The sequence below is a fragment of the Dipodomys merriami genome, unplaced genomic scaffold (genome assembly GCF_024711535.1).
Source record: "Dipodomys merriami isolate MVZ:Mamm:240054 unplaced genomic scaffold, mDipMer1.0.p SCAF_27, whole genome shotgun sequence".
In the NCBI taxonomy this organism is placed as follows: domain Eukaryota; kingdom Metazoa; phylum Chordata; class Mammalia; order Rodentia; family Heteromyidae; genus Dipodomys; species Dipodomys merriami.
The window spans coordinates 5,190,841-5,335,019 of NW_027204159.1; the positions used below are offsets into that span (position 1 = coordinate 5,190,841).

The 144,179-nt window shown below is 40.4% G+C and overlaps 2 protein-coding genes and 1 non-coding gene across 13 annotated transcripts; 1 reads left to right on the forward strand and 2 right to left on the reverse strand.

Annotated features, from left to right (window-relative positions):
- The first annotated feature begins 8,818 nt into the window (after window positions 1-8,818).
- Pkd2l2 (polycystin 2 like 2, transient receptor potential cation channel) lies at window positions 8,819-52,528 on the forward strand. 7 transcript variants are annotated; one of them, XM_070036073.1, is made up of 15 exons: window positions 8,819-8,921; window positions 9,778-9,879; window positions 12,979-13,112; window positions 14,942-15,198; window positions 19,698-19,919; window positions 23,137-23,365; window positions 26,004-26,174; window positions 26,422-26,603; window positions 33,161-33,281; window positions 35,229-35,330; window positions 37,904-37,968; window positions 38,825-38,870; window positions 44,059-44,171; window positions 44,529-44,635; window positions 52,155-52,528. In XM_070036073.1, exons 1-14 carry the CDS (start codon window positions 8,891-8,893, stop codon window positions 44,623-44,625), a joined length of 1,872 nt encoding a protein of 623 aa, XP_069892174.1. In that variant the 5' UTR covers window positions 8,819-8,890; the 3' UTR covers window positions 44,626-44,635; window positions 52,155-52,528. The 7 variants fall into 7 exon arrangements, with proteins under 7 accessions (XP_069892174.1, XP_069892172.1, XP_069892177.1 ...); XM_070036071.1 differs by lacking the exon at window positions 52,155-52,528 and adding an exon at window positions 48,300-48,385; XM_070036076.1 differs by lacking the exon at window positions 52,155-52,528 and adding an exon at window positions 48,300-48,385 and having other exon boundaries at window positions 26,572-26,603.
- On the reverse strand, window positions 48,568-118,800 carry Fam13b (family with sequence similarity 13 member B). Of its 5 annotated transcripts, none has more exons than XM_070036066.1 (23): window positions 118,517-118,780; window positions 108,587-108,753; window positions 106,370-106,561; window positions 105,734-105,946; window positions 102,990-103,167; window positions 102,563-102,704; window positions 98,290-98,444; window positions 94,147-94,188; window positions 87,624-87,756; window positions 77,321-77,385; window positions 74,759-74,807; window positions 73,949-74,096; window positions 70,469-70,534; window positions 68,536-68,746; window positions 67,174-67,303; window positions 66,492-66,573; window positions 64,371-64,600; window positions 56,035-56,118; window positions 55,754-55,849; window positions 54,194-54,277; window positions 53,922-54,088; window positions 52,523-52,624; window positions 48,568-48,691 (listed from the first exon to the last, which is right to left on the reverse strand). In XM_070036066.1, exons 3-23 carry the CDS (start codon window positions 106,524-106,526, stop codon window positions 48,568-48,570), a joined length of 2,658 nt encoding a protein of 885 aa, XP_069892167.1. In that variant the 5' UTR covers window positions 106,527-106,561; window positions 108,587-108,753; window positions 118,517-118,780. The 5 variants fall into 5 exon arrangements, with proteins under 5 accessions (XP_069892167.1, XP_069892168.1, XP_069892169.1 ...); XM_070036067.1 differs by lacking the exon at window positions 118,517-118,780 and adding an exon at window positions 110,737-110,800; XM_070036068.1 differs by lacking the exon at window positions 94,147-94,188 and having other exon boundaries at window positions 118,517-118,779.
- Window positions 118,801-141,444: 22,644 nt separating this feature from the next.
- LOC138837541 (U6atac minor spliceosomal RNA) lies at window positions 141,445-141,570 on the reverse strand. Its single transcript, XR_011375344.1, has one exon. It is a non-coding gene; the product is annotated as a U6atac minor spliceosomal RNA (small nuclear RNA).
- Window positions 141,571-144,179: the final 2,609 nt, after the last annotated feature.

A 144,179-nucleotide genomic window follows, 5' to 3' on the forward strand; every position in this document is an offset into this window, starting at 1 on the left:
GAGGAAGGAAGGAAGGAAGGAAGGAAGGAAGGAAGGAAGGAAGGAAGGAAGGAAGGAAGGAAGGAAGGAAGGAAGGAAGGAGGGAGGGAAGGAAGGAAGGAAGGAAGGAAGGAAGGAGGGAAGGAAGGAAGGCAGGCAGGCAGGCAGGCAGGCAACGAAAAAGTATTTCAGAAGAATAATTAGTGAAAATTGAAAAAGGTCTAAAGATTAGATAATACTATTATAATGATAATCATTTCCTCTGTGTGTGTGTGTGTGTGTGTGTGTGTGTGTGTGTGTGTGTTGATTTTTATAATTGTACTATGACTATAAAGTAAAATGCCTTTGATTTTAGGAAACACAAATATTTTTTATTTTTTGACAAAGTATTGTATTTGCATTCTAATCACAATTTGCTTAGAAAAATGTATAAAGAGAGAAGATAAAACATCAAATGTAGTAAAATGCCAATAACTGGGGAGTTGTGTTTTTTTGGGGGGCTATTTTTGTAATTTTCTTTTAATTCTAATACTATTCCAAAATAAGAATCCAAAAATATCTCTTTCTATATATGTCTGTATGTTTATATGTGGTTAGAGATATTTTAGCTTCCTTCTGTCCAGATAGGTAGGTATATGAAACTGGTATTCTGGCGGGAAAGGGAGACTTCTTTTTCCTTGGGTGCCCTTTAATTCTATGAAAATTTCCCAGAGACAAATGTTTTTTGTTGTTTTCAGACATTACAACTCTTTAAGTAACTTGTTTTAGATAATGAATACACCAGATAATTCCTAATAAACCATAAGCTGTTGTGAAAGATTATAACCTGTACCATAACTAAACCAAGTAAGAGGATTTACCAAGATTCACTAAAAGCATGAAAGAGTGTCTCTGGAATGTGTTGTATAATGTTCTAAGCTAAAATTTTAAAACAGAAGTTTTATTTTATTTTATTTTATTTTTGGCTTCCGTCGTGGGGCCTGAACTCTGGGCCTGGGCACTGTCCCTCAGCTCTTCAGCTCAAGGCTAGCGCTCTACCACTTGAGCCACAGCGCCACTTCCGGCTTTTTTCTTTTTGCTTATGTGGTGCTGAGGAATGGAACCCAGGGCCTCAGGCATGCAAGGCAAGCGCTCTACTACTGAGCCACCTTCCCAGACCAAGACAGAAGTTTTAAAAGGAATAGTAATGGTAAACCTTATTAGTGTCCTTGAAAATTAACCAAAAGAAACATTTCAGAAAGTAGAAGAAAAAAAAGCAATCAAAGAGCTTCATGCATACAAGGCAAGCACTCTACCACAAAACTACATTCCCAATCCAAGGGGCAATTATTTTAAAAGAAAAATTTTTGAGCTGAAGAACAACTTGAAAATGCAGTAAAGGCCTGAGTTTTAATTAGGTTGGGTAAAAATAATAGACAACAAAACCCAAGCAAAGGTATATTCTGGTAAAATTCCAGCTCTTCAAGAATTTACAGTAATAAACTCTTTTGGCAAGGTCCAGCTACATATTAAGTCCTTGTCTCAGAAACAACAAAACCAAACAAAAACCCTAAAGCCATAGAAACTAAAATATGATTCACTGCCTATTAAGAGAAACAAAAAAATAATCTCACTCAAGAACCTTTATCCAACTGAGATCTTGTTATCTGTCATGGTAAAAGACCTGTGTGGACCTCTCACAGATTCATGGAACACATGACAGATGAAAATAGAATGACAATAGAAAAGTGAATTCTATCAGCTGAGTTAAAGAATTTTCCCACTGTGCATTTATTCTAAGAAAAAGGATGATACAGGCAACAGCTGAGTCAGCACTGGAGTAAGGGCTAGCATGCTTTTTACAATCAGGTAATAAGAACTCTGTCTCTAATTCAGAACTCCTCAAGGGCATATTCAATGTAAAATTATAAAGGTGAATATATTAAAATGAATTAATAAATAAGTAAATATTTAAAAATTCAACTATCATTTTTACCTTCCTGAGTCTTCATCTCTCCTGCAGGATGATTTATTTTTATTTATTTATTTGTTTGTTTGTTTATTATTCTTTTCTTTCCTTCCTTCCTTCCTTCCTCTCTCTCTCTTTCTTTCTCTCTCTTCCTTCCTCCCTCTCTCTCTCCCTCTTTCTTTATTTTTCTCTCTCTTCCTCCCTCCCTCCCCCCTCTCTTTTTTTCCTCTCTCGTTCATTCATTCATTTGTTCTTTTTGTCATGTGCTTGAACTTAGGGCCTGGGATCTGTTCCTGAGCTTTTTCACTCAAGGATAGTGCTCTACCACTTTAAGCCACAGTGCCACTTCCAGTTTTCTTGTAGTTAGTTGGAGATAAGAGTCTCACAGACCTTTCCTGCCCAGGCTGGCTTTGAACCACAATCCTCAGATCTCAGCCTCCTGAGTAGCTAAGGATTACAGATTGAGCCACTGGCACCCAGCCAGGATGATTTCTTTGAACTAGCATATGTTCTACTTTTCAGTCAGAGGAATCATTTCTTGAAACTCCTGTTTGAGTAATTTTCTATTAAGACACTTCTAATCACCTATAGAACTGGTCTACCAGAACTTTCTCAAGTTTTCCGGGGGATCTACTTGTTCACAATTATTATATAGTTTCTACAAGTATTTTTTAAAAATAAGAATAGTAACTCTTATGGCTGACTGGATGTGAAAAGCAGTATTTATAGGAGTAAACGTGCTCATACATTTGGAGCTGTGAGTTAAGTACAGACTGTGGGGAACATAACCTATTAAAATTAAACCTAGGAAGTGGCACTGTGGCTCAAGTGGTAGAGCACTTACCTGGAGCTGAAGAGTTCAAGGACAGCACCCAAGCCCAGAGTTCAAGCCCCACGACCAACAAAAAAATAAAAATAAATAAAAACTTAAATTAAGTTAAACCTATTAAAATTAAAATTTGTATATCTTTGCCCCAATAATCTAATACCTGCTAGAATAAATGCAGCAGTACTTAAGGCCTTGCATACAAAGGCTTTCATTGTAGCATGTTTTATAGGGACAGGTGTATTCCTATCAATAAGAAATTTGTAGGGGTTGGAGGTGTAGTTCAGTTGGTAAAGCACTAGCCAATGAGTGAAAACGTTCAAGTATCAAGTTGGAGTCTTGGTCTTGGGCCTAAAAAAAGAGGAAATGACTCACTAAGCTACAGTATATTCACTGCAAAGACGATTAAGCAACACAGAATATCAGATGATCAAAAACATAAATGATGGGTAAGGGGTGGGTTAAAGTGCCTGCCTAACAAGGTTGAGACTGTGAGTTTGAACCACAGTATTACAAAAGGGGGAGGAGGGCAGGGAGTTAAAGAACTGTAACCTCTTTGTATAGCTACATAATAATCATAATAAAGAAAAAATCTATTAAAAAGAGGGACAATAGAAGAGTGAATTGTAGGGGACAATAGAAGAGTGAATTCTATCAGTGGAGTTAGAGAATTCCCCCGCTGTGCATTTATTCTAAGAAAAAGGAAACAAAGAGAAATTATAGTCATTTATTTTGTAAAAACAATAAGATAATATATCCATGTATATTTGTCTGTTTAGCTAAAAGACTAGGGAGAATGTATGCAAGAATTTATAGTAGGCTGTTAACATCTGCAGGAGTGGGGAGAAGAGACTACAGGGGAGAGAAAAGAGAACAGAGAGAGGCAAGCAAGGTGGGAAACAAACGGGTGAGGGGAAGTGAGCAATATATTCTCATTACATGCATAGAATTTATAGAGTGGGCTGATGCTTTGCAAATAAAACTTTAAATTTGTGAAAGCTAGCGTATGTTTTTGTATAGTTTTTATGGATGTTTCTAATTATAGAGCTCTAGCTAAGTGAAAATTTTATCTAGTGGATGCATGCTGTATTATCCAAGCTCAGCACTGCAAATTTTTCTTCTGTATAGAATTTAATGAACATACTTTAATGTAGGTACTGAAACAAGGCCAAACCAGCAGTTCTCTTCAGACCTGGCAGTCTGCCTAGTGATCATTATTTGCCATTTTTTTCCTAAACAAATGTATCTGAGAAAATGATATTTAAATGCTGGAGGTAGATAATCCTTACAAATTATATAATTTTGGCAGATATAATTATGAGGCTCACATACTACCACAGTCATGAACATAGTGGTAAGCAAATGTTTGGAAATTAACAATATTGTTTTGGAAGATTAAGAAAAACATGCATGGCTTGGATTAGGGAGTTACAGTTTTTGCCTACATTATTTATTTGCAAAGTGGCTCCCTTTGTGGATTTGTATAAATTTTTCATATGCAAAGCTAGGAAATTACCTTTCAGAAAGATATTTACTACTAAAAACTTAAATAGCATAATAGAGGATACAAATTGTGCTTTAAAAAGGAAATAAGAATGTATATAAGTGATAAAGTTTGTTTTCTCTCTCCATGGACATATGTGTTCATAGAGGAAAAAAATGTATAATACTCAGAATGGTATTCCAAAGTTAGTGAAAGTAAGAAGGGCCCCCTAATTGAAGAGGAATCTTCTATCATAAAAATAACTAGACCAAGAGAAATGTGTTCTGTTCCTATCCCTGCCTCCTTGCTGCTGCCCACAGCCAGCTCCATCCCTGACAACCCACGAGATGTAAACTCCTATCTTTTTATTAGAACAATTGGTCAAATCCATTTATTCCTATTATTCTATCTCTGACTTGGAAAGCTTAGTCTTCTCACCTAACACTTTCTTCCAGTTCCACACTGCTCTTCAAATTCTGATTCTGCTTTGAACCAGCTAGCTGTAATGTCTGTACTTGGCCTACTGCTGATTCCAATTTGACTTTCTGTTCTCAAATAGTTTTGATTTGTACACACCAAATCTTTCGCAAGGCCCTTAATTGTGCTGACAAAGAGTTACACAGAATACAAAACTATGATCTCAATTTCGCTTGAAAGCACTGAGTCAAAATGGAGCCTACGTTAAATGATTTAAAAGGTTAAAGTTGCAAGGTTAGTGGTTACAAGAAGATGGTCTGGTGGGCCGCTCCATATGTCCCCAGTCTATGGGACTCAGGGAGATGGGGCCACATCCTGTATCTCAGGCATCTTTCAGGCTGTCCTTTCTGTATCTTGTTGGCTTATTGCTTTGTTTTGTTTTGAGAGTTTAAAAATATTTGTTTTTATTCAGTAGTTGTAAGAAGGGGCTTCCATACCAAAAGTCAGATTATGAGTGCAATGCATCTCAATCAGTGTTACCCCTTCCATCATTCTCGCCATCATTCCCATCTCATCCCATACCTAAGGTTAAGTAGTTCATTTTTCTTACATAGTGTATATTGAATATATGACTGCTTTTGCTCACCTTTCCTCCCTCCATTCATATACCCCTCTTTTGCTCCTTTTTTGTTTGTTTGTCAGTTGTGGGGCTTGAACTCTGGGCCTGAGTGCTCTTTCTCAGCTCTTCAGCTCAAGGCTAGCACTCTCCCACTTGAGCCACAGTGCCACTTTCGGTTAATTGGAGGTAAGAGTCTCACGGATTTTCCTGCCTGGGCTGGCTTTGAACCTCAATCCTCAGATCTCAGCCTCCTGAGTAGCTAGGATTACAGGTGTGAGCTACCAGCACTTATTGCTAGTCAATGTGTAATTAGCTAACTTTGAGTCAAGTTCCTGCAGATATCCTATTTCATTGGTATATTGATTTTATTGTTGTAGTGAGAGTGTTTCCAAGTTCTCCAACTTTTGAAGGTCGTTCTTGTCTAGTGTCAAATGAATGGGGCTTCAGTTCACATCTCCATTTCCAAGTTTGCCCTCTTGATTTGGATGGCTGCTGCTAATCATCTCTAACCTTTTACAGTTTCTCTTTTCAATGTTTTTCAAATAATCCATTGTATTATTTAGGGATTTTAAAAATCATTACTATAAAGTATTGGAGTATGAAAAAGGAGGTTTGGGGGACTGGGAAGGTGGCTCAGTGGTAGAGTGCTTGCCTTGCATGCTCAAGGCCCTGGGTTCGATTCCTCAGCACCACATAAGCAAAAAGAAAAAAGACAGAAGTGGCTCTGTGGCTCAAGTAGTAGAGCGCTAGCCTTGAGCTGAAGAGCTGAGGGACAGTGCCCAGAGTTCAGGCCCCATGACCGAACCCAAAAAAAAAAAAAAAAAAAAAAAAACAAAAAGAAAAAGGAGGTTTAATTGCTTCTGATTCAAGGCCTGGCACTGGTATTGGCTTGGTTCTGGCAAGCTCTTGGTGCATCATGTTGATATATAGCTATTAGTCACTGGTGATGGGAGAATGCAAAGGGAATCTAAAGTGAAGAGTGAGCTCACAATATCTCTAAGGCAAATGCTGTAATTAAGACTTCCTGGGTCTGGGACATGCCTCCTTCCTGGAAGCTGCTAGGACCGCAGGAGAAAATTGGAAACTTTTGTCTTTCCCCAGATAAAATGTAGCTGAGATTGTGATTCATATTTGCAATAAGTTGTTAACAGGAGCTGATGGGAAAAACCTCTCTAATGACCTTTATCCAAAACCAAAGCCTGAAGGCTTGCCTATGATCTACGTGAGAGCCTTACAAATTGTTTATGGAATATGAGTGGAACATTTTTACATGATGCCGTGAACTCTGAAGTCATGTATCCACATATAACGGAAGGCTTTTTACCAGTCAGAAATTTACTTATTCATCTGGACTCATTTTGCCCATCTGTGGGGTGAATGACTTTGAGATTGCTAATATTCTCTATCCAAATGCAAAACAGACAAGTTGGTTTTTAAGTGGCATTATTAACTTCACTCACTTCAGAGAAGAATGTCGTAGCACCTATATGGAGTTTCTCAAGCAATATAAAACCTCTGTGGACAAAATACAACAGTTGAATATTGCACACCAGGAGGCACTGATGAAGCTGGAGAGACTTGAGTACGTGGCAGATTGACAAATCCAATGAATGTTATTTCAAACTGCAAAATGGATTGTGAGTGGTATTTACAAGTCTACAAATCTATTTTAAGTCCCTTTTATCTTCCTTAAATGTCAGACTATATTTAAGTTTGCCCTTTCTAATAAAGGAAAAAAAACAGATTTGGGGGGCTGGGAATGTGGCTTTGTGGTAGAGTGCTTGCCTAGCATGCATAAAGCCCTGGGTTCGATTCCTCAGTACCACATACATGGAAAAAGCTGGAAATGGTGCTGTGGCTCAAGTGGTAGAGCGCTAGCCTTGAGCAAAAGAAGCTCAGGGACAGTGCCCAGGCTGTGAGTTCAAGCCCCAGGACTAGCAATAAACAAAAACACAAAAAGACTTCCTGACTCCCAGGTGACCTTATCTATGTTGATTGGCTTTAGGGATAAGAATCTCTCATAGATATCCTCAAAAAGTATTCAAAGCACAAGGGCCAATGATGTGGTTCTCACTCTAAAGACAACTGACTTTCAGTCTATTGGAAGCACATTTGTAACAGGTCCTTAAAATGTTTTTGCTGTCATGAATTAACTAAAAATAGGAGAAAAAAGCTGATATCTGCTTCTGTTTTGCATTTTTTTATAGTTCTAAGCCTTTCTCTCCACAGATACTTTGCAATTACCTTGGGTTCTAAGAAAGACAGGATAACCAATAACATCTTTATGATAAAAGACTAAAACTACCACTAAGGAACAGTTGGTAATTACTAACACTGGTCAGGCTTCACCCTCGAGTGTGAGAAATCATCTCATGGAAAACAGACTGCTCCCCCTCCAGTGATGACAGCAGTAACAACTTCTCCAGAATCCAAAACAGTTAAATATTTTGGCCAGCCAGGCCATACCTGTAATAAGGACTTTTGATGTATGCATACCTTTGTCATCTGCTTCTATGTTTTTCTACTTAAACCTAATGCTTATGTCTATTGGGAAAACACCTGAGGATGAATTAAAATGCTGTTTTCCTGTGACATCATGGCACATAACCTTTATCTGCCATATTTCTTCCTAATAAATTTCACTATGGTCAAATTGTGCTCGAATTCTTCTCTGGCAGACACAAGGAATCAAACTAATGAGCTGTGTGACTTTCCAGTAACATCATGGTTGTGTGTGACAGAGCAAGTTATCATATCCCAAGACACAAAGTGAAAGAACAGGGTGGGGCCCGGGTCTCTGGTGATGAAAATGTTGTGTCTTGACTATATCCATTTCACTATTCTGGTTGTGATATTGTATATGGTGTTGTTGGAAACTGGGTAAATACATCAAATTTGTCTGCTTACAACTCAATATGAATCCATAACATGCTCAAAACAAAGTTTTAATTTTACAAAAAAGTCAACAGCATTTTGTTGTACATAATTATATGTTCTTTTATTTTGAAAGTCAACTGTATTTCGAATTGGTGTGCTGTGCTTCATTATATTTGAATGTGCAGTTTCAACGATTCCTATCATTTCTTTCCTCTCAATTTTTTTTTTTTAAAGAAGGGAAGAAAAGAAGGAAAAAAAAAATGTTCATTGAACTCCAGATCCTACTTTGGCTTTCCTGAATGCTGGTATCACAGATGTGCACCCCCATAACAAATCCACAAGGAAAAGAAATACACCACTTTCTGGTTGCAATCTTTTTGTGATCGCAATCGTCCAGGATACGGATTTCCCGTCACAGGCAGAGAGAAGAATACACCAGTCTGCGGGAGGCCACCACCGCAATCGCCCTCCCGACCCCCCCTCAAACGTAGCATCGCCCCAGGTTGGTGGGCTGTTGCTGGGTGCGCATGCGCTTGGTGGAGCAGCACCTGTGGGGGGCGGGCGGAGCCTTTGGGTTAGTCACGGCGCTAACGACGCGCAGGTGCCTCGTAGCCGGTGCTCCAAGGGCTTACTGCGCAGGCGTGGACGCAGAGCAGGCGCTAACTATCGCACGCCGTGGGCCTGGCGCGCGCGCGCGGGTGCTGACGAACGTGTGGCGTCTCCTGACTCCGTGACTCCGCAATGGCTGAGGCGTCTCGGTGGCACAGAGGAGGTCAGATGGGCTCGTTTGGCAGTTATAGATACCGAAGGCATTCTTTTTTCGTTCGGAGACCGGGACTTGAACTTGTTACCTGACGCTTCCACTCCTTGGCTAACGCCACGCCTCCTCCGGGAGGGACTCTTTGGCCCCCAGTGTCCGCTCACGTGGAGGGGACGCTCTCAGCCCTCACGACCTACCTCGGGGAAGCCGTGAGGACCGGGGCCGGGGCCGGGGCCGGGGCCGGGGGGGGGGGGGGGGGGGGAGTTTCGCGCAGCGCTCGCCCCTGGCCGGAGGCGGCGGCGGCCCGGCGAGGCCTGTGTCCCCGGAGCCCTGGCCTTGCCCAGAAGATAGCGGTTAAGGCCGCCGGAGACGGTTCTCTGTGGTAATTGTTACTTGGGGCAGGACCGGTAAGGAAGCGTTCGAGTTATCAAAACCTGCTTGTTTGCAGTTATAAAATGCCCGTTGGGCTGGGAAGGTGGCTCAGTGGTAGAGCGCTTGCCTTGCATGCCTGAGGCCCTGGGTTCGATTCCTCAGCACCACATAAGCAAAAAAGAAAAAAGCCAGAAGTGGCACTGTGGCTCAAGTGGTAGAGCGCTAGCCTTGAGCTGAAGCGCTGAGGGACAGGGCCCAGGCCCAGAGCTCAGGCCCCATGACCGGACCCAAAAAATAAAAAATAATTGCCCGCTTCCCTACAGGAAAACTTAGTAGTTACCCTGCCTCGTGAAAGTGAGAATTGAGAAAGAACCAGAAAGACGTTGGAACCTGTCTTCGCGTGTCTCACAACTAAAAGTGGTTGTTTCCTTGTGACCTTTATATAAATGATCATTGCATACTAAGGTGATAATTTTTTTTGTCTTCTGTCTTTCAGGTACTTCAATACATAATCTGCATTACAGAAAGGAAGTACAAATTACCACCACACTTCAGGAGTTGTTACTCTACTTTATTTTTTTAATAAATCTGTGTATCTGTAAGTATCCAGATGTAGACAAAGATGTTGATGATTTGAGCTAGAAGCTAAAATGTGGAAATGCAACAAAAAAAAAATCCCCATGTGGTATATATTACTAAAATTTCCCAGGTGACACATTTTATACCCATTAGCCTATGCTTAACAATTATTTCCAGGTGTTGGGTTTGGGTTTTGTTTGTGTGTATGTGTGTGTGCAAGCGCGCGCACCAGTCCCTGGGACTTGAACTTGGGATCTTGGAGCTGTCCCTGAGCTTTTCAACTCAAGGCTAGTGCTCTACTTCCTGAGCCACAGCTCTACTTTCAGCTTTTGGGTACTTAATTGGATATAATAGTCTCATGGACTTTCTTGCCCTGGCTGACTTCAAACCATAATCCTCAGATCTCAGCCTTCTAGTAGCTAGGATTACAGGTGTGAGTCACAGCTGCCCAACTTCATTTTGTTTGTTTGTTGGTCGTGGGGCTTGAACTCTGGGCCTGGGCAATGTCCCTCACTCAAGGCAAGTGCTCTACCACTTGAGCCACAGCACCACTTCCAGTTTTCTGAGTGGTTAATTGGAGATAAGAGTCTCACTGACTTTCTTGCCTGGACTGGCTTTGAACCACAATCCTCAGATCTCAGCCTCCTGTGTAGCTAGGATTACAGGTGTGAGCCACCATGCCGGGCATAGCAAAAACTTGAGGGTCATAGGTATTATAAAGAGCTCCGCAGTCAACGTTGAATGTAATTATTCCTATTGTTTAATGTATCTATTTGAAATAATTCCTTGGGATGATGATTTGTAATGTGTCTATTTCACTCTGAAAAAAATCAAGACTAACTCAGTTTCACTAAGCAAAGTGCAAATGGGACCAAACATTAAAATTCAATGTGTGCCATTAGCTACTTCTTTTCACTGGCCTGGTGCACAGTGAATAGTGCTTTGCTGAATCAATGGAAACTTTTATGGAAGACTGAGAAAACTTTTCAACCTGAATTCCTGCTCTGTGCCACTCGCATTCACTATTTAATATGTGAAGGGTATATTAATGAGCTTTTTCTCCTTGAAGTTCCCAACATGCATTCACTGTAAAGCTCACTTTCAGGATTTCTTTCTTGTCTTCATGGCATGTGCTACACATGGGTAGTTGTACTAATTAGTGCTGCAGAAGTAAGTTTGTTATCTTAAAGACAACTGTGGCTCACCCCTATAATCCTAGCGATTCAGGAGGCTGGGATCTGAAGATTATAGTTGAAAACCAGCCAGGTGGAAAATTCCTCATGAGACTGTTACCTCCAATTAACCACTCAGAAACTGGAAGTGGAGCTGTGGCTCAAAGTGGTAGAGCACTAGCCTTGAGTAAAAGAACTCAGGGATAGTGCCCAGGCCCTGACAACTGACAAAACAAAACTGTAACCAATTGTAATTAAGCTATCCTATGTTTATAAAAGTTTACTTGGGGGAAGAGGAGACACTAGTGGCTCAAACCTGTAGTCCTAGCTATCAGGACATTAGAGATCCTGAGCTCTGAGGATTGTGGTTCCCAGTCAGCCCAGATAGACCAATTTGAGACTCTTGCTTCCGTTTAAACAGTAAAAGGCTAGAAGGGAAAGAATGGCTCAAATGCTAGAGTGAAAAAAACTAAGCAAGAAAGAAGCTCTGAGGTCAAGCCCCAGTGCTGGCATACACATAGAACCTTACTTACAAAAATAATGCATGCTTATTATAGAACATCCAGAAAATGAAAAAAAAAAACACACAAAAACGTTCTTAAGCCCACTACTCAGAAATATTTTGACACTTCTTATAACATAGAATTGGAAATAACTTGAAATATCCCTCAGTAAGATTTAACATTGTGGTAAATACACTGAAATAAATGTGATTGTTAGAGAATGGCATAGGTACGTGTATATCATAGAATGATGAAGATGCATGTTTGTTTTTTTAAGTGTCTGAAAAAAAGTTAAGGTAATATACCTTTCTAAAATTCACAAACCCGGGGCTGGGAAGGTCGCTCAGTGGTAGAGTGCTTGCCTTGCATGCCTGAGGCCCTGGGTTTGATTCCTCAGCACCACATAAGCAAAAAGAAAAAAGCCGGAAGTGGCGCTGTGGCTCAGGTGGTAGAGCGCTAGCCTTGAGCTGAAGAGCTAAGGGACAGTGCCCAGGTCCAGAGTTCAGGCCCCACGATCAGACCCCCCCCCAAAAAAAATAAAATTCACAAACCCCCTCCAACAAAACAATGTTTTCTTACTATGGTTTTTATTTTTGCCATTTCTAGGGCTTGAACTCTGGGTCTAGGTGCTGTCCCTGAGCTACTTTTTGCTCAAGGCTAGCACTGTACCACTTGAGCCATAGTACCACTTCTGGCTTTTTCTGCGTAGTTTATTGGACATAAGAGTCTCACAGACTTTCCTGCCTGGGATCACTTTGAACCATGATCCTCAGACATCAGCCTCCTGAGTAATCAGGATTATAAGTGTGAGCCACCAGCATCCAGCTTAAAATTATTTTCTTTATAAATGTATATGCATAAAGCTTGAAGAATGTGTTCAGCTTTGTAATGGTATTATAAGAAACTTCTTCCTGTTTTGTATATTTTTAGATTTTTAAGAAATGGACCTAAAATAAGAGCCATTTACCATGACTCCTGCCACTTAGGTTCAGCTCAGTTGCATAGTTATTTATTTATAGTTATATATATAGTGTGTGTATATGTGTGTGTGTGTGTGTGTGTGTGTGTGTGTGTGTGTGTATATATATATATATATAATATAGTATAAGGGAACTCTGGATACTGGTAGCTCACATCCTAGCTACTCAGGAGGCTAGCATCTGAGGATTATGGTTTGAAGCCAGCCCAGGCAGGAAAGTCTGTGAGACTCTTATCTCTAATTAATCACAGAAGAAGCTGGAATTGGTGCTGTGGCTCAAGTGGTAGAGAGCTAGCCTTGAGCAAAAAGGAACTCAGGGATACTATCTAGGCCCAGCATCAAGACCCAGGACGGGCAAAAAAAAATTTTCAGAATAAAATTGGGAACAAAAATGCAACATTTTTCATCTTGATAACGAGTTTTAAAATTTTTTTTAAAATTTTTTAAAATTTTCTTCCTTTTAGTGACTTTTGGAATGGTAAACCCACATATGTATTATTTAAACAAGGTTATGTCATCTCTATTTTTGGATACTTATATACCTGATGATGAAAGAACCAACTTTAAATCTATTCGAAGCATAACTGATTTTTGGAAGGTAAGGAAGGTATCATGTGACTGTGGATGAAGTAGCTGTACGTATTCCATAAACCCTTCTCAGGAAGTATTTGTTGAAGGAATGAGCAAAAATTGAAATCATTTCTTTAAACAATTAGACTTAGCCAACCCATAGTGTTTATAGTGTGTTAATAGTGTGGTATCATTCTTATAAATTTGTTTTTTAGACATTCTCATTTTATATGGAAAACACAAGCCTTTTTTGTGGTACTAGAGGTTGAACTCAGGGCTTTGGACTTGCTGGGTTGGTTCACTTCAGCCTTACCATACCCAGCCCTTTTTACTCTAGTTGTTTGAGAATGGGCTTATATTTTTATCTGAGCTGATTTGGACTTCAATCCTCCATTTGTGCTTCTTGTGTAGCTGGAATGACAGGTATGTGCCGTTGGAATACATAGCAAGATACTCATAATGAAAAGAAAAAAACTGAGAGAACAGATATGATGATCTGACATCCCATGTCACAATGTGGGCATGAAGTAAAAAATGAGGCAGAGAGGATTTTCAGCAGTTATCACAGTTCAGTTTTAAAGGATGAATAAGCTGGGTGCTAGTGGCTCACGTCTGTAATTCTAGATTACTCAGGAGGCTGAGATCTGAGGATCTCAGTTTGAAGCCAGCCTAGGAAAGTCTGTGAGACTTAACCACCAGAAAACCAGAACTGATGCTTTGGCTCAAAGTGGTACAGCACTAGCCTTGAACAAAAAAGCTCAGGGACAGCACTCAGGCCCTGAGTTCAAGCCCCATGACTGAAAATAAATAAATAAAGGATAAATAAGAGAAAGGTATCCTACAAACAATTTGTGCTATCTGTAATTCTATATTAAAGTTATGTTTGGTCTTGGGGTAGGCATATAAAAGAAGTTTTTAAAAAGGCAAATTATTAATTGGATGGAGACCACATACTATGATAGGAAATTTAAACTTAACCAAGATCATTTCCTGAATGAGAGGATGTGATGGTTAAATTTTAATATAAACTCAGCTGGATTGAGAAGTGATTAGGTTAGTAAAGCATAATTCTAGGTATGTCTGGGAAGGTATTTCCAGACTATGATGTGATCTCTGCTATCCTCTCCCCACTAAGATGGAAACTTTCTGAAGCCATGAGATGAAATAAATCCTTCTTGTGAACTATTTTATCTGTGATGAGAAGTCAACACAGAGAGAGGACAAGTATGAGATTAAGTGCTGAAAAATCCTAGGTCATTGACTTAGAATGGAAGAAGTAACGAAACTTGCCTCTTTTATTATGCTGTTTGAGATACATAAATGGCCAATGACAATGAAGATTAAAGAAATGAACCCTGGCTTAGGATCTCTTAGAATGAGAAGATAGGCACATAGCCAGTATTAGCAGTCATCATAGTTGAAGAGAGGAAGAGGGGGAAGGGTATAGATAATGTCAATATATAATCATAAGGTGTGGCTATAACCAGCTCTGCTATTTATTCATTCAAAGTATCTTATACTTTCAATATACTTACATAAGGAGAAAAAATTTTTGGAGTTAATGTTTGTAATGTACTTACAGTAATGTCTACTATATAATATGTGCTCAATAAGTGTAAACCAGCAGCAGCATTGCCATTCTTAGATGTTTTTCTTTTTTTAGATTCTGATGTTTGAACTCAGGACCTCTCATTTGTTAGGCAAGTTCTCTACTGCTGAACCATGCCCCCAACCCTGGATTACCATTAATATTAATGGTGCTTCAGGCAATAATTTTCACAATCTCAGATGAATAATTTTATGAACAAATTTTGTTAATATGAAAATATTTTTCTCATATAATTTATCTTTACAAAGTTTATGGAAGGACCCCTTTTGGATGGTTTATACTGGGACTCGTGGTATAATAACCAGAAGCTATATGATTTAAAGAACAGCAGTCGCATCTACTATGAGAACATTCTTCTAGGCGTCCCCAGAGTCCGACAATTAAAAGTTCGCAACAATACATGCAAGGTTTATTCATCTTTTCAATCTTTGATGAGTGAATGTTATGATAAATATACTTCTGAAAATGAAGACCTATCTGACTTTGGCCTTAGACTTGATTCCGAGTAAGTAGTATAAAATTATACAGTAACTCTAGCAGATACCATTGTATCTTTTAAGAATTGTAGAAATGTGTTTTTTCCAATAAAGGCAGACCGGAGACTGGCAGGTCAGGTATCTGTCTTGATAGTATGTAGGAAGACTTGGAGGTGGTGTTACTTAGAAGAGTAAAGTTCTTTGGGGTGTGGGGGTAGATTTTTGTTGGTTTGCTTACCTTAGCTTACAAAGTATTGGGGGGGGGGCATGGACATATGAAATGTTTAGTCAGAGTAGATGCAAGGTTGCGCCTTTTGTTTTTGCTTCTCTAATTGTCAAGTTTTTCTGGCCCTAGCCAGACAACCTCAAATGCTCCAAAATTTTGTGGTCTCCTTAGGAAGTGTCATAGGAGTGTCCTGCTCACTTTCTCTCTCTTCTCTTTCACGTACTTCAGTGATATTTTCTATGGCTGCCAGTATTAAAAGGAGTCATCTCCTCTTCATCAACAATCTTCTGGTAATCAAAGCTGTTTATGCATTGTGCTTTCAGAGTCCTACAAGAGGTCCACCTTTCCAACTAACTGCTCATTCTCCAGAAATAACTATTATTTTTTCTTTTAGTAGTTTCTTCTATCATATACTTCGTGTTTCTAAATAACCGTACCATTTTGAGCTGCAGCTGCACTTTTTGTTTTTGAGTGGTTAATTGGAGATAAGAGTCTCATGGGGACTTTTCTGCCTGGACTGACTTCAATCATGATCCTCAGATCTCAGCCTCCTGAGTATCTTAGGTTACAGGTGTGAGCCACCAGCACCCAGCTACATCATTCCTTTTCCCTTCTCTCTGAGTTTTAGAAATCTTGAGGATATATATAATAAGTAAAATTACACATTTTCTTAAATATTATAAGTGAATATTACTATTTAATGCAAATTACAAGGTAAATCAGTTATTAATACATTTTAAATTGGAATCTCAAGATCAATATTTTAGTTATTCTAATATCCTAAATTCTGTAACAACTACAGATACTTTAAATATCAAAACACTATGGTTTAGGTTTAGTTTACCCTCTTACACTTAGAATACCTGTCATTTCTCCACAGTCCCAAAATTAGAATTAATTTGAATGTTTATCTAAAATGTAGAATGCATTAGTTAAAAACATAGCATAGAGGCCAGGTGCCAGTGGCTCATGCCTGTAATCATAGCTACTCAGGAGGCTTAGATCTGAGGATCGCAGTTCAAAGCCAGCCTGGGCAGGAAAGCCTGTGAGATTCTTATCTCAGAAAACTGAAAGTGGTACTGTGGCTCCAGTGTAGATTGCTAGCCTTGAGCTGAAGACCTCAGGGACAGTGCCCAGGCCCAAAATTCAAGTACCACAACCCACAAAAATCAACAACAACAAAAATAGCATATTAAAAGTTGAAAGCCAGGAGAGAATGGGAGTCACAAATTTTTGTGTTTCAGTTTAATAATCATATACAGAAAACTCTCAAAAGTACAACCCTGGCCAGGCATAACTGTGGCTCATGCCTGTAATCCTAACTACTCAGGAGGCTAAGATCTGAGGTTTGCGATTCGAAGCCAGCCTGAGCAAGAAAGTCCATGAGACTTTTATCACTAATTAATTACCAAAAAGCTAGAAGTGGTACTGTGGCTCAAACAGTAGAGCACTATCCTTTAGCAAAAAAACCTTAGGGATGACTTCTAGGCCCTGAGTTCAAGCCCCAAAGTACAACTACAAAACTGTCATTAAAAATAAAATACTTTTCCCTAGTGTGTTGCTTTTGCTGCCCCTACTAACAAAAGTTAAAAAAAATGTAGACATACACTGGCACTGGTGGCTCAGACCTATAATCCTAGCTACTCAGGAGGCTTGAGATCTGAAGATCACGGTTCAAAGCCAGCCTGGGCAGGAAAGTCCATAAGATTCTTATCTCCAATAAACCAATAGAAAACCAGAAGTAGCGCTGTGGCTCAAGCAGTAGAGTGCTTGCCTTGAGCTGAAGAGTGCAGGGACAGCACCCAGGCCCAGAGTTTAAGCCCCAAGCCCGACAAAAAACAAAAAAACCCACATTAATTATATAAGGGGTATTTTGTTGTGAAATTTCTACAGATGTTTAAACAGTGTGTATATAATTAATTGTATACCTTCTGTCACTCTCCTTCATGCTACTTTCCTGCTTTATTGGGGGCAGGGGCTAGTATAGCCCCCAAATTTATACACCGCTGGTGCTCTACCCCTTTAACCATGACCCCAGTGTTTTGCTGGTTAATTGGAGATAGTGTCTAGGGCTTTAATGCCTGTTTGGCTGGCTTTGAACCTTGATCATCTAGATCAGCCTCCTGAATAAACTAGAATTACAGGTATGGGCCACCAGTGCCAAGCAATCAACAGTTGTGTATGCACACACATGCGTGCTAGTACTGAAGTTTGGACTCGGGGGTATGGGGACTGTCCCTTAGCTTTTTCACTCAGGCTAGTAGTGCTTTGCCACTTGAACCACAGCTCTACTCCCAGCTCTTTGGGGATTAATTGGAGATAAGAGTCTCATGCACTTAGCTGCTCAGGCTAACTTTAAACCTCAGTCCTCAGATCTCAGCCTTTTGAATAGCTAAGGTTATAGGCATGAGCCTCTGGTGCTCAGCAGTCCCCAGATTTTTTCCTTGTGCTGCTCTTGGGGCTTGAAATCAGGACCTGGACACTGGCCCTGAGCTATTGTGCTCAAGGTTATCACTCTGCTACTTGAGCCACAGCCTCCTTCTGACTTTTTGGTGGCTAAGTGGAGGTAAGAGTCTTTCCTGCCCGGGCTGGCTTCAGACCACAATCCTCAGATCTCAGCCTGCTGAGTAGCTTGGATTACTGGTGGCATGAGCCATCAGCAACCCATAGTCAACAGCTTTTATTGAGATTCCTTCTGCTATTTTCATACAGTTGCACTGTATTTCAAAGTTATCCACCCTCTTTTTTTCTTCTCTCTCATCCCTCATTCTCCAACATAATCCCATAATTAGAATCATGTTTTCCTGACCTAAAACTCTGATATTGTCCTACTTAAGATTAAACATTGTACAAGAAAACAGACATGTTAAAGACAAAAAGTCCTCATGTATACTTTCTGAGTTCTTGGAGACAACATATAGACTTTTGAAAATTTTTCTCATAGCTTATAGTCTAATGTGTTGCTCATAGTAGGCAACCAGAAAGAAAAAAATAGTCCATTAATGTGTATGTGATTCCATATATATGAAATGTTCAAGTTGTACACTGTTGACTAACACCTGTAATCCTGACTACTCAGGAGACTGAGATCTCAGGATCCAGGTTTGAAAGCCAGACTGGGCAGAGAAGTCTAAGACTCTTAGTGCCAGCCAATAAAAAGCTAGAAGTAGAGATGTGGCTCAAGTGGTTAGAGGACCAGCTTGGAGAGAAAAAAGCCAAGAAAGAGTGTAAGAGACTGTTTAATCCCTAGTATTGTGTAGGCACAAAAAAAATTTGAGAATAGCTGGACACTGGGTCACTCTGGAAACCTACCTGCTCTGGAGGCTGAGATCTGAGGACCACTAGCTCAGGCAGAATTAGCCAGCCAGATAAGAAGCTGGTAGAGCACCAGCCTCAGGCAAAAAAAGTCAAGCAAGAGTAAGAGGCCCTGAGTTCAAGTCTCTTCACTGAAAGAAAAAAAGAAAGGAAAGAATAAAAGAAAACTGTTCAGAGGAGTCAAATCCGTATAAAATGAGAGTTTTTCTTCTCTCTTTTTGCAGCTCCAGGGCATGAACTCAGGTTGCCCTGCTTGCTTTACTTGCTTGGCTGGTGCTCTAACACTTGAGACATGCCTCCAGCCCAATAAATTTGTACAGGGTTTTTTGTGGGTTTTATTGGTCTTTTATTTTGTTTGTAGAACTGGGGCTTAAACTTTAGGCCTCACCTTTTCACCTCAAGTGGCATACTGCCCCTTGAGTCACACATACTCTCCACCCTAAATCTTAGTCCTTTAAATTTAATCCTTCACTAATTGTGTTGCAACTTTTTCAAAGCCCATTGGTTTTTGTTTTCTTTTGTGATGCTAAGGATTTAATCAGGGCCTTTGAATTATAAATCAAGCACTCTACTACTTGAGCCATACCTCTGGTCTGTTTACCTTTAGTTTTTAGATACTCTCTAAATTTGCCCACCATTGCTTAAATTCTGACCCTCCTGCCTCTGCTGCCCAAGTGGAAAGATTCATTTTTGTGTATATCTGCGCCAGTCCTGGGGCTTCCACTAGGGCCTGGCCACTGTCCCTGAGCTTCTCTGCTCACTCTACCACTTGAGCCACAGCTCCACTGCAGGCTTTTGAGTAGTTAATTGGAGATAAGAATCTCAGTCTTACCTGCCCAGGTTGGCTTTGAGCCACAGTCCTCACATTTTAGCCTTCTGAGTAGCTAGGATTACAAACATGAGCCACAGGCACCCAGCAGAAAGACTTTTTATACCAAATGTTCAGTTGGGCTTTTGCATATCTCCATTATTTTTATATTTTAACAGATGGAAGTACTCTACTTCTAATACCAACTCCCCATGGCACTGGGGATTTGTTGGTGTCTATGGAAATGGAGGATATATCTTCACTTTATCAAAATCAAAATCTGAAACCAAAAATAAGTTCATTGACCTTCGCCTAAACAGCTGGATTACAAGAGGGACCAGAGTAATTTTTATTGATTTTTCACTATACAATGCTAATGTAAATCTATTTTGCATCATCAGGTGAGTGACTCAAAACCTTCGTTTTCATGCATTGAATTTGACAAGCATCCAGAGCTCTGGTTGGGGTTTTTAGTTTGTTTATATTAGTGCTAAGATTAAAAGCATAAGCTATGAGCATTAGTTTTTTTTATTATTTCACAATATACATAAGAACATGGAGAATCACATACAATATGTTTATATTGCCTAGGGATGTATCATCTCATTTTTTGTTATTTTACATTGTACAAATCTATCATGTAGCTATGTTAATTTCTTCCTATAATCAGACTACTACAATCTCTTGGTTACCTTTCAGAATGGACTTCCTCCTTAGGGTGTTCATTTTGTCTCAAGAGAAGCCATGTCTATAAAAATCTCAGCCATTTCTCTCATCAGTCTCAAATCTTTTTTTTTTTTCCTCTAAAGAATGGAATTGGAGTTTACTGAGATTAGAAGATTTTGCCTTTATGGAATGATGATAGCAAAATACACTATAGCATTTAAAATTTGTAAAAATGAGTAAAAGAAAGTACATTATAGCTTTTTTTGTGGGGGGGGGGGTGTTCCGGTCATCGGGCCTGAACTCTGGGCCTGGGTGCTGTCCCTCAGCTCTTCAGCTCAAGGCACTTGAGCCACAGTGCCACTTCCGGCTTTTTTCTTTTTGCTTATGTGGTGCTGAGGAATCGAACCCAGGGCCTCAGGCATGCAAGGCAAGCACTCTACCACTGAGCCACCTTCCCAGCCCTCTTTCTCTCTTTCTCTTTCTCTCTCTTTCTCTTTCTCTTCCTCTCTTTCTCTTCCTCTCTCTCTTCCTTCCTTCCTTCCTTTCTTTCTTCCTTCCTTCCTTTCTTCCTTCCTTCCTTCCTTCCTTCCTTTCTTTCTTTCTTTCTTTCTTTCTTTCTTTCTTTCTTTCTTTCTTTCTTTCTTTCTTTTTCTTTTCTTTTCTTTTCTTTTCTTTTCTTTCTCATAAATCACACCTCCCAACTGCCCATCTCAGCCCTGGGCTGGATTCCCAGCCACAAGCCTAGCCATCCTGCCAGCGGCGTGACCATGTGGGTGGGGGAGGGCTGAGTTGCTGGAGGTGGGAAACAGGGAAGCTGAATGAGCTGGGAATGAGGATGGGGTCACCAGGAAGAGGGCTGGTTAGCCCTCCTCTTCTGTTTGAATTCTCTCCTCCCACAGGCATAAAAGCCCTGGCACAGGGGAGGGGCACAGACCCCTCATAGATGTACCTTTCATTTAATCATTCTTTTCTTTCAGAGAATCAGTGCTTTTTGTCAACATCATTTATGAAGAGTACACTCATTTCTATGTCCTTAATAAGATTAGAAGTCTGGCTTATAGTCATACTGGGGAAGGTTGTAATATGAGGTTAAGTCTAGACATGTTCTCTCAATTTCATAATTCTGTTCCTTTTTTAGACAATGGTAGAGAGAGAGAGAGGGTCTCACTGTTTTGCCTAGGCTGGCCTCAAATTTGGGATCCTCCTGCCTCTGCCTCCCCAGTGGTAGGATTACAGGCCTGTACCACCATGTCCACTTTTTTGCCTTTTAAAATGTTAATTTTTAGAAACTTCAGTAGATTCTAATACTCATGTAATACACTCAATTTGCACCAGGGCTATGTCAGCATGCCATCATAAGAAGCAATCCCTCAAACTTGAATGTCCAGAGCCATGACAACATAAAACTCTTTGTAAAAGAAAGAATGAAAGAGGAGGGACAGGAGAGAAGGAGGAAAGGGAAGGAAAGAAGGATACATTGTGAAACTTAACTGATGTATATAAACAGTACTTAATAGAGTCTATTGTCTATGACATTATTAATTTACTTTCCCTATTGTACACATATAAGTCTACATTTCAGATCATAATATTTTGAGTTTCTTTCACTTCACTTATCCAACATTGAATTGCCAGATATAGTGATTCTATTTGTTGCTAAGATTTTGTTACTAAGGTGTTTGTATTGGCAACATTTTATTCCAATATCAATGAATTTTGCTAATATCTTTAGATAGGAATTGTGATAGAAATGCTGGTTCCCAGCTAGGCACCAGTGGCTTATACCTGTAATCCTTGATACTGAGGAGGATGAGATCTGAGGATCACAGTTTGTTTGAAGCCAGCCTGGGAAAAATCTGAGTTTCTATCTCCAGTTAACCAGCAAAAAGCCAGAAGTGGAGAGAGGTTCAAGTGGTAGGATACTAGCCTTGAGTGGAAAAGCCAAGTGAGAGCAACAGGCCCTGAGTTTAAGTTCCAGTATACATGTACATTCATTCATTCTCTCCTCTCCCTCCTCTCCCTCCCCTCCCTCCCTCCTCTCCCTCCCTCCCTCCCCTCCCTCCCTCCCTCCCTCCCTTTCCCTTTCTCCCTCTCTCCATTTCCTTCTCCCTTTCTCCCTCTCCCCCTCCTCCTCCCCTTCTCCCCCTCTTCCCCTCCCCCCTTTTCCTCCCTCTCCTCTCCTGCCTCTCTCTCCTCTCTCTCTCACAAATATATACAAAATACGCTGTTCTTAATTAAGATTTGGCAAATACCAGAAATAGTTTTAGGATTAAATCTTATGTTTTTATTGTATAGATCTTTGTATACAATATCCAGTTCCTAAAGTATATAGAAATATTTTAGTAGAATGTATGACTTTGACACTTAGACATCAGACATATTTCTGATAAATTCATGGGGAAGAATGTATTTCCTTCCTTTGAAATAATGAAGAATTATGTGTTTTGGGGAGACCTACCGTATATTATTTCCTAAACAACATCCATTCTCCTACATTGATACAGCTAGAAAAATTTAACCATTCCCCTAAGGAAACAAATTTTGTACAAAATACATTATTGCCAGGCATGGTGATAAATAATTGTAATCCTAGCTACTCAAGAGGTGGAGACAGGAGGGTCCAAGTTTGAGTTCAGCCCACAGAAATCAGGAGATCCTATTTCAAAATAAACTAGGCAGCACATACCTATTGTTTCAGCTACTTGGAAGAGAAGTAGGAAGACATCAGATCAAGGTTTTCCAGGCAAAATGGTGAGAAATCCTATCTGAATACTAAAAGTAAAAGTACTAGCCATGTGGCTCAAGTGGTAGAGCAAATGCAAAGCTCTGAATTCAAAACCTTAGTGCACCAAAAAGAAATTATCTTTATTTACTAGAAATTTCATATTGAGTTAACTACTCAAATATAAGTACTTAAAATGCATAAATACTTTCACGAACTTAATTTTATAGATTGGTGGCAGAATTCCCTGCAACTGGAGGAATACTTACTTCATGGCAGTTATATTCTGTGAAGCTCCTCAGATATGTTAGCTACTATGATTATTTTATTGCTTCCTGTGAAATCACATTTTGTATTTTTCTTTTTGTTTTCACAACCCAAGAACTTAAAAAAATGAAAGAATTTAAGACTGACTATTTCAAAAGTATTTGGAACTGGCTAGAATTACTACTTTTGCTGGTGAGTATATTGTTCAAGGGGATCATATCTGAAGCCACCAATGAGGGTAGATTCAGACAGAGAATGCACTGTCATAGTATATAATAATGGTGTAGTACTCCTAAAAGAAAAAAAGTCTAATATTTTTATGATTTGGTTCTTCATTGGGCAAGCAAAAACTCAGATATAGGTGACTCTATAAATATTATTATTTAATGTACACAGTGCATCTTGCTATGCAAACTCAAAAAATATATTACTGTGAAGCTACTGGTGTTTGTAGTTCCAGCTACTTGGGAGATTCAGATAGGATCATTTGAATGCAGAAGCTCAGGGCCAAACTGGGCAATGTAGCAAGACCCCATTCCCTTCCACCTCCAATAATATTTTATGTATGTACACATGTGTGCTGGTACTGGGGCTTGAACTCAGACCCCTATGTTCTTACTTGGCTTTTTCACTCAAGACTGGTGTTCTACCACTTGAGCTACAACTCTACTTCTGGCTTTTTTGCTGGTTGATTTGAGATAAGAATCTCACGGATTTTTTTTGGCTTAGATGGCTTCAAACCTCCATCCTCAGATCTCAGCCTCCTTAATAGTTAGGATTACAGGAGTGAACCAACAGTGCATGGAGCCAAAAAGTATTTTTTTTTTATTCCACCCCGTCCCCAATTAGTCTTGACTAATCATGGATCTTTGAGCAATAATGTGTCCTTTATTGTTGCCTAACTATGCTTTTCTCCTCATACTAAATTGAGAAAGAATAGGCAGAAGAGAAGACTATGCAAAAAACTGAAGAAAAGAGGGGTTTTGAACAACTGGAGTATATAAAGTAGAGACAAAGTACCAGGATTATGGAGGTCCCTGAGAGAAACACCAAAAACTATGAGTCTTAGTCACTGGAATGTGCTAAAATCAACAAAGATGTCAGGGCAAGAAAATATTAAGACCTTGAACAAATGCTTTTTGATTATACAATATGATCTTTCACTCTATTGGCTCCTTAGTTATAGCCAATTCAATGTTTAAGCCTTGAATCCTAAAAGCAAATTGGAAGTTTCTTAATGTGCCACCCACCTCTCCATTATTCCCAATAATGTCTAAGAAAAGGTAGAGCATTTAACACTTAACTGAGTATTTCAGGCAAGAGAGGTCAAAGAAAAGCTTTTGTAACAGTTAGGAAGCTAAGACACCTAACATAGCTGGATCTGAACTCCTCTTAAAAGAGTGATTAAGGGGCTGGGAAGGTGGCTCAGTGGTAGAGCGCTTGCCTTGCATGCTCAAGGCCCTGGGTTCGATTCCTCAGCACCACATAAGCAAAAAGAAAAAAGCCGGAAGTGGCGCTGTGGCTCAAGTGGTAGAGCGCTAGCCTTGAGCTGAAGAGCTGAGGGACAGCGCCCAGGCCCAGAGTTCAGGCCCCACGACCGGACCCAAAAAAAAAATTAAAAAAAAAAAAAAAAAAAAAAAAAAAGAGTGATTAAGGCATCCTAAAAGGGTTTATTTTTTTCTCATAGTATTACATGGTAGAAAATAAACTTTTAAGTATCATGTAGAGCAGAAACCCTTATACTATTGTTAGTGACAATCATTTTATACATTTGTGCTTTATGACTCAAGCAGATAACTAGATCAGGATAGCCAGGAAATTAATATATATCTAAGAAGCTTTAAGCTTCTGTAAGTTGAGAGTTACTTCCATTTAAGTAAAAGTATATAGCTTTCTCTCTTTTTATTGATTGATTGATTGATTGCCAGTCCTGGGGCTTGAACTCAGGGCCTGGGCACTGAGTGTCTTTTGTTCACAACTAGCACTCTACCACTTGATCCATAGCACCATGTCTGGCTTTTTCTGTTTATGTGGTGCCGAGGAATTGAGCCCAGGGCTTTGTGCATGCTAGGCAAGCACTCTACCACTAAGCCACATTCCCAGCACCCATATATATATTTTAATTTTTTTTTTTTTTTTTTTTTGTCGGTCGTGGGGCTTGAACTCTGGGCCTGGGCGCTGTCCCTCAGCTCTTCAGCTCAAGGCGAGCGCTCTACCACTTGAGCTACAGCGCCACTTCCAGTTTTCTGGTGGTTTATTGGAGATAGGAGTCTCACAGTCTCTCCTGCCCGGGCTGGCTTTGAACCGCGATCCTCAGATCTCAGCCTCCTGAGTAGCTAGGATTACAGGCGTGAGCCACCAGCGCCCGGCTATATTTTAATTTTTTTAACCTCACCATTTTATTGCCTTTATAACAGAATTTGGAGTGTAGACTCTATTACTTGCCCTTTTCTTTTTCCTCCACCATGTTCAAAATGCTGTATTTCTGAATACCCAAAATTCTCTTAGATCTGCATTTGCTGCATTAAAGCTTCAGCACAATAGTATTAGCTGTTTTGCTAGAAAATTGGCTTAGTCTATCCACCATAGCTACTCTGCTTCTTATCATAACCCCACTTTCTCCTGGGCATACAGAGAACCTTTGCTCCTCTTGTGTACAGTGTCACTTTGTGAGATTGGTGCTTGCCACATATTTTACAGAAAGCCCTGTGGGTTTGGGGCATATTAACCAAAAATGGTGCAACTTTTGGTGAACTTCTTTAAACTGTTTATAGGCTGCTTTAGAAGTAGAAACAGTCTCTAATTTAACGCCTCTTATTTTCCCACTTAGCTGTGTTTCATGGCTGTTTCCTTCTACACATACTGTAATATGCAAATTTTTCTCTTACTTGGACAGTTGTTGAAAAGTACTGAAAAATATCCAGACTTCTACTTTCTTGCATATTGGCACATTTACTACAATAATATAATTGCTATTACTATCTTCTTTGCATGGATAAAGGTATTTATATTATATAACATACATAGCATGTTAGCACAATAGGAAAATAATGAACTTGTGAACAAAAAAAGCATTTTCTCAACTATTCAGTGATTTTAAAAGTAGTTTGGCCTTGTAATGATTACTGGAAAAGCCTCACTGTTATCATTCAGTACCTCCTTTAATTTGAAGCAAAATTCTTCTTAACTTAATGTAACTTAATTTTAAACACTGGTATTCCATTTCAATTAAATTTGTTCTTTTTCAGATATTCAAATTCATAAGCTTTAATAAGACCATGTCTCAGTTGTCATCAACTTTGTCCCGCTGTATGAAAGATATAGTAGGATTTGCCATCATGTTTTTTATAATATTCTTTGCTTATGCTCAGTTAGGATTTCTTGTTTTTGGATCGCAGGTTGATGACTTTTCTACTTTTCAAAATTCCATGTAAGTTCTTAACATAAATATAATTATTTTTGTTATAAAAATAGACCTATGATATACAGTAATTTAAGCTGGGCTTGATATTTTTCATTGAAGGCTAACACTGTCCAAATGGATAGTAGTAACCATTTTTCTAAGTGTTAAGTTACAAAAGCCACAGTATTTCCAGCACTGATATCTCATGCCTGAAATTCTGCGGTGGAGGAGGCTGAGATCTTATTATCACAATTCAAAACCAGTTTTGACAAAGAAGTCTGTGAGACTCTTACTTCCAATTAATTGACAAAAAGCCAGAAGTAGAGATGTGGTTCAAGTGATAGTGTGCCAAGTGAACAAATGCCAAGTGAGAACAACAGGTCCTGTACCCCAGTACCCGCACAAAAATAAATTTTGATTTTTTTTTTCACTGGAAGTGAGACACTACCTAAGATACTAAAACATGGCCTCCATGTTTCTGTAGGATTGGTTCCTGGGAAAAAACACATCTTAAATTTTTCTTTAGTGAGTTCCATTTTTAAAATCTGTTGCAGGGCTTGAACTCAGGGCCTGGAAGCTGTCCCTAAGTTCTTTTGCTCAAGGCTAGCATTCTACCACTTGGAGCCACAGCACCACTTCCTTCAACCTTTTTTTATTTTGACCTTATTACCTTTTGCTAATTTGGCAAAGATATGTTTTAAAAATAGCTTGCCCAGGTGATGGTGGTTCAGGCGTATTATACTCCTAGCTACTCAGAAGGCAGAGATATATGGATCAAGGTTTGAAGCCAATGAGGGCAAAAATATTCCTTAGACCCTTATCTCCAGTTAACCAGCAAAAAGCCAGAAGTGGAGGAATGGCTCAAGTGAAAGAGCACTAGCCCTGAGCACAAAAGTTCAGGGGCAGTGCGCAGGCCCTGAGTTCAAGCTCTAGGACTGGCACAAAAGTAAAATGAGTCAGGCGTCTGTGGTTCACGCCTGTAATCCTAGCTACTCAGGAGGCTGAGATCTAAGGATTGTGGTTCAAAAACAGCCCAGGAAGTTAAGCCATGAGACTCTTATCTCCAGTTAATTACTAAAAAAGCTGGAAGTGGAGCTGCGGCTCAAGTGGTAGAGCACTAGCCTCAGAACAATAACTGAGGGACAGAGCCTAGGCTCTGAGTTCAAGCCCCAGGACTGGAACCATCCCCCACCCCCCACCCCCGGCCAGGAGAACTTATTTTATAAAGTTCTTTTTAAGAACTTAAAAAGTTCTTAAAATTTGTTCTATGGAATTCTAGACCAAGATTGTCTGAGAGGAAATGCTTTATAAGTGTGGGAAATTTTACCCTTTTGAAGAATTACAGTGATGAAATAAATTATATATGGTTCTCAGATATGCTGCAAAATAATAACTATTTGTTTTAGTTCTGTCAGCTCATTCATTACCTTTCACCAGATTTTGGGGAAAATATCTAAAGAAATATCTATGCCAGGCACTAGTAGCTTGTGCCTATGATCCTAGTTCCTAACTGCTTAGTAGGCTGAGGATAGTGGTTTGAAGCCATCATAGAGAGAAAAGACCCTGACACTCTTTTCTACAATTAACCAGCATTATTGAAGCTAGAAGTGAAGGTGTGGCTAAGGTGGTAGAGGGCCAGCCTTGAGCCTAAAAAGTAAAGTGAGAATACAAGGCCTGGACTTAAAGCCTGTGTATGAGCACCCCTCCCCACAAAAAATTCTAAAAGCTTACCCTTAGCAAATATACTTATATTCTCAAAAACTTTTTTATCCTTTCCTTGGAACGTGCGCACGCGCGCGCACGTGTGTGTGTGTGCGTGCGTGCGTGTGTGTGTGTGTGCGCGCGTGCGTGCGTGCGCGTGCGTGCGTGTGCGTGCGCGCGCTCATGTCAGGGCCTGGGCACTGTCCCTGAGCTTTTTTGCTCAAAGGTTAATGTTCTACAACTTGAGTCATAGTTTCACTTCTGGCTATTTTGGTAGTTTATTGGAGATGTGTATCTTGAACTTTCCTGCCTGGGGTAGCTTCAAACTGCAGTCCTCAGATCTTAGCTTCTTGGGTGGCTAGGATTAGTCATGAGCAACTAGAGCCCATTCCTTTTTTAGGATCTATTTAAGTGTTCCTTAGTGAACAAAACCTGACAATATTGGTCATTGTCTATAAATAATATAGGACCTTGGGAAATATCCCTTTGGGTTATAGGGAGGGAAGGAATGTGTGAAGCCCAAAAATAAGCAGAGAACTTGGGAATGGGTGAGGACATTTCTGTTTTCTGTAATGGTGCTCAAAGTTACATAGATCAAATGCTTGGAAACAATGTAGAAAGCGGAATGAGCTTTCTCATTATAGGCTAATGCCTATAATCCTAGCTGCTCAGGAGCTGAGATCTGAGGATCACAGTTCAAAGCCAGCCCAGGCAGAACAGTCCCCGTGAGATTCTTTTTTTTTTTTGGTCCAGTTGTGGGGCCTGAACTCTGGGCCTGAGCACTGTCCCTCAGCTCTTCAGCTCAAGGCTAGTGCCCTACCACTTGAGCCACAGTGCCACTTCGAGCTTTTTCCTTTTTTTTTTGCTTATGTGGTGCTGAGGAATGGAACCCAGGGCCTCAGGCATGCAAGGCAAACGCTCTACCACTGAGCCAACTTCCCAGTCCCCCCCCTCCCCCCCCCCCCCCGTGAGATTCTTATCTCCAATTAACCACTCAAAAACCAGAAGTGGAGCTGTAGCTCACAGTGGTAAAGCACTAGCCTTGAGCAAAATAGCTCAGGGACAGCACCCAGGCACTGAGTTCAAGTTCCACAGCTGACAAAAAAAAAATCTTAATGAGCCTGGCACAGTTCAAAGCCAGCCCAAGCAGACAAATCTGAGAGACTCTTATTCCAATTAATCAGTAAAAATTAGAATTTAAGTATGTCTCATGTGGTAAAGCACCAGCCTTGAGAAAAAGGCTGAGCAGGAGCACGATTCTGAGTTCAAGCTCCAGTACTGGCACAAAAAACAAAGTTAAATTTAAAAACTCTGGTGCCATTGGCTCATGCCTAGTAGCACTAACTACTGAGATATAAGGATGCAGTTCACAGCCAACTGGAGCAGGAAAGTCTGTGAGATTCTTCAGTTAACTAACAAAAGCCAACAGTAGAGCTGTGGCTCAAGTGGTAGAATGCTACTTGAGTAAACAAGGTCAGGATCAGGGCCTGGGCCCTTAATTCCAGCTCTAGGACTGATATACACACTTACAACCTAAGTGAAATATGGGAAAATTTGAAAATTAGTAAGAAATTAATAAGCATAAGGCAAGAGCCCAATGAGATACTTATCATGAAGGCATTTTTCCTGCCCATGTCTCATTTTTGTTTATTAACATATATACATTGAGAAAATTAATGTTACTTGCTGTGATATTTCCATGAATATCATAATGCTAACCCTAATAATGACTTTTTTCCTGGATCAACTTTGCTGGTTTTTTTTTTTTTGGGGGGGGGGTGAGGGGGGTTGGTCGTGGGGCTTGAACTCTAGGCCTGGGCTCTGTCCCTGAGCTCTTCAGCTGTTCCACTTGAGCCACAGCACCACTTCTGGTTTTCTGGTGGTTAACTAGAGAAGAGAATCTCATGGACTTTCCTGCCCAATCTGGCTTCAAACCATGATTCTGAGATCTCAGCCTCCTGAGTAGCTAGGATTACCAACATGAGCCACTGGCACCCAGCTATTCTTATTACTACTTCTAAGAAAACAATATTTAGTTCCCTTGCCCATTTATTAATTGGGTTATTGATCTGAGGGAGGGGGTAATTTCTTTAGCTCCTTCCATATTCTGGATATTAGGGCCTTGTCAAATATATAGATGGTAAAAAGTCTCCCATTTTGTAGACTCTCTTTAACTCAGTAACTATGTCATTTGTTGTGCAGAACTTTTTTTGTGTGTGTGGGGGGGGGGGTCCAGTCATGGGGCCTGAACTCTGGGCCTGGGCGCTGTCCCTCAGCTCTTCAGCTCAAGGCTAGCGCTCTATCACTTGAGCCACAGCGCCACTTCCGGCTTTTTTTTCTTTTTGCTTCTGTGGTGCTGAGGAATCGAACCCAGGGCTTCATGTATGTAAGGCAAGCGTTCTACCACTGAGCCACCTTCCCAGCCCTTGAGTTGATTTTTATAGTGAAATAAAGGTGTTAAGTTTCAATATTCTACAAGTGAGTATCCAGTTTTCCAAGCTCTATTCATTGAAAAGGCTGCTCTTTCACCAAGTTATCTTTTTGGCACCTTAATCAAGAAATCAGTTGGCTATAGATTCACAATTTATTCCTAGGTCCTCTATTCTGTTCCATTCGTCAATGTCTGTTTTTATTCCAGTATTTTGTTACTATGGCTCTGTTTTGAAATCAGGTATTATGATACTTTCATGTAAATTTTAGGATTTCTTTGAAAAATATTTATATTCTGATGGGGATTGTATTGAAACTATATTCTATCTAAGATCATGGGAAATTTCCCACCTGTCTTTTTATTTTCTGTTATTATAAAGGTGATGTACAGAGGGGTTACAGTTACATGTTGGGTAATAAGTACATTTCTTTTTAGACAATGTCATCCCTTGTTCGCTCACTGGGTCTGTTTTCCCCTTCTATCCCACAAGTTGTATAGTTCATTTTCACCATACTATTCCAGTGAATACCATTGCTACATTTGTTCACCCTATGTCCTTCCAGTACCCACCTGTCTTTTCAATGCTTTAATGTTTTGCAATTTTTATTGTAGAGATCTTTCATTTTCTTAGATTTATATGTAGGTATTTCATTTTCCATGCATGTGGCAGTTATGACTAGGATGACTGATTTCCTTCTAATTTTATATATGTCTTCCCTTTCTGTACCTTGGTTAGTCTAGGTAGATGTTCATTAATGTTTTCAAAAATAAGACTCTTTCATTGCTCCTTTGTATTTTTTTCAGTCTTTTAGTCTACTCTGATCTTTAATTTCCATCTACTCATTTTGGATGTGGTTCTTTTCTAAGTCTTTGATATACATAATTAGGTAATTTGAGGTTTCTAAAGGTAGTGCCATTCAACAAAGTTTATGAATATATGTCTCACTATCCCTCCCAACCCACCCCTCTAAGGGTTAATTTTTAATTTTTATTGTCCATCCTGGGGCTTGAACTCAGGGCCTACGCACTGTCCCTGAGCCTCTTTGTGTTCAAGGCTAGTGCTCTACCACTTGAGCCACAATGCCACTTCTGGCTTTTTCTGAGTAGTTTATTGGAGATAAGAGTCTCACAGACCTTTTTGCCTGGGCTGGCTTTGAACCACAATTCTCAGGTCTCAGCCTACTGAATAGCTAGGATTACAGGCGTGAGCCACCAGTGCCAGTTGTTTTTTAATATAGGCACTTAGTGCTATACATTACTTAGTATTAATTTTTGCTATATCCTATTGGTTTTCCATTTTCGTTTGATTCAAGTATTTTAACTTCCCCTTTGACTTATTCAGTGACCCACTGTGAAAATTATGTTGTTCTTACTCCATGTGCATCTAAACTTTTTACTTTTTCTTGATTTCTAGTTCCATTCCATTGTGATCACAGAAGATATATTTCATTTTTTTTAATGTTGTTTTGGTGGACTAATATATACTCTGTTCTAGTTCCATGTCCTGATCCACTTGATCTCTAGTGAAAGTAAACTTTGATTTTGTGGTTGGCTATTTTGTCTGGATGTTCTTACAGTAAGAGAGTAATATTGAGACTCCTTACAATTGGAACTTATCCTTCCTTTTAGGTCTAGTAAGCAATATTTGTCTTATAAAATTGAGTTCCAAGCTGGGTGCTGGTGGCTCATGCTATACTCCTAGCTATTTAGGAGGCTGAGATCTGAGGATCACAGTTCAAAGCCAGTCCAAGCAGGAAAGAGTGAGATTCTTACCTCCAATAACTACCAAAAATAGCTGGAAGTGGAGCTGTGGTTCAAGTGGCAGAGTGCTAGCCTTGAGCAAAGAAGCTCCTGGACAGCACTCAGGCCCTGTCCCAGGACAGGTGCATACAAAAAATCCAAAAAATAAACAATCTTCTAAAGTTCTCTTTGGAAAAATCAGAGAATGACTTTTTATTTCTCATTTAGCTTTTTTGCTCAAGGCTGGTACTCTACCATTTGAGCCACACCTCTACTTTTGGCTTTTTGGAGATAGTCTCACAGACTTTTCTGACCAGGCTGGCTTGAAACTCAGTTCTCAGATCTCAGCCTCCTAGTAGCAAGAATTAAAAGCATGAGCCAATGTAAAATATTATAACCTGCTTTCTGAAATAATAGTGACCATGCTGCTTTTTTCCAGATGACTGAGAAGCCACATTTAAGCCACATACCTCAGCAACATGGGAACCGGGGGGTGGGGGGGGAGCCTTTTATTTATGAAATCATTTGTTGAATGTTCTTCAAGTGTTGTCTTTAGGGCAAAATCCACTTTTACAGACCATTGTGGAAACACATTCAAGAGAGTATATGTCATATACAGTTACACACTTTGCCTAGACATCAGTAACCCCTAAGAATTGTCACGTATGTACGTAAAAGGATATAATACTGTTTTCCTTTCTTCTCACCAAAGATTTGCACAATTTCGCATTGTTCTTGGAGATTTTAATTTTGCTGGTATCCAGCAAGCCAATCGGATTTTGGGACCTATTTACTTCATCACCTTCATCTTTTTTGTGTTCTTTGTCTTGCTGGTAAGGATGACCATACATTCTACCACTTACCTGTCCTCTTTTTGTATAGCTTTCTTTTTTTTTTAGAACAATGAAATTATTCATGTAGAAGAGAGCACTTGACATTTATTAAGAATAGTGCCAGCCAGACACATGGCTTCACACCTTTAATCCTATTTGCTCTTGGGATGGACATTGGGTATCCAAAGTGTCCAAGGTCAGCCCAGGGAGCTCAACCAATAAGAACTGGGTGTGGTGCTGCAGGCCAGCTAGCTATGTGGAGGCTTAACAAGGATTGCCATCCAGGTCAGCTTGGCAATAAATGCAAGACCCTATTCAAAAAATAACCAAAGCAAAAATGGCTGAGGGAACAGTAAAGTGCCTGCCTAGCAAGTACAAGGCTCTGAGTTCAAATCCCAGTACTACTGATGTGATTCCTAGCAATCTAAGTTCTCTAGTTCAGTGACTACTGACATTTATAAACTGTCAATTGGGATATATGACCACAATAGGTGACATTTGCTTTAGCTGGAGTGTACTTAATCCTTTACACAATTTGAATATCCCAGTTTGTCCAAGCTGGGATTCTCCTTACCAATGTGTATAAAATCAGGCAATAACATTTTATCATATTTCAGTGGCTTTTGGCTACCCCTTTGTGATTTCTAGTAGTCACTAGAATACCTCTCAAGATTTGCTTGAAACGAGTCTATTTTGGTTTCTTTATCTACGAAACTTGCCTTCCCAGTTAACTCACACCTACTGTACTTAATGAAAACATTTGACAAGTAGGAGCTAGTGGCTCATGCCTGTAATCTTAACTACTCAAGAGGCTGAGGATCACAGTTCAAAGCCAGCCTTGGCAGGAAAATCTGTGACTTTATCTCTAGTTAACTACCAACAGCCACAGTGAAGGTGTGGCTCAAGTGGTAAAGCACTAGCTTTAAGCAAAAACTCTAGGGCACAGAGCTCAGGCCCTGAATTCAAACCCCAGTACTAGCACAAAAAATACTTATCAAGTACAGAAGTAATAATGGCCAAGATTCCTCTAGGTGGCAAAGTTCCAACATAGTTGAAAGTGGAGAGTTGGGTTCTAGCTAAGAATATTGTCTCCATATCTGTATTATCTAGATATTAGTGGTTAATAAAAGACTTATTAAGACATAACTTCATAGACCTAAACAACAAAAACACCCTTATGGACATAATTACATTTTTTTCTGATATATAATACTGATAAATTAAGGTATATATAACTAGCTCATATGCTTACCATCTTATTATTTATCATAAACATTTGCTTGTTTCCATAAACTATACATTTCCATTGTAGTTTACATATAGTCATTTCTATTATTGACTTTCCCTTTTTTTTCCATTGATACTAGGGATTGGACTAAGGGCCTTTGCTTGCTGGGCAGGTGTTCTACCACTTAAAGCCGTACTTCTAACCCTTTATGCTTTAGTTTTGAGTAGCGTCTCACATTTATGTCCAGGCTAGCCTGAATGGAAATCCTCCTATTTACACTTCCTACTTGAGATGGCAGATGTGTGCCAATATAGACCCAGATTTATTGACTGACATAGAGACATGCCTGGACTGGCTGCAAATTGCGATTCTCCACCTCTGGAGTGGTTAGGATTATGTGTAAGGCACCAACTCTGACCATATGGATTTGCTTTTAAAATTTAAATCTCATCTTAAAATTCTTAAAATGACTTTTTAGTCATTTTTTAAATGTCTTGCTACGTTGTTCAATCTGGCCTCAAACTTGTAGGCTCAGGTGAGCTTCCTGACGGTCTCATAAGTATCTAGGAGTAATGTACTTGCTACCCTGAACAGCCTTAATTTTTTTTTTTTTTTTTTTGTGATGCTAGGGATCAAATCCAGGTCCTTGAGTATTGTAGGCAACTGCTTTATACTTGTAGTCCTAAATTTTGTATTATAATTTGAATATTTCTCCCTAGAATATGTTCTTGGCAATAATTAATGATACCTATTCTGAAGTGAAAGCTGATTACTCAATAGGTAGAAGGCCAGATTTTGAGCTTGGTAAAATGCTTAAAAAGGTAAGTCAAATTATTTTCCTAATTATAGTTCTAAGAAAAACTTTAGTTTGTACTTTTTTTTTTTCTTTTTGCCTGTTCTAGGGCTTAATGCCCCAGAACTCTGGGTCTCACTCTTCTACTTGAGTCACAGTGGCTCTACTTCCAGATTTTTCTGATTAACTGGAGATGTGTTTCGTGGACTTTCCTGCCTAGGCTGGCCTCGACCCACGATCCTCAGATCTCAGCCTCCTGAGTAGCTAGGATTACAAACCACTTATTTTATACTCTTCTGAGTGAAAGAAAACTTAAAACCACAGGTAGTGGTGTTTTTTGTTTCTGGGACCTTGTTTTTGGGTCTAGAGTTGCCTTCTACATGGTAACATCTTGACTGTTCTAACCTCTTTTGACACTACTACTCTTGGTCCTATCAATTGCCCTGGGCCTGTCAAATGAAACTCAGTTTCCTCACTCAAATATTCCAGGTCTCACAGTCTCAACCACCTTTATTACTTTCCATTTAGCTTTAGTGTTTATACCTTTATTTGCAACTCTGCATGTCCCGGCTAATCTGTGTTTGAGTGTTATGCTGCATACCATCCTTGTCCTTCCTCTGTCCTCTGCTCATGACATTCCTTAATTCCTGAAATCCTCACACGGCTTTTCTTTTACTAACATATGACGAATCTGCCCTTTCCTCTTGACATCCACCTCATTTTGAGTTGCAGCAGTCTGGTGTATACTGGTCTTAACTTCCCTACCAGCTTGCTTAACTCTGAATACCCCTTGGGTCTTAGTATAGAGAAAAGGTGCAAAAAGCTTGTTGTAGAGGCTTTTTTCATCTTTTCTCCTAAGTATGAATGTTGTATGCATTAAAGTGGTCACATCTTTTTAAAGTTCTATAAAGATGTCTTCAACTCATAATGGGGTTACATTTTTATAAATCCATTCCAAGTTGAAAATGAATTTATTATACCTAACTTACCAAACATTGCTTAGCCTGTGCACCTTAAATATGGTAAGAACACTACTAGGGCAAACTTGTTAAGTACAGAGTCCATTTTATAGTAATGTGCTATGTCTCATGAGATTGATTCTGTATCCAAAAAACACTGGCAACACAGCACACTGAGCATTAGTTGTTTTCCTTCACATGGTAGATAGACAGAGAGCCTATGGCTCTGTGGTTCACTGATGTTTAATGTAGTACATGTTGACTTAAAATATTTTAGGGGTTGGGTGTAGTGGCATATGCCTGTAATCCCAGTTAGTCAGAAGGTGGAAATAGGATCTTGCTTTTTGTCTAAGCTGATAACCAACTATGACTGCCCTATCTCACAAAACAAGCTGGAGCTAGGTTTAGTGGTAGCACACACCAGTAATCCCAGCTATGGGAGGTGGAGGTGGTGGTGTCAAGGTCAAAGGCAGGCCTGGACAAAAGAGTAAGTAACACCTTATCTGAAAAGTAACCTAAAGTCCAGGTGCTGGTGGCTCATGCCTGTTATCCTAGCTTCTTAGGAGGCTGAGATCTGGAGTACTGTGGGCTCGAAGCTAACCTGGGCAGAAAAGTCTACACAATTCTCTCCACAGTTTACCAAAAACAACAAATTATTAAGTGTGGCTCAAATGGCAAAATATTAAAAAAAGGGGGGGGCAGGCACCAGTGGCTCATGCCTGTAATATTCAGGAAGCTGAGATCTGAGGATTAGTTCAAAGCCAGTGTGGACAGGAAAGTCTGTAAGACGCTTATCTCCAATTAACCACCAGAAAACCACTTTGAGCTATGGTTTAAAGTGGTAGAGCACTAGCCTTGAGCTGAAGAGCTCAGGGATAGCTCCCAGCCCCAGAGTTCAAGCCCCATGACCAACAAAAAAAGATAAAAATTTAAAGACAGTGATTGGTAGGAACCTAACAAATGTGAGGTCTTGCATTTAAACCCATTTAAGCATTTTTAATTCAAATTGAAGCCTCATGTCCAAGAGGATCCCTTTTTTTTTTTTGCCAGTCATGGGGCTTGAGCTCTGGGCCTGGGCGATGTTCCTCAGCTCTTCAGCTCAAGGCTAGCACTCTACCACTGGAGCCACAGCGCCACTTCTGGCTTTTTCTGCTTATGTGGTGCTGAGGAATCGAACCCAGGGCCTCATGCATGCAAGGCAAGCGCTCTACCACTGAGCCACCTCCTCAACCCGAGGATCCCTTTTTTTTCTTAAAACTTCTGAACTGAAAAGACCATGATGACAAGGTGAAAGGATAATCATGGCATTCCACATCTGGAGCGGAGTGTGTGCTGGGACTTGAACTCAGGGCCTCCTGCTCTGCGGCTTGTTTCTTTTCCTAAAGGCTCTATCACTAGAGCCACGAGTCAAATGCAAATGGATTTGGTGGATAACTGGAGATAAGTGTTTCAGATTTATCTGCCTGGGCAGGTTTTGAGCCTCAATCTGTCTCTTGAGTAGTTAAGAGTTATACGTGTGAGCCACCACAGTGCCTGGCTGCCTTATTTCTTTTGCAGTCCTTAGTGACAGATATTTCATTTACTTAGAAAATTTAATCAAACATATATTAAAATGTTAACGTTTGTTTTCAATTATCCCCAGAGTTATCAGAATGCTCTTGAGAAACTCAAACTGAGGAAGTCTCAAAAAAATGAAGATAAGAACATGTAAGATGACCTTTATAATTTTATCACTGTAAAGTTCTAGAAATGTCTTCAACTCATGATGGGGTTACAAGCTGAAATGTATACCTAACTTACCAAACACCACAGCTTAGCCTGTGTACCTTAAATATGGCCAGAACAAGATGTTAAAAGGCTGTACTAAGCCAAACTTATAATAGTCTGTTTTATAGTAATGTCCTAAGTATCATGAAATTGACTTCCTATATGCAAAAAAAAACACTGGCAACACAGCACACTACCAGTGTTTATCTTCAGTGGATAGGGAGCTGTGGCTCACTGATGCTATTGAACATCATGATACAGCTTACCATCTACTCTTAGCCTGGGGAAAGATCAAAATGCAAAATACATCTACTGGGTTGTATACCACTTTTGCATCATTAAAAGTAAAAATATTAGTAAAGAGAGTGAAGGTTTTGATTGCAAAACTATCAGCACCTCCTACTTTCTGAGGAATCACAGTAGAACACTTGCCTAACATGTATGCTTAGGCTTTATTTTTTAAAAAATGTATTCTCTTTAACAGTAAGTTTTTCTAAAAAGGTAGAAAACAATTTTAGCTTACATTAAGTACATTTATTTAGGTATCAAAATAAAAATTTTTTTACACATAATACTGTGAAAATGTGTATTTAACTTACATTTATTGAATTATCAGTGTCAAAATGCTTCCCAAACCAAAACTTCTGGCACACAAAAAAAGTGGTTTTTCCTCCAGGCATAAAACATGATACTCTGGAGAATGCATTTGTTTATCAGAACAAAAACACAATTCAGTCCTTACTATGTATCTAACTGTATTTATGGTGGTAACTTCTCTTTTTACTTTCAAATGCAGTGGAGATTTGGCTGAACAACCTAGAAGAGAAAACTTCGACGAAAATGTAAGATTTTTTTCATAAAATACAAGTGGTTGCTAACTTAATTGGAAATCTGTTAACAGAAAGTTTAACAATAGAAGTGACTGGCTTTACTTGAAGAATAGTTATCTGTAAATCTTCCAGCATCAAGATCCCTTCTCATTTAGGACAAAGCATTTTGTTCTACATACTCTCTTCCCGCTAGTACACTGAGGCAGACCTCTGTGTCTTGCAGGTGTGCATTCATTTACAGTGGTAGTAGTGCATGGTACACTATTGGAGATTATTTAACTTTTCTCAAATTCATTTATTGGAGATTAACTTTTCTAATATAAAATTACTCATTACATTAATGAGTATTTTTATATTTAACAAACAAGAAACTTAAGGAAAAGAACCTCTTCCTCTTGATTCAAAAAGAAAAAATGGCCAGAAATGTGGCTTAGTGGTAGAGTGCTTGCCTAGCACTTGAAGCCTGGGTTCAATTCCCCAGTACCACATAAGCAGAAAAAGCTGGAAGTGGCACTGTGGCTCAAGTGGTAGAGTGCTAGCCTTGAGCAAAAGCAGCTCAGGGACAATGCCCAGGCCAAGTTTAAACCCCAGGACTGGCAAAAAAGAAAGAAGGAAAGGAAAGGGAAAAGGGGAAAAGAGGAAAGGAAAAAGGAAAGGGTCACCCTGCAACTCAAAAGAGGGCAGTAGAATGAGGTTTCTGGATTAGAATTGAAGATGTGTTTATGTACATATACATGCACTTTTTTTTTGGAGGGGGTGTCGGTTATGGGGCTTGAATTCTGGGCTTGGGCACTGTCCCTCAGCTCTTCAAGGCTAGCAATCTACCACTTGAGCCACAGCACCACTTCCAGTTTTCTGGTGGTTTATTGGACTAAGTCTCACAAGACTTTCCTGCCCAGGCTGGCTTTGAGCCTCAGTGATCTGAGTAGCTGAGTAGCTAGGATGACAGGCATGAGCCCCAGCGCCCGGCTACTGCCAAGTATGGTATTTTAGGGCTTCATGCTTGCTTACCAAGTTTACTACCATATATATGTATTTTCTATCTCTTCCTAGAGGAAATTCAGCCTAGATATTCTGGTCTTGGTTTCTAAAAAGAACTATGGCTCCTTGGAGATCTGCCTAGTTCTGGGGCTGTAAAGCACAAAAAGAATCTGAAATAGTATGAAGCAGAGACTGAAAGATACACTGAAGCAAATTTTTAAAAGGACCCAAGTCAGTTTGGACAATCTGGAAATAATACCATGAATAAAATAGGATTTCATGAGACCATGTTGACCTAAATATACAAATGATTTAAGAGCCTTATGACAAATGAGACATTTATGTACTTTGCCACAAATATACTTATTGTAAAAAAGAAAAGTAGTAATGCTAGTAATACAATGTTCTAATAAACATCAGCATACTTAAGATTTTTGGCGCTCAGCTTTAAAAGTATGTTTTAAAAGCAGTATCTTGGGCTGGGAAGGTGGCTCAGTGGTAGAGCTTGCCTTGCATGCCTGAGGACCTGGGTTCGATTCTTCAGCACCACATAAGCAAAAAGAAAAAAGCCGGAAGTGGCGCTGTGGCTCTAGTGGTAGAGCGCTAGCCTTGAGCTGAAGAGCTGAGGGACAGCGCCCAGGCCCAGAGTTCAGGCCCCATGACCGGACCTCCCCCCACCCCAAAAAATAATAATAAATAAATAAAAGCAGTATCACAACTACTCAGAAGGCTGAGGATCACAGTTCAAATCCCAGGCATGAAAAGTACAAGAGCCTTTTATCTCCAGTTAGCCAGCAAAATGCCAGAAGTGGAGGTTTGGTTTAAGTGGTAGAGTACTAGCTTTGAGCACAAAAGCTAAGGGACAATGCCCAAGCCCTGGGTTGAAGCCCTAGGACAGGGGTTCAAACACTTAACATGAGAATGTGCCTTAATTGTGTCATTGTTTGACAGCATTTTTTTCCTAAGTGACTCCTTATAAAAGAGATAAGCCACTTTATAAGGGATGGAAAAAAAAGGTTAAAACAATTAAGTGATTTTAATCATATACTAAATTTTGTACTCTTCATAAGATACACCTTGTTTTAAAACTCATTCATAAAAATTGGTTATTTTGGGGACCAGGAAGAAGGCAAATTGCTATAGAACCTAATAGAAATAGAAGTTAACACAAAATTTAAAAATGAATGAATGCTTGGCATCCCAGCAACAGAGGCCTAAGTAGAATTATATAGGTCTGTGCAAAAACCCAAGCCTTTATTCGAAAAATAACTTTAAAAGCCCACTGGAACTATGGCTAAAGTGATAACAGTATCTGCCTAGCAAGTCTAAGGTCCTGAGTTAAAACTCCAGAGATGGCCTCCTACCCCAATCCTGGGACTTTAATTCAGGGCCTAGGTGCTGGTCCAAAACATTTTTGCTTGAACTCTACCACTTTGAGCCATACCTCCACTTCGGGTTTTTGAGTGGAGAGAAGAGTCTCACAAGGACTTTTCTGTGTGGGATGGCTTTGAACTATGATCCTCAGATCTGTCTCCTGAGTAGCTAGGATTACAGGTATGACCCACCAGTGGCTGGCTTCTTTTTTGAGGGGAGGTCTGTAACCAAGGTTTGAACTCAAGCTCTCACTTGGCTTTTTCACTAAGGCTGGCACTCTGCCATTTGAGCCATGCCTCCAGCCCTTTTTCTCTTGAATCAGGCTGGCTTTAAACCAAGATCCTCCGGCTGTCAGCCTTTTGAGTAGCTATGATTACAGGCATGAGCCAACCAGCTGCCTGGCTCTGACTAGATAAAATGTGAATCAAATAGGAAATACAAAATGAAACCGCAAAATTCCTGACAAACAAAATAAACATATGGTAGCAACTAAGAACACCCAGAAAAAAAAGTTTATATAAAATACAAAAAGTGGGCTGGGAAGGTGGCTCAGTGGTAGAGCGCTCGCCTTGCATGCACGAGGCCCTGGATTTGATTCTTCAGCACCACATAAGCAAAAAGAAAAAAGCCGGAAGTGGCGCTGTGGCTCAAGTGGTAGAGCGCTAGCCTTGAGCTGAAGAGCTGAGGGACAGCGCCCAGGCCCAGAGTTCAGGCCCCACGACCGGACCCCCCCCAAAAAATAAATAAAAAGGAAAAAACAAACATGATAGAAGTAATTGAGAATGCAAAATTTGATAATAAGTATGTAAATAGTATTGGAAAGTTGAATGAAATGTTTAAGATTTATCAAAATGGGGCCAAGAGATAAAATGCCTAAATAAATCCATGCCAGTAGTCATTAAGCAGCTATTTCCAAAAATTAACTGGATGATTTCACAAGAAAATGCTACAAGTAAGGAACAAATAGGAGTTACTTAGCTATTTGGAGCAAGAAAAGGAAAAATTCCACCTTATAAACTACCTAATACCATAAAAAAATTCTTGAAGTGAAAATTCAAGAATATCAGCAAGCAGAATACAACAATACACTCAGACCTCTAAGGTACCACTTTTACCAAGAAAGTCTTCATAAGAAAAAGCAATAGCTGGGCTGGGAAGGTGGCTCAGTGGTAGAGCACTTGCCTTGCATGCCTGAGGCCCTGGGTTCGATTCCTCAGCACCACATAAGCAAAAAGAAAAAAGCCGGAAGTGGTGCTGTGGCTCAAGGGGTGGAGCGCTAGCCTTAAACTGAAGAGCTGAGGGACAGCGCCCAGGCCCAGAGTTCAGGCCCCACGACCAGACCCAAAAAAATAAATAGAAAAGGCAATAGCTAAGATGCAGATTTTTGAAGGATGAATTGTTTGCAATGCATAGTCTATTCAGCCTGTATTACTAATGCATCCAAATTATAAGCAGCTTTATCATTTAGAAATAGTTTCACAGCCTTGCCATATAAACAGTATGTCAAAATCTGGGTGCTAGCTTTGATCATGCCTGTACCTGTAGTTACTCATCGGGAGGCTGATATCTGAGGGATGATGGTTTGAAGCCAGCCGAGGCAGGAAAATCCAAGACTCTTAATCTCCAGTTAACCAGCAAAAAGCCAGAAGTGTTCAAGTGGTAGAGTACTATTAGACTTAGTTCAAGGATGGCACCCAGGCTCTGAGTTCAAGCCCCAAGACAAAGCAACAATAAAAAAATGATAAAAAATAACCGGGGCTGGGAAGGTGGCTCAGTGGTAGAGCACTTGCCTTGTATGCCTGAGGCCCTGGGTTCGATTCCTCAGCACCACATAAGCAAAAAGAAAAAAGCCGCAAGTGGCGCTGTGGCTCAAATGGTAGAGTGCTAGCCTTGAGCTGAAGAGCTGAGGGACAGCGCCCAGGCCCAGAGTTCAGGCCCCATGACTGGACCCAAAAAAAACCCTAGATGCTGAATTTCTAAAATTAGAAAAATTGAAAGCCATCCCTTTCTGCTTTAAACAAAGAGCCAGTAATATATCAGGTTTCTCTGGCCAGAACAAAATGATTTATAAGGCAAACACAGGCTGAACACAAGAGTAAATAAAAACCTGAACATTGTGCATTCTCATTAATCCCACCTATTCATGAAGCCAGTAAACTAGGTGTGGTGACTCGTACCTACCATCCCAGCCACACAAGGTACGTAAGTAGGAAGAGGGTCTCCAGGCTGGCCTAGGCAAAAAAAAAAAAAAAAAGCCAAGTTCCTATCAGGAAAATAAGTAAAAAGGACTGGGGCATGACTCAATTGGTAGAACACCTCTCTAGCAAATATATATGTGAGGCTGGAGTTCAAACCTCAGTACCACAAAAACATTTGTTGGTGGTAGTGGGTAACCTTTGGGAGGTTTTTTGTTTTTGTTATTTTGAGACAAGATCTATGTTTGAGGCTGAGTTCTGAGAATCATGTTTCAAAGACTGGACAGGAAAGTCCATGAGGTTCATGTCTAATTAACCACCAAAAAAGTCAGATGTAGGACTGTAGTTTAAGTGGTAGAGTGCTAGCCTTGAGCAAAAATGCTTGGGACACTGTCCAGGCCTGGCACCAAAAAAAAGAACAGAGGTACAGTAAATGTATCAACTTTGACCAGATTAAGGAAATGCTGGAGGAAACTCAGATCCAAAAAGAAAAAAAGGCAGGGAAATATTTAAAAAAAGAAAAAGAAAAAGCCAATGAGCTTAATTTCTAAAATCTGAAAAATACAGTTTAAGGATCGAGGCAATGATGCTTGTGTACCAAAGACTCAAAATCGAGAATTAGATTTTGGTCTACACTTGTTCTTTAACAGGAGATTCAAAGGGCAGAGCAAATGAAAAAGTGGAAAGAGAGACTTGAAAAAAAGTATTATTCTACAGAAACTCAAGATGACTACCAGCCTGTCACTCAGCAAGAATTTAGAGAGTAAGCATGCATGTATTCTTACCAGGGTACTATGGGATACCATGATATGCAGATTAATGCTGTTCCATTTAGAAGCTTATTCTTTCATATGCCTCTTCTATTTTCTGCCCAATTTAAAGTAAAAGCACATGATTCTATGATTAAAATCTGAGAGCAACTGTATCTCTACATCTATGAAAAAAGGGACATTTATATTTTATGACGCAGCACATTCTGTTCTTCATATAGCTTTAGAATGCTAAAGCTACAACTGGTTATAAATAGAATAAACCTATCTTCTCAAAGCATTTCACAGGGGACTAGTAACTTGCCATTGCTTTACTAGATTTACTGTTTCTCTCCTAAATTATCTTCTAGACTCTTTTTATATACTGTGGAGCTGGAGAAAGAATTACACTACATCAATTCAAAACTTAACGGAGTGATGAGAAAGCTTTCTGCTCTACAATACTAACACAGTGGAGGTAAGAATCTGTTATGCAATCATGTAGTGTTTCTAACACTCATGACTGAATTATTTCCTGAAAGTGTCCCCTTTTCAGACTTTATTTGCATATAGGATAGACCAGGTCCTTGCTCATAGTAGTCAAGTGCTGTGCCACAAACTGGACACCAGTCTAGATTGCGTGAGAAACACAAACCACCTATCATTTATTACAATAACCAGGTGATTTTCAGTGATTAAATGCTGCAGAGTGGACAACCCACTGTACTATCCATGCATGTTACAAGTTTACACACCATATTTATGAGGCTTATTAAATTCTATTAATGTGAAGGAAAGATACAAAATAATGCTTATCAATGTTTGTGGAGCAGATAAGATGGTTTTTTTCCTAACACTTTCAAGTATGCCATGTCCTTATGTTCTGACTTCCCTTAGCTATAAATAATACAAGACTCGGATTCTAGAAAACCATTATGTACCACCCATAATATCTCTCCTCTCCCCACTACAGTAAAAGTATAGAAGAAACTTCCAGGCAAGTATAGAAATTTCACTGTACCTTCAAACTAGAAATTCCTCTAGCACATGTACAGTTTCCCCAAAATGAAATAAGGGTAGCCATAGCAGGGTCATAAGACATTGTTTGCAAATTGCAACTAAGGATGCTGCAAGAGCTGTGTTTAGATAGTTGTAAAGTATGACAGGTTATTTTGGAAACTGAAGGGGAAATTGTATTCCTAGAAGACATACCCTCCTCAGCCATATGTTTCTTAGCTAAAGCAGCAGGATCATTTGACTAGGTTTTATTTATTGCAATACTGAGGTTTGAATTCAGCTAGAGCTATGACCTCCCCAGTCCTAGCTTCAGTTATTTTTTCTAACAGCATTGTGTTTTTGCCTAGGCCAGCTAGACCACAATCCTCCCACTTATACACTTCTGTCATACCTAGGATGATGAGCACATGCCTAGCTTACTGGTTGAGTAGGTAGTCACAAAAACTTTTTATCTAGACTGGCCTCAAACTGCAATCCACCTCTCAAATAGTTGGAATGCCACCATGACCAGCTTAAAAATTTAAAAACATTTTGTGTCTTCATATTAGGATCTTACATTAGCTTTTTTGCTTAAGGCTGGCCCTCCACCACAGGCAAGTCACACTTCCATTCCAATATCTTGCTGGTCAACTAAAAGATAAGAATCTCTTGGACTCTTCTACCCAGGCTGACTTCAAAAAGTAATCCTCAGATTCAGCCTTTCTGGGTAACTAGGACTTACAGGTGTGAGCAGCCAACACCTGGCCTAGTTTTTATTATTGTTTATTTTTGAGGCAGGGCCTTACTATTGCCCAGGCTGGCCTTGAATTCCAGAGCCAAGTGGGGCCCTTTCTGCCTCTGGAGTAGCTTGGACTACAAATGCACACCATCTGTGCCCACTAAATAAAGAATTTCAGAGCTACCTCCCACCTTCTTAGCTAAGCTCTTCTCAGACACTGTGCATAGGGTTCTCTTAATATGGTCATTCACTGCAATAAGAAACAGTGACTATTCTTCCCAGAGCTTCTCTCTGTATCCACACCTGGGAAGAAATCCATAGTTTTTTCTTTCTTGCCTTATCACTTCAGAGCTGTGGCCAGCCAAATTGTTTAGCAATCCTTCTGTCCCTGGACATGGTCCTGGGCGGAGGCAATCCCTTAGGCAATTCAAATAAGTGTAAGAACATTAAGGCAAATGGTACATCTGAGGTCTTAACGTTTTTCTTTAACACCTATTGGGAAAACAAATATGCATTTTACAATGACTTAGAACATTAAGGTTCTTTTATTACAAAATTCTATACAATGAAGTGCCAGACACAGCAATACAATTATTCTGGTGGACATATATATCTATATATGATTTGTATATAGTTTTTATTGATACCAATGTATAACTATCACAAACTGCCTAATTCTACCACCTACAGTCCAACTATAACACAAAATACTGTACAAAGCTTAAGTGCTGCCATGCCATTGTTAGCTATTCTACTCGCAGCTAAATATTAACAATATCTAACATCAGGAATCAGCTGTTAATGCTAAAATCAAACTATTCAGGCCACTGACTTATAAAAATATGGTACTCAAATAGATTCAGCATTATAAAGAAGGAATATATTATTTAAAACATTTAAATAGTGCACATGGACATTTTTGCATGTGGTATATAAAATAAAACATTCATAAAAAATATAGTGCACATAAAATTAGATGTTACACTGGATAGTGAAAGAAAATTAACTGAAATGTACACCACATGATGGATTCAAATCAAAATGATACAATTTTTTGGCATTTTAATTTTACTTTCCTAGGAATACATTATGAATAACCTAGTTGTATCAAAAAGAAACCACACAAAAACGACTGGATTTAGTGCTTTTTTTTTCTTTTTAAATCCCCCAACTACAAATTCACTACCACTGGATTTTCCCTCCTCTGAAAAAGGCATTCATTGCACACACATGAGAAATATAAAATACTAGAAACACTATTTATGCTACTTCGTGTGCTTACTATTAATAGTGCCAAAAACCTGAGGTTCATGCTTCCCTCATGTTATTAAAGGATGCTGTAAAATTTCATTCTTTTTTGAGACAAACTTTTAATATTAGCTAGTTAAGAAACCATGCATGAGCCACTGCATGCAAACATGGGCACAAAGAGAGACACTCATCAATCCATAAAAGCACCAGGAAAAAAAAATTAACACATTAAGCTTGAATCAAGTCACCATTCCAGAAAAAATTAGAATACCTGAAAAAACATGCAAAGCCAAAGAAAAAAGATGCATGACAAGGGGGGTATACCACTCACTACAGATCCTGTAAGCACTGCTTTAGAAAGCATGAATGAGAAAAGGTGTTCACTTTATAGGGGACTCTTTGTCCACATTTTGGTAATTCAGACAGGGGAAACAATGTGGCCCCCTGAAGATACATGAAAAACTGCAGTGGTGTATAGCCCTTGTTAAGAACAGATTTTACTTAGGCATAATTACTTTGCCAATTTAGGCCCACTTGATCAAACACACAAATCTGAGCACCATCAGAGTTCCTACATACTGACATGGCTATTTTCTCACATTATCTGGTGTGTGTGGGGGTGGGGTGAGGGAGAGGAAGAGCACAAGATCTGATCTAGAAAAATCACATCACCAGCTGATAAACAGTAACTTAGGAATAACAGTAACTTAAGTCCTATAGGCAGCATGTGATATGATTCACTTCTGTGTTTGATGTGTGGTATATTTCAATAGACAAATTAGCAAGGTCACTTTTTGTTCTACCCATTGTTATCTTCATCCAAGAGCTAAGTGACCACTGAATTGCAAATGCTACCATACTACCTGTGCGAATGTGTCACTTTTGGAATTAAACAGGAAAGTGTTCCACAGTAGGACTTGAAATTTCAGTCTGATTTTGGTTTCTCTAGGAAAACAGAATAAAGTTGCATATGTCACTTTTATAGGCTTTTCTTGCAAATTTTCAGTCGTTCTGTAAGAAAAAAGGCAACCGAAGAACTCAGCATGAAGATTTTCCTCTCAATATTCTTCAGTAATGGAAAAAAAAAGTAAATAAAATATTTGTATTTCCAAAGTTCTTGAAGTTCAAAGGATAAATCTAGTCTTTTGCTTAACAGGATGTATCTGTAGTAGAAAACAATGAAGGAAACGGCTTGTTTGCTAAAGGTGGAGAGACAGTCTTATGGTTAATATGGAACATCACACTCCCAAGAGAGGGCCTACTTTCCCTCCCCATCCTTTGTTTAGTGGCACCACAACCAAGTACAAAGTGAGATTCTCTGAGTGCCTGACAAAATGAACTCAAGTACCAGCCAACAAGTTAAGTGATGATAGCTTCAAGGAATACAACTGATTTTATGATGTGAATTTTCAAGGAATGTATTTTTATATGGACTTTGAAGAATCTTGTTTGCTGATAAGAACTTCAAGAAGCCTAAGCTTGGCTTTAATTTTCTTGTATTCCTTGTATTCTTCAAGCACTGGAACACGATCCTCTTTCTGAGCATTCCTAGGAGAGAAAATAAAATTGTACTCTATTAACCACCTGGAAAATGAGGACAACTTCTGAAACTTCAACTCCGTTACTTGTCCTATGTTATAAGTTGAAATAAAAAGCTACTCTGTAAGAAAGAAGGTTATTGGACTGATTCTCTGAGACCTCTCAAATTTCTGATGGTCTTTTAACCAATTTTTCTAGTAATAATGCTATATTTCTTATCAATGATCCAATTAAACCAGAGATTACCCAGCCACTGCTACGTGCTGCAAAGCTAGATTTCATATACTTTCATTAACTTGTAACAAAAGGTTAGTAACTTTAGCCTGGCGCCAGTGGCTCAAGTCTGTAATCCTACTCAGGAGACTGAGATCTGAGGATCACGGTTCAAAGCCAGCCAGGCAGGAAAGTCCACTGAGACTCTTATCTCCAATTAACCACCAGAAAACTGGTAGTGGCTCTGTGGCTCAAGTGATAGAGCGCTAGCCTTTAAGAGCTCAAGAACAGTGCCTACACTTGGAGTTCACAACCGACAAAACAAGCAAAACTACCTCCCAATTTAAAGAAAAGAGAAAGCATTCCTGAAGGAATTAAAATGCATTTTGAAATTTGTTTAAGTGTTAATTGGATTAACCTCATTTCTGACAATCTACTGGGATTTTTTTTAAGAGTGTCTCTGTCCCCAGGAGCCAGGTACATGTGGCTCACACTTGTAATCCTTTAAGAGTGGTTTGAGAGCAGAAATTATTGAAATCTCAGTCTCTTCTCAATCTATAACTGAGCACAGAAGCACCCACCCATCATGAGAGACTGGAGGATCATGGTGCCAGGCCAGCCCAGGAAGAAAAGTCTGAGAGATTCCCTCCACAGAAGGGAAGCTGGATGTGACAGTATGAACCTGTAATAGTAATGATGACAGGAAGCCAATAATAGTAGGCAGATCATAGCTAGACATGTACCTGGGAAAGACAGTATCCTAAAAATAACCAAGGAGAAATTGTGCTAGAGATCATGCATGAAATCCCTGAGTTCAAACCTACAATACAGAAAAAAAGTCTCCTCTCATTTCATATATGGGCTACAATAAAAACAAATGTCATATTTTATAGAAGTCACATTTCAGCTACACTGTTCAAATCCTAGAAACACAACAAGCAGCTCTACCTAACTAGTAGAGGATACCACTTCTACGCTGGACTCTTTCTAAAAAAAACCACCATATCTCATTTCACCACTGCTTCCTAAGGTTAAGGAGGCAGAGTTAAACATTAAACTCCCTGGGTTAGGGAGGCAGCCCTGTGGTAGAGTGCTTCCCTAGCATATGAAAAGCCCTAGGTTAAAAAACGAAAACAAATTCAATGCACTAAGACTCCTTAGGTCAATCTTGAAGTATTTTATGAGATGTTTATTCCAGTGCTAATGGTTCTTGCCTGTAATCTTAGCTACTCAAGGAAAGTGAGATCTGAAGATTGAAATTCAAACCTAACCAGGAAAACTAATCCATAAGACTCATCTCCAATTAACCAGCAAAAATCCAGAAGTGAAGGTGTGGCTCAAGTGGTACAGTGCAGATTTTGAGTAGAAAAAGCCAAGCAAGAGCATGAGGCTCTGAATTCAAGCCTCAGTACCAGCACCAAAAAAAAAAAAAAAAAGGGGGGGGGGAAGGGGGAGGTTAAGGGGAGATACTCAAGCTTTGATTTTTCAAGCTTTGATTTTTCTTGTCACTAATAACAGCAGAACTTCAGAGCATAGGGAATGTTATAAATTTTTGTCCTTTTTTTCGTCTTGTTTGGTACTGGGGATCGAACCCAGGACGCTGTACTTGATAGGCAAGTGCTTTGTCACTAAGCTACATCCCAGCCCTAAAATTTTATTTTAACTTTATTCTGACAATGACATTTGAACTCAGGCCCTCACAATTGTGAAAAAGATACTCTACAACTTCTACATGACAAAGGACATAGCAATGAGAAGATCTTTACTTGCTATGCATTAGACAAGGGCCTCATACCTAAAATATACTTAAGAGTTCAAAAAAACTAAACTTAAAAAAAAAAACCCTCAAAAATATAACAACCCAATTAATAAACAGGCTAAAGCCTTAAGGAGAGACTTTTCAGAGGAGGAAGTTAAGAATGGCCAATAGACAGACACATCATCTCTGGTCATAAAAGAAATGCAAATCAAAACAAAACAGATTCCACCTCACCCCAGTTAGAATGGCCATTATCAAGAATAATAATGCTGGTGGGAATACAGTCAAAATGGAACAATATTAGACTATTGGTGGGAATGTAAACTTGTTCAACTATTCTGGAAAGCAGTATGGAGGTTCCTCAAAAAGAGCTCCCCTATGACCCAGCAATTCCATTCCTGGGCCAGTGGAACACAACAGGGCCACACTAAAGCTACTAACTAGATCGACCAGGTTTATTGCAGCATTATTTACCATACCAAGATATGGAATCAACCCAGATACTCCTCAAGAAAATGTGGCATATATACAAATGGAATTCTACTCATTCATCAGAACAATATTGTACCATTCATAAGGAAATGGAAAGACTAGGAAAAAGTTATACTAAATGAAGTAAGCCAGAGCCAAATGAACATAGCAGTTTCCCTCATTTGTGGTAACTAGATTGTGACTATAAATCTACAGGTAAGCACACTGAATGTTAAAAAAAAAAAAAAAATACACACACACACACCAATACAGGGACATGATAAATTACCTAGGACCCTATAGACATTCACATACTAAGGTCAAATGAGGATATGTATAGGAGTGATTGACAAAGGCTCAATAGCTATATGCATATGATCACATAAAATAATACTTTATGGCCAGGTGCCAATGGCTCATGCCTGTAATCCTAGCTACTCAGGAGGCTGATATCTGAGGATCATGGTTCAAAGCCAGCCTGGGCAGGAGAATTCTGTGAGACTCTTATCTCCAATACCCTACCAAAAAACCAATATTGGCACTGTGGCTCAAGTGGTAGAGGGCTAGCCTTGAGCTGAAGAGTTGAGGGACAGCACCCAGGCCCAGAGTTCAGGCCCCACAACCAAAAAAAAAAAAAAAAAAAAAAAAAAAAAAAAAATATATATATATATATATATATATATATATAATATATATATATATATATATATAAAATTTTTATGAAATTAACTCTAAGAAAAGGAAACATAATTTTTGGTCGCTGTTATTTGCTGCTTTTGTTTTCCGTTTGCCTTGTTTGTGTTTGGAAGGGTAAGTGGGGGCACCGAAAAGGTGAAACAAAGGGTGAACAAATACAAGAGTGGCACTCACTAGACATTACATGGTAAATGAACTATACATCTTGTGGGTGGGGACAGAAGGGAAAAGGGAAGAACTGGTAGAGAGCAAGGGAAGGGGGGGCATGGTTTAAAAAGAATTGTACCTGATTTCTGTAACTGTAATCCCTCTAATATATCAACTTTACAATAGCAGAAAGAAAGAAAGAAAGAAAAAGAAAGAAAGAAAGAAAGAAAGAAAGAAGAAAGAAAGATGCTCTACAACTTGAGTAATACCCCAGTCCTTTCCTGCTCTCAGTATTTTCCATATAGGGTCTCACTTTTTGCACAGACTGACCTGGACCCCAATCCTATTTATACTTCACACAAAGCTAGGGTGACATGAAAACTTTATGCTTGGGCTAACCTCAAGCCTCATGTTTCTCTGCCTCCTATGCAGCTTTGCAAATCTAAACCACTGGGTCAGTCAAGGTAATTTATTTCTATTTCTATATGTTTTAACATATTGGCACTTTGTAAGCTAAAGAACAAATGTGCCTTTATTTGTCATGTTCAACTAACCTTCCATTTTGTTGATAAAATGCCTCTTCAAATTCCCGTAATGTTTTGCGTAGTTTCTTTTTCTCAGCTCTGGCTTTCCAAAGTTGTTCCAGTAATTCAGGCCTAAAATAAAGTAAAACATTGTGTGTGTGTGTACATGTACATACATACATAGTATTTACCAGGGCTTGCACCAAGGGTCCTCCAGCTCTAGATTGACATTTTATTCACAGCTGATATTCTATCACTTAAACCATGCCTCCAGTCTGACTTTTTGTGCTAAATAGAGATAGTCTTTCAGGCTTTTCTGACTGGGTGGCTTCCTCAGATCTTAAGCTTCTTAAGTAGCTATGATTACTGGCATGAGCACATGTCTTCTTAAAAAGTAGTTCTACACTTGACTGCAAATTAACATCACTTAGTTTTTAGAGCATTAACAATAGCTAAGCTCCACTCATTATAAACCAAGTTTGTCAGCATTAGTACTTCAAAAATCTTTAGCCGGGCACTGGTGGCTCCTAGCTACACAGGAGGCTGAGACCTGAGGATCGCAGTTCAAAGCCAGCCCGGGCACGAAAGTCTGGGAGACTCTGTTTGTTTGTTTTTTGGGTCCAGTCATGGGGCCTGAACTCTGGGCCTGGGCGCTGTCCCTCAGCTCTTCAGCTCAAGGCTAGCCCTCTACCACTTGAATCACAGCGCCACTTCCGGCTTTTTTCTTTTTTGCTTATGTGGTGCTGAGGAATCGAACCCAGGGCCTCTGGCATGCAAGGCAGGCCTTCTACCACTAAGCCACCTTCCCAGCCCCTGTGAGACTCTTATCTCTAATAAACCACCAGAAAACTGGAAGTGGTGCTGGCTCAAGGGGTAGAGCACTCACTTTGAGTTGAAGAGCTGAGGGACAGCACCCAGGCCCAGAGTTCAAGCCCCATGACCAGAAAAAAAAAAAAAAATCTTCCTAGTTGATTGTAAAATGAGTAAGGTTTGAGAACCACTATGTAGATATAGAACTAATGGATAAACCTTCAGGTGGTTCCTGTACCTTTAAAAAAAAATGTAATGAGAATAAAAATTTGTTTACAAATCACTGTTTGATTCTTTTGTTGTTGTTATTGGTCCTAGGGCTTGAATTCAGGGCCTGGGCACTGTCTCTGAGCTTTTTTTGCTTGAGGCTAACACTCTACCACTTTGAGCCACAGCTTCGTTTCTAGTTCTCTGGTAGTTAATAGAAGATAAGACTTTCCTGCCCAAGTTAGCTTTGAACAACAATTTTCAGATCTTAAGCATAAGTAGCTAGGATTACAGGCATGAGCCACCAGCACCCAGCTTATTCTCTTGTATTGATACCATTCAAGTAATTTTTTAACATAGGATTTCTTGGCGTATTATTCAAATAGGTAAAAATCACAAATCAGATACATACATAGAAGCTGCTCGGGAACTTGATAATCGAAGATCCAGAGCTAGTTTTTCTTGATTTTCTTCAACATCAGACTCTGAGTTTTCCAATGAAGACTGTGCCTGTACAGCTGTTTTCAAGATATCACCTAACTCAGAGGACAAACTAACACTATCCTCCTCTTCTTCTTCCTAAAAAGAAATCCAAAGATAACCAAACATAGCATTACTTACAATTTTCCCTTTAGGATTACAAGCATAAGCCACTGATTAGAAATGGCTTCTCTAAATGATTACCTTGATTTCTTCAAAAAAATGTGCAGTTTCTCCTTCTATGATTGGCTGTAACATCTGACCCCGTCGCTTAGTAGAGGGAGAACCCTGTAATAACCAAACAAACATCTTTACATTCCAAGTATATTCACTTCTTACATTACAGATATTCAGCTTCATTTTCACCTGGGGTGGTAGCAGTGGTGGTATATTCCAATGGACTGCTTAGCATGCCCTGAGTTCAATCCCCAGTACTTAAAAAAAAAAAAAAAAAAAAGGTATAGCTGCTCAGGATACTAAGTTCTGAGGACTGAGGTTCAAAGCCAAAATGGGCAGATAAAAATGGTGAAACTCATTCCCAATTAACATCAAAAAGCCAGAATTTGAGATGTGGCTCAAGTGGTAAAGCACTAGCCATGAGTGAAAAAGCCAAGCAAGATCTGGAGGTCTTGAGCTCAAGCCCCAGTACTGGCATCAAAAAATAAAAAATAAAGGACCAGTTATGGTATACCTAATCCCAACAAGTCTGGAGGCAGAAAAGTCCCTTGGTGGTTGTCTCCAATTAATCACCTAAAGTCAAAAGTGGATCTGTGGCTCAGGTGGTAGAGTACTAATCTTAAGCTCAAGGAGAGCAACCAGGCTATTAGCTCAAAGCCCCAGGACTGGCACCACTTAAAAAAAAACACACACACACAAAACAAACAAACAAACAAACAAAAACACCTCACAGACTTTCCTGCCCAAGCTGGCTTTAAATTTTGAGACTTAGATCTCAGCATCATAAGTAACCAGGATTACAGGTATGAGCAACTGGTATTTGGTCTACTGAGGTTTTTGTTTTGTTTTCAGTAGTGTCTTGACTTATACTCAGGCTAGTTTGGTCTTCAGTTCTCTTACTTAAGAGCTCAACCAAAGACATAATTTAAAAAGAAACTAAACGAGGAGCTTGTGAGATCCAAGTTTCTTCCTTTTACTGCTGTCACTTGCAAAGTAGGTAACTTTGGGCACATTACCACCTGAATCTCCATATTACAAGACTACCATATTCTGTCTGTTATGACTTTACATGTTAGGATTCAGTAGCATAAACTATACGTAAAAATGCTTATAGGTAGCCAGATGTTGGTGGCTTACACCTGTAATCCTGGCTACTCAGAAGGATGAGACCTAAAGGATCATGGATCAAAAACCCAGCTAGAGCAGGAATGTTTGAGAGACTCCATCTCCAAAGAACTAGTAAAAATGCTGTATTAAAAGTGATTACAGTGCTACAGTACTAGATATGAAGAAGAAGCAGGGAGAAAGCCCTAGTTCTAGACCTGTAAGTAATGCACATATACCCACATGGCTCAAGTAGTAGAGAACCTACTTAGCAAGAGTGAGGCCCTAAGTTCAAAGCCACATAGGGAGTTGGGGGAAAATGTCTGGAAAATAGTGGTAGGCACTAATTTCCTCTAATCTCAACTTTAAAATTACCTTTTTTCTACCTTACCTTTGTATTTCTCCAATATACTACTAAAAGCATGTTATTTTTGACAATTACAGCTTGGTAAAATAAACTAGAGAAATATTTGATTTACTTACAAGGACAGGAGTGATGCTAGCTCTTGTCAGCATCTGTTTTACAAGTCTGTATCTATCATAGAGAGGTTTAACAATGTGCCTTTCTTCTCTGGTCACCTAAAGCCAAAAAAAAGATAGGTGACATCATCATAAGAAATTTAAAATATCCAAATGATTAAACCATATAAATTTTATATAAATAGGTAGGCAATCTCCCAAATATAAGAAACAATGCTTTATAAACACTTCTGAAGAATATAGACCACAAAAGTGATGAATGCTCTTTTAGCAAGAGATATTACCGGCCTTCCATGTTGACTTTCATAGTAAAGTAGACTCTTCTGTAGAGAAGTTTTCTCTTCTACTAAATGGTCTTTTGTCATTTTCTAGAATTAGAGAAGAGAAAAAAAGTGAAACATTGGCACCAATATTATTCTCACTCCTGCAATATAAGTTATTAGGGTGAAAGCATAGACAATCAGCGTTCCAGAATATCTCATTCTCTGCTTATTAATTTACAAGCAACATTGTACATTTTGCCCAATACCTAGGTATAAATCAAACCATTAAAGGGATGTTAATTTTTGTGTGTATGTGCTGGTCCTGAAGCTATAACTCAGAGCCCCGGCTTTTTTGCTATCACTTGAGCCTCCTTAGTGGCTAGGGTTACAGACATGAGCTACCAGTGCACAAAAATACTTTTTGGTAAGTTACTTAACCTCTTCATATTCAGTACCCTACTCTGTAAAATGAAAATACTTCAGTCAATTTTAATATGCACATTTTAACTCTAATATGCACACATAATTGCATATCACTTAATGTTTATTATAGTCTTTTGTTATCATTAATGTAAGAGGTACCTAAAAATTATTTTTTGGTTGGCCTTGTGAATTAACTAAAACCTGGGCCCTTGGACAGCATCTCAACCAGCCTAAACCAAGATGCAACAGACATTGTTTTGGAACATATTACCTCTACACCCCTCCCTAGCCCCTTCTAGTCTCAATAACCTTTCCATGACCCTCTGGAGAGGGTTCTGCAGAAGGGGCTTAACTAAGAATATTGTGGTACACAAGTAAAATTTTACCTTCCAGAATATGTAATTATAATAGAGGCAACCAATCAGCCTTCAGCTCAGGGTGTAAAAACTAGATGCAGAGGAGAGTAGGGAATGGGGGAGGTAACAGAGACATTTTTTGCTTCAAGAGAAAATAGACAAGCAGAGAACACACTGTGGATAGAGTGGCAGTCTTTATTTTTTCAATAAAATTCTTTACACTCATCCTTCATTGCCCTGGACTTAACTGGTGAACCCCTGAGACAAGAAGCTGAGAAGGGAGCCAGACGCTGATGGCTCACATCTGTAATCCTAGCTGCTCAGGCTGCGATCTGAAGATTGCAGTTCAAAACTACTCCAGGCCAGGCACTGGTGGCTCACGCCTGTAATCCTAGCTACTCGGGAGGCTAAGATCTGAGGGATCGCAGTTCAAAGCCAGCCGGGCAGGAAAGTCTGTGAGACTCCTATCTCCAATAAACCACTAGAAAACCGGAAGTGGCGCTGTGGCTCAAGTGGTAGAGAGCTCGCCTTGAGCTGAAGAGCGCAGGGACAGCGCCCAAGCCCAGAGTTCAAGCCTCTAACTGACCAAAAAAAAAAAAAAAAACTACTCCAAGTTTATAAGACTCTTAGCTTCCAATTAACTAGCAAAAAGATGGAAATGCAAGTGTAGCTCAAGTGTCAGAACACCAACTTTGAACGAAAAAGCCGAGAGAAAGCATAAGTCCTTGAATACCAGCACCAAAAAAGAACCAATGTAGGTTACTGGCAGTAGAGCTGGAATACTAGTAGGCAATGTCTGACCTGAGTTACAACCCTAGTAGTGATCTGCCAGCTGCTGAGCTAAAAGGTCTATGTGGGCCTGCCCACCAAGAATAACACTATAAAAATTCGGAGAAAGATGACATTGGGAAATTGCATGTTCATGGACAGGTAGAATATTGTAAAAAAAAAAAAAAATGCCCATACTGCCACAAATGATCTACAAATGTAATGCAATCCCCATCAAAATCTCAATGAAATTCTTTACTGACATAGAGAAAACAATTTAAAAATGTATATGAAAAAAGTAATGCTAGTGGTATCACAAAAAATTGGCAAAAAAATTGACCTCAAGATCAATGGAATATACTAAAAGACCTGGAAATAAAACCATATAGAGTTATCTGATATTTGATAAGGTAATCAAAGATATACAGTGAAAAAAAAGCCTTTTCAATAATTGGTGTTGGGAAAAGTGGGCATCCAGATGCAGAAAACTAAAATTGGATCTCTGTTTGTCATCATGTACAATACCAACTCAAAAGTGGATCAAAAACCAGACCTCAAATCTTAGTCTTGAGGGGCTGGGAAGGTGGCTCAGTGGTAGAGCACTTGCCTTGCATGCCTGAGGCCCTGGGTTCAATTCCTCAGCACCACATAAGCAAAAAGAAAAAATGCCGGAAGTGGTGCTATGGCTCAAGTGGTAGAGTGCTAGCCTTGAGCTGAAGAGTTGAGGGACAGCACCCAGAGTTCAAGCCCAACGACCAGACCCCCCCCCCAAAAAAAAATCTTAGTCTTGAAACTTTGAAATTACTGTAAGAGGAAGTAGGAGAAACACTAAAACTCAAAGGCATTGGTATAAACTATTTGAAAAGAGTCCTATTGCATTGGTGGGAATGTAAACTGGTACAATCACTCTGGACAGCAGTCTGGAGGTTCCTCAAAAAACTAAACACAGCCAGGCACCAGTGGCTCATGCCTGTAATCCTTGCTACTTAAGGAAGTTAAGATCTGAGGATGGTTCAAAGCCAGCCCAGGCAGGAAAGTCCGTGAGACTCTTATCTCCAATAAATCCCTAGAAAACTGGAAGTGGCCCTGTGGCTCAAGTAGTAGAGCGCTAGCCTTAAGCTGAGAGATAGTAACCAGGCCCAGAGTTCAAGCCCCAGGAGACACACACACACACCCCCTAAACATAGAGCCAGGTGCCCAGAGTGCAGGCCCCAGGAGACACACAGACACACCCTAAACATAGAGCCAGGTGCCAGTGGCTCACACCTGTAATCTGAGCTACTCAGGAACACACACACACACACACACACACACACACACACCCTAAACATAGAGCCAGGTGCCAGTACACACACACACACACACACACACACACACAGTACACACCCTCACACAGTACACACCCTAAACAGAGCCAGGTGCCAGTACACACACACACACTAAACATAGAGCCAGGTGCCAGTACACACACACACACACACACACACACACACACACACACACACACACACACACACACACACACACACACACACACACACACACACACACACACACAAAAAAAAAAAACATAGAGCCAGGTGCCAGTACACACACACACACTAAACATAGAGCCAGGTGCCAGTACACACACACACACTAAACATAGAGCCAGGTGCCAGTACACACACACACACACACACACACACACACACACACACACACACACACACACACACACACACACACACACACACACACACACACACACACACACACACACACACACACACACACACACACACACACAAAACATAGAGCCAGGTGCCAGTGGCTCATACCTGTAATCTGAGCTACTCAGGAGGCTGAGATCTGAAGATCATGATTCAAAGCCAGCCAGGGCAGGAAACTCCATGAGACTCCAAAAAACTACTCAAAAAAAGCTGGTAGTGCTTGCCTTGAGCAAAAGAAGCTCAGGGACAGTGCCCATGCCCAGAGTTCAAGCCCCAGGACCAGCAAAAAGAAGACAAAACAAAGCCAGGCACTGGTGGCTCACACCTGTAATCCTAGCTACTCAGGAGACTGAGATCTGAGGATCAAGGTTCAAAGTCAGCCCAGGCAGGAAAGACTGTGAGACTCCTATCTCAGATAAACACCAGAAAACCAGAAATGGCGCTATAGCTCAAATGGTAGAGTGCTCGCCTTGAGCTGAAGAGCTGAAAGATAGCTCCCAGGCCCAGAGTTCAAGCCTCATGACAGAAAGAAAGAGACAAAGAGAGAAAGAGAAAGAGAGAAAACAAAACACTAACCTATCTATAATACCACTCTTGGACATCTACTCAGAACATCACAAGCTAAGATACCAACCATAAAGACACTTGCATAGCCATATTCATTGCTTCAGTCCTCAAAGTAGCCAAGTTGTGGAAACAACCTAGAAGCCTACAATAGATGGATCCAAAAAATATGGTACCTATACACAACGGAATTTTACAAAGCCATTAGAAAAAATAGCTTTATGTCATTTGCAGGAAAATGGATGGACCTAGAACAAATCATGTTAAATGAGGTAAGCCAAGCTCAGAGAGACAAATGGCACATTTTCTATCATTTGTGGAAGCTAGATCTAAAATACACTGAGACATGGTAAATTATACAGGATTCCAAGCATTCACACACAGTGCAATCAAAGGAGGATACTCTAAGAGGAACACAAAGGCACAATGCCTATGTGCATCTGCTCATACAAAATAGTATTTATCAAAATGAACTCCAGGGAATGGAAACAAGGGTTGTTGGTTTTTTTTTGGGGGGGGGAGAGGGGGTTGCTGTTTTGTTTTCTTTTTCTGTTTGTTCATTTATGTCTTTGGGAGTATAAGGGGAGGCACAGAAATGGAGGGACAAACCTAGCTAACAAACCAGAATTACTCAAGGCTAAATCAGTGCTTTGATTAATTACTATTAGAGGGGGTAATGAAATACCTAACCTTCCCCTAACCCCAGTTTTATAGCAAAGGGCCACCTGAAGTTTCACTGTAAGGGCCATCTGGAGTTAAATTAAGACCTCCTCTGGTAGGTTCCTTGTTGCTCCAATTGTCTCCTCAACTGGTCAGTACCTAGCTTCCCTGACACCAATTAAGCTTTTCTGCCTTTAAAAACTCTACTCAACTTCCCTTTGTGGCAACAGCCAGCTCTCTACCACCAACTTTAATAAAGGACCTTCAACTATTTCAGTGCATGGCGCTCCTCTGTTTCAACTTGCAAAGGTGAACAAATGTAGCAGGGGTTCTCACTAGACAGTATGTTGAAAATGACTACACAACTTGTAGGGGGAAGAGGTAGGAAGAGAAGGGAAGGGGTAACACTATTCAAAAAGAAATGTAATACAGGTGCTGGTGGCTCATGCCTGTAATCCTAACTGCTCAGGAAGCTGAGATCTGAGGATCACGGTTCAAAGCCAGCCCGGGCAGGAAAATACATGAGACTTATCTCCAGTAAGCCAACAGAAAACTGGAAGTGCCCCTGTGGCTCAAGTGGTAGAGCACTCGCCTTGAGCTGAAGAGCTGAGGGACAGCACCCAGGCAGAGTTCAAGCCCCACGACCAAAAAAAACAACAGCAGCAAAAAGAAATGTACTCTTTACCTGGCTAGTATAAATATAAACCCTCTGTACATCCCCTTTATAATAACAAATAATATATATATATATATTTTTTTTTTTTTTTTTTTTTTTTGGTCCGGTAGTGGGGCCTGAACTCTGAGCCTGGGCGCTGTCCCTCAGTTCTTCAGCTCAAGGCTAGCACTCTACCACTTGAGCCACAGCGCCACTTCCGGCTTTTTTCTTTCTGCTTATGTGGGGCTGAGGAATCGAACCCAGGGCCTCGACCATGCAAGGCAAGCGCTCTACCACTGAGCTACCTTCCCAGCCCCACAAATAATAATTTTTTGAAAGGACAAAAGAAATAAGAACAGAACACTTTAATCTTGGGGACCTTGACCTTCTAGGGCACAGAAAGGAGCACTACCACCAATTAGAATGCTGTCAAGGACCTCCAGTGCTCCATATTTAACCTCATGATGGCTGAGATTGGGTGAAGGGCTATGTCATATATTCCCTTTCTCTGCCATATTTCTTTTCTAATAAACTTTCCTGTTAGCTTTACTATTTTCCTCTCTTGCCTGAATTCAACTTAGCTGCCCTAAATTTCTAGTAACACAAATATACACACAGAGACATTTATATACAAAGATTTTATAACCCAATGTATCTCCTAAGCTAATAAGGAAACCATGTGCCAGTACTGTGGAAAGATGCAAGAGAAATACCAAGTGTCAACTTATAACTTCATCTGGGTTGGCAAATGTTTTACCCTGCAATAAATATACTTATATCTTCAAGTATTCTAAATGGTGGAGTAGGCAGAATTTCTCAAAATTTATTTGTCCATATACTCTTCCCCTTTGTACCATAGAATCACCTATTATCATCTCAATGAATCAATATTCCACAGGAATACTTTTCAACTGGTCAAATAAACTCTACTTATCATTTTGTGTGTGTTTGTGTTCACATGGATTCTGGTGTTTGAACTCAGGGCCTGGACACTGTCTCTGTGCTTCTCTGACCCAAGACTAGACTTCTACCATTTGAGTTACAGCTCTACTTTTTATGGACTTTCCTGCCCAGGCTGGCTTCCAACCATGATCCTCAGATCTCAGGCAGTTAAGTAGCACTAGGATTAGAGATGTGAGTCACCAGTGCCCAGCTTTTTGTTGTTTTGTTTCTTGAAATGCTGAGGATCAAAACCAGGAGATAGAGCTACATTCCCAACAACTCTACTTATTTCTAGGATTAGTTACTACTACTTTGTCTTTCATCACAGTGAAATTAGAGGTTTAAAGATGTTCTTTGGGGGTGATACGCAAAAAGAAATGTACTAATTACCTGACTTATGAAACCATAACGTCTCTATACCTCACCTTTATAATAATAATTTTTTTAAAAGGTTCATTGAATGTATCTTCCTATAACAAACATGATGTCATTATATTAGTGTAGATAACTAAATGTAGGCTAATACTTTTTTTAAAAAAATTATCTTTTAGTTGTACAAAGGAGGTGCCATATAACAAAGTAGCTTATCTACTACTATTATTTCAATCAAGTTCTAACCTTAAACCTATAATTTGAGTAAAGCTAATCCAATCAAATCCCCTATAAGAAAAGGACAGTGTTGTTCTATAACAAGAAAAGAAACAGATGAGAGAAGGGAAAGGTGAAATTGACTATTCAAAGGAAACCAAAACTCCAAAATTTAGAACATGAAAGAACACTTGTCAAGATAACTGTGGGAGAACTTACCATTTATTACCTAGACAAAACATTCACCTGAAACTACCTTCTTCATTCTTCCAGCAAATCTCTTCTGACACATGATTTAAGCTGCCAAGTGCTTTCACCTGAGTTGCCTTCCATATACACTTTACTGACCAAGATTAATTCTTCTTCAAAACATTTAATTCACAGCCAGGCACCAGCAGCTCACACCTGTAATCTTACCTATTCAGGAGTCAGACCTGAGGATTTTATTTGGAAGCCAGCCTAGTCAAGAAAGTCCATGAGACGCTTATCTCCACTAAACTACTTTTGGGAGGGGGGGACTTAAGTAGGAGAAAAATGAGGGGGTAACAAATTGGACAAGAAATGTACTCACTACCTTACATATGTAACTGTAACCCCTCTGTTATCACCTTGACAATAAAATTAAAGACATTGGGATTTAAAAAATAAATACATAAACTACTCAGAAAAAGCCAGAAGTGGCACTGTGGCTCAAGTGTTAGAGTGCTAGCCTTGAGCCAAAGAAGCTCAGAGAGAGTGCTCAGGCCCCAAGTTCAAGCCCAAGGATCAGTTGGAAAAAAATTTTTTTTTAATACTAAGAATGCACAGAGATAAGAAAGATGAGGCCAGGCGCCAGTGGCTCACACCTGTAATCTTGGTCACTCAGGAAGCTGAGATCTGAGGATCACGGTTCAAAGCCAGCCCGGGCAGGAAAAGTCTGAGAGATTCTTATCTCCAATAAACCACTAGAAAACATGAAGTGTGCTATGGCTCAAGTGGTAGAGTGCTCGCCTTGAGCTGAAGAGCGTAGGGACAGCGCCCAAGCCCAGAGTTCAAGCCTCACGACCAACAAAAAAAAAAAAAAAAAAAGATAAGGTTCCCAGTCAGCCAAGGCAAAGAGTTAATGAGATCCCATATCTCAACAAAACAAGCCAGGTCTGTCATCCTAGCTACTGAGGAGGCCTTCAGCAGGAAGATCAACATTCTAGGCCAGCTGCAGGCTTTTTCAAGACATCATATGAAAAATAACTAAAGCAAAAAATTTTAAAGCTGTAGTTCAAGTGATAGAGCAAGTACAAGACATGGAACTCAAACCTAGTACCACTTAAAAAAATAATTCATTTAATTCTAATAATCATTTAATTCTAATAATATCAAATTAGTACTTTAACAGGTACAATCACATCTACCTATATCAGTCAAAAAAGGACTAGTCAAACAACACCATTTCATGTCCTTTACACACATTCATCTTACTAATTGCACCTCCCATAAATCAATGTAATTTTGTAACTTTATTATTGTGACTTAACCACTGAAATATTTAGCATTTATGATGTATTGATAAATGCATGTTTTCGATTTGCAAACCTAGGAAGTGGACAATCCATACAACCTACCCAGATTATCTCACACACTGCTGTAGCAATTTTTTTGATTCAGATTCTAAAGGCTACGTGGGGTAAAAATCACATTATAGTTCGGTATTACCTTAACATCTTCTGGAAGACACCTTTCAACACGTTTTTCCTTCAGTCTTTTCAGAATCAGTTCAAGAGTTACTTCTTTAGATTGTTTCTTCTCCTTCTGAATGACTCTGACTTCACCTTCCTTCTCTTCATCTTCATGCTCTAGACAAGAGCCAAAACTTTTTGGAAGAGTATTGCTACGTGGTCGTGTCTGAGGTACAAATTCTCCATCTGAGCCTTTATGTTTTGCATCTATAAAAGAGGACAGATTAATTATTAGTAGTACAAAGACTCAAGTATTTCTAAAACAAAGTATTTAAATTATATACGGCAATATTCACATTTGTTTACTATAAAGATACTCAGATTAAGTAAACAAAACAGGTATTTGTTCATGAAGAGGAAAAAAAGGAAATAATTTGACAAATGAAACCATTTTAAAGAATGCTAAGGCTAAGCTAGGTGCCAGTAGCTCATGTCTTTAATCCTAGCTACTCAGGAGGGTGAGATAAGAGGATCTCAGTTTAAAGCCAGTCTAGACAAGAAAGTCCTTGAGACTCTTCTCTCCAGTTAACCACCAGAAAACTGGAAGTGGTGCTGTGAATTAAAAATGGTAGAGCTGAAGAGCTCAGGGACAGTTCCCAGGCTCTGAGTTCAAGCCCCACCGCTGACCAAAAAAAAAAAAAAAAAAAGAATTTAAGTCTATAAAGAAAACAAAATGGCCAGATGCCAGTAGCTCATGCCTATAATCTGAGTTACTCTGGAGGCAGAGATCTGAAAATCATGGTTCAAAGCCAAACTGGGCAGGAAAGTCTGTGAGACTCTTATCTCCAATTAACCACCAAAAAGCGGGAAGTGAAGCTATGGCTTAAAGTGGTAGAGCACTAGTTTTGAGCAAAACAGCTCAGGAATAGCACTCTTAGTTCAAGCCCAAGAACAGCACACATGCAAAAAAACAAGAACAGAAACAAAAGCTCAACGACAGTTCAAATCCCAGGATGGGCACCAAAAAAAAAAAAATGATGTTACAGTGATAGAAGTATTTTGTAGAAGAGCAACTACACTAGAAAGGGTTAACAAAATCTTTCTGAATGGTATCATTCTAGCTGAACATGGAATAGAAAGAACCTGACCGCAGTACAGAAGAAAAAAATGTATGACCCAAACTAAGGCAACGGCTGCCTGCCTGTAATCCTAGCTATTCACAAGGCTGAGATCTGAGGATCACTGTTCAAAGCTAGTCTGTCCAGGACAGAAAAGCCCAGGAGATTCAACTAACCAGTAACAAGTCAGAAGTGAAGCTGTGGCTCAAGTGGGAGAGTACCAGCCTTCAGCAAAAAAGCTAAAGGATAGTGTCCCACGCCTTGAACTCAAGCCCCAGTATGGGAGCTTGGAAGAAAAAAAAAAAAGCATATTCACAAGCTGTGCATGGTGGTATACACCTCTAATACCAGCACTTGGAAGGTTGTGGCAGAAGGATCACAACTTCAAGCTTGGGCTATCTATCGAAACTTTGGCATCCTCAAAAGAATACTAATAAACACAAAGGAAAACTATTTGAAAAGAATAGTTTACAATGAAAGAACACAAATGCATACTTGTGCTGAAAAACTGTGTTAGTTGGTGCTAGGTCACTCCTATAATCTTAGTTGCTCAGAAGGCTGAGATCTGAGAATTGAAGTTCAAAGCCAGCACCCCCAGGCAGACAAATTTGAAGAGACTCATCTCTAATTAGCCAGCTAAAAGCTAGAAATAGAAGAGTAAATTCAAGTGGTATGCCAGTCTTGGGGGAAGGGGTGTTTAAGCAGCAGCAGCAGAAGGCTCTGAGTTCAAGCCCCAGTACCAGCATATGTAAAATTACATGCAAGGGCTGGGAAGGTGACTCAGTGGTAGAGTCCTTACTAGAATGCATGAAGCACTAGGTTCAATTCCTCAGTAACACATAAACAGAAAAGGCTGGAGGTGGTGTTATGGCTCTAGTGGTAGAGTGCTTAGCCTTGAGCAAAAGAAGTTCAAGGACAGTGCCCTGGCACTGAATTCAAGCCCTAGGACTGGTAAAAAAAAAAAAAAAAAAAAGAAAGAAAGAAAGAAAGAAAGAAAGAAAAAAAGAAATGCAAATATATTACAAAATGGCATGTTATACCTTTAATTTGCTTCCGCAGTTTGGTAAGCTCTGTCATCCATTTTAAAACCTTTGGGTTGGCTGCAATATCACTGTAGGAGGGCTGAAAAATTATAAAGCAATTATCACTGACATTCGAGATAAGCAATTATTATGTTCTTTTATGCCCAAATAGTATTTTATGGTTTCTACAGCACATAATTCATTTACACTTCATTTCTATTCATGAGCTAGGGCAGGATATTAAGCACATCCTCTTTCAAAGAAGCTTTTTCAACTGGGAAATCACTTTTGAACATGGGTCTGTCTTCAAATATTTAGGCCTCATTCAACTTCACATGTTCTAATTATTAAAGCACAGATTCTTTTTCTCCCACCCTCCCTTGCTTTTCCTCTTCTCTTTTTTATTTCTGATAAAGCAGAAATAGCAAAAATATGACTTGTCAAAGTATTTTGCTTTAGAAATTCTAAAAGCTGTTCTGCCAGTAGAAATATAAAGAGACAATGTTACAATGGTAAGAACACTTGCTTAGAATCCAAAAGCCTAAAAATCCATTTGTTCTCAGACTTTTAATTATCAAAATTTTCTTTAGTTATCTCAGATTTGTTACTACATCTATCAGGGCTACACTAATGCTCTCTATAAAGATCCTCCTCATAGTTCTAATATTACTCTAGCTTTAAATCTATGTTAAAAACTTACCTTGCTATTTCTTTCCCTTTCAAACTGTTCCTCAAATTGTCTGATTTTTTTCTGAAGTTTCTTAACCAATTGGTAAGGTGTTCTATCTTCTCTTTTTTCATCTTTTAAACCAAAGGATGATCTTCGAATCCTGAATTGAAACAGTGTAACAGTATGTATTACCTTTACAACTATCAATGTTTTATCACTTATTGTCTTGATAGATTACTATTAAAAGGAAGTATACCTTACTGATGAATTTATGCCAGACACTTCCTGATGGAGCTTGTAATCCTAGCTACACAAGAGGCTGAGATCTGAGGACCTCAGTCCAAAGACAGTGGCAGAAAATCCCATGAGACTCTTTTCTCCAATTAACCAGCAAAAAGCCAGAAGTGGAGATGTATCTCAAGTGGTGGAGTACCAACCTTAAGTGAAAAAGCCAAGTGAGAACTCCCAAGTCCTCAGTTCAAGCCCCAGTATCAGCACACATGCGCATGTGCGCGCACGTCACACATACACATGCACACAAGCACAAAGTAAAACTGAATTCCTAACACTGAACAGTTAATAAAGAATACTAACAGTTAATAATACTATTACAGACCACAAAATTGGCTAATCTAAGTGGTGAAGAAGAGAATTTGGAATCATTTAAAGCTTTCTTGACAAAAAGAAGCGAAGACATTTAGAAGCTCAAAGGACTTTAAAGTATTAAAAAACTGTGGAGGACAAAAAGATTTGACTTTGAGAATCAAATTTAACAAAAACACTATGAACAAATTGAAACCCTTGTACAATTGCTTTAAAAAAAATTAGGAACAGCTGGGTGCCGGAGGCTCATGCCTTTAATTCTAGCTACTCAGGAGGCTGAGATCTGAGGATCACAGTTCAAAGCCAGCCCAGGAAGGAAAGTTTGTGAGACTATTATTTCCAATTAACCACCAGAAAACCGGAAGTGGCACTGTGACTCAGGTGGTGGTAGAGCACTTGCCTTGAGCTCAGGGACAGGGGACAGAGCCCAGGCCTAGAGTTCAAGCTCCACAATCAACAACAACTAAAAAATTGAAAAATAAATTAGGAACAGATCAGTTGTATATGCTGGTTTCCATTCAGGATTCTGGAATAATGAATGAGAAATAATGAGGAAATGTCTATGTGATAGCAAACCCTAAGCACTACATATAACTCAATGAACTCAGAATAGCAGGGAGAAAAAATTACAAAAATACTTAGAGAAAATAGGAAAAAGGCTTTGAACTATAGGCCTACAAAAATACTTAGAGAAAATAGGAAAAAGGCTTTGAACTATAGGCCTGGAATCCCCCAGAGGACCTGGGCACATAACAGGAATTGCCTCTTAAAACGCATAAAATCATATACCGAGCAAAAGAAAGTGCTTTAGATGAAGAATCTAGCATTTCTGGATCATGCAGAAAACGCTGGCTTTGCCCAAAATCTAAACTTCGATGTGATAGTACTGGGGGACAATCCTCTTCCAAAGGATGATGATTCATTCTTCCAGCTTGTGGAGACAGCTGAGCTTCTCCAGACTCAGAATCTTCCTGCCAAGACTTAAAAGCAGGAAATGGCTCTGTAAAACAACACAAGAGATATCAGAATCTTTATAATGCCTACTGTTATGTTTATAATTATCCAAGTCTCATTATTTTACCCTATATTCTATTTTCACAAGGAGCTATACCTTAAATTTAAATTTACCTTAAACTTCTGAACCCAGTGGCAAAGCAAGGAAAGACATGGTCAAGTCCTTTAGATTTTAATCCTAAAGATGTTATTTAATATAACCCTAACTTAATATTGTAAAAATGTTGCTTAAAAAATTATTTTTCATGTTAAATCTTTACTTAGAAACTAAACACTCAGCCAGGAACCAGTGGATCAGGCTTGTAAAATCTAGCGATTTAGAAGGCTGATATCTGAAGAGCATAGTTCAAAGCCAGCTGGGCAGGAAAGTCTATGAGATTCTTTTTTTTTTTTTTTTTTTGGGGGGGTGGGGGGGTGCGGTCGTGGGGCCTGAACTCTGGGCCTGGGCACTGTCCCTCAGCTCTTCAGCTCAAGGCTAGCGCTCTACCACTTGAGCCACTTGCACCACTTCCGGCTTTTTTTCTTTTTGCTTATGTTGTGCTGGGGAATCAAACCCAGGGCCTCAGGCAAGCAAGGCAAGTGCTCTACCACTGAGCCACCTTCCCAGCCCGTCTATGAGATTCTTATTTCCAACTTCCAGTAAAAAGCTCAAAGTAGACCTGTGACTTTAAGTGATAGAGCACTAGCCTTCAGCAAAAATGCTAAACAACAGGGCCCAGACCCTGAGTTTAAACCCAGTACCAAAAACAACAAAAAACACATGTTTACAAACTGTCCTTCACTATCACGTATTTAAGATATGGAACATCTTCCCAATTCTATACAGAACCCTTAAACTCCTTCTGACCCCATAACAATTCCAGTATTTTCAAAAGAGGAGCTAACTCACCTGGTAGTACCTGGCTTCTAACATTAAACCGTGACAGTTATTTTCTATCATAGGATTTCTATATTTTGTGTGTGTGTGTCTGGGCAGTATAATTGAGAGAAAAATTAATAGCTAAAACATATTTATTTTGTTGGAATTACTGTGTATGCTCTCAAATGAAGCCATGTTATTAAAAAACTGATGTCTCTGCATAAATAAAGTTTGATTACATAGGGAGCATATACAGGTCAGGCATAATACCCACAAATACACCCCAACTATAAAGTTAATTTCAAGCATCACTGAAGCACATGTTGGTTATAATTAAAAATTAAAATTAAAACTATGACACTACCACTACTAGTAATAGCAAAAATGAATGGAAAGATGGCTTGACAGTGTCAAAATTCAAAAGTGATATTTCCTTTTTTTTTTCACATAATAGTTAAAGCTGCTACTTTAATACTTTAGTAGTTAAATGCATTAGCTACTTAAAGCATTATTTGTTTCTATGGTTTTTAGAACATAACTTAGTTTATTTTTGAAACTCAATCTGATAAGTAAAAATTGGATACAAAGCATGCAATCCCACTAAAAAACAGCAATAAAGTAACTTCAGCACAACCCTTGTACCTGTGTCCCAGCAAATGTAACTGGAAATAAACATTTTTTTGAGAAATCTCCTGTTTTAATAAAAGGACATTTTTTAAGATTTTTTTTCCTGGGTATCATTTTTAACCCAAGACAACAGGAGAATTTAGGGACAGCAGGAGAAGGGCTTATAAAACCAAGTGAACCATTAAAAGGCAAGAAATCTAAACTATGGTGAACCATACTTACCCTCCCCATCTCTCTGCAGATGCATTGTTTTGAAATCAATGAGGGGGAAAGTGATAGGGCATGACGCTAATAAAATGGAAAAAATGGCAAAAAATACTAGAGTGAACACACAGCACAGTCAGAACAAACCATACACATAACACAAAAGCCAAATATACCAAAAACATTCCCCTAAGACTAGCTAGGCATTCTGCTCAAAAACTGTTGTTCAAAGACATTGCTACTAACTGAACTTTGACACAAACACACATTTCCATTTCAGCAAGCAAGGCAAAAAAAAAAAAAGTAATGCTATTTTATTAAAACACAAAAATAAAACAGAAGAAATGGAAACTCGTAACCAGAAATATTTGAAGTTTTTCAGTATAGTAAGACAGAAAAAAAATCTCCTTGACAGGGGCTAGGAGTGTAGGTAGTGGTAGCGTCCTTGCTTAGCATGTACGAAGTCCTAAATTCAATCCTCAGAACAAAATGAGAACACAAAAGACAGAAAAGATCCCTTCTGGTTATGCTTTGTAAAGACTGTACTATTTGCCGGGACCCAGTGGCTTCATACCTGTAATTCTAGTTACTCAGGAGGCAGAGATCTGAGGATCACAGCTCAATGCTAGACTGGGCAGAAAAATTCATGAGACTCTCATCTCCAATAAACACTACTCAGAAAAGGCTGGAATTAGCGCTCTATCTCCAGTGGTAAAGCACTAGCTTGAACAAAAGCTCAGTGACAGAGCCCAGGCCCAGAGTTCAAGCTCCGTGACTGGCAAAAAGAAAAGAAAAAAAAAGATCATACTATTTTATTCCAGAGTCAGCAGGAGAGAATTTGAGGGAAAGGTAATTAAAAGTTAAACCTTTTTGAAGAGCTGCTTCAAATTCATACTGATACAACTTGCTTACTAATTACACTTGAAGGAAAAAGGACATACTAGGAAATAGTGGTGTGGGCTCAATTCAGTCAACCTCACTTCTCTACTAGGAGTCACAAACAAGATTATGTCTCTGATTTCAAAGTATCCAGAATCTAAACAATTTTATTGTCTTAAGATTTTATGTATAAAATATTTTGACACCTACCTAATTGTGAAAAGTCAATTTAATACTAGTGGTAAATCTGAAAGAAACAGTAGAGTTTCTTGATAGCCAATCTGCCAAACATACACAGTCCAGAGCTAGGAATTTCAGCTGTATGCTACAAGTGGTTCTCAGAATGCCTTGACCTCCACTTGGAAAAGCAAGCCAGGATGTCTACGTGAACTTGTCATAACTTTTGTTGGTGGTGGTGGTGGTGGTCATGGGGCTTGAACTCTGGGCCTGGGCGCTGTCCCTCAGCTCTTCAGCTCAAGACTAGCACTCTACCACTTGAGCCAGAGCACCACTTCCGGTTTTCTGAGTGGTTTATTGGAGATAAGAATCTCACAGAATTTCCTGCCTGGGCTGGCTTTGAACCATGATCCTCAGATCTCAACCTCCCGAGTAGCTAGGATTGTACGCATGAGCTACTGATGCCCAGCTTTGTCATAACTTTTGAGTCAGGTGGTAATAGGGCATCTCAGGCATTTAAACACACTGATCAGTAGTCCAGATGAAATATCCATCCCCTGCAAAAAGCTACAGAAGTTGGACTCTGACAAGGAATATAAGAGGCTCTCTTTTGGGAGCCACTAGAGAATTGAAGCCAGAGAGAAAAAAATGCCCAATTTACTCATGAAAAAAAATTACGTTTCCATGCTTGAAACTTAGCATCAGGATCCCACCACCAAATATCATAAATAGCTATTCATCTGCAGCTTCTAAGAAGCAAAAGTGCATTGGAATCCCCAGCCTTATCCTTCAGAAACTCCTTTCTTTTCAAGGCTCAAAAGATTACTGTCAACCACTGGTTATTTTCAATGACTATGCTCCAATAAGAAACTAAAATGCTACATTTATTCTTCACTGCCATCAGTATGCTAACATATCCTCTAAATCTGAAGCCTTCAAAAATTCCAAAGTCCTGAATAACTCAAAACAATGTAAACAAAAGACAATTTCCTGATTTAGTTTAAAACTCATAATGCCTACTATATGGCATCAGAAAGTTTTAAAAACAAAGTGGTAGACAGCAATAAAGTTGGGCATAGACAAATATTGGTAGGAATTTTTTTTTAACAATGCTTAAACCTTAAAAATAAACCATATACACTGCAATTATGATCAGGTAAGTGGACTTATTGTAGCCAAAGAAACAGAGTACTGGCATTATAATTTCATTGATTATTATAACCATTGTCACCAAATAACTTACTAAAGGTAAAATAATCTGTGGATCATCATCCCGTGAACAAATAAACGATTAAAATTCCTAAGTTGTCTTATTCTTTTCTTCACCTAGAAATATTATGATTCAGAAAGACTATATTCAAAAATATGTGTCTTGCTTCCCCCTTTCTTCAACATTTTACTTGAGTTGACAAAAATACAACATATTGAAAAAATTTTAGTGAACACTAATATAACAATTCCCCCCCCCAAAAAAAACAATTCCCTAGATTTATCACTAACATTTTTTTCAAGGATTTCAATATAATTTTCCCCACAAACACTCCTGCTTACAAATAATTCAGTCAAGTTCAATTCAATTACAATTTAAGATTCTCTTAATGCCTACTAAATTTAAACTTCATTCCTTTGTGAAAATTTTTGGTCTCGTTATATTTTAATAATCTTATTCAGAGACAGAAAATATGGCATAATATTTGCTTAGAAGTGCCCCTGAATATTTTTAAATATTCCTGGTGAAAAATAATAGCTAAGTGTACTTAAATTGGAGAGATCCTCAAGCCCTACTACACTGGATTTTCAAAGACTGAAGAGAGAGCCTCTGATCTAACAAAAGCCTGAGATGATTTTAGACTTTTCATCAATTCTATCATTCATTTTTGTTTTCTGAGATAAGGTCTTGATATATAGCCCAGGCTGGCTCTAAATTCAGAAATCTTCCTGCCTGCTAAGTGCCATAATTACAGGCATAGGCCACCATGCCCAGTACTAACATCCACTTCCAAAGATAATAGATCAAGGTTAAGTTAGTTCCAGTTCCTCATAATCTCATTCGTGTATCTGAGTAAAAAAGAAGTCACCGCTGTCATCCTAGATACTGAGGAGAGTGAGACCTGGAGGATCAAGGTTTGAAGCCAGCCTGGGAAGAAAAGTCTTTTGAGACTCCATCTCCAATTAACCAGCAAAATGCAAGACTAAAGGTGTGGTTCAAGTGGTAGAACACCAGTTGTGAACAAGAAAGCTAAGCAAAGCGCTGAATTCAAGCCTCAGTACCAGCACCAAAAGCAAAACAAAAACAAACAAAAAACCCTCACATCATATATGAAGAGGAAATCAAAAGACAAGTAAGAGTGTCCAGAAAAGGGCAGTAATCCCATTACTACTTCGGGTAATTTCAGTTACAAATAACAGTATCAGGAAAATAATGTGTTTGGGTAAAATTACCTTCCCATTTATCACCATCAGAAACATTCTTCAGATCTAAATGTGGAATTTGGACACATGCTGCTTCCCCTTGAACACCAACACTTTGACTTCCTGGCATTTCTGATTCAGTGTTAGCATTCAAATCACGTATGTTGCTACTAGACTCCTGTATTTTAAAAGTAGAAAACACATTTCACAACCACGAAGCTTTTCATGTCTGGCTTAAAGACAGCAAAGTACATATCCTTGTGTAGTCAAGACTAGTTTACTGTGCCTTTAAAGCCTGCTCTCCCACTGCCACAATCCAAACTATTTTCAAATATTAACTTGCAGTTTTATAGTATGTTGTATTGAGACAAAGTTTGGATCTTAAATTCAAAAAGTATTTTCATAACCAATAATCTTTTGTTTTTTGTTTGGTCGTGGAGCTTTTGAACTCTGGGCCTGGGCGCTGTCTCTCAAGCTCTTCAGCTCAAGAACACTCTACCACTTGAGCCACAGCGCCACTTCTGGTTTTCTGGTGGTTTACTGGAGATAAGAGTCTCACAGACTTTTCCTGCCCAGGCTGGCTTTGAACCATGATCCCCAGATCTCAGCCTCCTGAGTAGCTAGGATTACAGGCATGAGCCACCAGTGCCTGGCATAACCAACAATCTTATAACCAAAAGTAGAAAATTAAGTTTCTGCTTAGCTGTCACACATTTGATGAGTATTTTCATTTAAATCTCCTTTAAACCTATCCAATGCAAGAACTAAGGCTAGATATAATAATTGATGCATTAACCAAAACAACTTATTCAAGAACTAAAAGATAAAAATAGTTCTTACCAGAATTAAGTGTGACAATTTATCATTTTCAAATAACAAATATTCTTTCCTAAAAATACAAGTAAATTATGTTAAAAATAGTTATTCTTATTTCTTACATATATTCCTCTCCTACTTAATGTATTTAGCACTTAAAACATAAGAAGGAAAAGCTGGGCATATGCCCGTTCTTTGGAGCCCTATATCTGAAAATGTGCACAATACTGTAAAGATCCACAGAATCACCTGAGGTTTAGAAAAATGAAGCAACTTTTCCCACTACCCTCTCTACATGCAAATCTACCCCTCAAAAATAAAAATCCACAATAGAAACCAAAAAGAATGTGTACATAATGGAAATTATTTTACAAAACAAATTTTAGTTTTAACCAGTAGTTTTATTCTTCCCAGTCTGAGCCTTTTTAAGGTTATTTAAAAAGGTATTCATCTGCTTGTCTATGCTTTACTTTAAATCTATGTTCTATTACAAGATTATACTGTAATTAAAGGTTACTTTTACGTGTGTGTGTGTGTGTGTGTGTGTGTGTGTGTGTGTGTGTGTGTGTGTGTGTGTGTGTGTGTGTGTGTGTGTGTGTGTGTGTGTGTGTGTGTGTGTGTGTGTGTGTGTGTGTGTGTGTGTGTGTGTGTGTGTGTGTGTGTGTGTGTGTGTGTGTGTGTGTGTGTGTGTGTGTGTGTGTGTGTGTTTTGCTGGAGGATTCAACTAGGGCCTTGAACATGCTAGGCAAAAAAAGCTCTATGACCAAGCTGTATCTCCAGACCCTAACAGGTTACTACATCTTAAAATCTTCTACCTCAAGACATAAGAGTAACATAAAAAAGAAAAATTCTGATTTCCTTTTATTCCCTCCAGAAATAAGCAAACCTATTAAGAACAAGTGTAAATGACAGGCACTAGTGGTTCACATCCATAATCCTAGCTACTCAAGCCATAAGATTTGAGGATTGCAGTTCAAAGCCAACGAGGCAAAAATGTCATAGTGAGACTATTATTTCTAACAAAACATCAAAAAGCCAGGAGTGGATCTGTGGCTTATGTGGTAGACCTCCAGCCTTAAGTATAAAAGCTAAGGGATAGCATCCTCACACACAAAAAGAGAACAAGTGTTAAAACAAGTTGTCACAATCTCTATCATTTGGCCAATCAACAGAGTAACAGAAGATTACATAGTAGCTTATCAATATGCTGACTGAGGAAAGTTGTTTGTTATCCTCTCAAAGATACCTGTGGCAATTTAGAATATATTCAAGTGCTACTTCTATCTGGTCATGAGTGAGAATGCAGAAGATCAGCCTTAACTTAAACATGGCAAGTCATCTCTTCATATACATCTTCCTTATTCTTTATGAGCATGAGAAATAAATGTCCTCAAAAGCTCAAGGTTTTCCTTTGCTTAGGATAGGATGTGTATATTCTACCCTAACAGACTAAAAGATCTAAAGATCTAGCCACCTAAATTTGAGAACTGTGAGTATTAAACATGCAAAATGTAACTGACCTAGCCAAGTCACTCTGGATCTAAAAACAAGTTTGCCAACCTATACAAGTTGAAGAGGAAAGAGCTTTTCCAAAAAGATTGAGTCCTCACTAAATGGATCCTTATTGTTCTACCAAATCCAGATGTCATCATTCTGGGGATGCCTGTTAATCTTAAATCTTCAGCCCATAGCTCCAAAATTCCCTGGACTGGAAGAGGATCATTCCTGCCTCCTGAAAGGAAGCACAAGGAACTGCTGTAAGCAGGAAATCTGTGGACCTTCAGAGTATGATGACACACCAGAGACATGGCTCCAAAGAATTTACTTACCCTCAGCAACAGGTTTCCTACTCATAAGAGACAATGGCTTTCTTTATAACACAAGTTTACAGTGGCCAACAAGCTATCAGCAAATTAATAATGGTGTTATTGATCAATATTTATCAACTTAAATGCTTTCAGAGTATCAAATCATCTTTCCTAAGAAAGTTTTATTTCTTGGCAACAATTACAAGGGTTAAGTCCTGACTAGTGACTTAAATCACTCTAGAAAGCTTCTATCCAAAGAGATTCTTACCTAGGAAGATTTTACATTTGATTGAAATCTTAGTTCCTGAGACAGGAGGCATTTCCTCCCTGTCTTATAGATGGCCAGGGAGGTAAATGCTTAAGCTTGTATTGGGACATATCAAAGACAAATGTAAAGGGGAGAGAAAAATCCTGTAAATTCCTAATTAAATAAATATCCTCTTCTTTTGGTTAGTCAGTTGAAAGATTGAACTTACTGATGTACTCATAATATCAATAAATTTCAATTTTTCTAAAAATCAAGGTTTTAGATATCTCCAAGAAAGTGTGTTCTTCTCTGACTATTTTCCAAGTTATGACAAATGTCTGTCTGAAGTTGTGAAACTCTGGACATCTGTGGCTATTTAATGTTTTATATCCACCATTAAAACAGTAAGTTCAAATTTTTAGATTTTTAAAACTATGTTATAATGGATATAGTCATCTTAAATTTTCATCCCAAAATCTGTGAAGGGCTTCCAATTCTCAGTGATTTATCAGCAACAAGAGAAATGCTTACCTCTCAAGATAGCCATCTTCACTATCACCATGGTCACTACATGGCTCTAACATTATACCTACAGACTGACAAAAAGAATACCAACAACCATATTAATGGAGCTCCCAATATTCATATATTCTCTATTTCAAAACAACAGGCCAAATGTGGTAACATATATCTGTTAATTCCAGATACAGAGGAGGTGAAGGTAAAAAAGACTGTGGTCCAAACACAGCCCTGGCAAAAACCATGAGCTCTATCTGAAAACTAAAAAAAAAAAAAAGCTGTATGGTAGAGCATTTGCCTACCTAGTAAATAAGCACAAGACCCTGAGTTCAAACATACTGTCAAAACCAACCCCTTTTCCCCCTCTTCTGATCCTGCTTGCCTAAGTATGCTTTATTTCTCCTCAATCATGAAAAGAATTTCTAGCAAGAAAAAAGTCTAGAGCCGGCAGCTCAAACAGAGTACCTTCCTATAGCTCAAGTCCCTGAATGCAAACCTAAGTACAGAAAGAGAGAGAGACCAAAGTCATACAGGGGTTCATAAAAATTATTTTTCACATGAGGATCCTGTGTACATGAGAGCAACCCTCCATTTTCCAATCAATTTAGTGATACTATTTCATCCCAATTCCTCCATAAATTAAAACAATTCCAAATTCCTACACAAATGCCCTAAGCATTAGCAAAACGTCATAAATTTGTGATTTTAATAATCATTTCTAAACTAGGCACCAGTGGCTCATGCTTGTTATCCTAGCTACTACTCAGGAGGCTGAGAACATGAGAACCGAGGTTCAAAGCCAGCCTGGGCAGGAAGGTCCTTGAAATTCTTATCTCCAATTAACCACCAGAAAACCAGAAGTGGCACTGTGGCTCAAGTGGTAGATTGCTAGCCTTGAGCTGAAGAGCTCAGGGACAGCACCCAGGCCCAGAGTTCAAGCCCCACAACTAACAAAAATCACCACCATCATCATCATCGCTAAAATTAAACAAAACCTTTTGATTCTTTTTCTGGCAGTATTCGCTTTTGAACTATGAACTATATGTGCTTACTATGCAAGTGTATAGTGCCCTACTACAACGTTAGCCAAGCATCCCTGCCTTTTGTTTTTTCTTCACATTTGTTTTCAGGGTTTCAAGCTTTTTGCCTAGCCTGGTCATCCTCACGATCCTACCTATACTTCCTACTTAGCTGAAATTATAAACATGGACCACCATGCCCCAATTGTTCTGAGATACTAGCTACCTTTTTTTTTAACCAGGGCTGACTTCAAACCATGATTCTCCTATCTCCAAATCTTAAGCAGGAAAAGTTTTCTAACTATGACAAAACAAACATTTAAAATGAAAAATCTAAAATCAGAGAAAGAAAACAACCTTGCCAAAAGTTAATTTAAGAAGGTCAAAAAATAAGGGGCTGGGAAGGTGGCTCAGTGGTAAGACTGCTTGCCTTGCATACAGGAGGCCGTAGGTTGGATTCCTCAGCACCAAATAAGCAGAAAAAGCCGCAAGTGGCACTATGGCTCAAGTGGTAGAGCACTAGCCTTCAGCTCAATAGCTGAGGGACAGCACCTTCAGAGAGTTCAGGCCCTTTGACCAACAAAAAAAAGTAAAAATAAAAAAATAAATTAAAACATTAAAAATGAAGCCGGGCGCCGGTGGCTCACGCCTGTAATCCTAGCTACTCAGGAGACTGAGATCTGAGGATCGTGGTTCAAAGCCAGCCTGGGCAGGAGAGACCGTGAGACTCCTATCTCCAATAAACCACTAGAAAACCAGAAGTGGCGCTGTAGCTCAAGTGGTAGAGCACTAACCTTGAGCTGAAGAGCTGAGGGACAGCGCCCCAGCACCCAGGCCCAGAGTTCAAGCCCCACAACCGCCAAAAAAAATAAATAAATAAAAATAAAAATGAATATTTATAACTACAAAAGGTAATTATTTCCTTAATTAATAAAAAGTACCTACAAGCTAGGCACCTATTATCCTAGCTATTCAAGGAGGCTGAGATCTGAGGATCATAGTTCAAAGCCAGCCAGAACAGTAAAGTCTGTAAGATCCTTCTCTCACAAAGTAGAACTATGGCTCTACTTTTAATGGTAGAGCATTAGCCTTGAGGGAAAAAAAAAAAAAAGCTCGCTTAGGAATAGCACCAAAGCCCTAAGTTCAAAGCCCCAGGGGTAACAACTCCCCTCACCCCACACCCAAAAAGTAATTACAGCTGGGCGCTGGTGGCTCACACCTGTAATCCTAGCTACTCAGGAGGCTGAGATCTAAGGTTCACAGTTCAAAGCCAGACAGGGCAAGAAGATCCATGAGATTCTTTTTTTTTTTTTTTTTGGGGGGGGGGTCCGGTTGTGGGGCCTGAACTCTGGGCCTGGGTGCTGTCTCTCAGCTCTTCAGCTCAAGGCTAGCGCTCTAACATTTGAGTCACAGCGCCACTTCCAGCTTTTTTCTTTTTGCTTATGTGGTGCTGAGGAATCGAACCCAGGGCCTCGACCATGCAAGGCAAGCGCTCTACCACTGAGCCACCTTCCCAGCCCTCCATGAGACTCTTATCTCCAATTAACAACCAGAAACCAGAAGTGGTGCTGTGGCTCAAGTGGTAGAGCGCTAGCTAGCCTTGAGCTGAAGAGCTCAGGGACAGCGCCCAGGCCAAGTTCAAGCCCCAGACAGACAACAATAATAAAAAATTACCTTCAAATTAAAAACAGTACAAGGGAAGAGGTGACACTGTCCAAAAAGAAATATATTCTTGGGGCTGGGAAGATGGTTCAGTGGTAGAGTGCTTGCCTCACATGCATGAGGCCCTGGGTTTGATTCCTCAGCACCACATAAGCAGATAAAGCCAGAAGTGGCGTTGTGGCTCCAGTGGTAGAACACTAGCCTTGAGCTGAAGAGTTGAGGGACAGTGCCCAGGCCCAGAGTTCAAGCCCCATAACCAACGAAAAAAAAAAAAAGAAAGTATTGTTTATGACTTATGTAACTGTATCCCCTCTGTATGTTACCTTTATAGTAACAATAAAAAAAAATTTTAAGAAAAGGGGGGGAAGCCAATAACCCAATAGAAAACTGTGAATAACATGGGCAATTAGTGGGGGGGGGGGGGAAATCAGCATTTTTACTAAGATGTCAACAACAATGAAACCCAAAATTTATAAGGTTCATTTAACCAAGTTAAAAAAAAAAAGAAATCCGCTACTGACAAGAGCTTATGTGAAATAGGCATTTCTACATATTGATAAAGTATAAACTTAGTTTATTGGAGTATAATTAGGTAAGCCCACCTTTATGCACTAACTTTTACGCAATCAAAAATATCAATAAAGGGGCTGGGAAGGTGGCTCAGTGGTAGAGCGCTTGCCTTGCATGCCTGAGACCCTGGATTCGATTCCTCAGCACCACATAAGCAGAAAGAAAAAAGCCAGAAGTGGCACTGTGGCTCAAGTGGTAGAGCGCTAGCCTTGAGCTGAAGAGCTGAGGGACAGTGCCCAGGACCAGAGTTCAGGCCCCAGGACTGGACCCCCCCCCCAAAAAAATAAAAATTTAAAAACAGCCACGTGCCAATGACTCACACCTGTAATCCTAGCTATTCAGGAGGCTGAGATCTGAGGATTGAGGTTCAAAGCCAGCCTGGGCAGGAAAGTCTACGAGATCTTTATCTTCAGTAAACCATCAGAAAGCCAGAAGTAGTGCTGTGGCTAGTGGTAGCTTGCTAGCCTTGAGCTGAAGAGCTCAGAGACAGCACCCAGGCCCAGAGTTTAAGACCCACGACTGATTCCCCCCCTCAAAAAAAATTTAAAAACACAACGATTCACACACAACCACACAACCACTAAGCAGCTCAGTTGATAAGAGAATATTCAAGCAATCCTGTGCCAATTGTGTTTAAATTGTGTAATATACTATTTCTCCATCCTTAATTTTGTGTAAATATGCCTATCAAAAAAGCAAATGGGGGCTGGGAAGGTGGCTCAGTGGTAGAGTGCTTGCCTTGCATGCATGAGGCCCTGGATTCAATTCTTCAGTACCACATAAACAGAAAAATCCAGAAGTGATACTGTGGCTGAAGTGATAAGAGTGTTAGCCTTGAGCTGAAGATCTGAGGGACAGTACCCAGGCCCAGAGTTCAAGCCCCACGACCGACAAAAGGGGAAAAAAAAAAAAAGGCAAATGGAAGCTGGGTGCCAGTGGCTCAAGCCTGTAATCCTAGCTACTCAAGAGGCTAAGATCTGAGGAACACAATTCAAAGCCAGCCCAGGGAGGAAAGTCTGTAAGACTCATCTCCAACTAACCACCAGAAAACCAGAAGAGGCACTGTTCAAGTGGTAGAGTGATCACCTTGAGCTGAGGAGCTCAGGGATAGTGCCCAGGCTGAGTTCAAGCCTCATGACCGAACCTCCAGGGCCCCCCCCCCCCCGCCCAAAAAAAAAAAAACTAACAAAAAGGCAAATGGAAGCTGGGTGCCAGTGGCTCACACTTGTAATCCTAGCTACTCAGGAGGCTAAGAACTAAGAATCTCGGTTCAAAGACAGCCGAGGCAGAAAATTCCCCATGACACTCTTATCTCCAATTAACCACTCAAAAACCAGAAGTGGTGCTGTGGCTCAAGTGAGCACAAACAGGCTCAGAGACAGCACCCAGGCTCTGAGTCCAAGCCCCAAGCCCCCCCCCCCCAAAAAAAGCAAAAAGCAAATGGTGTGAGGCACTGGTAGCTCAAGCCTATAATCCTATTCTGCTCAGGAGGCTGAGATCTGAGGATCACAGTCTGAAGCCAGCCCAGGCAGGAAAGTCTATAAGACTCTTTAATAAACTACTCAGAAAAGGCTGGAAGTGAGCTGTGGCTCAAGTGGAAGAGCGCTAGCCTTGAGCAAAAAGAAGCTCAGGAATAGCACCCAGGTTCTGAGTTCAAGCCCCAGGACCAAAAAAAAAAAAAGCAAATGGTGCCCAAACACTATCCTTTTTTTTCAGTCAGTCATGACGCCTGAACTCTGGGCCTGGGTGCTGTCCCACCACTCTTCACCTCAAGGCTAGCACTCTACCACTTGAGCCACAGCACCACTTCCAGCTTTTTCTGCTTATGTGGTGCTGAGGAATCGAACCCAGGGCCTCATGCATACAAGGCAAGTACTCTACCACTGAGCCACCTTCCCAGCCCCAGCAAGCATTATACTTATTTGAAGTGATAAAGTGAAAGTTTTAGATTTGTTGAAAGGATGCATATCTTTGAGTAGAAGGTGGTTATGTTATAGAAAAATGAATTAAGCATTAAGCATCCATAAAAAAATACTGGACTCCATACATCCTGAATATTCATTCAGTGGTGGGTGGTCTCCTTGGAACCATTACTCATAGATACTGAGTCGACTGTATGTAACAACTGCAAAGACGTATTTTATAACCCAAATTCTACCCATCTCCCTTGAAGTGCTAGTAACTTAACTTAGGGCCTCAAACTAGACAGGCACTCTATACCTCTAGCCTGTCAGCATTGGTTATTTTCAAGGTCTCCCTTTGTGCTAGGGCCTTCTGTACTACAATCCTCCTGTTTATGCCTCCCACTGTCACTGGTGATGACAGGTTTGGGCCACTTTGCTCTGCCTTTTTGTTTCTTCTGTCTGGAATAACAGGAACATTCCACTTTATCCAGCCACTAGATGAGAAGGAGTTCCACCAACTTTTTGCCCTGGCTGACCTGAAACTGTAATCCACTAATCTCTGCCTCCCAAGTAGCTAAGATTACAGAATTAAGCCAACGAACCCATGGCCCAAAATACTTCTATAAATTTATCCTTAGATATGCTTGTACAAGATAAGAATAGTATAATACAAGGCTATTCAGTGAGCATTTTGTAGTTTTATTACATGTATCATAAGAAAGATATGGATGGGAGAGGAGACACTTTCTATATATTTTATTTAGTGTTTTCTTATCTAAATCTATACCCTCTCCCCTTTTTTTGGGGGGGGAGGGTGTTCAGGTACTGTGCTTGGCCTTTTCACTCAAGGTTGGCACTCTACCACTTGAGCCACACCTTCTCTTATTATCTGAATCTAAATATTTTCTCAAATTTAAGAACTCAGTAAAACAAAATCAATTTTTAAAATTCATGTTGGAGCCAGGCACAGGGCCTTACCCCTGTAATCCTAGATACTCAGGAGGTTGAAATCTATGATCACAGTTCAAAGCCAGTTCAGGCAGGAAAACCCATGAGAAAAAAAAAAAAAGCATAAGTGCTGTGGCTCAAGTAGTAGTAGAACACTAGCCTTAAGCAGAAAAAAACAACAACTAAGGACAGTGCCTAGGTTCAAGCCTCAAGATTAGCATGCATACACAAAAATTAATGTTGGAGATTGAACCCATGTATGCTTAAGCACATACTCTACCACTAAGTTATTCCAGCCTCAAGTATTTAATCACTAAAGAATCCCAAGATAAATTTTATAGCTGCTAATCAACAACCTCTGTGTAACTGTAGTTCAAGAACACTAAATACATCGTCACTAAATGCATTAAATTCTCTTTAGTTGGAATTAAACTATCATGCTAAGACTGATTAAAAGCAGAAACTGGCAAAAATCTAAAAATAAAAAAAATCTTTCTATAGCCAGGCACTGGTGACTCACACCTGTCATACTAGCTACTCAGGAAGGAGGCAGGGATTTTGTGTATGCCTATGTACCTGTGTTTGTACATGTGTGTGCCTAAGTGTACACTACTCCTATGGCTTGAACACAGTGCCTGGGCCCTATCTCTGAGCTTTTGGCCTCAAGTCTAGTACTCTACCAATTGAGCCACAGTTCCACTTCCAGGAGGCTATGATCTGAGTGAGGATCATGGTTTGAAGCTAGCCTGGACAGGAAAGTACAAGAGAGTTTTATCTCTAATTAACCACCAAAAAAGCCAGAAGTGGAGCTGTGGCTCAAATGGTAAAGTGCTAGCCTTGAGCATAAAAGTCCAGGGAAAGCACCACAGCCTTGAGTTCAAATTGCATTACCAGCACCAAAAAAAAAAAAACTATCCATAATTTATCAGCAGGCCACTTCAAATATTTTGTTGCATTTCTTACACACACAATGGGGACTATATTAGTTCTGGTAAACTACACTTGTATTCTTTCTCAATGTAATATTACATGACTATTAAGCCTCAAAACAATTTTCAATAACTCAACAATTCAGTAACTCAACTCGATAACTCAACAATTGTTGGAATTGTCTATTCCCAGTTTTTGAAGATTTTTTAATGTCTCTTTTTTTTCTCTCCTGCAAATAAATCCCCAATGAAAATAAATCTCCAAAGACAAATCTGTGAACAGCTCTGATCTGTCCTTAGGATACAGTCCTAGATGTTAAAAACTGGTGCTTTAAGCCAGGCACCAGTGGCTCACGCCTATAATCCTAGCTACTCAGGAGGCTGAGATCTGAGGATGTGGTTCAAAGCCAGCCAGGGCAGGAAAGTCCGTGAGACTCTTATCTCCAATAAACCACTCAGAAAACTGGAAGTGGCGCTGTGGCTCAAATGGTAGGGCGCTCACCTTGAGCTGAAGACACAGGGACAGCACCCAAGCCCAGAGTTCAAGCCCCACAACCAACCAAAAACAAAAACAAAAACCTGGTGCTTTACCACTTGAGCCACAGCTCTACTTCCAGCTTTTTGGTACAACTGGAGACAAAAGTCTCACCTACTTTCCTGCCTGGGCTGGCTTCAAACTGCCATCCTCAGATCTCAGATGCTAGGATTACAAGAGTGAGCCATCAGCACCTGTCTATTGTTTAATTCAATAGTGAGGCAAAGAAAAAGGCCACCATACTAATTTGTAACTTCACTAGAGACTATACACATAAAATTTTAACTTTATTCTTACCTATTTCTTTTCTGCATATTTGACTCCTAGCTCCATTTTGTTTTTTCCATTCGCTCAAGGGTAGAGCTCTACCATTTTCAGCCACAGCACCATTTCCAGTTTTTGGGGGATTAACTGGAGATTACAATCTCATGGACTTTCCTGCCAAGGCTGTCTTAGAACCGTGATCCTCATATCTCAGCCACCTGAGTAGCTAAGATTACAGATATGAGCTATTGATACCTGGCCAGCTCATTTTTTTTTGTTCCAATCCTGGGGCCTGGACATTGTCCCTGAGCTTCTTTTGGTCCAGGCTAGCCCTCTACAACTTGAGCCACAGTGCCACTTCTTGCTTTTTCTGTTTATATAATACTGAGGAATCGAACTCAGGGGCTTTATGCATGCTAGGCAAGTACTCTACCAATAAGCCACAGGTTATATGGCCTCAATAACAGTTAATCAGGAAAGCTATCCAGTATCAGGTAAGGAAGTGAACCCAGGGGATGCACAGGGACAGGCAGGATCTCAGTATTTTAGAATCTCAATTACAACTATCACTCAGGATTCCTAGGGTCAAATGCTCAAAAGCTGCATCTCTAGACTGTTTTTATTTTTGAGAAAGGGCCTCATACAGACTGTCCTTAAACTTCTGATCCTCTTGCCTCAGTAGGCTGAGATCATCTACAGGTATCACTACTTCTGACCCATGCTGGGTTTTTGGGGGCCAGTCCTTGAAGCTTGAACTCAGGGCCTAAGCCCTGTTCCTGAGCTTCTTTTGCTCAAGCCTAGTGCTCTATCACTTGAGCCACAACACCACTTCCAGCTTTTTCTGAGTAATTTATTGGAGATAAGAATCTCACAGACCACAAGAAATAGTTGTCTTGTCAAAGCTTATAGAATTCACAAACTTTATAAACCAAGATAATGACAATTTACCTTGTGCAGGTTAAAATGTGTTTGTGATTGTGTTTGTAGGCAGAAAAGCTCAGGGACAGTGCCCAGGCTCTGAGTCGAAGCCTCAGTAGTAGCACACACGTGTGTGCATACATACAACCTAATGAAGAGACTGAAATTCATGTAAGGGAAGAGATCTAGTTTGGAGACATTTCACACAGTCTAAAAAACAGTACGGTCTGAGGAGCATGGTTCAAAGATAGCCTAGACAGAGAAGTCTGTGAGATTTTTTTAAAATATTTTTTAATTGAGATTAAGTGATTAGATAAGTTTCACAAATTTCACAGTATTGTAGGACAGTGATACTTATCTCCAATTAACCACCAGGAAATGAAGTAGAGCTATAGCTCAAAGTGGCAGAGCACTAGCCTTGCGCATAAAAGCAGGACAGTACCCAGGCCCCAAGTTCAAGTCCCATGACCAAAAAAAAAAAAAAAAAAAAGGTGTATGTTTTCCTCTTGTTTACAGATCCTTTGTTATGAATGTCTCAGGTATAAATCAAATAATTAGCAAGGAAAGAAATCTTTCTCTCATTATAGATGCTTGTAAAGTATTTCAATGGAAATGTAGGATGGAACAGCTAGACAGAACTTTGGTTCCAAGAAAGGTTAACTGGAAATTCAAATATGGGAATCAGTAATATACATTTTTTTTTTTGGTCGGTCGGTCGTGGGGCTTGAACTCTGGGCTTGGGCGCTGTCCCTGAACTCTTCAGCTCAAGGCTAGTGCTCTACCATTGGAGCCACAGTGCCACTTCCAATTTTCTGGTAGTTAATTGGAGAGAAGAGTCTCACAGACTTTCTTGCCCACACTGGCTTTGAACTGCAATCCTCAGATCTCAGCCTTCTGAGTAGTTAGGATTACAAGCATGAGCCACCAGCATCCAACTATATTACCTTTTGTGTAAAAGGAATTTTCATCTATAATAGAAATTTTCATTTCTAAGTATATCTTCTCTACCAGGGAGAACCACCACAAACTATCACCAAATTTACTTTTGTTTAAGGTCTTCCTCCTGGTTATCTCTTTGTAACTGGGACTCCCTCACACCCTTCTTTATTTCAGAGGAATTTGATGATTTTAAGCCACCATGACTGTCACAAATTTACTGTTTCACCTACTTCCTATGTGTATATGAGGTATATATGTTATTAAGCTTCAGGTTTGTTTTCTCTTGTTAAATCTGTCTTTTGCTACAGGGGTCAACCCCAACTAAGAAAAAGAATTACAGGAAAGCTTTGAATAATAACAAAATTCAACCAAAATTACAACCTAGCCATCTCAGCTAACATCATAATATTTTCTTTCCAATAATTGTTTTAATATTTTTGAAAGAAGAGAAAGGCTTTTTCACCTACCTTTCTTTCAACCGATGGTGGGTGGAGAATGAGAATTTTGGAGGACTTATAAGTGAGCAATGTAAATATTGTTACTTCTGCTATCAAAGGGACACACAAAACAATCAAGAGGTGTACTTCTAGCACACCAGAGTTGTTTCTTTTTTTCAACACTTCTTACCTGGTTATTTTCTTGATCTTCAAATACAAAATCTTGCTGCATAACTTCATTTTCTAAGTTACTGCCAGCCACAGGTTCTGAACAGTCTCTATTACTATCACTGGCATTAATAACATCATCAGCAATATCAACCCTAATAAAGAAAAGTAAAAAGAAAAAATGAAGCCAAGTGACAAATACATAGTGCCTCTAAAATAAACATCAATGATGATCAAAACGCTTACACTGTTGTTGGTTTTACTTTTGTGTGTGTGCATGCCAGTATTAGGCTTAAACTCAGGGCCTGGGCACTGCTGCTGAGCTTTTTTGCTCAGGGAAAGCACTCTACTATCCAAGTGCTAACACTAGAGAGGAGTTGCATGGACTTTCTTGCCCATCTAACTTTTAACTGTAATCCTTAGATCTCAGCTTTCTGAGTTGTTAGGATAACAAACATGAGTCGTCAGCACTCAGAAATTTTTATTTAAGACAGGGTCTTGGGCTGGGAATGTGGCTTAGTGGTATGCCTAGCATTCATGAAGCCCTGGGTTCAATTCCTTAGTACCACATAAACAGAAAAAAACAAAAGTGGTACTGTAGCTCAAGTGGTAGAGTGCTATCCCTTGAGCACAAAAAGATTCAGCCCCAGGACTGGCAAAAAAAAAAAAGTCAGGGTCTTACTATAGAGATCCAGCTATTGTAAAACTATTATCTTCTGGCCTCAGTGTCCCAAGTGTAAGAATTAATTATATGCACTGTCTATAACTACAGAAATCCATCGTTTATGTATGCTGTTAGATTGTAAAATCTGCTATTTTTTGTCTACTGGTGATATTGTAAGAGATCTTGTAAAAATTTTCATAAGCATCTTTAATAGATTAGCAAAATATTGTAAAAATGATCATATTGCCAAACACAAAGTACAAATTCAATGCAATACTCAGCAAAATCTCAACATAATTCCTCACAGAATTACAGAAATAAAGCCAAAAGTACATTAGAAGGCAAAAGAGACTCCAAATAGCAAAAGTAATTCTAAGTAAAAACAGCACCACTGGAAGTATCTAATACAGACTTCAAATTATATTACAGTACCACAGTAATGAAACAATTTGGTACTGGCACAAAGAGAGACCTGAAGACCAATGGCACAATGTAATAGATCCAGAAATAAAACCACACATCTACAGTGAACTTATTTTTTACAAAGAAGTCAAGAACATACAATGGAGGGGGCTGGGAATGTGGCTTAGTAGTAGAGTGTTTGCCTGGCATGCATACAATTTCTTAGTAACACATAAACAGAAAAGGCTGGAAATGGCACTGTGGCTCAAGTGGTAGAGGACTAGCCTTGAGCAGAAGAAGCTCAGGGACAGTGCCCAGGCTGAGTTCAAGCCCCAGGACTGGCAAAAAAATTAATTAATTAAAAATACAGCCTGGCACTGGTGGCTCACGCCTGTAATCCTGCTACTCAGGAGGCTGATATCTGAGAATCGTGGTTCAAAGTCAGCCCAGGCAGAAAAGTCCATGAGATGCCAATTAACCAGCAGAAAACGGAAGTGGCTCTGGGGCTCAAGTGGTAGAGCACTTGCTTTGAGCTGAAGAGCTGAGGGGCAGCGCCCAGGCCCAGAGTTCAAGCCCCACAACTGACAAAACAAAAACAAAAAAACAATGGGGAAAAGACAGCCACATCAACAAATAGTACTAAGGTATCTATCTGCAGGAGACAGAAAGTGTAACTATATCTCTCATCCTGTATGAAAATGAACTCCAATTACACCAAATAGGTCAAAGTAAGAACTTTTAAGTATACTACAGGTCACAGATCAATGTTTGCTGAATAGGGTTTTAGATGCACAGAGGACTAAACAGAGAAAGAATTGACAAAGAATTGACAAATAGGACTATGTCAATTTAGTGTTTCTGAGCCAGGTGCTAGTGGCTTACTGCTATAATCCTAGCTACTCAGGAGGCTGGGATCTAAGGATTGTGGTTCAAAGCCAGCCTGGGCAGGAAAGTTCATGAAAACTCCTTTTTTTTTTTTGGGGGGGGGTCCGGTCGTGGGGCCTGAACTCTAGGCCTGGGCACTTTCCCTCAGCTCTTCAGCTCAAGGGTAACGCTCTACCACTTGAGCCACAGCACCACTTCCGGCTTTTTTCTTTTTGCTTATGTGGTGCTGAGGAATCAAACCCAGGGCCTCACACATGCATGACAAGCGCTCTATCACTGAGCCACCTTCCCAGCCCCCATGAAAACTCTTATCTCCCAATTAACCACCAGAAAACTGGAAGTGATGCTGTGGCTTAAAGTGGTAGAACACTAGCCTTGAGGGCAAAAGTGAAGGGATAGCACCCAGGCCCTAAGTTCCGGCCCCATCACTGACCAAAAGCCAAAAAAGTCTCACAGACTTTTCTGCCTGGCTGGTTTCAAAACATGATCCTCACATCTCAGCCCAATTAGTTAGGGGCATGAGACACAGGCACTCTGATTAATTTGAGCATGCTTTGAAGTTATTTTTCATATAACATAGTTCCTTTCATGACAAGTTCCTTTAATGACCAATGGCTCATACCTATAATCATAGCTACCCAGCATGAGATCTGAGGATCGAGGTTCAAAGCCAGCCCAGATAGGAAACTCTGAGATTCTTTTCTCCAATTATCCACCAAAAATCGGAAAATGAAGCTGTGGTTCAAGTGGCAGGGCACCAGCCTTGAGTGAAAAAGCTCAGGACTATAACTGGGCCCTAAGCTCAAGCCTACGGACCGAAACCAACACAAAAAATTAAAAAAATTAAAAAATGACAAGCTCACTGCTTCAACCAATGTTCAAGAAACAAAACCAGGTTATGCTGGACTTACTAATATATTTTATGGGTGAGAAATGACCTTTTCTTTTTTCATCATGGGGCTTGAACTCTGGACCTGGGCGCTGTCCCTCAGCTCTTTAGCTCAAGGCAAGCACTCTACCACTTGGGCCACAGAGCCACTTGCACTTTTCTGGTGGTTTATTGGAGATAAGAGTTTCACAGACTTTCCTGACCCGGCTGGCTTTGAATCACGACCTTTGAATCAGATCTCAGCCTCCTGAGTAGCTAGGATTACAGGCATGAGCCACTAGCACCCAGTTTGAGAAATGGCATTTTCAATGTTAACTAAGAGCATAAAATTTAAGGCTGGACCATGAGAGCCCATGCCTATAATCCTTGCTACTTAGGAGGCTGAGATACAGAGGATTGCAAGGTTATAGTTTAAGGCCAGCCCAGGCAGAAAAGTCCATAAAACTACATCTCCAAAACAGCCAACAAAAAAGCAGGGCTGGAGGTATGACTCCAGAGGTAGACCAGCATCCAAACAAACAAGAGGCTATGAGTTTGAAACAAGGGTAGGGGGAAAGTCTGGTGAGGATCTGATGTTCAGAAATCCCCAAGAAGGGGCTGGGAAAGTGACTCAGTGGCAGAGTGCTTGCCTCGCATGCATGAGGCCCTGAGTTCGATTCCTCAGCACCACATAAACAGAAAAAGCTGGAAGTGGCGCTATGGCTCAAATGGTAGAGCACTAGCCTTGAGCTGAAGAGCTGAGGGACAGCACCCAGGCCCAGAGTTCAAGCTCCACAACTGACCAAAAAAAAAAAAAAAAAAAAAAAAAAAGGAATCCCCAAGAAAAGACCCAGTTATTTAAGAAAAAATATTTTTAGGGTAACAATTCTATAACTTAAATAATGTCAAAATAGTTCTTATTGGCTATTAGGTCTTTCCTCATCACTCTTAGTACTCCCTGCTTCATTATTACACACCAGATTAAATTTTTAAAATCATAATCTATAACTGCCCTACAGATAAAAAATGTGGCTATTCTAATTTTTCTTTCTAAAATTCTGCAAATACAACACGTCAGTGAGTTGGCTTAACTGGGCATCAGTCACATAACTTAAATGTTAAATCCTATGACAATTATGGCATTTGAATGATAACTCAAAGAACAAAAAACAAAACAAAAAGGAACAAGTGGGACACTGGAGCACTAGAGGCTTATGACTATAATCCTAGCTATTCAGAAGGCTGAGATCTGAGGATCATGATTCAAAGCCAACCTAGGCAGGAAAGTCTGTGAGACTCTTATCTCCAATTAGCCACCTAAAGGCCAGAAATGGAGCTGTAGATCAAGTTGTAGAGGCTAGTCGAGCAAAAAAGCTCAGAGACAGTGCCCAGGACATGAGTTCAAGACCCAGGACCAGAAAATAAATAAATAAATAAATAAAATTAAGTGAAATTTGTCCAAATACATGATTCTACACAAATCAACTATATATAATGTTGCTGGAGAGAAAAGGAACAGTTTTCCTAATAATTCCTCACTACATGTGCTTGTGTGTGTCTCCCTCTCTCCCCATTCTTCCCCTTCCCCTTTTGTGCCCAGGACTAGCACACACAAAAGAGAAAGGGGAGGGGGGGGATTTCTTTCAAAGCTAAGTATATGGGTTTGGAGGCTTGGCTCCAAACACAGAGCACTAGCCAATGAACAAAAAGTAAGCATCAGATACTGAGTTTAAAAAAAAAATTATGGGCCTGGGAAGGTGGCTTAGTGGTAGAACGCTTGCCTTGCATTCCTGAGGCCCTGGGTTCGATTCCCCAGCACCACATAAGCAAAAAGAAAAAAGCCGGAAGTGGCGCTATGGCTCAAGTGGTACAGCGCTAGCCTTGAGCTGAAGAGCTGAGGGACAGCGCCCAGGCCCAGAGTTCAGGCCCCACGACCGGACCCAAAAAAAAAATTAAAAATAAAATAAAAATAAAAAATAAAAAAAAAATTATGAACACTCACGTACATACACTCTAAGAATATTCCTTTTACTTTTTTTATTGTTTTGTTTTTGTTTTATACTGGTCCTAGGGCTTGAGCTGAAAGACCTGGGCACTATCTGCGAACATTTTTGCTCAAGGCTAGCACTCTACCACTTGAGCCACAGCTCCACTTCCAGCTTTTTTAGTGCTTAAAGTCTCACTGACTTTCCTGCAAGCTGGCTTAGAACTCCAATCCTCAGATCTCAGGCTTGAGTAGCTAGAATTACAGGCATAAGCCACCAGCACCCAGCCAGAACATTCAATAGTTATCAATATATCAGGATATAACAACATTTTTTCAATTACTTCAAAGGATACTATTTTAGGAGAGAGGTTTTTTTTTGTTTTGTTTTGTGCCAGCACTGGGGCTTGAACTCAGGGCCTGGAGACTGTTCCTTAGGTTTTGAACTCAAAGCAATGCTCTACCACTTGAGCCACAGCTCTACTTCTTTTTGGTGGTTAAATGGAGATAAGTGTCTCGGGGGTTTTCCAGCCTGGGCTGGCTTTGAACCACAATCCTCAGATCTTAGCCTCCTGAGTAGCTAGGATTGCCTCTGTGTCACCAGTGTATAACTAGAATCTAAAATTTATCTGAAGAAAACTCATCTGGGGATGGGAAGGTGGCTCAGTGCAAGGCTTGCCTTGCATGCCTGAGGCCCTGGGTTTGATTCCTCAGCACCACATAAGCAAAAAGAAAAAAGCCGGAAGTGGCGCTGTGGCTCAAGCGGTAGAGCATTAGCCTTGAGCTGAAGAGCTGAGGGACAGCACCCAGGCCCAGAGTTCAAGCCCCACGACTGGACCCCCCCCTCAAAAAAAAAAAAAAAAGAAAACTCATCTGAAGCTGTGCATAGTAGTGGATGGCTATATTCCCAAAAGGAAGCCAAATCAGAAGATCACAAGTTTGCAGTTCGTCTGGGACACATAAGGAAGACAACAAAATGAAGACAAGGACGAAGAAGAAGGAAAAGCAGAAGTAGCCACTATCACTATGGTATCTAAAACCTGAAATCCTTGCTAGTTGGGTAGGGAGATAAGTATTTCAATATAATGTGGCAGGGGCATACAAGCTCAAGACTCCTTCTTATCAATGGCTGAGCCCAGTGGTTCCCACTCTTGTTATCCCAGCTACAGGAAGAACACAAGTAGGAATCCAGGCTGCCTCCAGCACAAAGTGAGACTACCTGAAAAATAAGCAATGCAAATACAGGATAAAAGTGAGGCTCAAGGGGCTGGGAAGGTGGCTCAGTGGTAAAGCGCTTGCCTTGCATGCCTGAGGCCCTGGGTTCGATTCCTCAGCACCACATAAGCAAAAAGAAAAAAGCCGGAAGTGGCGCTGTGGCTCAAGTGCTAGAGCACTAGCCTTGAGCTGAAGAGCTGAGGGACAGTGCCCAGGCCCAGAGTTCAGGCCCATGACCGGACCCAAAAAAAAAAAAAAAGTGAGGCTCAAATTGTAAACTGCCTAGCAAGTGTAATGCTCTGAGTTTAATCCCCAGTACTGCCAAAGGAGAAAAAAAAAAGGAAAACTCATCTTCACCACATGTATTAGTGGAAAGTTTCACATGTTCCTGTTATAATACATAAATAACTAATTTAATATCTATATACACTCTTTCCTCTCAAATGAGCACAATAAATTCATATTTTTACAGCTTAGTAATATTTTTAAATTTCTAAGTTTGTTTTCTATATATATATACTACTTACTCTGCAGAGGCTGGTAAGATTCTGGCAGGAGATATTTGGGCACTGAAATCAAAGAAATTAGCTATGAAATGTTTCAATATTAAATTACTACAAAATGTGCTGAGAAACTGACAAACTTTGTATTGTCTTGATATATAACCAGGAGAGGGCACTAATTTTAAGGTTTTCAGTTAAATATCAGGCTGGAAATATTCTCTGAAACTTGTTAAAAGTTTCAAATATAAACAAAAAAATTTGATGTGCAAATACTTGTTTTTTTTGGGGTCCGGTCGTGGGCGTGAACTCTGGGCCCGGGTGCTGTCCCTCAGCTCTTCAGTTCAAGGCTAGCAATCTACCACTTGAGCCATAGCGCCACTTCGGCTTTTTTTTCTGCTTATGTGGTGCTGAGGAATTGAACCCAGGGCCTCATGCATGCAAGGCAAGCGCTCTACCACTGAGCCACCTTTTCATCTTTCTTTTGTTGGCAATACTGGGGTAATCTTCCACTTGAGTTATGTCCAGCCTTAAGAAAATTGATGTAATTAAATAAGATCATAATTGTAGAAGTATTTATTGAATATTTATTATGAGCTAAAGTTTGATATGCAATTATTTCATTTAGAAGTTCTGTTGTACATATGACCATAAGATGATGTTACATGAGATGAACCCCAAGATAGGGACACAAATATCTTTTCTTTCTTGCTATTATTTTTAACGTATTTATAATGTACTATGTGATTTTTCTGTTTCTTTTTATGTTCTTCCCCCACAGCTTAACCCCTGTTTTCTATTCTGGTGCCCTGCATCTTGTATATACATTTTTATAAATTGGGGAAGGGAAGAGAAATAACAAAATGCTTAAATAAGGATACACATTGACCCATTGTAACAATGAGATATATAAGACACTACATTGAAACAAACTTTACAACTTTGGGGGCAGGGAGGGAGGAGCTGGGGAGGTGGAGAGGGAAGGGATGGTAGGGGAAAAATGAAGGAGAAGGTAACAAGGCTGGACAGGAAATGTATTCATTATCTTACTCATGTAACTATAACTCCTCTGTACAGTATTTTTACAATAAAAAACATACATTTAAAAAAAAGTTCTCTATCTAAAAAGTTACACTATTTCCCCTTTCTAAAAAACATGCAAAGATGTTAAACTGCCCAAATGCACACAGCCCCCAGGTTGATGATCCCAAGACACTCCCCCCTACCCTCCAACCCCCACCCCCGCCCAACCCGTGGTCATGGGGCTGGAACTCTGAGTGCTGTCCCTCAACTCTTCAGCTTAAAGTGAATGTTCTACCACTTGAGCCACAGTGCCACTTCTGGTTTTCTGATGGTTTGATGGAGACAAGAGCTTCACAGACTTTCCTGCCTGGGCTGGTTTTGAACTGCAAACCTCAGATCTCAGCATCCTGAGTATCTAGGATTACAGGCATGAGCCATTGTCGGCCGGTTCCCAAGATCCTTATAATTAATGAAGTTGCAGCCAGGTGTTGATGACTCATGCCTTTAATCCTAGGAGGCTGAGACCTGAGGATTGCAGTTCAAAGCCAGCACAGACAGGAAAAGTCTGTGAGACTTATCTACATTAACCATCAAAAAGCCAGAAGTGGGGCTGCGAATGTGGCCTAGTGGTATAGTGCTTACCTAGTATGCACAAAGCTCTAGGTTCTATTCCTCAGTGCCAGATAAACAAAAAGCTGGAAGTGGAGCTGTGGCTCAGGGACAGTTCCCAGACCCTGAGTTCCAGCCCTAGGACTGGCAAAATAAAGAAAAAACAAATAAGCTGATTAAAAAAAAAAAAGCCAGAAGTGAAGTTGTGGCTCAGGTGGTAGAGCACTAGCTTTCAGCAAAAAAGATCTCAGCCTCCTGAGTAGGTAGGATTATTGGTGTGAGCCACCAGAATATGGCTGTCATCAGTCTTTTTCTAGTAGTGTCATACAAATAAGTTTAAATATTTAGGTACTTGGGCTGGGAAGGTGGCTCAGTGGTAGAGCGCTTGCCTTGCATGCCTGAGGCCCTGGATTCGATTCCTCAGCACCACATAAGCAAAAAGGAAAAAGCCGGAAGTGGTGCTGTGGCTCAAGTGGTAGATTGCTAGCCTTGAGCTGAAGAGCTGAGGGACAGCACCCAGGCCCAGAGTTCAGGCCCCACGACCGGACCCAAAAAAGTAAAATATTTAGGTACTTACCCAATAAAAGACCAAAAAGAAAAATGAAACTTTCCCAAATGAGTTTTAATGTCAACTAGGATCATTCTCTGATATTTTGCTCCAAAAATCTCTTGCTTATATTTTAAGTTTCAGTAACCAACTACTATTTGTTTTTTGGGGGGTTTTTTGGGTAGGTCATGGGGCCTGAACTCTGGACCTGGACGCCGTCTCTTAGCAATTCAGCTAAAGGCTAGCGCTCTACCATTTGAGCCACAGAGCTATTTCCGGCTTTTTCTGCTTATGTGGTGCTGAGGAATCCAGTCCAGGGCCTCATGCATGCAAGGAAAGCACTCTACCACTGAGCCACCTTCCCAGCTCATTAGTTGCTATTTTTGCGGGCATGTACCTACTGGTCCTGGGGCTTGAACTCTGGGCATAGGTGCCAATCCTGAAGTTTTTTGCTCAAGGCTAGTGTTCTACCACTGAGTCACTGTTTCACTTCCAGATCAATGGACTTTTCTGCCCAGACTGGCTTTGAACCATGGTTCTCATACTTCAACCTCCTGAGCAGCTGGATTATGGGTATGAGGCACCAGTACCTTAGATTTCATGCATGCACGTCTGTATACATGCATGCACGTATATGGATAACTAGTACTGGGACTTGTCAGGGACTGAGCTGATCCTTTGCTTTTTTGCTCAAGCCTAGTGCTCTTTCACTTGAACCATATGTGGCTCAACTTGTGGCTTTTTGGGGTTTAATTTCAGGTAAGATTCTCACAAACTTGGGGCTGGGAAGGTGGCTCAGTGGTAGAGCACTTGCCTTGCATGCATGAGGCCCTGGGTTCGATTCCCCAGCACCACATAAGCAAAAAGAAAAAAAGCCACTGGCACCTGGCTGGAGATTCCTATATTTAAATAAAGGTAAAAGTGGTAACTGAATATTCCCTATCAAGGTTGCTGCTTTAAATTTTCTTCTTGCTCTTTTTCTTTTTTTTTTTTCCTTGCTCTTTTTCATACTCAAATATCAATCTTTCACATAGTTATAATTTGGGTTTAGTGTTTAAGATACTCTACATCTAAAATGACATGCTCTAAATCTAAAGTTCATCTAACCCAAATATTTACCTGGATACAAGGTCACATGCACCTCCATGTTCACTGCAGCACTGTTTACAATAGCCAAGACATGGAAACAACCCAGATGCCCCACTACAGATGAATGGATCCAAAAATTGTGGTACCTATATACACTAGAATATTATGCAGCCATTAGAAATAATGGCATTCGCAGGGATGGATGGAACCAAAAAAAATCATGTTGAGTGAGGTAAGCCAAGAGCAAAGAGACAAACAGCACATGGTCTCCCTGATATATGGATATTAAATCCAAAACGTAAGAAGATACAACAAAGTAAATAAGACTTGAGAAACAAAGGACTCTGGTCATATCATTACTAAATGACCCTATGCTGCTGACCACATACATGGTATATATATATATATATATATATATATATATATATATATGCACATCAGAGGGAAACTAGGAAGAGGTCACAGAAACAGGGGAAAACATACAACAGGGGGACCTATCAGCTGCATTGGCCATTGATCAAAATGAAATAAACAACTCAATGGTAGCAATGGGAGGGAGGGAATGAGCAGGAAAATGGGAAGAGCTGACACTAAGCAAAAGGAAAGAAATGTACCTATCACCGATGTGGAAGAAATAATAGTATTATCAAAGCTCACAGAATTCACAAAGACAATTTACGCCATGAAGGTTAGAATGTGTTTGTGACTTTAACTAAGTATCACTAACTCACAATACTGTGGAATTTGTCAAATTTATATAATCACTTAATCACAGTAAAAAAAAAAATATATATATATATATCAATCTTTCACATAGTTATAATTTGGGTTTAGTGTTTAAGATAATCTATATCTAAAATGACATGCTCTAATTCTAAAGTTCATCCAACCCAAATATTTACCTTGTTGATGGTGTAACACTATTTGCTTCCAGGATATTTTCAGTCATCCTTAATTGTACCACTTCTGGCATGTCATTTGATTTTTCTACACCCTCTTCTGGAAGTTCTTCTATATGTTCCAGCTTTTCATCTTCTTCCTCAGAAAGTTCGTTAACCTATATAAATAAAAGGAAACTCAAAATTAAAATGTAACAAAAACCTAATGTATCTAAAATATACATTCTAAGAAAATTATAAACATAATTCATTTTTATTCCCTGATTTCCTAAGATCAGTATCTCATATAAAGAAATTGTCAACTTATTTTTGTACTGGTATGGTTGGGAGGGGGAGGCCTTGAACTCATGGCCTAGGCACTGCCCTTAGCTCTTTTGCTCAAGGCTGGTGCTCTAGCACTTGAGCCCACATCCACTTCTAGCTTTTTGATGGCTGAGATAAGAATATCTTGGATTTGGGCTGGGAAGGTAGCTCAGTGGTAAAGCGCTTGCCTTGCATGCCTGAGGCCCTGGGTTCGATTCCTCAGCACAACATAAGCAAAAAGAAAAAAGCCGGAAGTGGTGCTGTGGCTCAAGTGGTAGAGCGCTAGCCTTGAGCTGAAGAGCTGAGGGATAGAGCCCAGGCCCAGAGTTCAGGCCCCACGACTGGACCCAAAAAAATAATAATAATAATATCTTGGATTTTCCTGAACAGGCTGGCTTGAATTTCAACCTCCATCCTCAGATATCAGCCTCTTGAGTAGCTAGGATTATAGGTATAAGCCCCCTGGGACCGGGCCTGTCAACTTTTCTATATTAACATAAAATTATAGGACTGGGGGTATAACTCAGTGGCAGAACATTAGCCTAGCATGACAAAGCCCTGAGTTTACCATAGCACCACAAAAATACGATTTTAAAAAATGAAAATAAAAGTAACGACTTATAAGTCAAACAAACATTTTGAATCAGAAACTAATGATTGTGTTAGTTCCATTCATCAGCAGGAATATAAGACTGCAGACATGGGGCTGGGAAGGTGGCTCAGTGGCAGAGTGCTTGCCTTGCATGCATGAGGCCCTGGGTTCAATTTCTCAACACCACATAAGCAAAAAAATCTGGAAGTGGCGTTGTGGCTCAAGTGGTAGAGCACTATTCTTGAGCTGAAAAGCTGAGGGATAGTGCCCAGGCCCAGATTCAGGCCCCAAAACTGACAAAAAAAAAAAAAAAAAAGACTACAGACAAAAACCAGTGGCTTGTGGCTGAGAATGTGGCTTAGTAGTAGAGTGCTTGCCTAGTATTCATGAAACCCTGGTTTGATTCCTTAGTACCACATAAATGGAAAAAGCCAGAATTGGTGCTGTGTATCAAGTGGTAGAGTGCTAGCCTTGAGCACAGAGAGGCTCAGGGACAATGCCCAGGCCCTGAATTCAAGCCCAGGAATGGCAGGAAAAAAGAAAACCAAACCAGAGGCTTATGCCTGTACTCCTAGCTCTACTCAGGAGGTTAAGATTTGAAGGCTGTGATTCAAAGACAGCCTGGGCAGAACTAAGTACATGAGATTATCTCCAATAAACTACCAAAAAAAAAAAAAAAAGCTGTAAATGGGGCTGTGGGAGAAACTCTAACCTTGAGCAAAACAAAAGCTAAGCAACAGTGCCCAGGCTCTGAGGTCAAGCTCTAGGACAGACACCAAAAAGAAAAAAAAAAAGACTGCAGGCTATGAAAAGGCCTGCACATTAATATTAAAGGAAGTTTTTTGATGTTTTGTTATTTCTAGGTTTTCTTATTTTGTTTTTTCATGGTACTAAGGTTTGTCTGAGCTTGCTAGGTAGGCAATGTATCAATTAAGCCATGCCCTAAGTTCCAAATTTGTACACTAATAGCCACAAGAAACTTCGAACTTGTTTTTCCAGTTACCTGGTGTAGTTTTTTGGTTGGTTGTAGGGCTTGAACGCTGGACCTCAAGGCTAGCATTCTACCACTTGAGCCACAGCACCACTTCCGATTTTCTGGTGGTTAACTAGAGAGAGTCTCATGGGAACTTTTCTACTGGAGCTGGTTTGGAACCATGATCCACAGATCTCAACCTCTTGAGTAGCTAGGATTATAGGTGTGAGCCACTGGAGCCTGAGTTTTATCCTTTTGACATTAACAGGTTTGTTTTTTTTAATTTGGTAAACCAAGTGGTCTGCCTTTCAGCAACTGACTAATTTTAACTGTGATTTTTATTTCATTTGTATCCAACTACTGCTATATATCTCGTTCCCTGGATATTTTGTTTTGAAACAGAAAATGGCTATGTTCAATGACTACAATTTCTTATTAAAAAAACAAAAAATAAACAAAAAAGCTGGGTGCCAGTGGCTCAATCAGGAGGCTGACATCTGAGGATTGTGGCTAGAAGCCAGCCTGTGCATGAGACTTAACTCCAATTAATCACCAAAAAGCTGGGGCTGGGAAGGTGGCTCAGTGGTAGAGTGCTTGCCTTGCAAGCCTGAGGCCCTGGGTTCGATTCCTCAGCACCATATAAGCAAAAAGAAAAAAAGCCGGAAGTGGCGCTGTGGCTCAAGTGGTAGAGCGCTAGCCTTGAGCTGAAGAGCTGAGGGACAGTGCCCAGGCCCAGAGTTCAGGCCCCACAACCGGACCCCAAAAACAAAAACAAAAACAATCACCAAAAAGCTGGAAGTAAAGCTATGGCTCAAATGGTAGAAAGCTATCTTTGAGTGAAAAAGTTAAGGGACAATGTCCAGGTTCTGAATTAAAGCCCCAGGACTGAAACACACAAAATAATCCTACCTGAAAGTGTTGTCTTTTAGGAAATGTCAGCTAATGTCTAACTCATATTTAACTTTTCACAAGGAAATGGAACTTTATAGCAAGAAAGAACTCATGTAAGGTGTTTGGTTTTGTCTCATTTTGAAGCCTAAACTCAGGGTCTCAAACTGTTGCTTGATTTTGTCCCACATGCCTAGTGCTCCAACATTTGAGTCACTTCTCCACTTTCAGCTTTTTGCTGGTTAATTGGAAATACGAGTCTCCAGGATTTATCTGACCAGAATTTTGTCCAAACCTTTATTCTTAGATCTCAGCCTCCTAGGAGCTAGAATTATAGGCAGAGGATTTTTTTTTTTAAAGACATCTGTTTCTGCAGTTGATGCTGGTTCACTCTTGTAATTCTAGCTACTCAGTAGGTTGAAATCTGAGGACTGCAGTTCAAACCCAGCCTGGGCAGGAAAGACATTGAGACTCTTATCTCCAATTAAACACCAAAAGTCAGAAGTGGAGCTGTGGCTCAAGTGGTAGAACACTACCTTGGGACAGTGCCCAGGCCAAGTTCAAGCTCCAGGACTGGCACACACATACAAAAAAAAAAATCTATTTTAAATTTATTTTATCTCCAATTAATAGAGATGTGGCAGTGATAGAACACCAGCCTTAAAGTTTAAGTGAAAATTCAAGCCCCAGGGTCTGCACCAAAAAAAAAAAAAAAGTGTTGATCTTTTCCTCTACCTTAAATTTCTCACCCTTTGCCTAGGCTAATACCTTTGGGGGAAAAAAAAAACATACTTTTCTTATTAAATAAACAATGCCTACACGAATAAGGGCGGAAAAAGTATAAAATATCAACCCTATACTCTGACTTAAATGCCTTTATATAGCTAGTATGCTCTAGGCTCTAGATTCAATCTGCAGCACAGCAATATATAATAAGCAGGGCAACAGTGGCTCGTGCTTATAATTCAACTACTTAGGAAGTTGAGATTTGAAGATCACAGTTCAAAGCCAGCCTGGGTAGGAAAGTCCATGTGATTCTTAATCTGATTATAAACAAAAATCCAGAAGTGGAATTGTGGCTGAAGTGGTAAAGCACCAGCCTTGAGCAAAAAAAGCTCAGAGACAGCATCAAGGCCCTGAGTCAGCCCAGGCAGGAAAGTCCATTAGACTCTTACCTCCAATTAACTACTAGAAAACTGGAAGTAGCACTGTGGCTCAACGTGGTAGAGCACTAGTCTTGAGCAAAAAAAGCCCAGAGTCAGTGACCAGGTCCTGAGTTCAAACCCCAAGACCAACAACAAAAAGTACTTTTCCTATTACCTAAATTGGGGACAAAGTTGTTCAAGGGGAAAAAAAAAAAACCTCATTGGCTACATGGATGTGTCACCTGATTACAAATATTAATCAAGAGAATCACCCACAGTTCAAAACATAAATTCAGCATAAGTGTGTCAAAACCATAAAGGAGATTCTTGAAACACAGAATTTCTCCCTCCACATAGATTTTAAGATAGTCTTACCTGTTCAGTAATTGAACTCAAATCATTTGATAAAAAATCTTCCTCTTCATTTTCAAAAAACTCATAATAGTTTTCCAGAAGTCCCGCCATTATCCTGCTTACAATTTCTAGCTCTTTCATATCTTCCACATCTGTGTAAATGCTAAGAATAAAAGTCCAAATTGAATTGCGTTCTTAAATAACAGGTAAAGTTAGAAGAGAACCAATGAGTCACAGTATGAAACTGAGAACTCATGTCATCATCCTGTGCCTCAGTTTTCCCATCTGTAAAGCCTACCTAATTTGTACCCTGTTCACAGCAATGCTACAAAGTTTAATCAGAGCTACTATAAAAAAATAATACTTCACAATAATACTTGGAAGACAATACGATTCTAGTTTACAAATCTCATTCTAGAAATTGAGCAAAAACTTATTAAAAACTTACTGAAAGACATCTGGACCAAAGACAGCAGCCAAAGAATTTGCAGACCAAATTTCTTCATGATGTGATGCTACATTAGCTAAAAATCTACACAGAAACTTTAACAAACTGTAATTAACAGGTGGAAGCTGTTGCAAGAGGAACCTCAACTTTCTTCCAAATTCATCTTCATTATTATAATCTATAAAACATAATTACAGGTTTTCTTAATGAAGTAAAAAGCAAAGCTCAGATATTTTGCCAGGTTCACATTACTCCACCCACATCATTTCTTTATTATACCAATTCAAAACCTCTTCACTTCCTCTACTAGAGGCTAAATGCCTTAAGGCTTTGCATTTCACTTATTAATGTGGGAGAAGAGTTGAGAAGGGGGAGGTGGAAAAAAGGAACTCAAGTTTCTCAATTAATGGAAGATGTTTTCTTCATCTATTACTCATTGGCATCAATTCTCTAGTTTCCCTTTTTTAATTCTCTTCATAGTGTCTCCTGCATGACTATACCTGTGTTTCTCAACTAATGCCAACTATAAGTTAAAATACACTGACATTGCCAGTCAATATCAACTACTGAGCAAAATAGCAATTTGAAAAACTAATAATGTCACTAACATTTTTCACTATTATTATTCACTACTATTTCACTAATATTTTTCACTTTAAGGAATGGGAAAACAAGGAATGAACAACATGACAGACTTTATTATTCCCGCAGACATTTGGAAAAGATTAACTTCAGCAATATTAGTAGAACTAAATTAAATGGTCTTTTATTTCTTATTTGGTTTTCTTCTCTAAACTTTCTTTCTTAGTAAGTACATTTTATCACGTAAGCTAGGCCTTGTGTTTGTTACTAACAGAAACCAAGCCTATATGAACTTGATTGATGATAGAAAGGTAATTTCCCAAACGTACAGTCAAAATGAGTCTATTGCTTCAGTAATGAGTATCAACACAACTATATTTTATCCTAAAATTCTCTACAGGTTCTTAAAATTAAAGAGAGGACTTAGGGCTGGGAAGGAGGCTCAGTGGTAGAGCACTTGCCTTGCATGCCTGAGGCCCTGGGTTCGATTCCTCAGCACCACATAAGCAAAAAGAAAAAAGCCGGAAGTGGCGCTGTGGCTCAAGTGGTAGAGTGCTAGCCTTGAGCTGAAGAGCTGAGGGATAGCGCCCGGGCCCAGAGTTCAGGCCCCACAACCGGACCCCCCCCCAAAAAAAAAAAACAACAACAACAAAAAAAAAAGAGAGGACTTAATTTTTAGTGGTGGTATTCAAGTTTGAACTTAGTATGTTTGCATTATTACTAAGCATGCATGCTAACACTTGAACTCTTAAGTAAACTCTTATATAAAACTCTTGGCAATGGTTATGGTCGTAATATGGGCCATTTCTACAAAATGAAACACAAGGTTCAAGCTAGGCATGGTGGTTCCAACCTATAATCTAAGCTACACAGGATTAGTTTGAAGCCAATATAAACAAAAAAGTTTGTTGAAATTCCATGTTGACCAATGGCTAGGTATGGTGGTTTGCATCTGGCACCCTAGAAATATGGGGAACCACAAATAGGAAGACCACAATCTAAGTCAGCTAGCAAGACCCTATCCCAAAAACAACCAACGTAAGAAAAGCTTAGCAGAGTGGTCCAAGTGCTAATGTGCCTGCCCAGCAAAACATGAAGCCTAGTACAACCAAAAATACAAATATGTCTAAAAAGTCAAGAAAGGATTAGTCACATAGTTTTACTTAAAATTTAAGATGCAACCAGTAACATTTTTTTATTTGGTAAAATTACCAACTGTTCATTCCAATACTTTGATCTTCTATTAAATGGAATAGTCCCTGGATTTTTTTAAATCATCATACCTGTAACTGGTGGAAAATTTACTGTAACAACCTAAGCATTTTGCAGAACATGGTTACAAAAATCACATGTATCTACTAAAAACAAAACAAAAAAATAAGGGGGCTGGGTATGTGACTTAGTGGTAGAATGCTTGCCTAGAATGCATAAAGCCCTGGGTTCAATTCCTCAGTTACAACATAAACAGAAAAAGCCAGAAGTGGTGTTGTGGCTCAAGTGGTAGAGTGCTAGCCTTTAGCCAAAGAAGCTCAGAAAAAGTGCCCAGGTCCTGAGTTCAAGACCCAGGACTGCAAAAAATAAATAATAATAACAGTAATAATTATCAAACACAACTACACAACACTAACAAATTCTATGTGACATTCTCTCCACCTTTGTAGCACTTGCTTATCATAGATACATATTTTTATATTTATTTTTTCAACTATTTGTCCTCTATCCCCCCTTTAAAGTTTTAGTTTTGTTCTGTGCTGTATTATAGAATACTAGAATACTATCTAGCAGAAAGCAAGTATTCCCAAACAGCTGAATTTGCTATACACAATACACAATAGTGTATTTTATTTATAACAAATGGATCTAATAATTTAATCTCTTTTCAAGATCTAAAAACCTTTCCAAGAGAATGAACAATATAGATAATATTCTTCCTTACCTCCTCTGCCTCTAGTGTCTCTGTGATCAATCAAAAAGTAAACATTACTATATAATTCAGCAAGTTGCCATTCCTATAACTACATCCTATAGCCCCAAACAGAAAATGAAAAACTAAGAAATTAATCTCAAATACTATACTTATTGATTACATGTCAAGATTTCTAAAAAGGACTCTAAAATTATAATAAATGATTGACTCATTGATAAGAATCAAAGTATGTTACCTTGGGAGAGTTGCATTAAGTGAATATGCAAACTGCCAGGAATAACAGGTTCAGGAAGTTCTTGAAGGAAAAACCTAAGAAGACTAATAGCTGAGGGAACATCTGCTTCCTTAACCAAATCCACCTCTTCTCCACTGTCGTATCTCTGCCGAAGCCACTCCACTGTCTCAGCATTTCCATTGACTTGAAAAAGTCCTTGTTGCTCCAGACCTCCTACATTAGTTCAAGGCAAATATTAAACTGCAACTTCAACTACTTGATCAAACATATTCATTCTCAAATCAACTTAAAATGTTCATACTTCTGGAAGCCTTTCTGGGCTCCCCAGATTTGGCTAAAAGCCTTCAAGTCAGTCATCTAGAAACATACTGTCTCTGAGGGGTAGTCTATCTTATCCCACCCTTTATATCCATTAAAAATATTCCTATCACCCCCACTAAAAATGTTCTAGGCTAGGCAACTGTCATTTCTAGGCACATGAATTTAAGTAAAAAAACATAGTAAAGCTTTAAAAAGAATCCTATTGTTTTTCATGTTTTCCACTTTCCACATTAAAAAAAAAATTAAATCCAAGATCAAGGGTTAAGCTGTGTTTATTAAAACAAAAGCTAGCCCTCAAAGTAAGGAAATGTATACCATGTTCCTCAATATAGTCCACAACGTGGCGGACTATGAACGGAACCTCATTGTCTGGATGTCCTCCCTGCTGCAGCTCATCAAGTGGAATTCCAAATATTTTGTTAGCAAGAACGGAGTTGCAGTTACTCAAGGAAGGGGAGGAGCTCTTCCTCATATCTTTTTTGCAGCCAGAAATCAAAGCTGTCTTTTCTGCCAAATGAAAGACAAAAAAACAAAAAAAAACAAAACAAAACAAAAAAAAAAGACTATAATGATTAACAGGTGGCAATATGGACTAATACATTAAAGAAAAATGCTTTAACCTGAATGTGTTCTCATCTATTTTATGTCCCAGTTATTGGATTATTTTACAAATAAAGCTCCATATAATTATCTAAGTATTTTCTCCATATGACATCAGTTCTGAATGCTCTTGTTAAGTGTTTACACATTTAACAATGGCAAAACTGATTATTCAAAAATCAGCAAATGACACTAACTGATGTCTCAAAGACAAGTTCAAGGACAAATTTGACCCCATAATCTTTATTGACTAAATTTATTTAATTTCACAGGTAAAAAGTCCAATCCATCTTTAGACTCTAACATATGAGCCCTCAATTCACAAATAACCCAAATAGAGAAAAGTTCTTTTTATAGAGATGGGCTAATAAGCGTTGTTAACAGTCACTCTTTTTTGAGACATGGTCTCATGGCCCATGCTGATATGTACCAACACACCTAATAATTTTTTCTTTTGAATAATTATGAAACCCTGTATTGAAAAAAGGACTTCTTCTCTGAAAGTTGAGATATACAACTGAAAAAGTTTGAGGCCAACCTGGACTACATAATCAGGTCAGTTAACATAGGTCAGTCTGAGTTATAAAGTGAGACACTGTCTCAAAATACACAAAAAGAAAACAAGTTCTAGCAAAAAACAATCAATAAAGATGGATAAAGAGCCTGTCATAATGGTATACACCTGTAATCCCAGGTACTATGAAGGTGAACTAGAAGGACCCAGGAGGAAAAGGGTATTGAAACTCCATCTCAACCAACAAGTAGGGCAATAAGCTAGACAATAAGGCAGAAATGGTATGAGCCTGTAATCCCAGCTACTGAAATATATAGGTTAAGTAGGTCACAAGCTAAGGCTGGCCTGGGCAAAAAAGTGAATATCTATCTGAAAACTATGAAAGCAAAAAGGGCTGGGAACATGGCTCAAGTGATAGGCCATATGCCGAGTAAATGCAAGGCCCATACAGTATCAAAAAAAAAAAAAAAAATCAGGTGGTGGGAAGAAACAATGCCTCAGAAGCATTAGAAAAAAAATCCCAAGAAAAATTTATAAAAATCTAGTACTGGGTCTGGGAAGGTGGCTCAGTGGTAGAGCACTTGCCTTGCATGCCTGAGGCCCTGGGTTCGATTCCCCAGCACCACATAAGCAGAAAGAAAAAAAAACCCGGAAGTGGTGCTATGGCTCAAGTGGTAGAGCACTAGCCTTGAGCTGAAATGCTGAGGGACAGCACCCAGGCCCAGAGTTCAGGCCCCACGACCAGACCCAAAAAATAAATAAATAAATAAACAAAATCTAGTACTATGTATTTTATCTTTAAAAGAAAAACTTTTCAAAAACCTGAAACAAAACTAAATACAGGGGGCTGGGAAAGGTGGCTCAGTGGTAGAGTGCTTGTCTTGCATGCATGAGGCCCTGGGTTCGATTCCTCAACACCACATAAGCAGAAGAAGCTGTAAGTGGGGCTGACGTTCAAGTAGTAGAGTATTAGCCTTCAGCTGAAAAGCTATGGGATAGTGCCCAGGCCCAGAGTTCAGGCCCCACAACCGACAAAAAAAAAAAAACAAAAACTAAATACAGATCACAAAGATTAATCTACTCAAGATTCGAAAATTTAAAAAAATAGGCCTACTGATCAATCATATACCCTTTGGATCAAGAATATGTCACATGACTAGGAAACAATCCAACTAATTTACTAGAATTTACTAGAAATTAATTTAAGAACAAGAAAATGCCATAAATTTACATAGTCTCAGACAAATAACATCTACTTAACACATGTAGTCCAGCTTGTAACTACAAAACTTCAATGTTAATACTCAAATTGCAGCCTAGAATAACTAATAATAATAACCAAGGAGAGAAAAGAAAAAGAGCAGCTACAAGGGGTAAACTCAAAAAATCTCTGTGCATTTACCCTTGTGAAAACTTACCTCTGAGTACTTAAACACCTAAGTTTAAAAAATGTCTTTTGCACCAGCTACCCTCACTGAGCAAGCATTTTTTTGTCATTTATGGTTGTTTGAGATTATGGCAGAAGATCAGCCTGTAGTTCCTCATTGAAGAAACGCAGAACTTGATCAGCACTTCAGCAGTTAATCTAGAAGGGGAAAAAAATAATTTTGATTCCCATAGTATCTTTTTTTTTTTTGTCAGCTTGAACTCTGGGTCTGGGTGCTGTCCCTCAGCTCTTCCACTCCAAGTTAGTGTTCTACCATACCACTACTTCTGGTTTTCTAGTGGTTAACTGAAGAGTCTCACAGACTTTCCTGCCCAAGCTGGCTTTAAACCATGATCCTCAGATCTCAGCCTCCTAAGTAGCTAGGATTATAAGCATGAGCCACCGGTGCCCTGCTTATTATCTTTGTGTGTGCCAGTCTAGGGGCTTAAATTCAGGGCCCGGGCACTCTCCCTGAGCTAGCCTCTGACCCACTGCTCCACTTCCAGCTTTTTTGGTAGTTAATTGGACTTTCTTGATAGGCTGGCTCTAAACCACATTCCTCAGAGCTCAACCTTCTGAGCTACCAGCACCCAGCTTCACAGTATCTTTTAATTGTGCAAAAAAGACTAAAATAAGCAGAGTATAAACGGGACTAGAACAATGTCCATTTAAGTGGTTATCTATTCTGAAAGGAGTTCTTCTGCCTGTAAAAATCTAGTCACTGGCAAATTGGCAAAGTTTCAAATTAGTCAGGCAGCAGTGGCTAAGGCCTGGAATCCTAGCTACTACTCAGGAAGCTGAGATCTGAGGAACAAAGTGCTAAACTAGCCCAGAGTTAATCTCCAATTAATCAGCAAATAGTCAGAAGTAGAGGTGTGGCTTCAGTGGTAGAATGACAGCCTTGAGCAGAAAAACCTTATCAAGCAGAGCACCCTGGCCCTGAGTTCAAGCCAAATACAGGCACACTAGGCATGCTAAGCAATCATTCTACCACTAAGCCACATTCCCAGCCCTCAATCTTTTCTTTCTTTTGCATAATGCTAGAAAACCAGCATCTCATCATGTGGGAGGTTGAGGCAAGATCATGAATAGCTGGCGCTATATAAGGAGTTCCAATATTAACTAGGTTACATAGTAAGACCTTGCTTCAAGCAAAAAAAAGGACTGGAAGTGTGGCTCTGTGGTAGATTAATTTCTAGCATGCATGAAGCCCTGGGTTCAATTCTTCAGTACCACAGTGCCGAAAGTGGCGCTGTGGCTCAATTGGTAGAGTGTTAGCCTTGAGCACAAGAAGTTCAGGGACATGGGGTGGAAAAAAGAACACATAGAAACTTTTGGGGATGGTGGATATATTTATTATCTTAATTTGGGTGATTGTTTTATAAATGTATTCACATGTCAAAAATTATCAGTCATGGGCTTTAAACATGTGCAATTTATTATATTTCAATTGTACCTTAATAAAGCCATTTAAAGAAATTTTTTTAAAAAGTCCGGGGCTGGGAAGGTGGCTCAGTGGTAGAGAGCTTGCCTTGCATGCATGAGGCCTTGGGTTTGATTCCTCAGTACCACATAAGCAAAAAGAAAAAAGCCGGAAGTGGTGCTTTGGCTCAAGTGGTAGAGTGCTAGCCTTGAGCTGAAGAGCTGAGAGACAGCGCCAGGCCCAGAGTTCAGGCCCCACAACCCGATCCAAAAAAAAAAGTTCAGGGACAGTGCCCAGCCCCTGAGTTCAAGCCCCAGAATAAGTCTTAGCCAGGCACCAGTGGCTTATGCCTGTAATCCCAGCTACCCAGGAAGCTGAGATCTGAGGATTGTGGTTCAAAGCCAGCCCAGTCTCACAAAAGTCCATGAGACTCTTATCTCCAACTAACCACAAGAAAACCAGAAGTGGCACTGTGGCTCAAATGGTTGAGTGCTAGCCTTGAGCTGAAGAGCTGCGGGACAGCGCCCAGGCCCAGAGTTCAGGCCCCACGACCCGACAAAAAAAAAAAAAAAGAGTATAGCTCAAGTAGAGAATGCGGAGCCTCTGTCCCCCCCCCCCAAAAACCCTAGTTCATCTCCAATGTAATTTCTTAAAATTTACAATATCATAGAATCTCGTATCCTCAAGCTGATCACAGCCTTCAAGTTACTTTTTCCTACCTTGCTAACAAGTGTTAAGAAGGTCATGGGCTGGGAAGGTGGCTCAGTGGTAGAATGCCTGCCTCACATGCATGAGGTCTGGGTTCGATTCCTCAACACCACATAAACCAAAAGAGCCGGAAGTGGCTTAAGTGGTAGAGCACTAGTCTTGAGTTGAAGAGCTCAGGGACAGTGCCCAGGCCCAGAGTTCAAGCCCCACGTCTGACAAAAAATAAATAAATAAAATAAATTTTTAAAAAAGGCCAAAGCCATTACCTTGACAATAAAATTAAAAAAGAAAAGGTCAAGCCTAGTTCCAGCACATCAACTATTTATTTACTTGGTATTTCTATCTAGAATACCCAGACTAGAGAATGACCCCAACTAACATTTCTGCCCACTAAAAATTAGTTTTTGACATTATTTAGCTGTTTCCCTTCCCCAAAGTTTAAATCAAATAAATAATGCTTTTACACTAACAGGTTGAATGATGCCCCCAAAACACACTTACCTATTCAGATCCACAGAATTCGATTTATTTGAAAATAAAAATTTTACAGAGACATAGCTCAAGTGATAGACTATATGTGTTGGAAGCACAAAGCTCTGAGTTCACTCCTCAGCAACACCAAAAAAAAAAAAAAAAGTCAAAGCCACACACCAGTGGCTAAGAACCAGAGACTGAGATCTTGCAGACAAATCCATGAAATCATCTCCAATTAACCAGCAAAAAGTTGAGATGGGGACATGGCTCAAGTGGTAGCACACTAGCACCAAGCTAGAACACAAGGCCCAGATTTCAAGTTTCAGTATCAGTACAAAAAAAAGGGGGGGGGCTGGGAAGATGGCTCAGTGGTAGAGCGCTTGCCTTGCATGCATGAGGACCTGGGTTCGATTCCTCAGCACCACATAAGCAAAAAGAAAAAAGCCGGAAGTGGCGCTGTGGCTCAAGTGGTAGAGCGCTAGCCTTGAGCTGAAGAGCTGAGGGACAGCACCCAGGCCCAGAGTTCAGGCCCACGACCGGACCCAAAAAAAAAGGGGGGGGGGCAGGGAAGGTAGCTCAGTGGTAGAGCACTTGCCTTGCATGCATGAGGCCCTGGGTTCAATTCCTCAGTACCACATAAGCAAAAAGAAAAAAGCTGGAAGTGGTGCTGTGGCTCAAGTGGTAGAGCACTTGCCTTGAGCTGAGGGACAGCGCCCAGGCCCAGAGTTCAGACCCCATGACCAGAATACCCACCCCCCCACACAAAGTAGCAAAGTCATATAAGGAGGTAAGATCTCGTTATTATGTTTTTAAAAAATTTAAAGAGCTGGGCACCGGTGGCACATGCTTAATCCTAGCTACTCAGGAAGCTGATATCTGAGGATCACAGTTCAAAGCCAGACTGGACAGGAAAGGTCGTGAAACTCTTATCTCCAAGAAACCAGAAAAACAGATATGGTGCTATGGCTCAAGTGGTGGAGTGCTTGCTTTGAGCAAGCAGTGGCAGTGACTCAGCAGTGGCTCAGGGACCGTGCCCATGCCCAGAGTTCAAGCCCAATGACTGATCAAAAAAAAAATTTTTTAGAGAAAAACATCAATTTTAGTACTACATACACATTAAACAATCATCCTGTCTATCCAACTTGAGAACTTCACTTTTTAGACCAATGACCTTAAACCTCAATATGTACCACAATCAGTACCTACCATATCAGGCTCACAGGAGTAGGGCCTTAAAAAGACTAGTTTTTTTCCCTTCCTCTTATATATAATCTCACTAAATAACCCAGACTGGCTTGAAAGAAGAGCTTTCTGCCTCAGTCTCCCAAGAGCTGTGATGTGAAACCACTATTGGCTAACTCATCATTTGTTATTGCTCATGAATACAGAACTGCATTTTTTTTTCCCTCCCAGATTAGAGATATGGGGGGTAATTTCATAATTTATTCTAGTTAAATAAGTCCTCTGAAATAAAAAACCTTTCTCTTCACAAAGTGCTGTGAAGGCAGCCCCCAGTGGCTCACACCTATAATCTTCGCTACTCAGGAGGCTGAGATCTGAGGATTACATTTTATGACTTAACAGTAAAGGCAGTAAAGTTCATGAGATCCATTTCCAATTAACAACCAACAAGCGGTAAGGGGAGCTGTGGCTTGAATGGTAGAGTGCTACCCTTAAGCAAAAATGCTCAGGGACAGTACTCAGCCCTGAGTTCAAGCTCTAGAGCCAGCACAAAAAAAATACAACAGCAGCAACAAAAACAAAGACAAAAAAAAAAAAAACAAAAACAAAAAACTGCTCTGGGGGCTGGGAAAGTGGCTCAGTGGTAGAGTGCTTGCCTTACATGCATGAGGCCCTAGGTTCAATTAATTCCTTAGCACCACAGAAGCAGGAAAAAAAGCCAAAACTGGTGCTATGGCTCAAGTGGTAATGCACTAGCCTTAAGCTGAAGAGCTGAGATCTTACCTACAAAATAACCAATGCAGCCAGGGCACTAGTGGTTCACAAGCTACTCAGGAGACTGAGATCTGATGATTAAGGTTCAAAGCCAGCCTGGGTAGGACTCTTATCTACAATTAACCACAGAAAGCCAGAAATGGAGTTGTGGCTCAAGTAGTACAACGCTAGACTTGAGCTCAGGGAGAATACCTAGGCCCTGAGTTCAAGCCCCAGGTCCTGCAACAAAAAAATGTACAAAGGAGGGCTGGGAAGTTGGCTCAGTGGTAGAAGCGCTTGCCTTGCAAGCCTGAGGCCCTGGGTTCGATTCCTCAGCACCACATAAGCAAAAGGAAAAAAGCCGGAAGTGGTGCTGTGGCTCAAGTGGTAGAGCGCTAGCCTTGAGCTGAAGAGCTGAGGGACAGCGCCCAGGCCCAGAGTTCAGGCCCCACGACTGGACCCAAAAAAAAAAAAAAAAAAAAAAAAAAATGTACAAAGGGACTAGAAGCCTGGCTCAAGGGATAGAGTACCACCAGTCTAGCAGTAAGCATGAGGCCCTGAATTCAATCCACCACACCACCAAAAAAAAAAAAAAAAAAAAGGGAGCTAGCACACAAAGCAGTGACCCAGTAAAAAAACCAATTATTATTCTTTTTTCTTTTTTTTTTTTGTTGGTCGTGGGGCTTGAACTCATTTTCTTATTTTTACATATTCACCACTACATTTTCTGACCGAGAGAGTACAAAAATAAAGACTTCATGTTTGTTTCTACAGTTCCAAACACTAACCAACAGCAGAACCCAGGTATCTGCAATCATTCCTGTGAGATAAGTAAGATGGATTCCATTTCTCAGAAGAGGAAGAAGCAAAAGCTCAGAGCAGAAGATACAGGTTCAATGGTACTAAGTATTGGTTCAATGGCATTGTTAATGACTACAGCCCTTATCTTAGGTGAAAAACTATAGTTGTCACAATTTTTACTTGCAGCTGGCCACTGGTGGCTCACACCTGTAATCCTACTCAGAAGGCTGAGGTCTTTGAGATCTCAGCCTCCTGAGTAACTAGGATTACAGGCATGAGCCACAAGAGCCAGGCTCTGAGTATGTGTTAATACAGATATGACAGAAATAGGCTGTCAGTACTGATAAATAGGTGGCTAGAACCTAATTATAGACCCACTATGTGGACATCTGTATCTTCAATTAACCAGCAAAATGCCAGAAGTAGAGCACCAGCTGTGAGCAAGAAAGCCTAGTGACATTAAGGAGCCCTGAATTCAAGCCCCATTATCAGCATTAAAAAACAAAACAAAATAAAACCAAAACTGGTGTGTGGGTGGCGCCCACCCAGGCAAGAAAAGTCCCAGACTCTCCAATTTACCCCCAAAGGCAGGGAGTAGAGGTGTGGCTCAAGTGACAGAGAGCAACAACCTTGAAACTAAGGGGCAAGCCCAGGCCCTGAGTTCATGAACTCAGGCCCCAGTACTTCAGTTCAAATAACTTTTAAAACTTAGCAATAATTTAGTAACAGGGTTAAAAAGGAAGGAAAAAAGGAGAAGAGAAACATTTCCTACTTATCATGCAGAAAACTTAAGACTCCTCAAGCTGGGCGCCAGTGGCTAACACTATACTGTAATCCTAGCTAGTCAGGAGGCTGAGATCTGAGGATCAACGTTTGAAGCCAGATGGAACAGTAAAGTCTGTGAGACTTGTATCTTCAATTAACCACCCAAAAACCAGAAGTGGTGCTGTGGCCTAAGTGGTAGAGCACTAGCCCTGAGTTGAAGAGCTAAGGGACAGCGCCCAGTCCCGAAGTTTAAACCCCATGATGAACAAAACAATAAATAAATAAATAAAATAAACAAAGGACTTGGCTATTTCTCCGAAGGTCAGCAATTTGTCCAAGAAGCACAAGATGTCTATGACTAGCTTTTAGTGAAATGCAAATAAGAAACAATGTTTACAACATTTAGTATGGCTATGGTTAACTAAACCAAGACCAAAGTAACTCTTGGAAAGAATATAGAGAAATTGGAATCCTTATGCATTGCTGATGGAAATTTAAAAAAATAAACAGTGGGTAGTTTTGGAAAAATATCACTTCAAAATATTAAACATAAAATTACCGTGCGTTCTAGAAATTCCACTTCTGGGTATATACCCAAAAGAATTGAAAGCAGAGACTTCATCTAGGAAGCTGAGACCTGAGAAGAATAGTGGTACTGGTTTGAAGCCAACTTCCAGCCCTGGCAGACAAAATTGAGACTCATCTCCAATTAACCAGCAAAAAGCACAGGCTTCCCTGCTTTTTGCTGGTTAATATGGCTCAAGTAGTAGAGACTTCAAATTTATTTTGACACCTATAGGTACAGAAACATTACTCATAATAACCATAAAGTATAAAAATTGAAATAGCCAGGCACTGGTGGCTCACGCCTGTAATCCGAGCTTCTTAAGAGGCTGAGATCTGAGGAGAGCGGTCCAAAGCCAGCATGGATAGCAAAGTCCGTGAGACTCTTATCTCCAATTAACCACCAGAAAACCAGAAGTGGCTCTGTGGTTCAAGAGGTAGAGCACTTGCCTTGAGCTGAAGAGCTGAGGGACAGCACCTAGGCCCAGAGTTCAAGCCCCATGACAGACAAAAATAGCAAAAAGAAAGAAATACGCAACAACAGATGAATGGATAAATAACAATGTGATGTAAAAAGATTTTTTTTAAGCCGGGCACTGGTTGCTCACTCCTGTAATCCTAGCTACTCAGCAGACTGAGATCTATAAGACCTGAGGATGAGGGCCTGGGAAGATGGCTCAGTGGTAGAGCGCTTGCCTTGCATGCATGAGGCCCTGGGTTCCATTCCTTAGCACCACATAAGCAAAAAGAAAAAAGCCGGAAGTAGTGCTGTGGCTCAAGTGGTAGAGCGCTAGCCTTGAGCTGAAGAGGTGTGGGACAGCACCCAGGCCCAGAGTTCAGGCCCCACAACCAAACCCAAAAAAAAAAAAAAAAAAAGATCTGAGGATGATTCAAAGCCAGTTCCCGCAGAAAAGTCCGAGACTCTATAATCTCTAATTCACCACCAGAAAACCAGAAGTGGAGCTGTGGCTCAAAGCAGTAGAGCACTAGCCTTGAGCAAAAGAGCTTAGACAGTGCTCAGACCTGAGCACTCAAGCCCCATAACTGAACAAAAAAAACAAAAAAATAATAGAAGCTGGACACCAGTGGCTCATGCCTGTAATCCTAGGCTGAGATATTAGGATCAAGGTTCAAAGCCAGCCCTGGCAAGGAAAGTCCATAATTAATTAATCACAGAAAAAGCTAGAAGTCGTGCTATGGCTCAAGTGGTAGAGCACTAGCCTTAAGCAAAGTTCAGTGACTGCCCACACCTAGAGTTTAAGCCACAGAACCAGCCAAAAAGAAAAATGAAGTAATTTATACTAGTATACTCCCCATTTAAAAACTGGTGTACAATAAATGATTCAGGCACAGATGAATTGAAGTTATTTGTAAATAATGTGTCATTTTACTGGGGGGAGGGGGAAATATTAATTCACTATATATTCAGTTCAGCCATTTTCTGTCCTAAGAAAGAACATTCAGGGGCTGGGAAGGTGGCTCAGTGGTAGAGCGCTTGCCTTGCATGCCTGAGGCCCTGGGTTCGATTCCTCAGCACCAAAAAAGAAAAAAAGCCGGAAGTGGCGCTGTGGCTCAAGTGGTAGATTGATAGCCTTGAGCTGAAGAGCTGAGGGACAGCGCCCAGGCCCACAGTTCAGGCCCCACGACTGAACCCAACAATAAAAAAGAAAAATAAAAAAATAAAAAAATAAAAAGAAAGAACATTCAAAAAAAGTGGAAGGATTACTTAATCCAGTGAAAAACTTCCTGTCACTGTAATATACCTTCCTACAAATGAAAAGGACTTAAACTGTGTAATGCAGAGATGTACCTGGTTAAACAACTGGAGAAAAACATACCCTAATTTTTTAAGTCCAGATTAAGAAAGTAAAGGGAAGCCAGTTGTCAGTGGCTCATGCCTGTAATACTACTCAGGAGACTGAGATCTGAGGATCTCAGTTCAAGAGTAAAGTCTGTGAGACTCATCACCCATTAACCAGAAAAAGCTGGAAATGGAGCTGAAGCTCAAGTGTTAGTGTTAGCCTTAAGCTGGAAAAAACTACAGGGTAGTGCCCAGAACCTGAGTTAAGCTGGAGTATTGATACCACAAAAGAATAAAAGGAGGTATCCAATAATAATGACCAGCTCATTCAATCCCTTTCAACAAGTATCTATCTATCATACTGTACTTCTAAGACACCTAAACCAACAAGTATTTCAAGGAGAGATGAAGGCACAGCTTATTAACCCTTCCAGGATAGGTTAGGAAGGATGGGTGACAATGTTGTCAGACACTTTGTATTCATATACTGTTTTGTACAATGGGAACTTATTTGTATTTAAAAATAATAATAAAAATGCTAAAAAAAATATTAACCCTTTCAACTAATTTAAAATTATCTAAAAATGTCTAACTTTTTTTATAAACAAGTGCACCTGTAATTTAGGTAAATAGCTGCAGTTTCGGGTGCCATTTTTTTTTTTAGTTTAGCTATTCCCAAGTACGTTTACTGTCTTTTTCTCAATTAGAGGCATAATGAAGAGAGAGCCACATGAAATTACACAAAGGTTTTTCCTAAATCCGTTTGGTTTTTAATTGATTATAAACAAAAAAAAAAAGTTTAAAAAATCCCCACTGGGCAAGCACGCCAACCGTTTCAATTTCCTACAGCCTTATCTAGGCAACCAGGTCCCCCCCCCATCTGCAACTTAATGCCCCAGGAGGTGACCCCCCTCCAGCTCACACACACACTGCATTCTAGATGAGGCCCCGGTGCACCAACAGCCCAATTTTGGCGATAATCTCCGGGCGATTTAAGGAAGTCAGCAACCACTCCTTTCACGTGACCTTAACAAGGGGCGCAGCTGAGCCCGGAATAAACCACTTTTTTTTTTTTCCGGCATTAAGTTCAAGGCCCGGCATGAAGGAAGTGAGCGCGGAGGTGGGGGGGGGGGCGCTGCGCCTTCTACTTCGCGGGGAGCCGGAGGCGAGGGGCACCGCCGCTCACGCGCACTGCAGCGCCTGAAAATAGAAGCCGGCCACACCCCCGGCCCCAGGGTCACGGCTTCTTCTACCTCTCTTTCCACGAGAAAAGGAGGCCCTTCTCCACCGCCCGACGCCCCACCACAGGGCTGTAACCGCCGGCACGCCGCACCCCAAAAGGTGAAGCCTCCGGAGCGGTGCGGGTGAGGTGGGGGTTGCGGGGGTAGGGAGGGCCGCGGCGACCGGCACCGCGCGCATGCGCAGACCCGGGTACCCGCCCGCTTACCCACCGTTGGAACAGCGAAGCCCAGTCCCCCGGCCTCGGCCGCTTCTCCAGGACCCGCGGCGACGGCAAAAGGGCGAGAACTGAGGCCCTAGCAGGCTCCGCGGCCAGCGAGTCTCTTCCTGAGGCGGCCGCTGGCGGAAAGAGAGAGCGACGGCGGTGGCGCGGGGCCAGCCCGGTAACGACCCTCGGATATCCCCAGCGGCGGCGGCGGAGGAGACGCGGGAAAAGGGGCGGGAGCGGCAACCCAGGCAGCAGCTGAGGCGCGGAGCCTCCCTAACGGCGAGCGGGAGGAGAGCTCAGGGCGGAGGGCGGGTGGGGGCCGGACCGGACGTGACGTAGGGCGCAGGGGGGGCGGAGCGGCCAGAATGCTGGCAGGGGGCGGGGCACGCCTTCGGGCGGGAGCCCTGGCCGCCCAGTCCCGCGAAGCTCCTCAGCTAGGGTCTCCGGGGCCTGGCCCGGGCCAGGGAGGGTTTTCTGGGAGCTCCCTGCGTCGGGAAGCCACAAAGGAGAAAGAGAAACTGGCGAGAGACATAAGAGAAATTAAGGGGAAGCCCAACAGTCTGAGAGGGCGCCCCGTCCTTGCTGGGGCGGGGGAGTCATCCCCCTACTCCTCGGTACCTGCCTCCCGGGAGGAAGCTGGTGGGCCAGCAGGCCTAAGCGTTGTCGCTTGCTCCCATGTGGGTTAGCTGGGGGCTCTGAGCTGAACCTGTGGCCTGCCAGCTTCTTCGCGTAAGGACGTAATCGAAGACTCCAGAGATCTTAAGAGAGGGTCCGGAAGTGTGGAAGTCAACCGACTTCCCGTACTAACGGCAGCTTCAGGGGCAGAGGGGAAAGCAAACAATGAGTCTGTCCTGACTTGGATAGCTACACCCTGCCACTAGCTCCCTCAGGCTTACAACCCTATGAATACTCAGCCCATCTCTTTTTCTGCATTAAGAGCTTGACACCTGTCTTTACCTCCTGGAGCCCGGTAAATCCTAGCTACTCTGGAGGCAGAGATCTCAGAACCACGGTTCAAAGCTAATCTGTGTAAGAAAATCCGCGGGACACATTCTTCAGTTCACCACCAAAAAGCCAGAAGTGAAGCTTTGGCTCAAGGGGTAGAGCACCATCCTTCAGCGAAAATGATAAGGACAGCATCCAAGCGCAGTCTTCAAGCCCCAGAGAGAAGACAAACTCTGAATGTCAACATATAAACCACCACAATTCAAATGTCCCTACCTACTTGTGCTGGAAGCCAGTAACGTGGAAAGCGTAAAACAAGAATCTTCACAAAGCTTGGGGGAAGATTTATAAAAGATAAAGTCACCCTATGAGATGATCACTAAAGAGACCATGGTGGCTCCCAGGTTTCATCAGAGAAACTTAAAAAATCTAACCCAAGTGTCATATGCCAGGTGATGCTGTCATAACTGAAGGGTGGGGGTCCTTCTAGACAAAAAATCTAGAACCACAGTATCTGAATAAGAATCAGGCCAGGCACAGTGGCTCACACCTGTAATCCTAGCTATTCAGGAGGCAGAGATCTGAGGATCTTGGGGCAGGAAAGTCATAAGATTCTAACCTCCAATTAGCCATCAAAAGCTGGAAATAGAGCTGTAGTTCAAGTATTAGAGCACTATCCTACTGGGTTTAAGCCCCAGGACCAGCAGCAAAACCAAAAGTAAACATCCCAATCTGTCCAGGAAAGAGGTGAAATTTTGTTTGTTTTGCCAGTCCTGGGGCTTGAACTCAAGGCCTAGTCACTGTCCCTGAGCTGCTTTTTGGTCAAGGCTAGCACTCTACCACTTGAGCACAGCACCACTTCTGGCTTTTTCTGTGTATGTGGTACTGAGGAATCAAACCCAGGGCTTCATGCATGCTAGGCAAGTACTCTTAACACTGAGCCAGCTTCCCAGTCCAAGGTAACTAATTTTAATAACTAGGACCAAATATGCATGACCAGAGCAACTAAAACTCTTAGTTTGAGCTGAACACTGGTGGCTCACATCTGTAATCCTACCTACTCAGGAGGCTGAGATCTGAGGATCTCAGTTTAAAGCCAGACCTAGCAAGAAAGTTAGACTCTTATCGCCAATTAACCATCAGAAAACCAAAAGTGGAGCTGTGGCTCAAAAGTGGTAGAGCACTAGCCCTGAGCACAAAAGCTCATGGATAGTGCCTAGGCCCTAAGTTCAAGCCCCACAAATGAAAAAATAAAAAAAAAAAACCTCCTAGTTCAAGCTAGAGGTATGTTTCAAGGAGTGCTAGGACCTAGGTTCAATCCCCAATAGAACCAAAGATAATTCAGTGCAGTGGGGATGAATAGTTATAGTGGGGGAGCACTTAACCAAGCAGCTGCAAGGCCCTGCATCTGATCATCAGCACTGCACTTGGGGGGGGGGGGGGAATAGAGAAATAGCACTCCAACAGACTGCTTACCTCTAATAGCCTTTTTATTTTTTTGCTAGGGCTTAATGAACCCAGGCTCTAGTTCTAAATATACCCTTTTATTTTAATTTTGTTTTTTTTTATATAGAATCCCATAACTCAAGACCTTTTTGCCTTTGCCTACAAAGTAGCTGGAGTTACATGTGCCATACCTGTTCTGGCATCTTTAAAAAACAAAAAACAATCCTGGGGCTTTAACTCAGGGCCTGGGCATTGTTCCTGAGCTGCTTCTGCTCAAGGCTAGTACTCTACCATTTGAGCCACAGCACCACTTCCAGCTTTTTCTGTTGATGTGGTACTGAGGAATCAAACATAGAGCTTTGTGCATGCTAAGCAAGCACTCTACCACTAAGCTACATTCCCAGCCCTGTACTGACCTCTTAAGATACATAACTCAGTAAGATCACTGCCTTCAGAAAGTGTATCTTAGCAGACCTAAATTCTGCACATCCTTTCTAAACATAAATGACCTACACTCTGATTCCATACTAAATTATCCTTTTCATCACCCAAAAGATCTCTCAAAACAATTAGAAGCAATTGCCTAAGGCACATGAGTGACACTAATATTAGCTATACAATCTTTGGCAATAAATTCAGAGCATTATGTATAAATCAGCTTCTATTCACTGGGTTGAATAATAAGGTTGCTTTATCCAAATTAATTTCTCAGAGCCTGATTAAACTTGAGTAAAGAGACATGTAAGTCTCTGAATCTGCCACAGTGAGGTTTTATAGCGTTCTGTGTATGTACTCTTGTATCTCTCTTTAAACATTTTTAAATAGGCCGAACACCAGTGGTTCATGCTTGTAATCCTAGCTACTCAGGAGGATGACATCTGGGGATCACAGTTCAAAGCCAGCCCGGGCAGGAAAAGTCTGTGAGACTCTTATTTCCAATAAACAACTCAGAAAACCGGAAGTGGTGCTATGGCTCAACTGGTAGAGCGCTAGCCTTGAGCTGAAGAGCCTAGGGACAGCGCCCAGGCCCAGAGTTCAAGCCTCATGACCAACAAAAAAAAAAAAAAAAAAATATATATATATATATATATATATATATATATATTTAAATAGAAGTTTTGCCTGTGATTCCATGCTTGGAGAATAGGACATTATGGTTGTTTCAAAAGCTTAATCGTAAATAAAAATCATAGTAAATCCTAAAGGTAAAAAACTTTCCTGATCTCCCCTCTCCCTTAGGCAACACAGACCCTTGTTGACATAACTATGCTAGAAACTTTGTAGACAGTATGTAAACTCCCAGAGGGCAGGACTCCCTTGTACTTATGTGCCCAAAGCGTGGGTTCTCAAAAATAAAGGAACTGATTCAGTGCCTTTCCCCCCTTGTAATATTGGAGAACACGTTCTTGGAAGATACATTTCTAGATCCTGCTTGATAATGTAAAACCATATATTCAGCATTCAGGACTCTTAGCTTATAATTGAAAAACAAAGACCAAAAATGTCTAACATTTACCATCTCTTTACATCTGTACAGTAGAAATAGATATGTCAGAGAAAGTTCTATGAATTCCTCTTAGGCAAGAGAAAGTCCTATAGTGATTTGAGTCAAAAAGTGAAATTTAACTGGGTACTGGTGGCTCATGCTACTCAGGAGATTGATATCTGAGCATCACAGTTTGAAGCCAGCCCAGACAGGAAAATCCATGAGACTTTAATTAACCACTAAAAAGCTAGACGTGGAGCTGTGGCTCAAGTGGTAGAGAGCCTTAAGTGCAAAAGCTCAAGGATAGTGCTCAGGTAGGTACTGAGTTCAAGCCTCAGGACCAGCACACACACACCACACACACATACACACACATGAAATTTTTTACTCCAGTTGGGCTCACTGCATTCTCTGGAAAGTCTTTTCTAACCCTATTTAGTATTTCTCCTCTCCCATCTTACTAACCAGAGCCAAAGGGTCCATCTCCACAATTACTTCAGTGAGATATGGGGGAGGGGGAATCATAATAACTTGGTGCTTCAGTTAAAAAGTAGTTCTCAGTCAGGCACTGGTGGTTCACGCCTGTAATCCTAGCTACCCAGGAGGCTGAGATCTGAGGATCGCAGTTCAAGCCAGCACAGGCAGTAAAGTCCATGAGACTTGTATCTCCAATTAACCACCAGGAAACCAGAAGTGGCACTGTGGCTCAAGTGGTAGGGCAGTAGCATTGAGCTGAAGAGCTCAGGGACAGTGCCCAGGCCCAAAGTTCAAGCCCCATGACCGACAAAAACAAAATAAAACAAAAAGTAGTTGTGAACCAGGGTGAGTTCCAGGTTAGTGCTAGGTCAGTGTTAAAACTGGACAGGTAAGGGCTGGGAAGGTGGCTCAGTGGTAGTGCGCTTGCCTTGCATGCCTGAGGCCATGGGTTCAATTCCTCAGCACCACATAAGCAAAAAGAAAAAAGCTGGAAGTGGTGCTGTGGCTCAAGTGGTAGAGCGCAGCCTTGAGCTGAAAAGCTGAGGGACAGCGCCCAGGCCCAGAGTTCAGACCCCACGACTGGACCCAAAAAAAAAAACAAAAAAAAACAAGAAAAAAAAATTGGACAGGTGTTAATGGCAGCTATTAAGGAAGCTACTAAACATCATTACATACATAGACAAGCTTCCTCAACAAAGACAATACCTTGTAACAAATAAAATTTATAAATTGATAAGAGAATACCTCAAAATATCTTTCTTTTCTCCCTACAAATACTTGACCTGTAGATAAGTATATTTTATCTATAACTAACTAGTGTCAAATACAGCATTTTTTATTTTTTTTTCTGAGCTGTAATAAACTTTTAATTTCTTCAATTCCTATAAGCATAACAGTTCTGCTTCACTAGAGACATTACATCACGTTTTTCCCTTTGTGGGCAAAATACAGCATTTTAGATAGCTCTTTGGCCAGGATGAAATGTGATTGGTATAAACCAATCCTCTGATTAGACCAGGAAAAATTTCCTCTGGCCTGTTCAGAAAAATTATTACTGAAATAGACTTTTTTTTTGTTTCTTTGCAAGATAACTTTAAACTCAGGAAAATAAGCATTCTACCCAACTCTCCTGAGAGGTTGATGTCTCTCAGAAGCAAGACCATGAGTCAAATCACCATAGAAGGAACATATATTTGCTAAACACTAGACATCCTAGTTCACACACACACAACACACACAACAAACACACACACACACACACACACACACACACACACACACACACACACACACACACACACACACACACACACACACACCCCACATACACCACAGCAAATATTTTACTGCCTCCCCAGGCTTGCCAATGTCAACTGGGAAAATAAGCATTCTACCCAACTCTCCTGAGAGGTTGATGTCTCTCAGAAGCAAGACCATGAGTCAAATCACCATAGAAGGAATATATATTTGCTAAACACTAGACATCCTAGTTCACACACACACAACACACACCACACACACACACACACACACACACACACACACACACACACACACACACACACACACACACACACACACACACACACACACACACACACACACACACACACACACACACACACACACACACACACCCCACATACACCACAGCAAATATTTTACTGCCTCCCCAGGCTTGCCAATGTCAACTGGGATGAGACTTAAAATCAGGAAGTAACCCTATATTGTCTCACTACAACTCAGTTCCCCATTATTTGCAGAATTCTAATGAACTTTCCCCATCCTTTACATTCATTTCATTAATTTCTTCCAGCTGTAGCAAAATGTTGCACCCTTGTGCAATTAGGAAGCTGAGATCTGAGGACATCATAAAATAGAAAAGTCTTTTTTTGTTGTTTTTTGGGGTTTTTTTTGTCGGTTGTGGGCCTGAACCCTAGGCCTGGGCACTGTCCCTCAGCTCTTCACCTCAAGGTTAGCCCTCTACCACTTGAGCCACAGTGCCACTTCCAGCTTTTTCTGCTTATGTGGTGCTGAAGAATCGAACCCAGGACCTCAGGCATGCAAGGCAAGCACTCTACCACTGAGCCACCTTTCCAGCCCAGTAAAGTCTTATCTCCAATTAAGACTCAAGACTTGCTGAGTGCTGAGGCTCACGCCTGTAATCTTAGCTACTAAGGAGGCTGAGATATGAGGATCACAGTTCAAAGCCAGCCCAGGCAGGCAAGTCCATGAGACTCTTATCTCCAATTAACCACCAGAAAACTGGAAGTGGCATTGTAGCTCAAGTGGTAGAGTGCTCTCCTTGAGCTTGAGCTGAAGAGCTGAGGGACAGCACCCAGGTCCAGAGTTCAAACTCTACAACCCACCAAAAAAAAAAAAAGATTATCTTCAGTTAACAAACAAAAAGGAAGAACTTGGGCTGGGAAGGTGACTCAGTGGTAGAGCGCTTGTCTTGCATTCATGAGGCCCTGGGTTCGATTCCTCAGCACCACATAAACAGAAAAAAGCTGGAAGTGGTGCTGTGGCTCAAGTGGTAGGGTGCTAACCTTGAGCTGAAGAGCTGAGAGACAGTGCCCAGGCCCAGAGTTCACACCCCACAACTGACCAAAAAAAACATACAAAACAAAACTAGAATCACAGTAGCCAACTAGCACCAAAAATAAACAAAAGGGGTGACACTCACCAAGAAGCATTGTATTTATAACCTGACATGGAATTGTAACTCCTTTGTTCAACTAAATTAATAATGATAATAATAAATGGAAAAAATAAACCATTTCATACTCATAGCTGTTGAACTTGGAATTAGAAAACCTGCATTTGAATTCTAGACCTGTGACTCTGGTCAGGTAACTTAATGTAATTGTATCTATTAGTTCCTGTTGGTTAAAAAAAAAAAGGAAACCAGTCTTGGACAAAATTCAATATGCTCTGAAGAAAAGACACCCTCTTCAAAAAATGATTTTCTACATGGTCTACATGGCTTGGAAAACTAGTTATTCATGAAGATGATTAAAGTAGGCCTCTACCTCTCTGTACAAAACTTAACAAAATGCATAAAAAAAATCTTAATGTCTTATCTGAAGCTTTGAAATTACATACAGGAAAACATAAGGAAAATACTTCAAAATACAGGTATAATGAAGCCACTACTGAAATCAGTTTGGAGATTCAACAAAAAACTAAAATCTAGCTGGGCACTGGTGGTTCGTGCCTATAATCCTAGCTACTAAGGAGGTTGATATCTGAAGATTGCAATTCAAAGCCAGCACAGGCAGCAAAATCCATGAGACTCTTATCTCCAATTAACCACCAGAAAACCAGAAGTGGCACTGTGGCTCAAGTGGTAGAGCACTAGCCTTGAGCTGAAGAGCTGAGGGACAGTGCCTAGGACCAGAGTTCAAGCCCCAAGACTGGAAAAAAAATAATTAAACTCAAATCTATGATACAGCTGGCCATACTGCCCTTGGACATATATCTGAAGGAGTGTAAATCAACACACAAGAGAGGTACTAGCTAACCAAACTGTGGGGGTCAGCCTCAGTTCCCAAGAACTGGAAAATAGAAGGAATTGGAGAACATCATGTTTTTAGTGAGCTCAGCCAGTGTCAAAGAGCCAAATACTTCGTATTTTTTCTCATTTGTGGAATCTAGACTTAAAATGATGATGCTGATGATAACAATAATAAGAATGATAATGATGATAGGGGCTGAGAAGGTGGCTCAGTGATAATGCTTGCCTTAGCATGCATGAGGCCCTGACTTTGATTCCTCAGCACCACATAAACAGAAAAAGCCGGAAGTGGCGCTGTGGCTCAAGTGCTAGCCTTAAGCAAAAAGAAGCTCAGGGTCAGTGCCCAGGCCCAGAGTTCAAGCCCCATTACTGGCAAAAAAAAAAATGATGATGATGATAATGGGACATAAGTGTTTGATGTGGACTGTGGGTGGATGATCAGCAGGAGAGGGAAAAGTGAAAGAATAGCTCATTAGGGGAAAGATGCTGAAGAGGAACCAAGTGCTTATATATGAAGATGATATAAAGAAATTCATCAAGCACTTAGCCAAAGGGGAGAGATAAGAAAGATGTATGGGAATATAATAGAGGGGATGAACTTACCCAAAGCACACACATTGAATTATTGCAGTGAAACCTCCTGTACTATTAATATATGCTAACAATATTAAAAGTTAAAGCAAAAGCCTTCCTTTGGGCTATGTATACAAGGTGCATATAAAACATAAAGCTGGGTGCCTATGGCTCACACCTGTAATCCTACCTCCTCAGCAGGCTGAGATCTGAGGATCATTGTTCAAAGCCAGCCCTGGCAAAAAATTATCTCCAATTAGCCACCAGAAAACCAGAAGTGGTACTGTGGCTCAAGTGGTAGAGCACTAGCCTTGAGCTAAAGAGCTGAGGGACAGCGCCCAGTCCCAGAGTTCAAGATCCACAACCCACATAAAAACAAACAAAAAAGCCATGAACAAATTTTGTGTATAGATTTGGGTCCCATTCCCAACCTATCTTATTATGTGTATACAATGTATATTTCAGAAAATAAAAATCCAAGCCATTTTTGGTTCCAACCAAAAAAAAAGTTGTAATTGTGTGTATAAATGTGATTCTGGGGCTGGGAAGGTGGCTCAGTGGTAGAGTGCTTGCCTTGCACGCCTGAGGCCCTGGGATCCATTCCTCAGCACCACATAAGCAGGGGGGAAAAAAGCCGGAAGTGGCGCTGTGGCTCAAGTGGTAGAGTGCTAGCCTTGAGCTGAAGAGCTGAGGGACAGCGCCCAGGCCCAGAGTTCAGGCCCCACGACCGACCAAAAAACAAAACAAAAAATGTGATTCTGTATGATTTCTGTGTGTATTTTTCATGCATTGTTGTTTTTTGTTTTTGTTTTTTTTTTGGTCCGGTCGTGGGGCCTGAACTCTGGGCCTGGGCGCTGTCCCTCAGCTCTTCAGCTCAAGGTGAGAGCTCTACCACTTGAGCCACAGCGCCACTTCCGGCTTTTTTCTTTTTTGCTTATGTGGTGCTGAGAATTGAACCCAGGGCATCAGGCATGCAAGGCAAGCGCTCTACCACTGAGCCACCTTCCCAGGCCCTCATGCATTGTTTATATCCAATACCTTTGCCAAATACTTTTAAAATAGGACAGCCATGAGTTGCTTAAGACAAGATCCTCAAATTAATTCTATGTTTTTTCTAAACCCTTCATATGCAGCCTATTAACTCTTTCCTAAAATCTGTATCCATATTTAGCCTGTCTTCGCTGAAAATAAAGTCTGAGGTCAGTGATATTTTCAGTATAATATACTTTTAGTGTTATCAAAAAGTATTGCCTTTAGCCGGGCGCTGGTGGCTCACGCCTGTAATCCTAGCTACTCACGAGGCTGAGATCTGAGGATCGTGGTTCAAAGCCAGCCCGGGCAGGAGAGACCGTGAGAATCCTATCTCCAATAAACCACCAGAAAACCGGAAGTGGCGCTGTAGCTCAAGTGGTAGAGCTCTCACCTTGAGCTGAAGAGCTGAGGGACAGCGCCCAGGCCCAGAGTTCAAGCCCCACGGCCGACAAAAAAAAAAAAAAAAAAAAAAAAGTATTGTCTTTATGAGAATGACAGTCTTCATCTCTGTAATAATTATGGTTCCAGAGCCATCTATTAAAAAGCATAGGTATATTAATAAGCACATAATTTCTATAAATTTAATAGTGCAAGTGTTATATTCTGTACTATGTATACATGTGTGTCATAAAGTGCCTGGCTTATAATAATTTCTTAATGTAATGCTTCCAGATTTTTACGTGTGAAACAATTGCAGATCTTGTTAAAAATGCCATTTCTGATTCAATAATTCTGGGATACTTGAAATTGTTCACATTCAACAAGTTCCAAGACCATTATCTTCTATGTAGAGTGAGAGTTTCAGAGCCATTCAGAACTTAGAACAAAATTTAGGTAAAGTTTTAGTTCTTAAATATCATAATTACCACAAACAGAGTGATATTTATATCTCACAGAAATATCTTTTGTCTCCTTAAAAATATAAAACATCCAGACACCAGTGATTCATGCCTGCAATCCTAGCTACTCAGGAAGCTGAGATCTGAGGATCACTATTCAAAGCCAGCTAGAACAGGAAAGTCTGTGAGACTCTTATCTCCAATTACCACCAGAAAACTGGAAGTGGCACTGTGGCTCAAGTGGTAGAGCCCTAGCCTTGCACTGAAGACAACACCCAGGCCCAGAGTTCAAGCCCCACCACCACCAACAAAAAAAAAGAAAAACTAATAAATTATGGGTGTGTATAAAAGTATGTTATGCCAGGTGCCGGTGGCTCATGCCTATAATCTTAGGTACTCAGGAGGCTGAGATCTGAGCATCATGGTTTGAAGCCAGCCCAGGCAGGACTCTTATGTCAAATAAACTACTCAGAAAAAGCTGGAAGAGTTGCTGTGGCTCAAGTGGTAAAGAATTTGCCTTGAGCTAAAGAGCTCAGGGACAGCACCCAGCCCCAGAGTTCAAGTCCCAGGACCAAACCAAAAAAAAAAAAAAAAAGTAGGTTATACCCTGTATACTAGAATTTTTCTCACCCTCTCCTACTGCTTTTAGAATCCTAAAAAATCTCTGGAAATGTTTGGCCTGTATATCTGGATTTTCATTACTAGAGATAAAGTCTTATGCAGAAACTTGTCTTAGCAGAAGTTGCCAGATACTAGTCTGTCTCTCATGTCTGTTGGTTTGTTTGGTTCTAGGAGGTCTAACCCAAAACCTTGTACAGGCTAAGCACTTGTTCAACCACTGAGTCTCTACCACCACCTGCACAGAGTCCCTTGTTAATTTGTTTTTGTTCTTATTTTTTTTCCTTTTTATTCTTTTTTTCTTTTTTCTTTTCTGTTTATTTTAGGGGGGGGCTGGTCATGGGGGCTGAATTTGGCCTGGGCGCTGTCCCTCAGCTCTTCAGCTCAAGGCTAGAGCCCTACCACTTGAGCCACAGAGCCACTTCCAGCTTTTTTCTGCTTATGTGGTGCTGTGGAATCAAACCCAGGGCCTCATGCATGCGAGGCAAGCACTCTACCACTGAGCCACCTTCCTGGCCCTCAGTTTATTTTTGTGCTAGTGTGCCAATCCTGAACTCAGAGATTAGGCACTGTCTCTGACCTTTAGTGCTCAAGGCTAGTGCTCTACTACTTAAGCTACAGCTCTACTTCTAGCTTTTTGCTGGTTAGTTAGAGATAAGAGTCTCTCACAGATTTAACTTTCCCAGACTTGCTTCAAATCATGACCCAGCCAAGTAGCTAGGATTACAGGCATGGATCACCAACCCCCAGCTGTTAATTTGTTTTTAAAACTCTTGTTGCAATTTTGAAGATCTTCTTAACCTTCTTCTTAACACTAAGTATAAGCACCCTTTTTCCTAAGTAAAGATGTTTACGTACTTATAGAATAAGATATGGCTGTAAATAAGGATGGAAAAACATGCACAGTTTTGCATACAGGCTATTGCTACACAAGGGGAAGGCAGTTAAAACTACTCTCTGGTTCTCATAGTGAGCAGTGGAAATGCTATCAAGCTCGTGCAATCGTCTTTCTTGAAGTATTCATCTCTTTATCGGAAGAAAGAAAGGGCTAAAAACCCATCAAAATTAAAACCTTCTGATAAAGGAGAAGCAACTCACCATTAGAGAGTAACATTGCTGGCTCCTCTGAAGAATGCACTGGAAATCTATCTGTGCCACTTTGCCCAGGACCATTGTTCCAGTACGCAAGAACGCATGTTCTTCATAAACAGAAAATATCACTAGCTTAAAAGAGAAGAAACTGTTCCAGAGTGTACAAATCCCACGCCAGCAGCCAAAATGAAGGCAAATACTGTTCTGCTCTTAGCAACCCAAAGTAACCTCTGTGTCATTTATTTAGTCAACACATATTTCTTGAGCAACTATTATAAGCCAGACATTGTGATTGAGGATAATAATCATGATCTCTAGCCTCAAAAAGCTTCATCTTATGTATCTCTGAAACAGAATGCTTTTGGAATAGGACCAAAGTTAACATAATGTGGATTTCAGCTTCTACACTTACTCCCATAGCCCCTTGTGCCAGTCACATCTACTTTGGGGAGTTGAACAATTGACAACAACTCTCATCTTTGCCAAGTCCACATTTCTGGCCTGATAACTTTCACATTCAGTGTAGAACATAAGTCAATGCGATCATTCATTGTAATTTGTTGTGACTTCTTGATTAAATTCCTTCGGTCAGCTAGATATATTTTTTCTATAATCAGAACTTTTACTGTTAGAAATAAATAACAAAGAATAAATACCCCTTTCTTCTCTTCCCTCTCTTTGTATCTTTGTAGGGAAAAGAAAAGAGTGTGCAGGATTCTGTGAGATGATGACCTTCTCTCTTGGCCAGAAATGCAGCCAGGATGGGGTTCTGTTATTCCATATACTCTACCTTAGGGCCTTTGTGCCATGTGGCTACCTAGGCTTCTCTTCAGGCATCCTTTACTGGAGCCACACCTGAGGCAAACTGGCAGCCCAAATGTTTGTAGACTGCAATCTGACTGCAAAGGTCTTACCAAAAACAAACACTGTAAAATCACTTTCATTGAAGAGGAGGAGGAGGAGGAGGAAAGAAGAAGAAGGAGAAGGAGGAGAAGGAGGAGGAGAAGGAGAAGAAGGAGGAGGAGGAGGAAGAGGAGGAGGAGGAAGAAGAAGGAAGAAGGAAAAAGAAGGAAGAAAGAAGAAAAAAGAAGAAGAAATAATGGCCAGATATTGGTGGTTACCCTTGTAATCCTAACTACGCAGGAGGATGAGATCTAAGAATAATGGTTCAAAGCCAGACTAGGCAGGTAAGGTCCATGAGACCCTCATCTCCAATTAACTACCAGAAAATCTGAAGTGGAGTTGTAGCTCAAAGTGGTAGTGTACTAACCTTGAGCAAAAAAGAGCTCAGGGATAGCACCCAGGCCCCAAGTTCAAGCTCCATGACTACCCTACCCCCAGCCCCCAAGAAAAAGAAAGAGAAAAGAAATGGTCCATGGCTTGACTAAATATATTGCTTTCTAGTAAGATTTTGCTATTTGTGTCTCCTTTGCATGTGTTGTTTCATGCACCTGGAAACACTTTGATACTTCTGATTCATGCACTAAAAAGTATTTACTAAGTACTTACTATATGTCCCCATACTGTGCTAAGTGCTGGACATACAGCAATCAGTACTCTACTTGTCCTCATGACCCAACAGTTGTTCAGTATCCCACATTTAGCTTAAGTGGCTGGGAAGGTGGCTCAGTGGTAGAGCGCTTGCCTTGCATGCATGAGGCCCTGGGTTCTATTCCTCAGCACCACATAAGCAAAAAGAATAAAAGCCGGAAGTGGTGCTGTGGCTCAAGTGGTAGAGCGCTAGCCTTGAGCTGAAGAGCTGAGGGACAGCGCCCAAGCCCAGAGTTCAGGCCCCACAACCGAACCCCCCCCAAAAAAAAAAGAAAACTAAGTTTAGCTTAAGTATCATTTATCTGGAAAGCCTTCTGTGACTTTGTTTAAACAGAAAAGGACACTCCTGTTCTGTGGGTCGGGGTTTTGCTCATGTTTCATTAGGTTAGCATCCTCCCCACTACTAGACCCACAAAGGTTCTGTATCTTTATTGAGAGGGGCAAAAATCCTGACCTTCGTAGGGAAAAGGTGACCACACCTGATTCTCTCCATCTATACCATGAATGGAGTTGGAACAAAGGAAGAAAAAAAAACTCTTCTGAGTATTCCAAGGGTAATATAGAGGGGTTAGAATTCACATCACCCTTGTGACCCAGAAAATAATGAGCTGAAAATTAGTACCCAGGTACCTGGCAAAAGCAAAAAATAAATTCTCTCTGGAAATCCTAAAGGTGTGGTTCCAAGGAATATAAGTTGTAGGATAATATCACTAAAAAATGCAGGAAACTGGGGCTGGGAGGGTGTCTCAGTGGTAGAGTGCTTGCCTCGCATGAATGAGGCCCTGGATTCAATTCCTCAGCACCACATACACAGAAAAAAAACAGAAGTGGGTGCTGTAGTTTAAGTGGTAGAGCGCTAGTCTTGAGTTGAAGAGCTCAGGGACAATGCCCAGGCCCAGAGTTCAAGCTCCACCACAGACAAAAAAAAAAAAAAAAAAAAAAAAATTGCAGGAAATACCTTTAGAATAATACTTACAATGAATCAATTCAAGCATTCAACAGCAAACATTAATAGACTTCAAGAAGTAGATAACAAGGCAGGTGTTGGTGGTTGCTCCTATAATCCTATCTATTCGAGAGGCTGAGATAGTCTTTGGACTGAAGTATCAGGGGCAGATTATGGAGACTTTTTTTTTTTTTTTTTTTTTGTCAGTGCCAGGGCTTCAATTCAGGGCCTGAGCTCTTTTGTTCAAGGCTGGGCTTTACCACTTGAGTCACACACAGCGCCACTTCCAGCTTTTCCTGAGTATTTTATTGGAGATAAGACTCTCACCGACTTTTCTGCCCCCAAAGTAGCAAGGATTCCAAGTTTGAGACACTGTGCTTGGCTTAAATTAAGTACTTTTGACTGTTTTCTTACTCAGTTATAGTTTGTGGTAGTAAAAGAAAAATGTCACAGAGAAATGAATGAGTACCTATAATCCAGGAAAGCTTCCTACAATCTAAAGAATTTTTTCATTATTAGGAATTAGGCATTTCTAATAAAATCTGACATGCTCACATAAAAGGAGGAGGAGAGGCAATGGAAGACTTTGAGTTCTGTGTCAAAAAAGGCCTTGGATTCTAAGACACTACTGAGATTGTCTTACCTCTTTCAAAGTAGCTCAGGACTTTCGTTTTTCCTTTTCTTTCTTTGTCATCTTCAGAAGAGGGACAATTGGGTTTAATGATACATCAATATAAGCCCTGAACCCCCAAACTATCAAGTGAAAGAGTTTTTTTGTTTTTTGAAACAAGGTCTTACTATGTAACCCAAGTGGCCTAGAACTCATGATTCTCCCTCCATCAGCCTACCAAATGCTGGGATTAGAGGCATGAGCCACCAACCACAGTGGAAATTTTCTTCCTTTCTAGTTGTTTGATTTTTACAGTGTTGGGATTGAACTCAGGTCATTGGCATGTTAGACAAGAGTTTCACCACTGAGCTGTAATCTGAGCCTGGAAGATTTCCTTTTTGTTTATTTTTATTTGTTTATTGGATTATATCAGTTATATAGCAGGTATATATTTCGTTGTTCCATTTCCACACATATTATTGCTATATTCCAATAAGTTTCACCCCCTCTATCAAATTTAACCACCCTATCATACTCCTGCACCCTTCACTTCAAGAAATCAACTTTCGCTGGGTTCTAGTGACTTGTGCCTGTATCCCTAACTATTCAAGAGATTGAGATCTGAGGATCACAGCTCAAAGCCAGCCTGGAAAGAAAGTCTAAGAGACTACTATCTCCAATTAACCATCAAAAAGCCAGAAATGCAGCTGTGGCTCAAGTGGTAGAGCATCAGCCTTGATGGAAAAAGTTAAGTGGCAGGTACCATCACACACACACCAGAATCCCCCATCATTTCAAGCCCAAAAATAATAAATATTCATCCCCAGGTTTAGTTGTATAATACTAATACATAATCATTGGGAAAATTAAAAGAATTTAAAGAAGGACATACAGACTGGGAGAAGTAAGGTATAGTACCACATAAGCAGAAAAAGCCAGAAATGGAGCAATGGCTCGAGTGGTAGAGCACTAGCCTTGAGCTGAAGATGTGAGGGACAGTGCCCAGGCCCAGAGTTCAGGCCCCATGACCGGCCAAAAAAAAAAAAAAAAAAAAGAAAAGAAAACTTATTTCCAGTTTTCTCCATGTAAACAATAGTGCAACATATATTCATGTAGAACATCCCAAGAAATAAAGTTGCTAAAACTTTTTTTTTTTGGGGGGGGGGATCCGGTCGTGGGGCCTGAACTCTGGGCCTGAGCTCTGTCCCTCAGCTCTTCAGCTCAAGGCTAACGCTCTACCACTTGAGCCACAGCACCACTTCCAGCTTTTTTCTTTTTGCTTATGTGGTGCTGAGGAATCAAACCCAGGGCCTCAGGCATGCATGGCAAGAGCTCTATCACTGAGCCACCTTCCCAGCCCAAGTTGCTTAAACTTTGACCAACAGTAGACATTATGCATATTTTCACTTTTTACCAATTGGATGAGCAAAAAGAAATTGCATGTATTATTTAACTTGTGCCTACAAGTAAGGGTGAGCCTGATGCTCCCAGGCTTCCCTTACTGCATTCAGACAGTTACTTGTGAGACTCTCTTGCCTATTTTTCTGTGTTTAGCTTCCTCATTTTATCACAAGCGCAGCCATTGTACCTTTGAGCCCTTGGCAATCTGCCAGTTGCTACATTAAAATAAGTTATTTTCATAACTTATAAGTTAATAAATGCTCTAAAAGATGTTATTTCTAAAAACAACCCATTTTGCAGAGGATAAATTATAGAGAACATAGATAAAATTCAAGCCTTAGTCAAATTTACTCTGAAAACAGCACTTTCTTTTACATCAAAGAGCCTTGTTTTACCCAAGTATGGAAACCCCCTAAAGGGAAATAACTTACCCCAGCACTAGCCCTGTAGGTACCCATTTCAATCCACATCACTGATGGGCTTTTCTCAGCCCCATTCTTCTCTGGGAAAACAAAGTTGAAAGCTGCCCAAAAGGCAGTTCAAGCAAAGTTGGCTGCCTGTGATCTGTCCTTAAAGATAAAGAACCAGCCAGAAGGACAAAGGTCAAAGATAAATGAAATGGCAACACCAAGAAACATTGAGACCTTGGCCCCATTCCATCCCTATCGTGGTGAAAGCAGAGGACCTAAAGCCTGACAAATGAGCAAGCCCTAGGTTTCCACTCCTCCCCAGCATCTACCAGCCCTGAGAAAGGTGGGGGGAGGGGTGTTTGTTTCTGGTTTTGTTTTGTTTTGTGCCAGTCTGGAGCTTGTATTCATTGCCTGAGCATATTCCCTAAGCTTGTGTGTGAGTGTGTGTGTGTGTGTGTGTGTGTGTGTGCGCGCGCGCACGCGCGCGCATGCATGCACACACAGGCACCAATTCTAGGGGTTGAACCCAGAGTGTGGGTGCTGTACCTGAACTTTTTTTTGGTCAGTCCTAGGGCTTGAACAGTTTGGGCACTGTCCCTGAGCTCCTTTTGGCAAGGGTAGCACTCTATCACTTGAGCCATAGCATAACTTCTGGTTTTTTCTGTGATTAATTGGACAAAAGAGTCTCACACACTTTTCTGCTGGGGCTAGCTTCTAATCGTGATCTCCAGATCTCAGCGTTAGCTACCAGCTCCCAGCTTCCCCAAGACCCTTATCTCTAATTAATCACCCCCCTCCTCCCCCCCCCAAAAAAAGTGCAGCTGTGGCTCAAAGTGGTAGAGTACTAGCCTTAGGCACAAATGCTCAAGGATGGTGCCTAGAGCCTAAGTTCAAGCTCCAAAACTGGTACAAAAACAAAACAAAACAATAGAAAAGATATTTCTTAGAATATCACTTACTTTTTTTTCTTTTTTTTCAATCTAAGTAACCTAATGAGAAGTACAAAAAATGTGATTTTTCTGTTCTTATAGTTCATAGTATTCATCTTCTAAAGAAAAGAAGATAGCGTAAATTTTGTCAAACCCTTTCCCTCTCTCCCTCTCTCCTTCCTTCCTTCTCCATCTCTGTTGCCTAGGATTCTAGAAATACTAAACCCCTATGAAGTGAGTTAATATTTGAGATTGGTGGATGGATACATGGTAGCACATTAAACTAGTCTTTCAAGTTCTGTAAAATTGGACTGGGAATGTAGTTTAGTGGTAAGGTGCATGCATGAAGCCCTGGCTTCAATTCCTCAGTACTATATAAACAGAAAAAGCGGGAAGTGGCACTGTGGCTCAAGTGGTAGAGTGCTAGCCTTGAGCAGAAGAAGTTCAGGGACAGTGCCCAGGTCCTGAGTTCAAGCCCCAGGACTGGCAATAACAACAACAACAACAACAACAAGCTGGGCATTGGTGGCTCATGCCTATGATCCTAGCTACTCAGGAGGCTGAAATCTGAGGATCACAGGTCAAAGCCAGACAGGGCAGGAAAGTCCCTGAGAGTCTTACCTCAGTTAACCACCAAAAAGTCAAAAGTAAAGCTGTGACTCATGTGGTAAAGTGCTAGCCTTAGGCAAAAAAAAAAAAACAAAAAAAACAAAAAAAACTCAGGGTTCAAGCTCTAAGACTGACCCCCAAAAAATCTGCACAATTAAAAATTTCCAATAACTAAAAAATGAAAAAAAAATATGTGCAGGCAGTGGGCACTGAGTTTTTTAAGAAGCCATGGTCCTATTAGTTATCCTGCTAGCAGCTTTCAATGAACTTCACAAAGACATTATAGATTCTTCCATAAATGCATATTATGATGGCAAATTCAACCTGAAGCTTTCAACTCTTTATTATTCCTTTTCTTCCTGGTCTTTTATTGTTTTCTGTGATAAATCTCATCTAGAGAGAACCATATCTTTGTTAGTTGGAGATGGACCTTCATCCTATAGGCAGAGGCTTGGTAGGGTAGTTAGTTTCAGGATGTTCTAACAATATTATCAGAATCTTTTTCTTTCTTTTTTGAGGTATTGTTTTTGCAACTCAGGCTGCCCTCAAACTGTTTCTATCTCAGCCTCCCCAGTTTAAGGATTACAGACATGCACCATTATGCCAGCAAAATCTTAAGTCTTTTACATTTAGGGTGAGCCTTTTATTGATAGAATCACCTTTAAATTCAAAACAATTCTCCTATTTCAAGACCATTAAACTGGGTCACAGAAAAATAACCACTCTCCCAGGATCATACAGCAAATGAATTCAAATTTCTTTCCATCAATGTGAGGCTCAACTACCAGAGCCAAGACTGATGTATATAGCTACATTGTTTCCAATCAGTTGATCACCTGCTTCAGATTGCTGTTGGAACAGTCCGGACACCTTGGGAAACAAAGGTCTCCTCTCAGGGCCCACAGATTCTGTCTTGCTTCAATTTTTTTTAAACTAGGCTTCATGCTTGTTCAGCTTGTTTTGTTTGCTCAACTGGCATTCTGCCTCATGAGCCACCAGCACCAGTGTCCTGTTCAGCAGGGCACTAGTGACCATATTTATCATATATATATGATATATATGTAATGCATATATATATGTGTAATGTATATGTACCTTGGCACTGGTGGCTCATGCCTATAATCCTAGCTACTCTGGAGGCTGAGATCTGAGGATCACAGTTTAAAGCCAGCCCAGGCAGGAAAGTTCCTGAGACTCTTATCTCCAATTAACCACCAGAAAACCAGAAGTGGCACTGTGGCTCAAGTGGTAGAGTGCTCTCCTTTAGCTTGAGCTGAAGAGCTGAGGGATAGAGCCCAGGTCCAGAGTTCAAGCCCCACAACAGACAAAAAAAAAAAAAGCCATGTGAGAGCCCAACGCCCCCACCCCACACACACACAGAAACCATACTAAAAATATCCAAAACCTATACCTGCCACTATAGTACAGACCACACATTTTCCCAGAGTGGGCAAACTGAAATAGACAGAGGGAAGATGGCTAGAAGAAAGCCCTAGTGTCCTTATCCTCACTTCTTGAGCTTTGTAGGGGAGCTACAGAGGCAATCAGTCTAACTCAGAGTTCCAGGACCGAAGACGATTAAGAAGTGAAACACTTCTGGGTCCCCAGGTTACTATGACAAGCTTTATGGGATGCATTTGTCCAAGAACTGGCAGGAATTGCTCTTGGCTGCTCAGGGCTTCATGTCAGCCTCATCTCACTTAGGCTTTCATGGCTGAGGACCCTGAATGCTGACAAAAAGCTGAGGATGAGAGACTAAACACCCTTAGAGCCCCAGGTAGAATAACTGCCTCAAACTGCAGAGCACCTACCAAGGGAAACCAAAATTTTCTTGTATTTCCTTCAAACATTTTCACAAGTACCTCCCTTGCACCAGTCCTGCTACAAGTGCAACTAGTGAATTATTAGGGGGAAAATTTTTCCCATTATGTCTAAAACACATCTCTTCCTAGCCTTCCACAGAACAGAATACTAAGCAATGACAAGGGCAACCAACGAAACATGAGCTGAAAGCATTACCTCATCAGGGTAAGCAGCCATTGGCTGAGTTATTCTGGAAAAGGCTTGCAGGCTAGTAAATTAACCCTGTCAGGGACACAAACCCTATTGCAGCCTCTTCTCAATCCCATAGTTCCTTTGCTTTTCTTTTTTTCAAATTGGGGGGGAAATGGTTCTTGGAGAACAATAGACCTTTCTCTTTTTCATAGACACACCTATTTGTACTGGAAGGTGGTTATGAGAAAGTTTGTATCCCTCACAAAAAATTATTTGATGACTGAATTATTATCTGAACTAATCTGAACAGATTAATAAGTATGGGTTAGGGAGGAAGAGGCAAATAGAATGTATTATTAGTCTTATTATCAACCTGCTACAGAGTTGCCAGAGAGTCAAAGATTAAAACAAACAAAAAAAAAGAATATAAAAATCAAAGTATTTGAGGAAAGACTGGGAGGAAATGGACTTTGGGGGGGCGGGTATCAAGGTTTGAACTCAGAGCTTTGAGCTTAAGAGGCTGGAGGCTGGAACGCTACAATTTGTCGTTAGTCGTGCATTTTGCTGATTATTGGAAAGGGTCTCACAGACTTTTGTTCAGGCTGGCCTCAAATCACAATCCTCCAAATCTCAGTCTCTTTAGTTGCTAAGATTACAGGTGTGAGTCACCAGTGCCCAGTTCTGGACCATATTTTCATACCATAGCCTCTATTTTTAATGCAAGATGCCAAAATATATCTTAATTTTTAGTAAGGCAGATAACAGAGAGGAGAAAGGAAATTTAATACTGTCAATACAGATTATTTGCAACTATGAGAATGATATAGGTATGCTTTTTGTGGTTGTTGTTGTTGCCAGACCTGAGGCTTGCATCCTGGGGCTGGGTGCTATCCCCGAGATTTTGTGCTCAAGGTTAGTGCTCTACCCCTTGAGCCATACCTCAACTTCAGACTTTTTATAGTTAATGGAGGTAAGAGTCTCATAGACTTTCCTGCCAAGGCTGACTTTGAACCATGATCCTCACATTTCAGCCTCCTGAGTAGCTAGGATTACGAGTGTGAGCCACCAATACCCAGCAGATATGCCATGTTTTGTGAGAAAGGGAGTAAGTTTGATTGGAATACAATGTAAACATCTGTGGAGATGTAATAATGAATTCTTCCCTTCTCCATACAACTAATATAAGCCAATAAGAAGTAAATAAATTGGGCTGGGAATGTGGCTTAGTGGTAGAGTGCTTGCCAAGCATGCATGAAACCCTGGGTTCAATGCCTCAGTACCACATAAACAGAAAAGGCCTGAAGTGGCGCTGTGGTTCAAGTAGTAGAGTGCTAGACTTGAGCTTAGGGACAGTGCCCAGGCCCTGAGTTCAAGCCACAGGACTGGCCAAAAAAAAAAAAAAAAGTAAATAAATTTATATTTTTTTAATTTAATTTAATTTTTTTGTGTGAACATACTGTACAGAGGGGTTACAATTACATGGGCAGGATAATGCATACATTTCTTATCAAGCATTGCAGCCTCCTCCTTTGTTTACCCTTCACCTCCCTTCCCAGCCTCCCCCCCCACCCAATCCTCCTCCCCCCCACCCCCCCCACCAACGTTGTAAAGCTCATTTTCCACATGACAACTTGTACTTCTATTGTTGCAACAGGTCCACCTGTATCCTTAAACGACTTGTTTTTCCCCATCTCCTCCACAAGTTATACTGACATCAAATATAGTGAAAGCAGGGGTTATACCGTGGGGGAGGGACAAACAAAGCAACAAAGAGATAATCTTATAAATGCGTTAGAAACAAATGCATGAAAGAAAAAAAGCATTAAAATACATATCTAAGGGTTCATTTTCCTAACATCACATTATCTGACCTTTTCCACTTGACTCATACATACACTAGATATTGCAAATAAGGGAAACCATGGGACCTATGTTTCTTTGGGCCTGGCTTACTTCATTTAATATAATTTTTTCCAAGTCTTTCCATTTCCTAACAAATGGGGCAATGCCATTCTTTCTGATGGAGGCATAGAATTCCATTGTGTATATATACCACATATTCTTGATCCATTCATCTACTGAGGGGCATCTGGGTTGGTTCCATATCTTAGCTATGGTAAATAATGCTGCAATAAACATAGTTGTGCTGGTAGCTTTAGTGTAGTCTTGTTTGTAAACATTTGGGTAAATGCCCAAAAGTGGGATTGCTGGGTCATAGGGAAGCTCTATGTGAAGTCTTTTGAGGAACCTCCATACTGCTTTCCAAAGTGGGAGAACAAGTTTACATTCCTACCAACAATGAAGTAAGGTTCCCTTCTGTCCGCATCCCCTCCAGCATCTGTTGTTGTTAGAGTTCTTGATTTTTGCCATTCTAACTGGAGTGAGGTGGTATCTCAATGTTGTTTTGATTTGCATTTCTTTTATGGCTAGGGATGTTGAGCATTTCTTCATGTGTCTAAAAACGATGGTTAGATGCCACGAAGTAGGTGGCAATGCCTTAACCGTATGCATGTTGTCAGGCCCAAGGGCCTCTTCCATCCTTGTCAAGGGGAGTGCTAACCTTCTCTCCTTTCATACAACACAAAGTAAATAAATTTAAAAGAAAAATAAGTATCAGCAAGCCAGGCGTGGTGGCTCATACCTGTAATCCTAGCTACTAAGGAGGCTGAGATCTAAGGATCCAGGTTCAAAGCCAGTCCAGGCAGGAAGGTCCATGAGACTCTGATCTCCAATAAACCACTCAGAAAACCAGAAGTGGCATTGTGGCTCAAGTGGTAGAGCACTAGCCTTGTGCTGAAGAGCTGAGGGACAGCACCTAGGCCCAGAGTTCAAGCCCCATGACCAACCAAAAAAAAAAAAAGAATCAGCAAACAAAAGTCCAAGCTTATCCATAATTAATAAAATACTCAATAAACCTGCCTTCCTACTATCAAAACTACACCCACAACTGTAATCCTAGCTACCTAAGTGCTGAGATTTGAGATTGAAGTTTGAAGCCAGCCAGGGCACACAAATCTACCACTCTGAGAAGCCAAGTGAAGAGCTCAAAACCTACAGTTCAAGCCTATGTTTCCACTCCCCCGCCCCCCACAACACCACACACACATCAGCATTCTACAGAACAAAGAACAAGGGGGAATATTTCTCAAAAACTTGGCACCAGGCACAGGTGGCTCACACCTGTAATCCTAGCTCCTCAGAAGGCTGGGATCTGAGGATTGTGGTTCCAAGCCAGCCCAGGCAGAAAAGTCTGTGAGATCTCCAATCAACCATCAAAAAAGCTGTAGTGGAGCTTTACTAGAGAGTAGAGCAGTAGCTTTGAGTGAAAAAGCTCAGGGATAGTGCTCAGGTCCTGAGTTCTAGCCCAGGACATCACAGAAAGAAAGAAAGAAAGAAAGAAAGAAAGAAAGAAAGAAAGAAAGAAAGAAAGGAAAGAGAGGGAGAGAGGGAGGGAGGGAGAGAGAGAGAGAGAGAGAGAGAGAGAGAGGAAAAGAAAAAGAAAAAGGGGGGTGGGGAGAGCCACACAGCCAGAGGTCTTAAGGATCTATCTCTAGCTTTTACAGTGTTTGGGCAGATCTGACCTGGGACTTGCTTTCTTTTCTGATCTGGTCTCCAGCCACAGCCTCTGAATCAGCCCCCTCGCCCTGCTTCTGCTTCCAGGGCCAGTCAGCCCTGGTTAGCTCTATATCAAGGACAAACCATCAGAAATGATTTTCCCAAGGTGGAGGCAGCCCCTAACGGCCTAGTGCATTTGTGCCTCCCTCTGTCTGGGCATGGCGATGGTGTGGCTCTGGCCATAGTCCTCTTCCAATCTGAGAAGCCGAGGGCGGCAATGTCTCCTGAAGATGCAGAACCACATGGCAGCCCATGCTGTCAAGATGAACTGAGTAAAACCCTGGAAACTTTGGAAGCTGTCCTGGCCCTGAAGAAAACCTGCCTGCTGCCCCCACCGCCCCCATCTCCAGCCATTGAGCAGCTTCCTCTCCAATCTAACCAATCACTCTGGAGCCCCTTTCAAGCCTTGGACCAAATGAAAATGGGAGGGCGGGTGCAAGGAAAAAGAAGGTACAACTCCTAAGACTGACTTATTTCCATCAGATAAAAATCATTAGCTCACAGCTAAGAGCTAATTTACAAACAAAGCATGAAATGCCACGAAGTGAAAATACTAAGCTTGGTGTGCAAGAAGGGAGTCTTGTCCCCACATCACAAGCAGGTACTATTCGGAACTAAATTATATATTTTATTCCAAATTGATTTAAATATTTTGCATAATTTGGTGGGGTTTTTTTGTTTTTGTTTGTTTTTGCCAGTCGAAGGGCTTGAACGAAGGGCCTGTATAATTTTTAAACACCGAACTATTGTGTGGGGGCAAATTGTGGGTTGTGATTTGTTGTTCGTCCTATAAGGGCTTTCTTTATTTTGTGCTGGTCCTGGGGCTTCAGTTCAAGGCCTGGGCACTGTTCCTGGGCATTGGTTATTTGGAGGTAAAGTCTCAGAGACTTTCCTGCCTCAGCAGGTTTCAAATTATGATCCTTAGATCTCAATCTCCTGAGTAGTATAGGCATTATTATTAGCATGAGCCACTGGCACTCAGCCCATAGAATTCCAAAGCATCTTTTTTTTTTTTTGGCCATGGGCTTGAACTCAGGGCCTGGGCACTGTCTCTGAGCACTTCTGCTCAAGGCTAACTATATCACTTTGAGCTACAGCTCCACTTCTGGTAATTGGAGATAAGATTCTCAGACTTTTCTGCCCAGGCTGGCTTCCAACCACAATCCTCAGATCTCAGCCTCCTGAGTAGCTAGGGATATGAGTGTGAGTCACTGGCACCTGGAAAACTATCGTTTTCTTTTTTAGTAAACTAGATTAACTAATGATGGACTCACTTTCACTAGAATGCAATTCACCCACCTCCCCTCCACCACAACAGTATTTGAACTTAGGGCTTAGACTTGCCACTGGTACTCTAACTCTAACTCTAGAGCTATGTCCCCAACCCCTGGTTGTTTTGGACACAGACTCTCACAGATACAGCATGAATCAAGTGGTAGAGCACCAACCAACCAACCAAGCAGAGTAAAAAGCTGGAGGCACTGGTTTCAAACTTGGGCACCAACAAAACACCAAAAAGAAAAACACTAGATATGTAGCATATGTAAACATTTGTACATTCAGAAAAGAGAACCAC

Coding starts and splice junctions, on each gene's coding strand:
- Fam13b (XM_070036066.1), bottom strand. CDS start 106,526: ATGAGGAAGAGCTCCTCCCCTTCCTTGAGTAACTGCAACTCCGTTCTT. Junction 87,757..94,146: donor ATCTTACCAGCCTCTGCAGA/GTAAGTAGTATA, acceptor TTTCTTTATTAG/GGTTGATATTGCTGATGATG. Junction 66,574..67,173: donor AAAGGGAAAGAAATAGCAAG/GTAAGTTTTTAA, acceptor ATAATTTTTCAG/CCCTCCTACAGTGATATTGC.
- Pkd2l2 (XM_070036073.1), top strand. CDS start 8,891: ATGGCTGAGGCGTCTCGGTGGCACAGAGGAG. Junction 15,199..19,697: donor GGCCTTAGACTTGATTCCGA/GTAAGTAGTATA, acceptor ATATTTTAACAG/ATGGAAGTACTCTACTTCTA. Junction 44,172..44,528: donor ACTCAGCAAGAATTTAGAGA/GTAAGCATGCAT, acceptor ATTATCTTCTAG/ACTCTTTTTATATACTGTGG.